We start from the raw sequence: 142,648 nt of genomic DNA on the forward strand, positions 1-142,648 counted from the left end.
CTGAAGAGTGGCACCCTTGTGTACTTGTACCCTTAGCATCTCGACAAAATCATTAAGACCCTAATCAACAACAATTAATAAAATTATTTATCAGCTGCCCTCGGAACCAATGTTATTTCAATAAGCGGCAGGCACCAGATACACTTAAGTGAATCCCACTATTTAGTTAATATTTTGCAAACATTTTTTTAGTGATAATTTTCTATTCAAATCTTCAAACAATAATGCATGTTTATTATTAAAATATTTTTTCTATATTTACAGATATTGAGAGTGAATATGGACTTAATTAGTTTTGAGGACTTTAGACCTCCTATTCTGATTTCGTTTTTTCTTTCTTTTCTGAGAATTGAATTCTCTTTCAGTCTTTTCTGGATCTTCTAAAACTTTTTCTTTCATTTCATATATTTTCTTCTTGCGATCCACTTCAGTATCTTCTAATGAAATTTCAGCTTCTCGCCAGGCTACTTCGACTTGTAATAAAATGTTGAGAATTTTCTTATCTGAAAAGGAAGTTTATCTGATCAAACTTCAATAAAGGTTAAAAAAAAGTTAATTTAAAAGTTTAAAAAAACTAAAAACATGCTTTTTATTAACTTTAATGATTATTTTGATGATTTTTATTAACTTTAATGGAATTGCTGATGAGAAATTCCATCATCCTGATGTTACATTTTGAAATTTTTTTAAACTTTATTTCCATTGATAAATATTTAATAATTTTTTTTAAAAATTACATGACAAGTTTTTATTATTATGCACATAAAAAACAGGATTTATTTAGAATAATTTTATAAAATGTGATTCTAAATGAATGAATGAAATTCTAAAGATGATTCCAATTCTTTCTATTTAATTTTATCAAATAAACTGATGGTGAATTTGAGAAATAAGGTATGTAGTATTTCAGATTTTTTATTCTCTAATACAGTTCTGCAATTAGCATTCTGTGAAAATTATTTCAGTCTCGTACATTTGTCAATTTTTATATTTTTTCTTTTGCTTAATTAATGTTAAAAAATTACTGAGTCATCCAAAAATATTTTCATTCATTTAAACTGTAACAAAATTAAATTGAAACGCAGACAAATGTGTACTGCTAAATTACGTACTCAAAACCATAAATTGCATAATTTAATTGCTTTTCACTTTTGATTGAATAAAATATATAAACATTTTAAAAATGATCAAGCATTATTTCTGTTTACCTAATAAAGCGATGCCTTTATTTTTAATCTTTTTTTAAAGGTATAGTATTGTCAAAGGTTAAATCATCAGAAGTAAAAAAAATAGATAAAAAATTTTAACTTGATCAGATTCAAACTTGGTCAAAGATCAAAATTTAATCTAAAATACAAGACGGCGAGAGTGAGGCCTCTTAAGAAAAAGTACGCATATAACTGGTTAAGCAGTTAACATAAGAACATTTAAAGTAAATAAGAAGTCAAACTAAGATGTAAGTATTCAGAACAGAACATCACAAAATTATTAAGATTTTTAGAAGTGGAAGGTGAGCGTAATGCAAACATTTATTTCAGTATATCTGCAGTTTGTAGCAAACACTATGTATGTCTACGACATGACAAACAGCTATAAACTATAGGTATAAAAGTTTTTGCTAACATAGTGCATCAATATCAGATCTATCAAGATCCAGGGTAAGCAAACATCACAATCTCAAATGAATCCAATGCTACACTAGATTGAGTAATATTCTTTCACAGCATATGCATTTCATACACATTAACTATATGATGAGGATTGTATTCATAAAGAACCAAGGATCATTTTAAGATCTATTAAATAAAACAATAACAAAAAGAACAATTAATTGTATCAACATCAATTAATGCATGATTCAAATATGTGTAAATTTCTGTTGAAAAGAAAAGTAAAATTTTTTGCTTTTCAAAACAAAACTCTTTCTGCAAAGAACTCAAACATTCTGTGACAAAGTTGCTGTGTCACTGTGATTCTTCAATGGATTAATCAAATATTTACCAAAAAAAAAAAAAAAAAAACAGTTAAATTAAATGTTATATATAGTTGGTTCGTAAAAAAAACTTTTTTTATAAATAAAATGTGTCATAAAAGGCTAAAATGAAATTGTGAAAATTAGCATCAATGCAACAATTGTAATGATTTGTCGAGAAACATTGCTGTTAGCAATTGTAAGAAAACGAGTGATTAGTTGGCTTTGCTGAGAAAAAATAATTTACCGATTTCATTGGATGGGAGTACAAAAGCTTTCAGAAAATGAGTGCAATAAAAAATCTATTATTAAATTAAAATCAACTAATCTTTGGAGAATTTTATAACATTATTAAAACATTCAAAGATTTGTCAAAATAAAAAATACTCCAAAAGCATTGGAACAAACTCGAATGATAAATGGATTCAGTCCACAGACTAGAATAGAAAACCCCTACTTTTTTTAAACATAAGCAAATATCCTAACCTAAACCACCTGCACTACAATCTTTGCCTCTCCTAAACTGCATAGTTTCTAAACAGGTCAAAGGTTCCTCAATTCATTTAGCAGTTTCTCTATTCATTTTAGGGAGAGTTTTAAAGTGTTATAATGGAGCAAATTTTAAAGCAAGCCATGTATTACTAAGTTGATGATATTTTTTAACTATTTGGCGATAAATTACCATCTAAAAAAAGGGTGTATAATGGATGGTAAAATAATTTAAATTAAGACAAAAACTTTCAGATTTTTTTTAAAAATACCTTGGTTTTTATCCAAATTTCCCCGATTTTTCCAGTATAAAAGAAATCCAAGTGGATGACCACCCTGTTCTTTAAAATATGACGATCAAACGTTAATACTCATACATTCAAATTAGTAAGGAATGATTTAAATAAGGGTGAAAAGGAAGCAAGCACACACCTGAAATTTTATGTTCTGAAAGTCGAACATTTATTTCCTCTTCAATTTTCTTTAATGCTAAAATGTCTCTTGGTGTCATTAAAGTAATTGCTAGACCGCCTTTACCTGCTCTAGCAGTTCTTCCTACACGATGAATATAGTTCTTGGGTACAACTGGCACATTGTAATTTATGACTAAATCAACCATCGGGATATCTAAACCTGTAGAAAAAAAATAATATTTTAGAATACTGATCATACAACCATGAAAATTTTATAAAAGAAACAAAAATATAAGAGCTCCATTTTTATTTCTATAGTCAAAATTTTTGCAATCGTATAAAGAGAACAATTAAACTGCTAAAGAAAATTATCACTTGTGTTTAGGGAAATTTCTCTTCAAAAAACTCTGCTGCTATGCAAATATGAGGAAAAAAGTATTTTCATTGATAGGAAAATCTGTTAAAGCTCCTAAAATTTTTCCTGAATACAGAAGAGTGTTCATTGCGGCTTGGAAAGGCATTTTCTCTATATTAAACTATTTTATCTGGTTGCAATTTTTTGAATGTTAAAAAATAGCATTTATATGAATAGATAATAAGTAGAAAAAATACACAAGATTGTTACTAGCATGTAGTCACAATCTTGTGAAAACACATTGAGATGAAAATTTAAATGCCATGATTTCTTTAAATGTTGAAAAAAGAAATTATACGAACTGATTCCCTTAAATAATTCCCGAAAGTTTTGAAAATTCATACAAACTAAGTTATGTGCTAACATAGTTTTCAATTAATACTAATAATTAGTTTTTAATAGTTAATGTATTTGGTCAGTAAGATTTTTAAGTTTAGTATGTAATTACATTTTTTCCACAACTTTTTTTGGCATTAGCAAATAATCCAATCATGATCCCAGTCTGTTTGGTAATACAGTATTTTAAAAATGTTTGACTCAAGAATTACTTTAAAATTCTTAACAATATAGTTATAATATGTTAAGTAGCAAAAACACAGCACAACAAGGGGTTAATAATCAAACTGTTAAAGAAAATAGATGTTACATTCGTTCCTACATTTATAATTCTAATACTGTTCATAAAATAAATAAATGTGTGTTCACAGTGTTTATACATATAACTTATAGTTAGATTTAAGGTCTTTTTAAAACTATTCAAATATTTTTTGAGAAGCTAAAAAATTATGTTTTAAAGTGTATTGAATATGAATATTTTTAATTTTTTTTAAAAGTTTTATTTAATTTATAATCAGAAAATGGTATGTTACTCTTTTTATAAAGAAAAAAAAAATAATGAAAAGTTTTGTTAAAGAGAACAAAAGCAGAATTTCTAAAAATATATGCCCTACTTAAGGAAAATTTTACTCTTTTAAAACTAAATTATCAAAAACACAATTATCCAATTACAGTAAGTTCAAAACATTTAACAATTATTAAGTCTAAGATAAAAAGCTTATAAAAACTAATAAATGAAAGCTTTTCGGTTTCATATAATTTAAAAGTAGTATTAAACAGCATCATTCTAGATTAATGGATTTCAATTCAAAAATACACTGATATTTATATATAAAAACAGCATTTGCATTCTTACTACCTAAAAACAAATTTTCAGGGCTATTTTTCAACTAAGGTATGCAAAATAAGTGAATGACTCAAAGAAACCCCAAGCCACTTTGCACTAAAATTTTAAAAATAGTAAAAAAGGAGAATTTTATTACTTTTCCAAACATTATTATATTTATATATTATAACTATATATTATATTTTTCATCAATGAATGCGTAAGTGAAAAACAAAACAAAAAAGTAGTTGCTCTCAGTAGCCTGGTCGATGGTGAATATCTGTTTTAGGTTTAAAATTTTGTGTTGTGTTCTAAAAAGCAGTAAAACTTTTACTTTAAGTACGATTTATGCGAAAAAATATTTTAAGTCAGTTTGCAGGAATTTGAGAAAGTCAGTATTTTGCCTTAAATATTTTTCTAAATAAGAAAGCGAACCTGGCAGAATTACAACTGTATCAATTAATAATTTTTCTATTTTATAAAACTTTTTCAAATTAATCACAGTCCTTTCTCATTTAATAGATATTAGAAGAAATAGGCCTTAATGAATTAGTGACCTTAGAAAACATTGATCTTAAGATCTGATTCACAATTTAAACAAGAAAAAAACAATCATGGAAGGTTTTGTTTTAAATTAAGAAAGAAAAAAAGGCTTGGAACATTAAATACAGTGAAACATCTCACGAAAGAACCACTCTCCGTTTCACTGTAAAATGATCATTCTAAGGGGTTTCCTCCATTGACAGCAAAACTGTTATCAAAGGTACACGATTTTTTGCAAACAATTTTTAATTTTAATCAGTCTCGTTTTCTTGGTGCAGAAATGCCACTTCTGTTGGTGCCATGAAAAGACGTAGCGATGAATAAAATCTAGTGTCTTTAAAATTATCCTTTCTGATATATTCATGTGTAAAAACAAATTTACCAATTATGAATGATAAAGCTACAGTAGACGCCGCTTAATGTGATCACATCGGGATGAACGTGATTTGATAACAATAACCGATTGATTACAATAAACAAAAAAAAATTTAATCTAAAAAATGATTTTTTTTACATACAAAAATAAATAAATAAAAAATTTTTAAATTAGGAGTTGTTGCTGTAAAACTCTAAAGTATTTAATAGAAATTAATGTACACTAAAGAAAAAGAATTAGTTAGTATACTTACATATTTAATGACGAACTGTAGGAAACAATACAAAAGGTTAATTATTAACTGAAAAAGAAATCATCAATTGTCGATTGTTTAGCATTCTTTCGAAGCAAGTCATTTACGAATCGCTCATAATCATAATGTTTATGAAAGTGTTCCGCGTCGGCTTTGTTTTGCACACCTAGCCGTAAGATTCGAAGTGCCTCCCTCATCTGAGCAGGCGTCGGAATTTTGTTCTCGATAGCACTTTCGGGTTCATCATCGGCATCAGAATCTTGTGACGAAGCTTGATCTTTGACACATACGGCTTCGCAAATGTCCTCATCAGTTAACGAAGTAGAAGTCTCAACCTTCTCGTCGATCTCCATCCATGCTTCAAAATCCTCAGCATTCATATCGGGTGGGGGATTGAAAACGTCTTCCATTTCTTTCATCACAGCAGCATTGTTGTCCTCTGGTTGACAAAATCCTCCATGACTGAAACAATTTCGAATTGTTTTTTCCGAGACATTATTCCATGACATTGTTAACAAATGTATGGCATCCAAAACATTTGTTTTTTTTTGGCTAGAGCGTTCGCATGAAGATCTTCAGCGTCTTGGTCTTCCATATTTTCTAAGATCCTTGAACGCATTTCCTTTTTGTAATATGCCTTCCAGGTGCGGATAATTCCCTGGTCACACGGTTGAATTAAAGAAGTGGTGTTTGGTGGTAAGAACACGATATTTATCTTTTTTAATGAAACAGTTACATCATGCGCAGTGCAGTTGTCTACGAGCAGGAGTATGTTCCATTTTAGTCGCTTGTCTCATTTCAACAGCCATTCGTTAAAGATGGTGGTAGTCATCCAAGCCGTTTTGTTGGCAAAATAATCGACGGACAGATTTTTTACACCTTTGAAACAGCGGGGCTTCTCACTTTTTCCAATCACTAAAAGTTTTTCTTTAGTGCCAGCCATACTAGCACAACATAGCACAGTTAGGCGTTCCTTGGAGGTTTTACACCCTTGCGTACTTTCCTTCGAAAATGTAGGCCAGTTTCGTCAGCGTTATATACATCTTGAAGTGAATATGTGGCAATAAGTTTAGGCCATTCTTCTTTAATCCACTGATCTGCGGCTACATTATCGGTATCTTTTTTTTCACCATGTGTCCTTCGGAAGAGTATGTTCTGCCTCTTTTTCCAGCGGTGGAACCATCCTTCTGTGGCTACGAAGTTTCCTTTACCCAATTTTGCAGCTAAATCTTCAGCTTTTTGGTGCAAAATTGGACCATTAACACGAGCGTCCCTCTCACAAACGTTTGTGAACCAGAGTTTTAATGCAGATTCAACCTCTTTGTCTTTTCCATCACGATTTCTTTTACAATTCGGATTTTCGTTCAAAGTGCACTTTTTTTCGATATCCTCACGATTTTTTAAAATTTTGCACAAAAGCGGCTGCGAAACTTTCAATTGAACAGCAGCATTCCTTTGGCTCATTTTCGGCAATTTATCGTAACAATTTAAAATGTCAACCTTTTCTTTCACTGTAAGATCTCTCCGTTTCCTTTCCATTATAAAAAACAAATCAGGTTACAAACCGTATGAACTATGGTAAAGTGAAAATTTATGCTGATCTGATGCTTGATATTAGTAGGAACTCGGTATTTGGCCCGAAGGGCCACCAACCGATTCATCGATTCTGGGTAGACATATGCTTGGGAGTCATATGTTTGGAAAGTTCGAAATAAAATTTCTAAGAAAGTTCAGTTCATCATTGGAGTAGGGCATGAGTGAAGGTGAGATGATCATCATTGAGATGGGGAGTCCCCGTTGAGTAGAGATTGTAGTAATCTTGTCACTTCTTGATTTTTGAGTAACTCCTGCAATTCTTTCACTAGTGAAACTAATCTGTGAGCTGTAGTTGCAGGTGTGGGCTTGATCTGAGGTCTTTTTCGACTGGGGCGGGCCTCGCACCCAGTGAAGTTTGAGGTGTGATTTCCCTCGCAGTTGCAGCACTTGGCGGGAGAAGCTTTATCCTTAACACATTCGTACGAGTAGTGCATTTCTGCACATTTCATACATCGAGGCTGGCTGGTACAAGTTCTTTGAGTATGGCCGAAGCCCTGGCATCGAAAGTACTGTGGCTGCCACCGGCCGCCACGGAATCTCTCGGTGCTGATGTTATTCTGCTGTATTTTCTTCAGGGAGAAGATCTTTTCCTGGTCTGCTATTGGTGCGATGATAAGGAACAGGGGAAGGGGCTTATAAGCTCCACCCACTCTCTTCTTAAACTGGGTAACTCTATGTAGATTCAGGTCCAATTTCTCAAATTCTTGGGAAATTATCTCAGTTTTAAAATTATCTGGGAGTCCACGGATGATGATTTTGGCAAATTTAGCTGGAAGAGCTTTTTCTGCTTTTTTGGGAGGCTCTTGGTCATTATTTGAGATCACATCCATAGTTTCCGATGCTGGAGGGTTCACTGGCTCCGGGTGTCAAATGGGCTCTGAAGGAGAAATGCTGTTAGACGTCGTTGAAGTAGCGTTATCAGTGGATTTATTTGCATCAGTGGGCTTTTTCTTCTTCTTCCTCCTTTTCTTTGCCGGGGGCTCTGTGATGTTTTCGGTCTGTTTTTCCGATTCGGAGGCCGAAGCCTCTTGTGTCGGCTCTTGGTTCTGTTCATGTTCTGTGAGAGGAGTGATGTTGTCGATTTCCGTCGCAGGTTCATTTTCTTCCGTCTCCATAATTGGAGTTTCCACAGGGGTACTCGGCTGTTCAGGCATAGTTGTCACTGGGTCAGGAATTGGATTAGCTGAGTAGTATGGCCTAGTTGCTCCCTCAGGAACCTGGAAGTCCTTGATCGTGCCGATGCTGTTTCCTCTTTTATTCTTATATATGAAGTCTCCATACTTATTTTCATAAATTTCTCCGGGTTGTAGATTAACTTCTTTAAAGTCAGGATAAATAATTTCACGTTGGATAATCGGTGGAGGAGAGCAGGACATAGTCTTGCCGCCTCGTCCGGATCGTCGAGAAAACATGATTCGCTCAGAGCTTGGTCACAACACAACCGTACTCTGTGAAGGCTTGAGTTGATCTTATGCTGATCTTCTTCTGCATGCGTCTTTTATACACTTAGATGTGGCAGTTCCACTATCCCCCTCCCCATTTTATTGTTTGACCAATAGCGATTCAGTAAGCGACCTGCCAAGATCAAGGGGCATACCCGAAACAATGTTCTCTTTTGAAGGTCACCCCTTACCCCCTTCCCATAGCAGCTGGGACATATCATCTGTCACATTGTTAAGTTCTTCTAAAAAGGGGCTCGTGACAAACATTGACTCGCTACTGGCAGGTGTTCTTTTCTCTTTATTTAGGATTTCCGGGAATTTGAAATCGCACAGTGCTGCGGAATTTTACAATGCTTGACCGAAAATGGCAAAATACCCCCCCCCCTCATAATAACTTGTGTTTAAAAGATAATATACGAGCCCCGTTTGGACTTTTGGTAAGTTTCAGGAAACACTTCACAAAACACAAAAAAAGTTTTCCTTCTTGTTTTTATTGATTTCAGGAAAATAAAATTTTCCTATAAACTGATAACAATAAACGAACATTTGATTACAATAAGCGATGATTTTTCAATGTATTTTGATATAAGCGGACGGGACTAAGCGATTTTGATAACATTAAACGATTGATAACATTAACCGTGATCACATTAAGCGGCGTCTACTGTATTTTAAATAAATAAACAATTATGTTTTATTGTTTAAGTTTGCATTTAATTTTTTATCAAAAAATTAGTTAGCTTTAAAAGATGAGAAGAGGTTTGTTTGTTTGAGATGCTTTTTTTTTTAAAAAAAATAACTTTTTTAACTAATTTAACTTTCAACTCTAGAAGTAAATCATTGATAGCATCATCTTTACAAGCTGTGACTACAACACGAGGTTGTATCGTCAAAAAGAGCTCTCTAAATAAGAACGTTACACAAATATTTTAAATACATTTTAATCTACTTATTTATTTGGTTAAATTTTTTGTTTTGCTATTTCTTCTCCTTTCCTTATTCGACCTTTTCTGCATTTGGTGCAGATGTTAGCCTAGTCTCTGGAAAAGGTTTTAATAGTTTCTCCTAAAAGTTGTCTTCAACACAATGTCTGTGGAAAAAATTCCATGCTTCCCAAAAGTGGTCGTAAATAGAGGTAGTTTTTCTTGAAAGTTTCACTGTATACAAATAAAAGAAAAGAAATTTTAATAAAAGAAAATTTTAAGAATTGTTTTTTTTCCTTTTCATAATATTGTTGAAATTTAATTGCTCATAGAATGTTAAAAGGTATTTAGAAAATAAAATTTCAGTCTTCAGAACTAAAATTAGGACATCCTGGAAACTCTGAGAGAAAAATAAGGTCCTTTTAGGGGCCTTTAAAACAATCTTTAAAATTTAAATAGTTTTTTTAAGGTACAAAGAATCCTGGTTCAGAATTGTGTCATGACTAGTTTAAATATAAACTAATTAATAGAAAACTTGTTTTTAATTACAGCACACACACACAAAAATACTAAAACAACTACAACTTACTTAAACCACGTTCCCATTCTGTAATTAAATTTAAGTAATATAATTCTGCTACTTTACTACCTTCTATATTCATAATTTATCATTGAAAAAAACAAACTATGTTTAGTTTATAAAATAAAAATACTTTTAAGTACTTATAACAGAACTTACTTTTTAAGCGAACGTCCTTTGAAAACTGCACAAAAATACATATTTTAAAGAATCAAAAAAATTTAACTCACCTCTGCTTGCTACATCTGTGGCAACTAATATTTTGCTCCGATTTGATTTGAATTTCGATATGGAGGCTAACCTGTCCCATTGTTTCAAATGAGAGTTCAGAGACACATTTTCAAAACCCAAACTTCTTAAAGCTAGAGAGACCAACTGGCACTGTCTGAAAACAATTTATAATATAATAGTATACACACTTTCAAAATTTTTAGGGAAACAAAACAAAGATATCAAAAAATAAAGAATTGATTTTTTTATTTCCTAAAACTTTTTTTGAAATTGAATTATGATTAAGTTTGGTATTTTTGAATTATAGTTAATTGAGGTAAAATGGATCTATTCATTAATAACTCTCTATGTAAATAATAAAATTGAATTTTTAATCCATATGTGTAATATTATTTCATTGTCTAACACTTAAATCATAATGAAATAATTAGTAATGTAAATAAATAATTCTAATAAAATATCATATACAATGTAGAACACGACCTAATCGTATTGATGATAATTTATACCTTTTTCTTTTAATTATTTCTATTTTTAAATGAAAATGAGCTCATCTTAAAAAATGAGTAAAATTCATATTTATGATAAAGCCAAATTGATGTACTATCACTTAGTGTTTCTTTTTGTTATTATTTCAGAAAAAAAAAAATTAGAACAAAATCAAGTGCAGAAAGTTTATTGGTAAAAGTTGTAAATCTACCACTCATACATATTTCCCCTACTACTTCCAAGAGAAAAAAATTACTAGAAATATAATTAAAATGTAAACAAAAGAATTTCAGGAAACGCAATGGAAAGCCTTTCCTGCTCTAATACGATTTTTAAATGAGCACTTATTTAAATAGATTATGCAGTATAAAGAGTAGAACATATTATAAAAAGTCAACTATTATAACAAATTTCCAAGTCACCATTAAAATACTGGTTATAAACATACAAAAATTGTACAGTCATAAAAAGTAAAAAATTAACTAATAAAACAAAAAATTTTTGAGAGAAATACATTTTTAGGCTATTTAAACAAAAGCAATATCCCTGTGGCAGAATTTTTTCTGACTTTCTGCGACAAACCTAACTTGAACCAATATCTTTCTGCAAGATATTTTTATCGTTATAAATATATGTGTAATGACTTTATAATAATAGATGAAATTCGTGTTTATAAAATAAGTCTACATGCATAGAATAAAACTGTGTAGATTTTTTTTTCTTAATTTCATAATATAAGTTTACATTTCTTAATAAGTTTAAATTCTTTAAGTATAAATTTGCATTATCTTCAATAATAACGAAAAGTTATAAATGTATAGATCTGCAGACAAAAATGCTTACTAGAGCATAAATAAAGATTACCCAGAACCTGTAATAAGATAGAACTTATAGAAATAGCTAAGAATATACAAAAAGATTAAATTTATAAAACAAGATAACTGAATTTGATGTATCAGTTTAAAACAATATCAAAATTAAATTATTAAAGCAGTTTAAAACAGTATGATTTAATGTTTCATTATAGTAGATATCAGGTACAGAAACAAATCAGGTGAAAAAATTAATATTGAAGTTGAGTAATCAAAATAATAAAATAAAATTGACTATAACCGAATTCTAAAAGCAAAAAAATTAAAGCAATGTTTGTTTCAATTTTTTCTACATCTAATTAATTTTATCTAATTAATTATAGATTAATTAGATTCAATTAATATTGTACTGACTTATTGTAAGATTTTTTTTTAAAAAAAGGAGGTAAATAAAACTTTTTTCGTGATCAGATTAAGTTTAGAACAAAAAAAATACACAGCGCTTGTGATTTCGCACTGTATTGTGTAAATAAATAGCATTGATTCCACACGAAGTATGCAGAAGCGGTTTCCTACTCAATATGCTCAAGTCTATCCAACATCTCGAAACGAAATAGTCTTTATCAGTACTGAAACATTGGTATTAGAGCCATACTCATTGGATGCGATTTTTTTTTTTTGCATGCGTATGGAAACCTGTTTGAAAGTGTTTCACCAGTAAATATTTTCCACCAATCTGGTTTTCATTCGCATGCCAAAAAATCGTAGATAGTGAGATATCTTTCAGGCTTTATTTTATTTATCGTTAGATTGGGATTTTTATTTATTTTTATTTTTTTATCGACGACTTAATTCAAAGGATATAGGCATTTTATCTTTAAATAAAAATATTTATGTAGTTATTTTTCACTTTTTACCTTTGACTGCTTCTAAAACTTCTTGATTTGTTGGAAATGCTGTCTCATCCTTACTATCGATATCGCTACTAGTAAGAATATTTTATTCGAATCTAGGATTTTTTTTTTTCCAATATTAGTAGCGTGGGAAGCTTCTTTTCCTGTCGCTTTCCAGAAAGAAAAAATCTCTGACATCGCTAGATATTGTCGACTTCCATCTTATTTCTTCTTCGGAATGCCGCCTTGAAAAATCAGTTTTCAAATTTGTTTTAATTATTGTGGCCTCACAATTGCAACAAATAACCTTTTCGCCAGACATGATTTTTTTTAAAAAAAGAATCTTTTTACACATGAAATTTTCCACATAAGTGCAAAAAATATATAATGCTCTGTTCTCATAAGAAAACACAAAGCTAATTACTGCGCCAGCGATAGAGGCCGAAGTTGGCAAATTTCCAAAAATAGCTTAATAAAGGGGAAAAAATTCTCCCTTTTTTATCCAGTAACTGTTTGCGTTGGAGATTAAGGGAGAATTACGAGCGCTTTCTCCTTCCGCGGTACGCTAGAAGAAAAAAAATATTTAAAACAATTCTGTAAGAAAAAAAATTTGCAGAACGCATGCGTATTATTGCTTCTGCAGAAATTTTTTGTTTCTGTAGAAAATGTTTTTATTTATTATTATTATTATTTTTTTTTTTTTTGGTAAAACAGCATCTGTTTCTGCAGAATCTTTCTTGAGAACTTTTGTTTGTGGCAAACCAAAAATTTTTATTTCCCAAATAAAAATAAATCTTTCTGCAAGAACTCAGTCGCTTTCTGCGACAATGTCGCTGTGTCGCCATGTTTCTGCCACGGGGAGCAATATTATGGCGAAAAAGGTTTAAATGGAAGGCAAATTTATTTATTTCTGGTAAAAAGAAAAACAAGTGTTTCTGTCAAACAATTTTGATCTCTTATTTTTATAAAGCTAGTTAACTTCTTTCTAACAAAAGTTTTTCCAATATTTTTAGAAATAGGTCCACAGCACTCAAAAAAAAATGTGCCTTACGTTGACCACATTTATGCCCCCTTATTTCCCTTCTTGACAACTTATTAAAATTAACATTCAATGTTATGATGTCAAAAGGTATTGCATTAATTTTAATGCTTCATAATTAAGACAAAAATCTGTGGGCAAAGATAGTCAATTCTAGATAAATAATTTAAATCAAAATAAATATTCAAAGTAAAAGAAAACTCAGCAAATATGACTATTATATTTTTTAGTCTCTTTCTTTTAGTCTATTTTAACATTAAATATGTGCATTTGCTTATAAAATTTAATTTCATCTGCAATTGTTGTTATGATGGACTTTTACTGTACTAATTATGGTTGCCCTCCAAGCTATGTACAGTAACAACAGGTGTGCAGTTTTATTTATAACATGACTTGTGATGATACATAAATTATATATTTAAAATCATTCTTACTTGCAATTTTTAGTGAAAACTATCATTGAACTTTCAGGATGTTTTGTTTGAAAAGTATTAATAAATTCCACCAAACTTGCATTTTTTACCATCAAATGTGGCACCAATATATAATTCTGTTCCAGTGTTTTAACAGTTGATACATCAGATTCAGAGTTCCATATAAATGGTTCAAGGCAGCTTATTTTTTTCAACTCATCAAGATTTTTTGACATAGTAGCGCTGAACATTAAAGTTTGCCTCTTTGATGGCAATGATTCAAAAATAACTTCAAGCTGTTGAGATGAAAGTAAAAATTAACATTATGGAATTGAAATATAAATAATTTCATGCAATAGATATAGGAAATAAGTAAAAGAATTGATGAAATCTTATAGATTAAAACAAATGCAATTTTAATTAATATCTGAAGAAAATATTTTTTTAATGTATTTCCTTCTAATATTATTGATTCAATCTGTAGAAAATGTATCACACAGTCCAACAAATTCTTTACTTAGAGCTTTAATATCCTGATTATTCTACCTTATTATTCCAGGATCAGTTCCTCAATTGTTAATTGTCCCTCCAATAGCTCCGAATAAATTTGAGTTTAAACACGTTTCTTTTCCTTGTAAAACTAATTTAATCAACCTTTTGAATCTTATTATGGACATTAATAGCTGAGGTATTTATCAAATTTGTTGTCAGCGTGGTCTTGAATATGATGGGAAAATTAAACATGCCCTTAAACTTGGACTTAAAGCTCATGAAAGATACGCCCAAAAAAAAAGGATATTAAATGATCTTCATTCGCTGAACATAATTAAAATTCCAATATTATATTTGAGTTATCATCTGATAAAATCATTCTTGACTGCCCTTTAGCTACTGATCTCGACTTTTAGGAATCATTCCATATTTTGAGAAATTCCCATAATTTAGTTAATCCTATTTTTCCTAATGTTTGGAAATCTAGTTTAATTTCCACAACTTGAACAGCTGGGATTTTTATCCTAGCCTATATAGCTGGTTCTTATCTTCCTTCTTTTTTCTGATTATCTACTTCAAGCCTGGTCCTCTTTACCTATAGTTCCTAAGTAGTTGAATAAGGAAATAATTAGAAGAAAGTAGGATATTGTTTTAAAAGTTTTGGTTTAGGCTGGATATGGAAACCTGAAGTTTAAACCTTTTCTCAAGGGAAGATAGAGCACCAATTCAGATAAGTAAGATATTATTGAATCGGATAAGCCCATAATAAAGTTGATAAAATTATAAATTCAGTTGGCATTAAAGTTCTAATGTATAAAAAGTACAATTTTGTACTTATACCTATCTAAACATCTGAAATTGATAAACAAATAAAGAATTGCTCCCTATGTTAATTATCACATTGAATGGAATGAAATCAAAACAGTTTAGAAATTATGAGATCAGGACTAACAGTTAAGGACTAATCACAGGACTAATAATTTAAAAGATACAAGAATTTCAAACATTAAAAATATAATGATTCAGTCATACTTTTTTTTTATACATAAAATCCTTATAACTTTTAAAACATTAGTTCTATTAAGTTACTTTTGGTTTCATTGAATTTATCATAAAAGATTATAAGGAACAATGTTTCACTTGTCAATATCAGATGCATAAATATGTAAAAGTAGAAAAATTTCACTTTTTATATAAAAAATTGATTGATTGACTTGTTTTTGATCTCATTCAATTTAGAGTAATAAAAAAATACATTGGATTTAATACTTCACTTATCAATATTGCAATGCCAAATATTCAGATGTACAAAAGGATAATTTTTATACATTTGAACTATTAGACACATTGTTAACTATTAGTGCAGCAGCAACTATTAGTTTCATTTTAGCTTTATTCAATTCAACATAAAAAAATACATAAGAAATAAAACCTTACTTGCCTAGAGAGGAATTGAAAGTGCATGCAAATAAGCATATTTCAAAAAATTTAATTTTTATTTTTCTTATTTTCTGAATTCCTAAGATCTTCTGAATTATCAATCTTATTGATTTGATTTTAATGTTACTCATTCAGCATAAACACACATATATAGATTAGAAGAGAATAAAGAGAAGTTTAAGTCTCCCCACTCAAAAAAAATCTCAAGTAGAATCAGGGATGGCAAGTTACGCGCATAGTGGAAAATACCTCCACGGAAAAATAGGGATTTTTTTCCAACCCAAGTGAAAGAAATGGAAACTTTTTTAAATAGAAATATCACATATTAAAACAGTTTATAATTGCAATCTAGTTCAATTAATGCATTAATTTCCAAGCTATTTAATAGTTCATTTTTAAATAAGAAAAATCTAAAAACAGTAATTGAAAAAAATTAATGAATTAATCAGGAAATTAAATTAATTGTAATTTTACAACATTTTATGTAAATTAATATAAGTAAAATTTTATTTTATGATTATAAAAAGAATTGTTAAAATAATATGAAATTTATTAGTATTACTAAATTAACAAATCATACATTAAACATATATATTACAAAAAATTTTTTAAAAAAAACTCACACACACATTGAATTCACAACTACAAATAGCGTATAAAAAATTTTCAATCACTCTAAAGTATGAATACTTAAACTAATTCTTAAATAATATGATACATAAAATTTTAAAATTCCGTTATTAGTTTAAATTTAATCTATTCTTCAATTTAAGTTATTTTTCCTCACAGTTTTTTTTAGTTTTTTTCCATTTTGTCTTGTTTCTTCAAACTTATCCAATTTCTTTCTGATGCAATGCTAACCCTGAGTAGAATATCTCACATATTTCAAGTTATGCTTTTTTATTAGCATTAATGAGTTGGATTTTTAATACTGAAATACTAATTTTAATTAGTTCATTCATTGAAAAAATGCGTAAATAAATATTTTTAAAACAATAAAACTTTAAAAATTTTATATGTATGTGTGCCTCAGATAAATAGGTACCCTAAATACACCCCTAGTAACAAAATTTCTGGAATGAATCTTCAGCACAATCTTCATGAATCTAAATTTGTCTGTGACCTACTTGCAGTCAGGCAGAGAATATTGCACAAAATTCAGGTTCATCATCTAACATACATGTAGCAAAATTTGAAATTTGAGGATTTTATACATAAAAACTTTATGTTGTTAAAATTTAAGTTGAATTTCATACAATGATGCTGAAAAAATGGAATTAATCTCTATGAAGTTAAGCCTAAAATCAAGTTACAGAAAAAGAATTCTTCACTTTTTGTTCTTTGCACAATTCTCTCAATCCAATTTCTCAATTTTTATTAAGAACAAATTTACAGATGCTTTAGAGAGGAGTCTTTGAAATTCCCTCAATCTCATTTAATTATTTGCTTTTTAAAAATGAAAGTAGATGAAAAAATAATCTGCGACACCCACTGCTATATCTCTTGGCCTACAATGAAAAAAAGTTGAAAACACTGTTTTATAGAAATTACATCAATTAAAATATAAAAATCTTATTATTATCTTATTAGATTAAAATCTTATTTATCGGTAACCAAGTAAAAAATATATATTTAATCTTACTTGATCATGGAACTGTCCTTCTAATAATCTATCAGCTTCATCCAAAACAAGTATTTTAGTTCTCTTAAAAGAAATATCACTACTGCTTTTTAGATGATCAGCTAATCGACCAGGAGTAGCTACAATTATATGGGGTTTGGAACTTATCTCCTTGCCTTGGGCCACCATATTCATTCCTCCAATTATAACCGCAACCTAAAAATCAACAGAAATAAGATAATGTTCCCTCTATGAACATTCCAAATTATGCAAAATAAAATACTTTTTAAAAAGTTATGACATTATAAGCATTAAATAGTCCAGGGGTCTGTCCAGACATTTTGTGAAAGGTCCAGTTTTCGTGAAATTGTGAAAAAATTACTCACATTCTTTCAACCAGGGTCCGCTTTATGAATTTGTGCGAATAGGGTCCGATTATAACAAAAAACTTTTTCAAGGAGTTTTTAAATTGTAAATAGATACAAGATTATGCTCAGCACTGCAAAATTATAATTAAAAAAATTAAATTTTCTTCAAAAATAAACAGCAATTGTTGCTTCTAAATTAGAGATGCAACATACAAATATTTGGTATTTAGCCTATAATGCTGAACCCAGAATATTCATTTCGGACGAATAATAGAAGAAGCATCTGCCAAAGACAAAACTTAAATCGTTTACATCAATCTTTCTTTTTTTACCCCCTGGGAAGGGTTTGTTAGATTAACAAAACATTAATGAAGATAAACAAATTTGTGAAGAGTCCGATTAAAAGAAAAATCATTTCATGAAGGTTACGTTTTTAAGTTAAAATATTTTGTGAAGGGTCCGTTTTTATGAAAAGATACTTTGTGAAGGGATAAGAAGATAATAGAATATCAGATAATAGAAGATAATAGAAGAAGCATCTGCCAAAGACAAAACTTAAATCGTTTACATCAATCTTTCTTTTTTTACCCCCTGGGAAGGGTTTGTTAGATTAACAAAACATTAATGAAGATAAACAAATTTGTGAAGAGTCCGATTAAAAGAAAAATCATTTTATGAAGGTTACGTTTTTAAGTTAAAATATTTTGTGAAGGGTCCGTTTTTATGAAAAGATACTTTGTGAAGGGTCCGTTTACGGACCAAAATTTCTTCTAAACAGACCCCTGACTGTTATTACCTTTTGACAGGCTTTTTCTTCTTTTTTTCGTGCCCATTTCATCGTTAATCCAAGTGATTTCTCAATCATGTATTTGGCACATATAGTCAGATTTCTATGTGCATTTTGAAAAACTCGATTTTTGTTATATTTTCGAGTCTTGAACAAGGCATTTTAATAATCACTTTTGACTTGCCTAATTTTTCTCACTTTATGTATAACTTTTCTAGTTTGTTATTGTCTAGTTACTTTTCTATTGCTTAATTATATTTACAGATTTTAATACTTATTTCCATAGTTTTTTTTTTTGTAGTTGAAAATCTTGATATTATTAATTAAATTCAACATTATTTTAATACCTTTAATTTGATACTATATTAGTATACATTATTCAAACATTGGTTTTTAACTATTTTTTGTTTTTAAACTTTTTTTCTAATTTTTTTGTACTGTAAAAAAATGCATAAAAAACCGTTTAAGATAACCATTTAATATTCATAAAATCTCTTTTTATTCAACAAATATTAAAAAGTTCTAACGTTAAAATTATAAATATAAGTAAGAGTTTATTCCAACATTTATCATTTTTGCATTTATTTAAAACAAACTTTTTTATTATGAGATGTGATAAGAAAAAATCACTTTTCCCAACTTTATAGTTTTTTAGATATATCTATTCCTTGCTATGATGGATTTTTTCTTTCAAAAGTATTAGTTCAGTAACTTTCAGTTTTGAGTGAATTTTAATATTTCAAAGCATTTAATTTTATACAAATTTATTACTAAGTTAACTGATTAAAATTATTTTGTGTCTAAAATACTAAGGTTTACTTAAAAATTGCCCTTAATATGACTAAATATTTAGACATGAGATAAAGCTACTTTGAAATCTTACTTCTAAATTAATAGGTTTTCCAATGACTCGAAACTGTTCAGCGATTTGTATTGCTAGTTCCCTAGTAGGAGTAAGGACTAGGGCAAAAACTCCGTATGGATCCTCTGCAAGCAACTGTAAAACAGGCAGAGCAAATGCTAGTGTTTTTCCAGATCCTGTTTTAGAGACAGCAATGCAGTTTTCTGAAGCAATAATCTTAGGTATACAAAAACTTTGTACTGGTGTAGGACTCGTAATTCCTAATAATAATGAACAAAAAAGTTAAGGAAATTTAATAGTACAATGAACGACACGAAGTTGGAGAAGAAAATAAAATCGACACTAACCCATTGATGTGCATTGCTCAACAAGCCAAGGTAAGAGTCCCAAATTATTGAAATCTGAGGAGGTCTGAGAATCCACCATGTCACTTAAATAATTTTAATTATAAAAAACATTAGTGAAAAAAATTACGCGTGTGAAAATGAAGTTCCAGAAAAATATAAACAAATTTTTGATGATTGATTGATTTAATGTTCACGTTTTTTGGTAGATTATTTTTGTCTACTTCAGGAGCAGCTCATGCTGAATTAGTTCCGAAAAGGGTCCCCGTGGCGCTAGTAGTTTTTGTCGTCCCAATTTCGACGGATTTTCCTATTCGCGATCGCAGTGCTCGAATAGTCCCGCAGTGGACTGATCGTTAAGACACGGTTCCCAGCAGATCACCGAAGTCAAGCATCACTGGCTACGGTCAGTGTGCGGGTGGGTGACCACTTGGATCAGTCTGCGTAGGGACCGAGGGTGTGCGGTATTGGTCCTCGTTAAACTGTGCTACCGCTACCGTAAAGTGCTCGACTTCGCGCGCAGGTCGTCGGGCTACCGAAGCGGGGGTGCCATCCCCTCCGCAGAGGATCAAAATTGTGATGGCATGTCTTCGGATCATCCTCCGGGATGTTTCCCAGACCGTCGCCAATAGCCCATTGTGCAGCTGTAGTGCGACGTAAATTAACAACAACAACAACAGTGCTCGAATACGCCATCTAGGAAGAGCTGCGTCTAATAATATGCAATTTAATTCTTTGGAATAACTCTGCTACGTATTTGAATTTTGCCACATTTATATTCATTTTATTCCTGACAGTGGTTCATTAAAATATTAGCAGATAGAAGTACCATAAGAGGTTTTTTTAACTTCCCCTTGATGATGCGAATGCATTGATTTCCCCTAATAAGGATTCTATAAAATCCTTTAATTCAGGGGCCCTGTACTTTATTGATCCTGTCTTCTGATATCCTGTCTTCTGATATCTTGATTATGCGAGGTTCTAACCCAAATGAGAATGAAACATGTCCTTTTTCTAGATGAGAACCCATCCTTTTAATCCCGAACAGTCTCATGATCTGACTATGCTCTGGGGGCATTGGATTTTCTCCTATATAAAGGATATATCCTTTAATCAATATATCGACAGAATATTGCTAATGAAACTGACTCTATTCACCCAGTATCCTAAAAAAAATTAAATCGGAAGTCTGACGTCATAGCGACTCAGATTAGTGTAAATTAGAGCCCCTGGGACAGGCCATAAACCGGAAATTGCGAGTTTGAAGTGAAATTTTGCTTTAGTTACTTATGAAAGAATATAAAGTTCCAGGACCGGAGGTTATTGATGAAATCAGAAAATCGAGGTTGCTGTAAGCAGTCTGACTGATGCATTGCCTTGTTTTTGTTCGTTTGATTTTGGCAACTTATTATTATTAATTTGTAGAAAATATATCAATAGAAGTGTTCTTTTCTTTTTTTCGTCTAAGTTTGTCTTATGTTATAATCTTTATTAAAATATTTCTTTTTCTCATAATGATCTGTTTATTTACAATTGAAATTTAACTTCAACACGTTATCAGCACGACGCTCTGTGTAAATAAATATTAGAAATTCGGATCTAAGAAGATAGGCAGCACAATAATAATCGCCGCTATGGAAGAATACAAATTGAAGAAGTTGAACGGCGAAAATTATCATGCATGGGCAATACGTGCCCGTGCACTGATGGTGCAGAAGAAATGCTGGGAGGCAGTTGAGCCTGGCTATGGACTTGCTGAAATGTCCGAAAATGAGAGAAAGAAAAATGATGAAGCTTTAACTCTAATGTTCTTGATTGTAGAAGATACGTTTTTGGATGATATTGGCGACTGCGCCAAAGCGAGGGACGCATGGATTGTATTGAAGGATATGCATACAAAATTTGGCTTACTGCATGTTTTACAATTAATGAAGGACTTTTTTAACGTTACCTTGAAGCCTGGTGAAACAATTCAATCATATTTGACCAGATTGATTGAAATACACCGAAAACTGCCGAGTGGTGGTTACGCTTTCACCGACAGAGAAGTTGCCCTCGTCATATTAATAGGTCTGCCAAAATCATACGGAAGCTTAATCCTGAACTTAGAAAAGGACGAAGATAACTTGACAACAACCATTGTGAAGTCAAGACTATTAGTTGAAGAAAAAAGAATATATAGAAATGTGCCAAATGTTGAAGAGCAGGAAGAACGGGCACTTCACACAAGAAACTATAATCAAAAAAGACCAATGCAGACAAACACTGTGAAGAAATGGACAACAAAAAGAAACAGCGAAACAGCTGCAAATTCGAAGAAAACTGTCAGGTGTTTTAGCTGCGGAGAATGGGGTCACATCTCCAAAAATTGTGAAGAAGCACAACAAAGAAATCAAAGCAGTGCCAAGACTGCTATAGATTTAAAAACGAACTGGGCCTTTTTAACAAATAAATTTAAAGCTGAAGACTCAACAATCTGGATTCTAGACAGTGGTGCTACAGAGCACATGACGTCAGACAGAAAGAAATTCGAATCGTTGACTGATTACACCTCAGTAGTAGAAGTGGCGAATTCTGAAAAAGTTCAAGTTACCGGAACAGGAAACATCACTATTTCAGTTCAAGAAGATTCTACCAAAAGCAACATTAATCTTGCAAATGTATTGTATGTACCAGACTTGGGCGGAAATTTGCTGTCGATTGGCAGGATTGAAGAAAAAGGTTTTAAGATTGAATTTTCCCATGGTGAAGCAAAAATACTAGCAAATACTGGTGAAATTTTTTTGAGAGCTAGAAGACAGGGAAGACTATATATGTATTATAGAAGAAGATTGTCCTGCAGCGTACATTTCAACGATCCAGTCGAATGGACTCTGGCATCGCAGGCTAGGATACCCTTCCCCAGGCACTTTGAGAAACATAATAACCACCAAAAGTAAACAGGAATCCAATCTTGAAACAAACAAGCCATGCTCTGTGTGCATTCAAGGAAAGATGAAGCGCAAGAAGTTTCCAAAAATCTCAAACACACGAGCTAATGAAACGTTAGAAATTGTGCACTCTGATGTAGTAGGAAAGATTTCACCGCCGTCACTGGGAGGCTCAAATTACTTTGCTGTGTTCACCGATGATTTTTCTCGTTACTCTACAGTGTATCCAATCAAAACTAAAGATGAAGTCATAATGAAGTTTGATGAATACAAGAGAATGGCTGAAAATTTTCACAGCAAGAAGATAAAAATTTTGAGAAGTGATAATGGAGGTGAGTTTAAATCACAAATCTTTGACAACTATCTTATTAATTATGGAATTCAAAGGCAGCTAACTGTGCCGGAATCCCCTCAACAAAATGGAATTTCAGAAAGGATGAACCAGACTTTGATCAACATAACCAGATGCCTTCTCATAGAATCAGGAGCAAAGCCAGAATTCTGGGCTGAAGCTGTGTGCACAGCATCTTATCTCCGAAATAGACGCCCATCTACTGCAATTGGAAGAAGTACGCCAGAAAAGTTATGGTCAGATAAAGAAACGAACTTGGATCACTTGAAAGTTTTTGGATGTCGGGCCTGGAGCCATACACGCTCATTTCAAAGGCGGAACAAATTTGACCCAAAGGCTATAGAATGTATCCATATCGGTTACCCAAGTGGTATCAAAGGATATAAATTCTGGGATCCAGAAAGAAAAAAGTTTTTTATCAGCAGAGATGTGCTTTTTGAAGAAGATGTGTTTCCTTTCAAATTGACCAAAGAAGGACCCTATGAAGATAAGATTTCCTTATTTATTGAAAATGAAGACACAGACAATATGAACTCAAGTGATGAAAAATCAAATAAACATCCAAATTCTGAACTACATGAAACATCGCCAGAAGAAATAGATCAGAATCCAGACACAAACGCCATCAGCCAAGATGAATCCCAAAATAATGTTTGTGGAGATCAGACTTACCAACAAGTTGAAGTGACAGAAGAGTCCAACTAACTAGAACATGATCAAGAAGAGCCAAATAATCAAGTCTGTCGAAGTGATTCTGCCAGAAGAAGCACAAGAGCTATTAAAACCCCTGCACACTTGCAAGATTATGTACTTTACAAGGCAAAAGAAGCATGTTCTGCAAATGCAAAGCAATTCCATAGGGACCCTGTAACATTGGAAGAGGCTCTAACATCACAAGAAGCAAATTTGTGGCAAAAGGCCGTAGATGAAGAAATTAAAAACTTACGTTGTGCACAAACATGGGAGCTTGTTAGCAAACCACCAAATGTCAAGCTTATCAGTTCTAGATGGATATTTCGGAAAAAGAAAGCTGAGACAGGAGATTGTGATAAATTTAAAGCTAGACTGGTAGCTAAAGGTTACATGCAAATTCCTAGAATTGACTTTCAAGAAACATTCTCTCCCGTGATCAAATTAAAATCTATCAGGATCTTATTGGCACTAGCTGTGGAATGTGAAATGGATATTCATCAAATGGATATAACTGCTGCTTACCTGAATGGTACTTTAAAAGAAGACATTTACATGAAACAGCCTGAAGGAGCCATAGTGCCAGGCAAAGAACATCTTGTCTGCCACCTTAAAAGAAGCCTATATGGATTGAAACAATCTGGAAGAGAGTGGAATACGTGTTTCGACACCTTTTTGAGAGATTATGGATTAACACGTTCTAAAAGTGATCCATGCATTTACTATCATCCAAATAAAACACTTTACCTTGGCATATATGTTGATGATATGCTTATTGTTGGAAATTCAGAAGCCATAGACATGTTTAAACTTAAGGTTGAACAAAAGTTTAGAGCAAGAGATCTTGGAGAAGTAGGTGAAATTTTATCGATGAAAGTGAAAAGGTATGATGATGGATCCTTAACCTTAGACCAAACATCCTATGTAGAAGAAGTATTGAAGACCTTTGATGCAATCTTACTCAGAGGAGCATCAACTCCCTTAGACCCAAGTGTTAAACACTATAAGTTAACTGATGCTGAGTGGAAAGAAACTAAAGAAACATCAAGCAAAATTCCATACAGGCAGGCGATAGGGAGTTTACTGTATCTTGGATATATTGTTAAAAAAAGGTGACACGGTTGCTAGATTTTGAATAACTCGCTTTTTTGGCAGTCCTGATTTGACCTCTTTCCACTTATTTATTACTCTTTGTTCTTGATGCAAGCTGTGCACCATCTTACGTTAGTGTCAGCACCTTTAGCATTGTAAACACAAGTAATAAGAAATCAAATACCATGTTTGCAAGAATCTCGAAACACAATGATAACGTTATGAACCAAATGGCTTTAAAATACACATGTAACAGTAAGCCGGAAGTATAGGCGGGATGGAGCTAGCAGCATTCCCTAGCGTGGAAAACACCATCCATAACAATAATTTTTTTAAAATGTGTAATATTTTTTTCTCTTTATTTAATGAAAAATTTACTCATTTAACACAATGGGGTATTATAAAATATTGTGTAACCATATTTAAAAACAAGCAAATCCTTTCCAATATTTATGTAAGAATGTCGGACTCCCCATCTTTTTTTTTTAACTTTTACTTTAGTTATTAATTTCAGTCTAATTTTAAGATTAAATTCAAATAAAAGTTTTAAAAATTTTGGCGTATTTTTTCCTTCAGTGGTCAGAGTTTTTGACCTGTAAAATTCCGCAAATATTACTTTTATTTCAAAGTGTATTTAAAAAAAAAAAAAGAGAGAAAAAAAGGAATTTATTTACTTATTTTCTTTGATTGTTAAAAAAAATGGAAATAAAGGTATTTCAGTGTCCTGTGTAAGCAATGATCATACTCCTCTTCCCCTAGTCAGCAAATATAAACTTCCCTTTAGATTCCTGTGCAGTATTTGAACAGCATCAATTTGGTTTCTTCAAGCACTGAGCTTAACTTTCAAAATTAACTTGAAAACCTCATAAGAGCACATTTAGAACGCATTTTGCAACAAATTTATTCAACCATGTTAAAAAATTGTAAGTTACCTTTAAACTGACCTGCAATAAAATCACTTCAAGAATTGGCACAAAATTATAGGAGTATTAAATAAAGATAACCTGTCATATTTGCCCCGGAAATTCCTAAAAGATGATTACGCATAAAATCAGTGTAGATAAAATATTTAAAAAAAATTTCAGATTTTTTATTAACTTAAGGCCGTTCTCTCGCTCGATCGGGAGAAAAGCAACCCCCATGTTATTCTATGGACAGTTCAGTACTGCATAAAATCGTCAATTTTCAAGATAATAACGTTCTGTTTTTTGGAAACGAAAGAAAATAAAAATATCTTTATTATCCTGTCTGGAATTAAATTAAAAAATTTTTTTACTATTTTTTAAATTCGAAAAACTCATTCCAACTTCCAACAGTTTTTATCCATAGTAGTTTTTCTCTCATCTAGTTTTTAAGAAGGGAAAATTAAGGTTAAATTCTTATCTTTCATTTAAAAAAAAAAGAATAGAATTATTTTTAAATTTGACCGAGAAAAATGGTACAAAGACATCACGAAATTTGAACTTTAAATCTAAGCTAACTGAGTTATTGTGCTGCCACCTACAATGAAGGCGTTGATTTACCTAATTATGCGAAGTGAAAAAAAAGCAACCCCCTTAGTCGGCTGGTCACTGATTGGTTTAAGGAATGGCGGTTCATTCGAAAAAAGTAGCCAAATTTTAGCCTCTCCTTACTGGTAGAATAAGTGATTTTCTTTACTTGTAGAAATTTCTTAATGTTTTGCGAATTTTATTTTGGAAAACGCTTTACGTCTTTGATCTTTCCTTCGATTCTTAAAGTTCTGGAATAAAAGATAAGAATTAATATTATGGGTATGCATTGAAATCTGGTATTATACAAATGGAAAGACACTATACTTTATTGTTATTATTTAGTCAGCAGTTAGTAACCCCTCACCGAGCCTCGATAGCGAACTAGGCAGCGCGTCCGTCTCATAATCAACCCCCTTCCCCTGAATGAATGATTCTGTATTTCTTTCATTAAAATATAGAAATCAACAAATCGGAAAATTTGCAAAAGTTTTTAATAAATTATTTTTGAGTTATCGGTAAAAAAATTTCACAAATTTAAAAACATTAACTGTGAAATTACTCTCAATAAATTTTATTTGAATTGAGTTTACAAAATATGCATTTACCCATACATTAAAAACAGGAATTCAGGGGAAAAGTTATATGAAGCTTTATTTGGAATAAATTGATTCTGCGATTTTTACAACTTTCAGGTTATTAGCAAAATACAATTTTTTTTTATTTCAAGGAATAGTAAACATTATTTTCTTCTGAAAAGTAAAAATATGTACTGTTATTAATTTTTTCATTATTCGCAATTCTTATAGCAAACTCACAAAAAAATTCAGAAAAAATATAAATTTTCTAATAGGAAATTGTGCTGATTATTTAATGGAATAATCTAATTTCGATGGAAAGAGAAATTACATTATTTAATAATTCTAAATTAAACTTTTGAAACTAGATACATGAATTTATATTCAGAAAATAACACATGATTTACCCCTTCAATAAATAATACATTTTCTTATAAATAATAAATAATACATTTGTTACCGGGGTAAAGTATAAAACACCGGCATTCCATAACATTGCATAGAATGCCAGTTTTTTTTTTTTTTTTTGCCAAGCACGAAATATGAGAATTATTACATACTTTCCCTAGACACTATATGTAATAGCTAGACATTCTATAGAATGACAAATGATATTTAGGCAAAGTAAGAAAAAAGATCCTGATAAGGCTATTCTGTAAATCACGCGCATTCCTCAATAATTTAAATGTTATTCGTAAAAAATAATGAGAGTGCCATTAAATAAATGTATTCAAGATGCGTAGAGAAAATGAAAGTTGGATAAAACAAAATTTATGCCTTGAAGAATCCATGCCATATGAAGGGAAGCAAAATTTTCATATACAAATGAAGAAATTAAAATTAATCTACTTGCTCTGATATGGTAAGCTTCAAAGACGTTTGAATTACATTTCATTACACATTCGAAACGAATCATAGACATATTTTATACTTTGCAGGTTTTTCATTACATTGAATGCTTAGAAAATGTGAGAAATAAGAGTCCTTTCAGGCACTGGCTAGTTTAGGTATAACAACGCCTTGACATTCCACAGAATGTTGACTTACAAACTTTGCCGGTAACATACGTATCAAAATGGAAGAGCCGTGGTTGTTTAGGGGATAGAGTGCTCTCCTCCAAATGAGGTGATTCGATTTCGAATCCAAGTGATAGTTGGTCATACGAAATCCGCCCACGGCTCACACCGAGCGCAATGCTAATAAAAAATCAGACGGATCATTGATCCGTTAGGACTATCCGTGGTAGGTTTTCGTGGTTTTCATGTCCACCTAACGCAAAGACGGGTTAGTTCTTTCAAAACGTTCTCCACGAAGGCAAATTTTCTCCCAATACTTGATTGAAGAGTTACTTTGTCTTCTGGATTGTGTTCAAAAATACAAGGCTACGGAGTTGGTAGTCATAAACTGGAAATTGGGTTGGCTGTTCAACGACAATTACTAAAAAAAAAGAAGTAAAAGAAGGGAGGAAAAAAAATGGAAATATTGGAAACCGGTAAGAAAATCATTTCTTACTTTTAATCCATAAATATCAATATATTTTCGGATAGTTATAATAAAGATACGGGACAGTTTTTTTTATCCGAAAAAAATAAATGTTGATGAATATTTTGTAATCACAAATAGTGAAATCTTATTTTATTCCTTACGATCTTAATTTTTTTCCTGACAGTTGCCAGTTTTTTTAAAGAAAATAATAAAATATAGTAAATCATTATTGATAAGATTTCGGAAATAAATAATTTATACTAATACAATTTCCAGCTGTATACAATCTTTATGTCCCCTCCCCATGTATTCGCATCTCGCCTCCCTCGCGCGTTTACTTTATATTTTCGAAACAGCGTAAACAGTATAAGAAACGAAAACTGAAAAGAAAACAAAGAAAAGAAAAAGGAAATAAGTTAAATAATGAATATAAGAAAAACAAGAAACTGTATCCATCTCTTCCTGTTACTATGGGGTATATGCATAAAACCGGTTTTTTTCTGGCTATTCAAATGTGTAGTTGTACTAGGGAGAAGACGATCTTTCAACTAAAATGAGATGGTGGACTACTATGAACTAAGATGCCACGCTTGCTTAGCTTTTATGTATAATAGAACTAAAATAAGACTTTCTGATGCATAATAAAACAACTTTTCAAAATATTAAAAAAATCAGATTGTTTTATAATAGAAGTTTAATTATATTAGTATGTATACGATTGTTATTTCATATGATAATCAACATTATTGACATGATTCACAAGCTTTTCGCTTATTGTTTTCGAATAAGGTATTCAAAAACATTATTCTTGGTTCCTAATTTTTTACCGGTCCCTCAAATCTCTAAAAGCTTTAAACTTTATTAATATATATGAGAAAACGCATGACTTCAACACTTCAAAAGTTCTAAATAATTTTCTAAGTATTCCTTGAAAAATATGAAAAAATGCATTAGTAGTGGATTGTTTCGATTATTTTGACCGATTATTGTACATACATACATAATATATGTATGTATATATATATATATATTCGTATAATGTATTTGTTTTATCGGAATCTTCCATAAAAAATGGAACCATATCTATCAGCAACTGAAATATCGATAAAGTAATACCCCTGCTTCGTTTTCTAATAACCATTTAATTTCTAGCAAATCCTTTTTTCATACAATAACTTTAAACTACCAAGGATTGCCAAATATTTTGATAACATATTCATATTTATAAGTATTGTGAGTACATTTCTTACAATAAAGATTTTAAATTTGAAGAAATTTTAAATGAGCATGCCAAAAATATTTATATGCCATTTACTACGCTCAACGATTTGTTTTCAATTTATACAACAGACATTCAATACTTTTACAAGTAGTGAAGAATCGACTAATATTAAGTTAATCATGATAGATTAAATTAGATTGTAAATACGTATTTTAATCAGAAATTATACAGCAAATTTTTTATAAAATCAATGTTAGACTTATTTTAATTAGTTATAACTTTTAAAGTCTTTTATCATTTCGAAGCTGATTAATCTAAAACAATAAACCAGAATTAAATGGAACTCCTGGATCCAGCATTGAAACAAACTAACCTTCGTAGCTTCTTTAAACTAATAACCGTCATTCACATTACATGGCGAAGAAAACCACAAAAATCTCCCACATTTCGCTCAACTGAAAATGGAATTCTAACCCTGATGGAATTCCAACTTCGTATCAACCAGTCACCTCTGGGCTCGAACCTGGGTCTCCAAATTGGAAAGCGTATGCCTTATCCCCTGGGCCTCCGTAGCTCTCTTTATAATTATTTTATTTAATTTTATAACCGGTGTTGAAAAGCCGACCTAGTTCTCAGTCTGCAACTATCATTCTTCAATTTAATAGTCTTGTAATTTTGAACCCAACCCAGAAGACAAGAGAACTCTTGGATCAAGCATTGGGAGAAACTAGTCTCCGTGAAAGGTGTTTTGATGGTACTAACTTACACTTGCTGTACATAGAGAGAAAAACCACGAAAACTTCTTACGGTTAGCTCAACTGCAAGGGGACTCTAACCCAGGGTCCGTCCACCACTGGATATATTTTAAAACAGTACTGCGGTTGGGGAGTCGCCAGGTGCAAAATTCATATCTACCAGCCATCGCTGAGATTCGAAATTGGTTCTCCTCATTTGGGAGGCGAGCTTTTTATCCTGAGCTACCACTGATCTTTTATAATTATATTTTATAACCATCGTTGAACGATTGGCCCAGTTTTAAATTTACGACTACTAATGTTTAACTCCATAGCCTTGTAATTTGAACCAATCCAAAAGACAAGGAAACTCCTGAAGGACTTTACGAATCGACAGATTTAACGTGCATCAGTCCAATACCTCCTAGAATAAGGAAGGCCTCAGCACGGGTTAACATAAATGAAAAATCCGATCCGTGAGTAGTCCAACGAAGTAGACCTGAATGGCTGCCACATTCTTCCATTAGCATTGGCGTCATTCATACCTTTCATTTTGGCGAAATGGAATTCCGATGACCATTACAGTCATTCCCTTAAACCCTCGTTGGCGCCTGTTTTTCCCTTCCACGTGTTTTGTTATTTTTAATTCGTTTTTGTGAAGTTTTAAGTTTATGATAGCTACTGTTGGATTACATATTTGCAATATATATTAATGTGTCATGCCTTACCATTGCTGTGCAGTAAACTGCAAAGGAAATTATGCTAACGGTCCAAAAGTTGCCGTATTTAGTTTTCCCAAAGATGAAGCTCAACAAAGACGTTGGCTACAAGCACTCTCACGGAAGGATTTTATCATCACTAAGAATTCTCGAGTAAGTTTTTTCACTTATTGTTTATTTCTGTTGCAATCGGGGTTCGTTGATTTAAATCAACAATTTCTTTTTTAAAATATTCATTCATGTCGTTAAATCAAATTATATTAATTTTTTTTGGAAAAAAATATATATTTAATTTAGAAGGCATTTTAAATGAGATTGTACAAATTTTTCATGATTTTCATAGTTTTAAAATTTGTTTTAATTACATTTTTGTGTGAGAAAGTTTGACAAAATATGAAAACATATTGCAGGCTATAAAACTCAAACAATATGAAACGATATAAAAAAAAAATATATGTTAAATTTAGAAGGCATTTTAAATGAGATTGTACAAATTTTTCATGATTGTCATAGTTTTAAAATTTGTTTAAATTACATTTTTGTGAGAGAAAGTTTGAGAAAATGTGAAAACATAATGCAGGCTATAAAACTCACAACAATATGAAACCGAAAATTTAAATAATTCGAAAAAAAAAAAAATCACGAACCTCTGTTACAACAGTTCTATAAGTATTTTAATATTGTTTTTCCTAGAGTGATAATTTAAAATTTTACCTGAAATTAAAAGTTTTACTTAAATTTTAATTTGCATCTCTTACATCATTGGGTATTGTGCATTACTAGTCTTGGTTTTGTGGGGAAAAAAAGAAATTGTAATTGAAATTTTAATTTGAATATCATATTTCATTGAGTATGACTTTCAACAAATATTTTGATTTTTCTGAAATTGTTTTCCGTTGAGTTTAGAAATATGAAAACATTTTAAGAGTGAGAACTAAATGTGAGAACATTAAAAGTTTTTTTAATTTTTTTTTTTTACATCAAATATGTAAAAAAGTTTATGACATCAAAACTATAAAGTATTTAATATAATATTTTTTGAAGAAATAGTTAAAAATAAAAACAAAGTACTTAAAATGTATACTTGTTTTTAGGTGTGTGAGAAACATTTTTCATCGGATGTCATAGTTAAAGAAACTGTGAAAACTGACACAAAGACTGGTGAAATAAAAAAAATTCCCCAAAGTCGATTTAAATTGAAAAAAGATGCCATTCCTACCATTTTTGAAGGTTGTCCAGAGAATATGACTAAAGATCTTCCTCTGAGAGAATCGCGAGAAGACAAATTAAGGAATTTAGAAGAGAAAAATTTTAATCTTGCCATAAAAGAGAGTTTGCAGGCTTCTGAGGAATATGAAAAAAAACCATTATTTCAATAATTATGAGGAATTCAAGAGGATTCTCAGAGATAACATGGATTCGTCATGGTCATGCCAGGATTTTATTTCAAAAACATGTTTCTTTTCTTTCTGTTTTGAACCTCAACCTAACATTATAAAATCTGTAGTAGTCAATGAAAATTTATCCGTGGAATGTTTTTTTAAAAATGTAAAGTTATCATCAATTGGTAATTTTTCTATGCCCTATACTTTAACCTCTATAAATGATTTGCAACAAATTTTGGATTTATTTAAAAATACAAACTATATTCATAGCTCTAAAGATATTATTGATTCAGTAAAAATTTTACTTACTAAGTTAAAACCTCTATTGCCCGCAGATAAAAATTCAGTCATTGAGTTTTGAAGTGGAAATGATAGATGAAGTGGTAGATGAAGTGGAAAACTCTTACATTCAAACATTAGACAGAGGTTGTTTGGTATACCCTAAGCATGAAATTGTTGACATAATCTTGCACGCATATGTGGTAGTTCAAAAATTAGTTTCTGAAGAGTTTGAAAGCTCATTTCAACAAATGCATAATCATAAAGTTGTGGCTATTGATACTACTATTAATGTTTTGGAAAGAAAGGAAATATTCTTAAATAACAATCAATGCTCTGCTCACGATTCCAGTTTCATAGTAAAATTTTTGGTAACTCGAGCCATTAACACCTTTTTAAGCAATTATTGTAAAAAGCTAAATGATTCAATTTTAACTGAACGACTTAATAAAAAGAAAGCTAACTTAAACTTAAAAGTAACTAAATCTAAAATTGAACCAGAAACTAAGAAAAGAAAACTACAAACATTAAAATGAAGGAGCTGCTTTTTTTTTTCAACATTAAAATAAGAAATCAATTTTTGATGCAACTTTTTGTTTTTCTGTTTTTTATTTGTAACTTTATTAGACAAGTAGCATTATAATACTTTTTGAGTTTATTTGAAAAATATTTTGTATGACTAGACTAATAAATTAATGTTTAAGTTAATGTGATCTTTTTTATAAGCTGAAGAGATTTAAAATGAAATCTTACATTGTTTCTATATTTGTATTTGAAATAAACAATTTTGTTGCTTGTTTTATCACATTTCATTTTTGAAAGCTGTGAGCTAGTAACTTGTAAAAAATTTTGCTGTATAATTTTACTATACTACACTAATTTAAAATTGTGTTCAAATTTCAATAAAGTTAAGGATATAACTTTATATCAGCTGTCCTAAAAATGAAAATTTGTTTTCATAAAAATTTTACTCAATAATAAAATTATTTATTATATATAGCATGTTTTATGTATATATTTAAATGAAAGACTAATACTAAATGCTTACATAGATAAATTGCCAAATAATATTGTCTCATTCCATAACATAAATTACAAAAGGTATATTAGACTGCAAACCTTTTTTTTAATATCTTTATTTCAATTGATAATGCAATTAAAATAATTTGTCTCAGAATATTAGTATACGTTTAAATTTCATTCTTTTCAGTAGAGAAGTAAAGTGCTTAAAAAAATTTATTTTTTGAAAGGTAAGTTTCTAGTTAAAAACAAACTCATATAAAGTATCCGATCGAAGCTTTTCTGAAAAGACGCGGCAAGGATTCGCGTTGGACTACTAAGGATTGAGAGGGGTGTGTCGTGCTGAGGCCTTCATTCAAGGAGGTGTTGATCAGTCACCATGTAAACACAGGGAATGATCGGCCGGTTGGGGTCGAACACACAACCTTTTGGACATGAGCTCAGTGCCCGACCAACCAGGCTATCCTGGCCCCTTTAATCATTCTGGGAATTTTTCTGATTCAATTACTTATGTATTTGTTTTTAAGAAAAATGCGTTTCTGAGTTATGTCTAAAGAATAAAGTACTCACAGCATCCCTTGTGCACACAATATATATATATATATATATATAGTATTTTTTATTACCATTTAGGATGATCATGGTTAAGGTATTTACCCAGATCCCCTGTTTTAATTATATTATTCAAAAACTTTAAAAACTAAATTCGATATAATAGCTTTAAGTGATTTATTTTTAAGAGTGAAAAGTTAAACATAATATAATTCATGTTTTTCACTCTTTGAAGCAGAATAAATTAAACTACCATTGAAAATAGTTAGCTTCTTCACAGATTCTACAATGTATTTTTAGAAAATTGGGAGTACATCCTTCTGTTTGCAGTCGCTCTCCACATACTCGCACTCCGGAACTACTCAATTACTCGTGATATTGTTCTAATTCACTTTTTTCACTACTACCCCAGTTTTTATAGTTTAATTTCTTTTGCACTAAATTTTAAATGTATTGTTCGCTGTTGTCATCGGAAATAAATGCTGCTGATAGTCTATATATAGGATATCATCACATATCGAGCAATTTATTATATATTAACACATACCGAGCAATATATTATATATTAACACATATCGAGTAATATATTAACACATACCGAGCAATATATTATATATTAACACATATCGAGCAATGCATTATATATTGTGATAATATGAATTACTAGAAGGCTTTGTTTCATACTCGATTCGTTCTCCAATCCTCGCAATTGCCTGTTATTTTTAACATCCTAACGAAATTAAATACTTAATATCCCCTCAATATATATTGAGGGGATAGTATACTATTTTTTGAGGGGATATTAAGTATTTAATTTCGTTAGGATGTTATCGAATTAGGAATACTTCAGTGACCCAATCTGTCATCTTGATTAAATAATAATATAACTAAAGATGAAAAGGGACAATGACTTGATTTAAGAACTTCACTTAGATATTATCCGAGATTTTGATTTCAAATACTCTATAACGCATTTATCGGATTTTATTTAATTAAATCACTATGGCATAATAAACATGTAGTTGAGATAAATATCTTCGTTTGTTTTCAACTCTTTCATCCCTTTTCTACATCTTATACATTTTTGTAATTAAATGGATTGTAATTAAGTATCAAGAGCAGATTAGCTTGTTTTATTGTAAATGTCTACTAGTTTTAATGTTTATTAGGTGAGAGTAATTGCATTAATCATGGAATTTCTTTATGTATGTCATATATTTGGATTAAAAAGTAAATTAAGTTAGATTTTAATTTTTAAATTTTTTTACAAAATTTGAAGAAAAAAATATTAAAAATTAATTTTAATAAGTATGCTTTTCATGCTAAAGCATTGAAGCGAAAATAAAAATAATAATTTAAACAAATTATAATGTAAAATAAACTGAAAATGGTAAAATATTAATAATGAAATAAACTAATTTTATAAAAATAATATTATAAATTATGAAAGCATTAAAAAATTAAAAAAAAATTGCTATGGATAATCATTAAAATAATTATTTTTATTCCCTACAAGCTCATGGTTCTGATTGAGGCTGGTTTCCAAAAGCCTTCTTGGCATTTGTTTGGAGGTTGGGGGGTCGGGGGAGGTTTAGGGGTTGGGGGGTCGGGGCTTAAGAACCAGTTTTACTCTCCCCTCAACTAGAAGGAGGAGGGAGTGTTACTTCCGCGTCATTGTAAATAGTCTGAGAATAAAATAATAAAGAAAAGAGGATACCCTTTTACTACCCGCTAAACATTTTTATTTGGAAAAGTATGCATGGAATACGTAGAGTTTGTTTAAAATACATTATAAACAAAATGATAATATTATATCTAATCAAAAGAGATAAATTGAAAACTGTCGAGATCTGTACTTGGGTATTAATAAAGCATGATTTCGTTAGAGAAAATTACTTCAATGTTTCTCATCTAGTTTTTATGATATATTTTACTTCGTATAAACTGCTTTACTTATTCTTTTGCTTCGTGAAGTACTTAAATCAAACACTTTTTAACCCAACTCATCAAAAATTCTTTAATTTGTACAAAGATTTCTGTTTTATTTGAAAACTATGTAGGCTCAGTGGTTCTTACTTCTTCTGCGTTAAAATTTTTGTAATAAAAATAAGATTAAAATAATTAAAATGAAAGAAAATTTTTAATTTTCGGTTTTAAGGTTGACTACCGCAATAGTGTACTCGTTTTAGTAAATAAATTTTCGGCTTTTTCCTAATGAAACGAAGCAATGTGTTATAAAAAGCGAGACTCGCTTAACAGTTTTGTTTGCTTTTTTTCATCTACAAAATTTAAGTATCTATACCTGAATGCAGAAAAGTTTATAAAATTATTAATTTAAAGTTAAAGGAAATTAATTGTACTTAATTTTGAAATGATATATTAAAATATATTTTTTACTGTTATTTTTTAAGACCCAGCAGATAATAAAATTAAGATAACTCTCATGTTAAAACATCATCCTCTAACTCGTTGTTACAAGTATTTTTGAAGAATCCAATTCAAAAGTTAGAGTAAGTATATAATTTTGTTAGCCAGGACCTCTCGAACCAGTTAGATATATAGATTTTTTTTCTTTTACTTGCTTTTTGTTTTACTCGTAAACTTATTAATGTTTACATTTGAAAGTATATGCTACCTTTTATTCATCTACTAAAGTACCACCTGTGATTGTTAAAAATTGTAGAGGTCTCTGATAAAATGCTTGTTCTTTGATTTTTGTCAATTGTAATTTAATAGTAACTATACGTTAGTTCTGTTTAAAAAATTTTAAAACAAAATTCTTGTCTTAGAATTGCAAATGATAAAGATAACTTTAACAAAAAAAAATCTAGTATATCGGTTTATAACTGATAGATAACGTGTAAAAAACTAGTCTATAGTATTGTTATTACACATTGTTTTATAAAATATACGGAGCACACATTTAAGAAATTACGCTTTTTATCTTTTATATTTTATTTAAATTTGGATTTTATGAATTATTATTTTGTTTAGACATTGTAAAAATATTAATTTCACATTATGTTGTATTTTCTTTTAATCCTTAAATGACTACTGTGTTATTTTAAAGTTACTTACTTTTTTTTTCAAATAAAAAATTTTGCATACATTAAAATTAAATTTTTGAAAGTTTATAATTTAATTTTTCAGTTGTATTTTTTTAGATCTATTGAAACTTCAAGAGAATGTAGAAAAAGACATTAAGATTTATTCGTCGTGAATCATGAAAAATACAGTTTTCACATTTTTCAATAACATCAGAAATATAAAATATACCTTTGAATATACCTTTAGGATCACCATTAAATGCAAGTTAATTGTCCCCGGTTTAGTAAAACCCTTGCGCACTTTAATTCTTAAGTAAAATATGGTTTGAAATATTCGGAGATGTAATGACTATATACACGCTATATTACATAGTTACGTGAGTGAAAGAAAATTCAAAATGATATCGAGGCTGTAATATTTATTTACTGTTGGGGATACGCAGAAAGAAGATTGAAAGACCCAAAACAATTTATACAAAATTATTGTTAGTTAGACTATTAATATTTATAATATAAATCTTTTTCTAGAGCAGAGTAATGTTTTAAGGCATTCCTAATATTAAGGAATAAAAGACAGTGTCATACATTATTTTAAATTTTATTTGATATTACCAATATTTGGAATGATGAGGAAATATGAATGGTGTAAAAATAATTAAATAAATAAGAGGAGTAACAAGGAATCACACTACCTCCGTTTTATACACCAAAAATAGTGAAAAAGTAATAAGTGTAGTTGCGTGATCTATTTTTGGCGCACCCTTTAAATATTGAGTTTTGCCAAAAAATGTAACCCGGACTTCCATGGTCGCTCAGTATATCTCCACCCCCTATGTCCACGCCTATTCCTCCCATTCTCCCACCCATAGCTCCTTCAATTTGACTTGTCTTTCAGCGTAGAAAGGGCCTTAACTACATAATTACTAATAACTAGAAATATTACTCACATTTTATTTCATGAAATGGTTGCTTTCGAGAAACATGTTATTTTTTAAAATTATGCTGTGAAAGCGCTGTGTTTAAAAAACGAAAAAAAAAAAACTCAGTATATAATTTATAACTGATTGTGTAATTTTTCATTTTTTTTATTCTAATATTATGAGCGATATTCTCGCATTTTGTTGGGAGAAAAACCCACTAACCATTTTCTTTTTTGTGAATTATTATCACATTAAAAAAAAATAAAATCGTGTAATCCGTAGCAGTCAGTAACTACCGGAATAAAGATCGACGACGGGGTAACTCAAATACGTTTTTCGCATCGAGATTTGGTTGTTGTAATGAAAAATATCGGATTTCAAAAACTATGTTGAAATCAATAGATATAACTGCTAAAAAAATCGATAATCATTGCGTTAAAAAGTAAATACTCAAACGTGCGATCCGAATTTCTCATATTGTCGGAAATATATTGGGACATTGAAAAATCATGTAAAAATCCATACCAATAATTGCCGAAAATACAATCGAGACACAACGTCTTGACCCCTCTCCTCTTCTCAATTGTACGGGAATGTGGTCCCGCAGTGAACTGATCGTTAAGACACGGTCCCCAGCAGATCACCGAAGTCAAGCATCACTGGCTGCGGTCAGTGTGCGGGTGGGTGACCACTTGGATCAGTCTGCGTAGGGACCGAGGGTGTGCGGTATCGGTCCTCGTTAAACTGTGCTACCGTAAAGTGCTCGACTTCGCGCGCAGGTCGTCGGGCTACCGAAGCGGGGGTGCCCTCCCCTCCACAGAGGATCAATATTGTGATGGCATGTCTTCGGATCTTCCTCCGGGATGTTTCCCAGACCGTCGCCAATAGCCCATTGTGCAGCTCTAGTGCGACGTAAATTAACAACAGCAACAATAAATTTTTCGCGCTATGTAACACTAATACAAAAATGAATGTATTTTTTACTATAAAACAATTGCACAAAAGTTAATAATCTGTTTACACCACTGATTATTAACTAGCTGTTGACACCACTAATTATTAACTATTAACTCTGCAAAAAATAGCCAATAGAAAAATTTGTAATCATAAATTTTCACGGCTTGTTTTGTTTATAAGTAAAACACACACACAGCTTTGTTTATAAATAAAAATTTTCGAAATTTTCGTTTGTTGCAAGATATTTCGCATAAGAACGCATACGTCCCCGTACCCCTGGGGGTACGTGTACCACACTTTGAGAAACACTGCGTTAAACCATCCAAGCAAACTGGAGTGTGCATGAAACATGTCTCCCGCATTCCACTGTTGAATAGTCAAAGATTCGCAACCAGATCTACTCATACCAGAGTTGTAGATCATTTTGCCGTATGAACGTTGCCCGGGGTGCACCACGAGGAGGTAGATCTACATTGCACCCCATATATAAAAAAATCTAAGCTTTTAAAGTGACTCCAGTTGGAAAAAATGCATAAGACAAGTTTTGTTTTTTCTTTTCAAAATTTATATAATTTAATCAGAAGTCATTCATATGCATTTCAAAATAAATTATTTAATGTATGAACAAATATTATTAATTTTTGGAATGAATTTACATACTTTATAATACAAGTCAATAATAAATGATAGAGAAAAATACTCATACTTCCTCGGCTAATTTTATAACAGTATTTTTTTATTTATATATTTTGATAAAGGTAAGTAAAATATATATAAATATTCTCTTAGTCTAGTAAATAAAAATCAAAAAGTCAAGTTCAGCAAAATTATTATTGAAGTAAATATTTCCTATTTTTTTCACAATATCAACCTTAGATTGTCCAAGCTTTTTCTGATAGTGTGGAAAGCAAGATCAAGGTTTTTTGTCCCCTACAATAATCCAAAAATATGTCGCCAATAAGTTTTTAAAAAATTGAACATTAAGAATATGAGGCATGATGCTTCGATTAAGTTTGAAACAAACTAACAGTTGTATATTATTTGGTATGTAGCATGCATTACTGTCTGCACAAAACAAAATATGAAGTTAGCATAGTGAGGGACGCATTCAGACAAAAAAAATTTCACTTCATCAAAATGGATATATAATGTTTAACATATTGTTGTTATATATCTAAATGTCTGTTCTTTTGAACATCTTATAAATCTGTAAGAAATGTACTTTCATATTGATAATTAAGTTAATTAAATAGCTCAAAAGCAGTACAGATATTTTTTTAAATATAATGGAAATGAATTTAGTGCGACTGTGTTTCAATACTTAAGTGAATTATAGTTCAAATACTAGCAATAACGTGTCCAGAAATAAATAAATTTGAATAGAAATAAGAAGCATTACTTTTATTAAATTGTTATCTATGCCAGTGTTTCCCAAACTTATGACTTTTGTGTACCCTTTCTAAATTTTTCGTAATGCTATGTACCACAAATTAAAAAATGAATGTATTTTTTACTATAAAAAAATTGCATAAAAGTTAAAAATCACAACTGCTGTTGACACCACTAATTATTAACTGTTAACTCTTCAAAAAATGGTCAATAGAAAAATATGTAGTCGTAAATTTTCATGACTGACTTTGTTTTTAAATTAATTTTTTGGAATTTTTGCTTGTTGTAAGATATTTCGCATAAGAATGCGCACTTCCGCTAAACTGTTCCCATACCCCTGGGGGTACGCGCACTGGGGAAACACTGATAGATGCCATTATTTTTTTTTCTATCAAAGTAAAGTAACTATAAATGCAAATTTCACAAAATCATTTTCTCTTTTTTAAATTTATATATACCTACATATATTTCTTAAAGATAATTTTGCATTTAATGAATTGTTTTAATTTGGACTTCAAGCCAGTCAACTTTAAAATTAACAGAAAAAATAACAAATTTTTGCAACATAAGACTTCCATTTAATAATATAAATTAATAACTCAACTATTTATAGATTTCATTCAGACTACTTAAAAATTCATTGAAACTTTTAAATTAAATAAATGTGAATATAAAAGAAACTCTTTCCCCATTGACTCAAATTTATTATTTCTAGTTTAATTTAATTATTGTTAATTATGCATTAATATTTATACAATAAAATATATTTAAATATCACATTTCTTTATGATAATATAGTTTAGATTATCATAAAAACTTCAAATTCATTATGAATTTTCAAGTACCATTCTCTAGACTTTCAACTGTTTTAATCATTTTTTGACAACACATGTCTGAAACCTTACTCTGTTTTTGTTTACTTAGTTTTACAAGTATGTTCTTAATTTTTAGAATATTCTTAGTTTGTTGTAGAAATTCTACTTAAATAAGCCTGTAGCTCATTTTAAATTATAAAAAACTATATAATAAAAGTAGCTTATTTTCTAAACGAGTATTTAAATTATTTATTATGGAAAATTTTAAGCATGACATAAATTTAAAGAAAACAAATCAACATGGCTTTTTATTAACATAAGAATATCACTTCCTTTCAAATCTACCTAGCTTAACTATTATAAATTAAATTTTTTCAAAAGTTATAAAATAGTTTTTATTACATTATATTTACAAACTATTATTTAGAATAAAATATACTTCAAGTTAGCACTGTTTTTTTTCAATTTTTTTACTGTGTTTGCTCCAATAATTTCTTGAGACATTTACATGTTTTTTAATTAATAAGCTTTAAGAAAGAAACAAATTAGGGACTTCATGAAAATTTTATATATCTATCTCTTTTATATATTAGCAGGACAAAAAGCTTTAATAACTCAACCCATTTGTATAATTGTAATATAATCAAATTATATTCCTTTTGAATCCATTTATGTAAGAATGATTCAGATTATTTAAATAATTTGCAAGAAGATGCTGAGTTACAGAATACTGAGAATTTTCTCTTTTTTTTTTACCAAAAATGCTTTACCTTTCTAAAAATGAATACTTTAGGAGAATTGGTTTGTGAAAATCGTTAAAAAAAATAAATAAATTCTATCACATATTGTAAAATACAATCTTAATCACACATCCTAATTTTTTATCAATTTCTCACAAAATTATCACAGAGCTGTCATTGAACTTTATGGGGATATTTTTGTATCAGTACCTGTTTTCATCAAGGCACCAGATATTTGGCACGTACAAAAGTTAAAAATATGTGTAGTGATTTGCCCAGCAAAGTAGTTACACACTTTGAATTGGTCCCCTTGCATGATATTTTTCAAGCGAGAAACTACACTGAAGTCACCAAAACTTGGAGACTATGTTGGTGCAGGTACAAATACAGAAAACTTCTCATCTTATTCCATTGCGTTCATTATTTGAAAATCCTAAATAAGTCAATTAATTGATTTGTGGAAACTGAAAAAAAAAATTTATCACATAATGTAAAAAATAATCTTAATCACACATCCCAATTTTTATCAGTTTCTCACAAAATTATAGTTCTGGCATTCACCCAAGTTTCACTATTTGAAAACGATAAATAAATAATTATATCTACCTAAATAAGAAATTTTTTGGTATAGGCTTCAGCAAAAAGGAGAAGCACAAAGGACGAAAATACAAATAATCCCCCCGGCAATGATTTTAATATGGGATTATCAATAACTTTATCATCTTCCCATCTCATTGAGCGCTTGACGGCATTTTTCCACGAAGAATATTTCGAGTTCCTTTCTTCCGATGAAATATTCGGATAAAAAGTTTCAGTTGTGACGCCATTTGACACTGTAGAATCTATATCCCATACTTCAATACCTTTAGCTGCTCCAGCTGCCATAGCTACACCAAGAGCTGTAGTCTCTGGCATAGAAGGTAGTATGACTTTAAGACCCAAAAAATCTGCTTGAAGTTGCATTAATAGAGAATTACTAGTCATTCCGCCATCTACTACTAGATCCTCTAAAGGAAAACCACTAACTAATTTCATAGCATCAACTACTTCACATGTTTGAAAAGCAATAGCCTCTAAAGCTGCACGTGCTATGTGAGCACGTGTCGAGAATGTCGTTAACCCACAAACAATACCTCTAGCACTGGGTTTCCAAAAAGGAGCATAAAGACCTGAAAAAGCAGGAACAAAATATACACCATGTGTGCTTTCAACAGAACTAGCAAGTTTTTCAATATATGCAGAATCTTGTATTATACCTAGATTATCTCGCAACCATCTAATTAAAGCACCCGCTATAATAACAGAACCTTCTAAGGCATAAGTAACCGGCTTATCAGGACCCAGTTTATAGGCTACAGTAGTTAGTAGTCCATGCTTGGACCATATAGGAACTTTTCCAGTGTTACATAATAAGAAACATCCAGTACCATATGTATGTTTAGCTGTGCCAGGTTTAAAACATAGTTGGCCTACTAGAGCAGCACTTTGATCACCCAAACAACCGGAGATAGGCGTTCCATTTAATGAACTACCCAAAACGCAACCTAAAATTTCAGAGCTACTCCTAATACTCGGCAATATAGAAATGGGTACTTGGAAAAAATTGCACAACCATGGATCCCATTCCAAAGTTCTTATGTTCATGAGCATCGTCCTACTGGCATTTGTTACGTCTGTTACATGAATACCGCTATTAACTCCTCCGGTTAAGTTCCATATTAACCAGGAATCAATTGTTCCAAACAGGCAAGAATCATTTTCAATTGCCTCTTTAACTTGTGGAACATTTTCAATTAACCATCTCAATTTAATAGCACTGAAGAATGTTGTGATTGGCAAACCACACTTTTCCATCACTGCTTTTGAACCTCTTTTCTTACTTAATTGATCACCAGTGTTCACATTTCTAGTATCAAGCCATATTATAGCATTGTATAACGGTTTACCGGTGAACTTATTCCATACGACAGTAGTGTCCCTCTGGTTAGTTACACCTATAGCTTTAATGTTGAGAGGATTAATTTCAAAGTTTCTAAGCTTTTCAACCGTTTTCTCTATACATGTTTGAACAGAGGATAAAATTTCAAGGGGATCCTGTTCAACCCAACCAACCTGAGGATATAACTGCTTAGTTTCGATTTGATGATATGCAACAATTTCGGCTGTTTCACTAGCGAAAACGAGAAATCTTGAACTGCTAGTACCTTGGTCTATAGCTCCGATTAAGTCAGATAGATTTCCCGAATTTCCCACAGGATCGGTCATTTTACAATTTAGTTTTCTATGAAATTTCAACAAGAAAAATTTAATGCCGGTTAAACGATTTTTCCTGCACGTGTGTAGGCGGTATTGTATTTGTTTATCTCTCTACTCCCCATTCAGGGACTGATATAGGGGAAACATTTAACTTTTCCCGGGGGGTTTTAGAAAAGCAACACGCTTTTGACAGACCGGTTTTACGCTTAAAAAGTGGCGTTCGCGTCGTCCTATAGATTATTTTTAGTCATCCCTGCCGTACCTAAGCATTGCGCGTAATCAGTGTTGATCATTAAAAAGCAATTTAATTTAAATTCTAAAATTTTTTATTTTTGAAAACCAGTATATTATTTTGTATATTGCTTAAAGATGTCTATTCAACACTCATAATTTATTTGTTTGTTTTCTGAAGTTTTGAAACCAGAGATCATTCAGATTACGAGCAATTAGTTATAGTTTCGGTTTTCAGAACTTGGGTTAATTAAAACCGAAGGAAGGACATTTGCTTATTCAACTATAGTTATTAGTTTGAAGCGTCTGGTTCGATTATAACTGAAGTCTAGATGTTTAAATTAGTATTTTATTACATTTAAATGTATGATTCAACAGAACGAGTTCTGAACTAAAACCCTTTGAATTTCATTAGTTTACTATTATTGTTTTAAAATCGTTATAATTAAAAGTGCACATTAATGGCACATTTTTTTTTAAACAAAATATAAGCCATGCAACCGTAAATTTGTTAAACTTTCCGCTGAGAATTAAAAATAAAAATCTTTTTCATGAAAATAATTATTCGTAGTATTTATTAGGAATTCGATTGTATAGCGCATCTATCAATTTCCGATCTTTATTAATGCCTTTGCACGAATAATTATTTAAATTATTATAATATATATATATATATATATATATATATATATATATATATATATATATATATATATATATATATATATATATATATATATATATATATATATATATATATATATATATATATATATATATATATATATATATATATATATATATATATATATATATATATATATATAAATGTTGCGTTAAATGCAAAGGAAAACCACAAAAAATCTTTTAGATTATTGAACAATAATAACATTACAGCTAAATGTTCATTATCGCAATTAATTATTTTTTTAACCATTAAATTTTTTATCATCCTTGACAAACAATTTGTCATCTTAGTGGATGTTGTGAAACACTTTTCTTATATTTTTAACTTTTAACACGACCCAGATATCAAAGTACCTTGTAATTGAAATAGAGGAGTAAAATCATATTTTAAAGACTTTTTGAATGAAAATAATTAGAATTTCCATTACACTCAAATGAAAACCAAGAAAACGCTTTACTAACAAACTAATTGAACGCTAACAGGCAATAATGAGACTATATCTCAGCAATTATTATCATTTTCCAATTTTTTGTGCTTTATATGAAATTTAATGCTTTGACTAGCTTGGAATGTTTACTAAAATGTTCTTTATTTCATTTGTTTATTTATTTTTTGTAAGTACATAAAATGTGTTTTATTTTATTTCAAATATTTGAATTTCAGAATGATACAAAGAATTAAATTTTAAGAACATATTACTTTTTTTTTTCTTAATTTTTAAAAATTTACTAATCTTTAAAAAAATCTAGGAAAAAATTTGTCATAAAATTTACGAATTTCAGATTTTTCTGACAAGGAGACTGAATGTTATCAATTATTATTAATCATTACAACTTATAAAAATCAAATAAAAATAGAACAAATTATGTACAGCTGCTATGAACAAACAACTACAATAAAGAAACACCTCAGTTCACTAGAGGGCGTGGATATAGAGTAAAAACTAGTTACTAAGACCAGTGATGTCAACGTTTACCGTGACGTCCGTTTGGTTGAGTGATTGATTGTTCTGCCTTTATATCTATGTCCCCATGTGACCTAGACCTCTCATACAATCAAATCACGATTATCGTTACCATGTTCCATTATTTGAATTGTTACACTGAGGTAGCCTAAAAACTGCGAATATACAGTTCACTACTGCCCTCTTTTGGTACTTTCAAAAAACTGTAAAATAAGTCAATGCCAGACAAATAACAAATACACTAACATTTGGATTGAAAAATCACACTTTAATTCGCAATCCCAACACTCGAATACGAGCGACAAGGGCGGCGCCAGTAGGGGGTCGGGGGGGGGGCAATTGCACCCCCGTCGGGCATGGCCAGCCCCCCCCCCCCCACCGGGAAAAATTTAGAGTCCCGTCGGGAAAATAGTCTGATCAATTTTTTTTCTAAATAATGTCAAAAATTCATTTACTATAAAATAAAAATAAAATAAAATAATAATTTTTGCAGTTGATTTTTTATTTATTTATTTTAAAGAATTAATAATAAAAATTTGTAAAATATATTGTAAATTCTATGTAATCGTGGGACGCGATTAGACATGGTAGAAATTGACGACTTTTCGAAGTCCCATAGAAATCCTTTCCCGCAGACACATCTTCATTTTCTTGGAAACACATCTTTCAAACTGCTATTCTTTCTTCTGGAGAACTGAGGAGGGGATAATCTAATCACACCTCTTCGCTGGGAGACGCAGGTCCTCTTCTTTACAAAATCTTTTTTATGTAATGTGTTTATCAATGGTTTATGGGATCGCATAATTGCTTTTTGAAATTTTCAAGCAAAATGAAAGTATAAGAATAAAATAAAATTTTTAAAATTTTTTCATTTTATTTTTTTTTTTAATATTTTTAAATGAGGAAAATCATTTACTTATTCGGATTCAAGGCTTATATTTTAATGAATTCAATAAATATTCAGTCGGAAAAAAAGCTAAACAAACAGTAACAAAATATTTTTAATTTATTATTTTTTTCATAATTTTCTTAGTAGTAAAAAGATTGCTCATTGATCCAGAAAAACAAACTGTTCGTATTCAATATCTTAAAATATATATTAATCAACATAACAGATTCTCATTGACTTATTTTATGTACAGTGTATGAAATGGAAAAAGGGAACACTTTGATTAACTTTTGATTTAATCATATTTTCACGTTTAAAGAGTCAATATCATATTTTAAGTTACGAAAATGAACAGAAGAGCGCATTCTGTGCTGGATAAACATACAAGTTTGTCTATAGTTTTAGGTTTTTAATTTTCAAAATGCGGAAACAGCCGCAATCTGGAAGATATGGTCTGAAGTTATGGCTAAGAGGGAGTTGGAAAGCTTGGGTCCTTTAAATTTAACTTCACTCTTCGAGTATAGCCCATTATCTCGAGAACTTTTTGAGTGTACTGAAAAATGTTTGCATAAAATTACAAAAAACATTTTATACACAAATTTTTAAGCAAAAATAATTTTAAATAATAACTTGTTATTTTTTATAAGTTTATTAAATAATAGTAATTGAAATAATAGTAATATTGAATTGTATGTTCTACATATTTTTACATCCTTTTTAATTTCAAAGTACAAACTTTCAGAGTAATCGATCAATTAGTTCTTAAGTTATCAAATTTTAAAAAAGTCAGTTTGCTTAAAATTTCATTTATCTCGAATTATTCAACCGATTTCATTCGAATTTTGTGTTTTACAATTTAAAATTACCTTCCATAAAATTATATAAAAATTTGTAATCTTGCTATTTTATTTTATTTTTATTCGTCGTTGAGTAACCGACCCAATTTTCGGGTTTACGACTACTAATGTTCAACTCCGTAGCCTTGTAATTTTAACCAATCCAGAAGACAAAGAAGCTCCTGGATAAGTACCCCCCAGAGGTATTGATTCACTATGGGAACATGGAGGACTTTGCGACTCGACAGATTTAACGTGCACCAGTCGCCATTTACTACACGGGGATTTCAAAAATCGGGATTCAGAATTTTTCCAACGCATATTATTAATAAAAATATTAAACATTTTATAACTATTTAAAACTATATTTTTTGCATGGTATTACCTTTGGAAAAACGAATTTTTACTATTGTATGAAAAAAAATTTCGATTCAATCAAAACGCAAAACGTTCTTGAGATATGACGAGATTGAGATATTATCATTGATCTATTATTTCGAAGCTATTACTATGCACTAATTAATTAGTCCAAGCGATATTTTAAGTTAGGAAACTAGGCACAAGAACGTACTCCGATTAAACATACCTTTTTTCGTCGAATTTGTGATCCCCAAAATATAGTAGTTTCAATCTAGAAATATTGTTTTAACAGTTTTTTCAGGAGCGCGCTTGAAAGTTAGGACCCTTTAATGTTAACTTTAGTTTTTGCGTATTTCACTGTATCCCAATTTTTTTTTAAGCGAATTGAAAAAGTTTTACATACAATTCCAATCAGATCAATCAATTCCTATTCGTTTTTCTAAAGATAATTTCATGCAAAATGAAACTTTCAGTAAACATTTATTATTATTTTATTTAAGGGAAGTCGAGAAACTTAAGAAATGTAAGGTATACAATTTTTTTTATCAATTGCAATTTTAAATTTCAAAATACAAAATTTAAGCAAAATCGGTCAAATAAGTCCTGAGAAATAAAAACTCGTATTTTTCGAAATTTGGTCCCCTAACTTCTTAATATTTAGTGTCCATTTTTTGCGACTTAAAATTCGTAACTATGAAAGCAAACGCAAATTTAAATCGTAGATTAAAGAATGTTTCACGTTGGTATGTGGTAAACAATAATTAATTAACTGTATGAAAGGTTATTCGTTGCAGGCGTATGTCAATATGTAAAAAGCTTCATCAGATCGCAACAGAAATCTTGGTAGAAAGTGTGCTTTCAGCTTTGCAGACGCAAATTTAAAATTTTTAAATTGAAAAATAATTACAAATTTAAGCTATATTGTTTGAAATCTTATATTTCAAGTCGATGGACTTACTCTTTTACTCAAATGGTGACATTAGCATTTTACCGGACATAGATGGTCACTTTAAAAGCTTCTTTGAAAAGAAAAAGGAATCACGAGGAGAAATTTTAAAAGTCTGTTCGTATTTATTTACAATATATATTAACATCGAGTCCCCTGATTAAAATAGCCCCTTTTTTGTCCGTAAAACTATACTATGTAACAATTAAAAAAAAATTCGAATTTTACAATTTTATGGCCATAACCATTTCGAAGTTCGTTCAAAACGGGGCATGATATCTTTAGATGGAATACGTGGGTGCAAAAAATTTACTCAAAACTTTATTTGCAAAACATTTAGATGATTCAAAAGCCAATCGATTCATGTAAAAATAACATTTCATATCAAAATGTTCTTTAAATGTTTTGTTAAATGTGCATGAAATTTCAAATTTTTATGAACGAATAAATTTTGCGTTATGAGAGTTAGAAGCGTAGAAATTTTTTGAAATAGCGGTTACTGCTACAACTATTTTCCTTAATTACAGAAGTAATTTTTACGCTTACAATGTATGGTAAATTGCACCATACAGTACAAAATACATCAATAACGAAAAAAAAAAATTAGATTTAAATTTACATTAAAAGGAATCTGCACATTATGGTATCAATATTAGTGATTTTAGATTCTTCACACTTGAAAAAAATGATGTGAGAAAAAATGTAAAGTATAAAATTCGTTTTAATTTAAATATTTTGAATTAATTTGTTTGAGCCCCCCTGTCGGGGGAGACTTGACCCCTTGTCGGGCAGAGTCTGGCGCCACCCTTGACGAGCGATCAGTTCCATGTCTTGACCCCTCTCCTCTTCTCAATTGTACGGGAATGTGGTCCCGCAGTGAACTGATCGTTAAGACACGGTTCCCAGCAGATCACCGAAGTCAAACATCACTGGCTGCGGTCAGTGTGCGGATGGGTGACCACTTGGATCAGTCTGCGAAGGGACAGAGGGTGCGTGGTATTGGTCCTCGTTAAAACTGTTCTACCGTAAATTACTCGACTTCGCGTGCAGGTCGTCGGGCTACCAAAGCTGGGGAGCCATCCCCTCTGCAGAGGATCAAAATCGTAATGCATGTCTCCGGATCATCCTCAGGGATGTTTCCCAAACCGTCGCCAATAGCCCATTCGGCAGCTCTAGTGTGACGTAAATTAACTACAACTACGGAAATGTGCTACGATAATTTTTCAACATGTCTCTCAACATCTCTTTTTCAAAATGTTCAGTACAATTAAAGGTTTGATTAAGGAGGATCTGAAATATGTAGCTGAAAAAATTTGCGAAATAGTTAAATATGAAAATAACGGAATTGAAACAGATAATTTTAAACAGTAAAGATCATGAAAGTGATTCACAGTACAGTTCGTACAAAATATTTTATTACAGCCTATAAATAAAATATATACTATATAGTAAAAATTCTCCTAATTTCATAACATATTTTTCAATGTAGTTATTCTAAATATTTATGATTTTTTTTATTATATTCTCTTAAAATTAAATATCTATAAATGATATTATCTTAAATTTAAATATTTCTAAACAATTGTGAAATTTCAAATATCATTATGAACCTAAATTATTACCTTGTTTCAGTAATTAGCGTTTAAGGTTGATGTTTCCTAATGATTAAGTATGAGCAAATTTCTATTAAAGGCATATTTTAAAATTAGGGTTCTAAATTTAACCCAACTTATAGCTATCAAAGATTATGAAGATAAAAAGTGTCGATATATGCTTTTCTTAATAATCTATATATATATTTCTCTTACACGGCGACAAAAAAAGCCTCATCACAACTCCCCGAATGGCAACGCTAGAAAATCGACCAATGATTGCTGCTAAAAATGTCACATGCCAAATCTGGCTGAGATGGCTCAATATATAGCTCTCTTAAAAACGGGAACTGAAATAACCAGAGAGAGCATAAGCTAGGCAGAATATTTTAGTATTTTGTCGAAAGCGCTTTTTTTCACGAATTTATATATTACGAATTTATTTGACGATTTTTGATTTATATCACGAATTTATTTTTTTTTTACTAGAATTTATTTGTTTATGCAGGTTTTTCCATTGCAATTCACTTATTTCAATTTTTAATAGACTTAATTATAGCCAAAATTTTAACCTTTTTAAAGAGATATCAGTTTTAGGAATTTTATCTTAAGATTTTATACTATAGCACATTTCTAATAGGTTTAACGAATTACATGTCATTTATTTGAATTCAAATTTATTTTAATGACTTAGTATTTACTAAAAAAATGGTTTCTAGACTAAAGCTTGGTTTGCGAAGCAAACCATATAAGATTGCGTAGCAATTTTCGGGGGTTGGCGAGCGTTAGCGAGCAGGGGCGCAGCCCACTAGTTAAAGTTAAAACTGAACTTCTTAAAATAAATTATTTATAGTGTCCTTTTCGCCAATTAGTAAAATATTTTTATAAGTTTAAAATGGTATTTTTTTAATATACTAGCCAAGTAAGTTTTTTTGAACTATGTTTATGAACGGAAATAATGTGTTAATTATGTAAAGTTTGAAATCTAATAACCAAAAAAGTCTAACTTATTTTTACAGAGAGAAAGATGCAAAGTTATAATATCTTTGCTAGCGATCTCCGAGATCTGTGTATACAGTGACGTCATGAGGAGAGAAATCGTAGCTTCAGCTCTAAGAGCGGAATGAACTAGCCCTTCTATTCTCTTTTGCCCTGGACAAGTGTGCTTCAATTTTGTATCCATTAGTGGAATCTTGTTTCCTTGAAGAATTTTTAAAGACCTGGAATAGGAGCACAATTTCCTCTTCGAAAAAAGACGCCAAAGAACGCTTAAATAATTTAATGGAATTTCTAAAATCTGAAGTAGAAGGTGAGGAAAGAATAAATTTGGCGATAGCGGGTTTCGGATTATCAAAAAATTATGGTATTAAATTTAATCGTAGAAAAACAAATTCCAACTTTATGGTAGATAAAACAACGACAGCTTCTGCCCTGTTTTCTAATTCTACTCATAGTATGAAGAAATCTTGTGTATTTTGACAAGGAAAACATTCAAGTGCCGATTGCTTTTGTGCTCAAAAAATTGGTTTCTCGGAGAAACAAGCTATTTTGAAAGACAGAAATTGATGTTTTTCTTGTTTAATGCCGAGACATTCAGCGAAGAAGTGTGGAGTGTTTCTAAAGTGTCTTTTGTGTGGAAGGAAAAGAGGGCCATTAATGCATTGTAAGCTTGCCGAAATTGAAACCCCTGCGTTTAAATAAGAAGAGGACAAGAAACCAGAGAACGAATGGCAAATGTCTCTAAAGCGCCAACCGTCTTTCTTCAAACTCTTAAGACCAATCTTATTTCCAATAATAAGAAGACATGTGTGAGAGTACTGTCAGATAGTGGAGGGGGGATTTAATAGCTTTTTAAGATTTTAGTCAATTTTCTTGCTATATATGAGGTGAGAATTTAAATAACTTCATAAAATTCGGTTACTGAAGTAGTGAAGCAGAGGGGGGGGGGGGGGGGCAAATAAGTTGGGGCGGTTGGTGGGAGCGACTTAAGACCTAGTTAAGGACTTAATAGCATAACCATTTCTCTATTTGACCTTTAATTTATTGTTTAAAATATTTATAAGTAGTGGTGAAAAAAAAAGAGATCTTTTGATTTTAATTCCCTAAAATACTAATATGTTATTTTTGCTACCGCTGGAAAAAATATTTTCTGAAACTTCTCTATATTTTATCAAAACTGCACCAATTACCATAATATCCGTAGTACATATTACAAATATTAATTAAGCGTTATCTGCGAATGGCGATTTTCTATGGTTCCTCTTCCATTTATCTTTTCTTCATTGACTTTGCTTTTCAATTATAGCTTATTTCTTTTATTGTAATACGCATATATTAACTAAATTAATTAAGCATCATTTGTGTCAATAATTGTATGACAATTTCCACGCTTCCTTAAAACGAATTAGTACCATTTTTTTTCTATAAATTTTTTTCATTTCAACTCCATTGATGTTAAATTATTTATTTTCATAGAAACACATTTTAAAAGAATAGCAATAAAAAAATAAAAAAAAACACGTGGTACCAGATAACTTTCGAAATACTTTTTTTTTGCTTTTAGATAATGACCTAGGTCATACAGGCACCTGAAGGGCAGATTTATTGGCCAGGGGCACCGTATAGGTGGGCCAACGTTGCTCCCACAGTAAGGACAGATAGTACAGAGAAGGAAAGAACATCCATGCCTTGCCCGGGATTCGAACCCAGAACCTTTCTGATGCAAGGACAGTTCCCTAACCCCTACACAGACCGGTCGGCTACTTTTGAAATACTGATTTTATGACGAAGTGCTTCCACGTTAATGCTGTTCAGTGAATTTATCTGACATAGCGAATTAAAAAAATTTTTTTATTTTTACGCATAAGAATTTGTTTTCTTAAAAAAGGCGTATTTTTAAAATTTGATTTCTCAGGAACCCTTCGATATATTTCGCCAAGATTTTGTATTTTGCTAAGTAAAATTACTTTCCTTAAAATGATGTAAAATATTGTATACTTTACGGTTCAAAATTTTACGACTGTTATTAAATAAAATAATAATAAATATTTACTAAAAGTTATTTTTTGCATAGAATTATCCTTGGATAAATGAGTTAAATAATTATGTGCAATTTGCTTTATGAAGTTCTCGAGAAATGGTGAAATACGCAAAAATAAAATTAAAATTTGGAGCATTTTCCTGACAAACTATTAGGATCACATTTTCCAGACTAGGCTACATTATTATTTTTTGGGAATCGGAAATCCGAATCCGTGGAAAAAAAATTTATGTTTATTCAGAGAAATTCGCGATCGCAACGCTCGAGTACGCCATCTAGCGGGAGCCTGTAAATATCAGACATTAATTTATCACGTTTTCACTTAGTTCCATCAAAATCATCGGCCATGACGGACGCCATTTTCTTAGCAGCAATTAAAAATCAAAATTTCCCTAAGGAAAAGCTGAAGAACTTGAAAAACTAACCAGAACATGCCAAACATTGAAGCAGAACACGCCAAGCATTTGAAGAACAATTTCTCCATAATTTTTACCTTTCTATTACCAACAACATAACTTACAATTTGATGATCACTTGCTGTTACAGATGTGTATATTACGGTAAAATAATTTTTTCTGTCTTCAATTCATTACAAATTAAAATGAAGTCAACATTGCTTTCGTCATTCCAATAAATAAATGTGAATTCAGAACGTCAAGAACTGCAATAGTTATAGAATATTCTTCTTTGTTATATAATTCGGAAAACAACAATAAAGAATCAACCAAATTACTTGAAATAGTGTCATTTGAGCTGATGATTAATAAATTTTTTATCGTTTTCTTGGTAAGTATTTTTTAGTTTTGAAGGAATAGATAATTTCAACTAGAATTCAGCTGTTCTGTTTTTAGGCAACATATTCAAATTCATATCGAGATCTTACAATTATAAAATTTTGATGCGTGGTACGTTATCTAGAAGTAATAAAGGGATAATTTATGTACATATTATTTGAAAATAAAACTTTCAAACGAAGAACATTTCATTTGGAACTCTGCGGATTTATAAAGAAGGTAAGTGTTATGATTTTTATAATAAAAAATTAGCAAGTAAAATTTTTTTTTCTTATTTGATGTTGTTCTCTACAGAATGGTTTTTTACGTCTGATTAAGAACTATAAGAATAATAAGAAAAGAAACAGTATGAAAGTTTTTATTTCAATGTAAAGAATTCTTAAAATCGTTTTTTATCCAAAGAATTCTTTATTTTCCGTTTTATAGTTTATAATTTTTTGATAAAAATATTTGTCAAAATACTTTTTTTGAAAACATAAATGGTATAACATTATGTGTTTATGTATACTTCTTGCATATTCTAATGTTTCAAGTAATATGATTCAGAAAAGTATGAATAAAAATTCGGTACTTACGTATTAACGCCACAGCAGCTACAGATTTGGCGGTTTTTAAGTGCCGCCTATCTACACCTAAAATTTTTGTGTCAAATCATAAAATGAAACACTTTATTTAAAATCAAAGTAGTTTATCGGATTTCGGTGGACAATGGGCAAAATATTTCGCTCCTGAAAAAATAAAATTGCATCTTGTTTTATTTTTGGCAAATCCCAAAGACGCATTTTCGTAGCACTGAAAAATGGTAACAAAAATCGAAGAACAAATCATTTTGGAATTCTTCTGACTTATAAAGCAGGTAAGTGTTAATTTTTATAAAATAAAAAATTTTACTTTTAAGTAGTTTTTTTTTCTTATTTGATGATAGTTTTCTATAGAATGGTTTTCTGCGTTCGATTATGAATCAAAAAAGAAAAAACATGAAAGTTGTTTATTTTAATGTAAGGAATTTTTAGAATTGGTTTTTTCTTTCTTGCTTTGAATCGTAAGCATTCTTTATTTTACGTTTCTTTGTTTCTAAATAATGATTTTTATTGAAACTTTAAATTTTTTGATAAAAATTGTTGTTAAAAAACTTTTTTAACTAAATTAAATTTCATAAAATTATGAGGCTTATGTATACTTTTTGTTCATTTTAATTTTTGAAGTAATATGATTCTTAAAACTATGGAATGTAAAGTTTAAATAGGCCTTTCATATTATATCATTAAATTTAGTAAAACTATTTCATACCTGCCAACTTTTAATCCCTTCCATTATGATTTTTTCCAGTGGTATTAAAATTTAAATTTTAACTCAGAAAATACGTTGTATTTGAAAAAGCTTAAGCTGACAACCATGGTAGCAACACATATCAATATATATGCTTAATTTTTTTAAGTATAGTGGTGATCGAAATCATTTAAAAATTAAGTTTATAAATGAAAAAAAAGTATATATTTACTACCACTTTAAGTATAAAAATAAAATTTTACGCCAAATGCGTAAAAGTTGGCAGGTATGCTATTTCTCGGGCATTAGGTTTTAACTCTTATAAGAATATTCATATTTTTTTCTGTTTATGTGCAAATATTTTTCCGACGTGTTTTGGATGTTCCTTCTCTAAAAATAAGAGATACCATTTTGTTTTCGTTTGCATAAAAAAGGATATTAAACATTTTTCTTTTTTAAATTTAATTAGCCACGATAAAGAAAGAACGTTGCAATGCTACACGCTACATTAAAGACGTATCTAGAGTAAATGAATGACTGTTCATATAGAAATCGCAGGTATTAGTCTCATACAACAACGCCCCCTATAGTTCGTTGCGATCGCGAATTGCGTTTTTGTGCTTGATTTAACTTAAAATATCGTCTGCATAAATTAATTTGCTAATTTGGAGTAAGTCCCTCGTACCATTAAGATAAAATCCTAAAACGTAAAAATCAATTATTAGATCATAAGTCATTCGAGTTATCAGTTTTTATTGTTTTCATTTCTTTTTTTTCTCCGTATTATATGTCTAGCATTTAAGTAGTAAAAAGAAAAAAGCAAGGAACAAGGAAGGAAGTGAACGTGTTGAAATAATATCGTACTTTACTTTAAGTGCTGCGAAAAAATGTATTTTATGTTTTTGTCTTTATTAACACTCAAAACAAAACAAAAAATATTCAAACATTTCAATAAACTAAAATTAAAATAAAGCAAATAACAAAACAATTCAAATGAATTTCTAAAACTAAATTAAAGAAAACGATAAACTCAAACTAGTGTTAAGGTGAAAACTTTTTTAAGCTCGCCTTTAAAAATCAAACATCACTGATGAAATTAATTTATTTCAAAATTTTAGGATGATATTTAAGTAAACGTTTATATGGTAAGATTTTTTTTTCCAATTGGATACTTGCAAGTGACGCATTTGCATGGTAGGTAAATAGTGTCATTTGTCGACTCAGAAACCTACCGATTAGGTTCGTCGCACATGCGTCACGTCACTTAAGCCAAATTAATCTAACTATTCATTTTAATCTAATTTAAATCACATGGTTAGGCATAATTACTTCACTTCTTTTCGAGTTGCAATTACCCAAATTTTTGAACTGAATTAAAAATTGAAATGGTAGAAAAAAAATTCGATGTGCGCTTTTTTTTTATTACCGAAAATAGATTTCAGTGATTTAATTTTAAATTAATCTATTTCGTGAGAATAAATACATTTTATTAGAAAAATATTCCCTATTTAAAAGCATTATCCGCTTGTATTTTTTAATATACTGTCAGTTGATTTTTTAGCAAACGATATTACATTATTCACAAAGATTTCTTGAAAATTTTTGTTGTTTATTCTTTGAATCTTTTATAAAGTATGAAAAATATATTTCCTAATTTTCCACTTATGCAGTACATAAAAGATAAAACAAATAAAAAGTATAAAACGTACACGATTTAAAAAATATATATGAGCTAGTTTGCAAAAAAAGAAGGAAAAAAACATAAACAAATATATATATATTTCTAAGCAAAAGCCTCTTGGAATTGATTATTAAAAAGAAAAATTCGGTATGTTGATTCTATATTTGTGTATTTTGTTACATGTGTGATCTATTTTAATGAAATTATAGGTATTCAACATAATTTTGAAATCTATGCAGATAAAAAGATTAGCTCTGAACATAGTAATATAATAAAATAATCCTAACTGACAGACCCTAACTACTGAAATTAGAAACATCAGATATGGACATTTTTTCCACCATCCACTCAGAAAATATTTCTTCTTTTTTTTGATATTCCATCTCTTAGGGGAGAAATAGGGGTTGAAATGTTGTAATCTATAATAATAAAATGAAGACTTTGAGTGCGTGTCCGTTTGTGGCCATCTCTTATAATTCTAGAACCGTTGACGATATCGTCCTGTAAATTTTACAGTAGTTTAAAGGGGTAATTTTAGCCTTCGATTCTAAAATTCATTTAAAAATTTCTATTACGTCGTTCAGGAGAGACATTTGAAAAATGGAATTTTCTGATTGATTTAGCGACAATGGTTATCATTGTTTTAAATTAAACTATAGACAATTCTATTCTTTTTTTTTTCAAATGTATTTCAAAAATCGTTTTTTGTTAGCTTATATAGTTATTATTATTTAAAAAAAGAGTTTATAGCATGGTCTTTAATTATTAATTAGTTGCTATGTCAGAAAAACTAAATGATCACTATGAACGTAGTAGCATGCATGAACTACGTCACCAAATTAGTATTCCTAAAGTATTTATTTCGTTTACAGTTTGCCTTTAAAATGTGCTTCAATAAAACTAAACAATTTAAAATCTGCGGTAATTGAAATAAAAAAAAAGTTATGTACTGAAAAGAAAAATAAATTGAGAAATGTTTAAGAGAAAAACATAAAAAATCGCCCAAAAGTAATATAAGCCAATTAAATTTAATTAATTTGGACGTTCAACGAATACTTTGGTTCTAAACGAATTTTTTTTAAAAAAATCAGCTATTTATGCACTAAAAAGCGAAATAATTGAGACATAGTAGCGCATTTAGGAGACATAAAAAATCGTCCCAATATTATTGATGTCAATGTTGCTTAATTAATTTTGATAATTGACACAACTTTGTTTAATTGGTACAGTTTTAATGGATAGCAAATATGCAAAGGTTGTAGAAACTAACATGGGAACAAAGTTATTCAATACGTTTGTCCATAAATATAATTATTTTTGTAAATAAATGCATTTCAAAAAAAAAAAAAAAAAGCCAGAAAATACAACATGGTGTATCTTAAACCATTCGATGTTATTCCTTCAGTAACATTCATTTCAAGTTATTTTCTTCTAAAAAGTGTTAGCATTAAAACTAAACATGCAATTAAACCTGATTTTTCAAGCAGCCTGCACACGCAAAAATAAATCAAGTTAATCCTAAATGCAATACCAAAGAATACAAGGTTTGCTTTTTAAGAAAATTTTCAAGAAACAAATTTATTTTCAGATTCTACACACGTTTTTCGTTTTTTATAAGTGTAGTTGCCAAGTTTGTTTAAACAACTAGATTCAGAATACCCTCTTCATACAAACTTGCCTCTTGCTCAGTTACATAGGTCACGGGTCGTTTTCACGTATTCGTCATCATTGAAGTGATTGCAGTCAAAATGATGTTTGAAATATCGGAAAAGATAAAAATTACTCAGCGCAAGGTCTGCGTTGTAGGGAGGAGAGTTCCAAAACTTCTCAACCAAAATAAACCAGGAATCTGAGCTGTGGAGAGGCATTGTCATAGAGTAGCAAAATTTCCTGTCAGCGTGGCAGAGAATTTTGCTGCTTCAAAAATTTACAATTTCACAAATCTGACAGTGAATGTATGCAGCAGCCAGGTTTTTTGCCAACTAAAAACGCCTTACTGACCATATCTCGTTTGTGGAGAGTGATTTTTACATTTGAACATTTTAAAAACAAAGAACTGACTGTACAGTTTATCTACACAGCTGCTCCCAGGGAATGCCGGAACACGTCACAAGTACTCGCTGAGACGCACATGTCACCTATGAGGGATATACGTACTATATGAGGGTAGTCATTAGGAGACTGAGTCTCCTTAAATAATTAAAATAAAGTATAAACACTATGGTATTGAATAAAAATAGGGCGAAATGGGCCAGCGGAAGCATCTGAATGGATTCTGAAACTTGATCAACAATGGCAAGTAGAAGGCTTGGCCTTCCAGTTAATTTTAACAGGTAGTTATGCAAACATTTTACACACTATAAAAAATTCTTCCTGTAGTTTGAAATACCTTATTAATATGCAGAGTATATAACATGGCATAGAAAAAAATTGACAAGAGGATAAAAGAAGAAAAAAAAAATTTCTTTCAAAATGCTTGCCATTTGTAAGGACACACTGAAATGAAGTCTCTTTTGAAATTTTAAAATTCCTATTCATATACAAAGGCATATTTCTATCAGTTGCATTTTGACAATGATGTTAATACTATATGATAGATATTTAACATCAAAAAGAAGTTGAAATGGAAGTCGAAATTTTTTATAATTTTGTTGTAATTCTTTTGATCATGATTATTTTTTCATAGTTGCATCTTTTATATTCTTTTGTTTTAGGTAAGAATGAATGGTAATATTTCCACATCGAATAAAGAACATGTTGATCTTACGAATTCTAATAATAATGTAAGTCTTATAAGTCATTCTAAACATAAATTGTTTCTAAGCTTAAAGGATGAAGCTTGCAGCATATACACACCATTTGTTTAGTCTGTTACCTCGACCTCAGGGCCTCCAGCTCTGCACTACCGGAGTAAGCAATGTCATTTACCATCTGAGCCACTTCTTTCACCACATGTACAATGCGGAAGAAAAACGATACACCCTGAATTACTTTTAATCTAATAATCAGATTTCCACATACTAAAACCCAATCTTATTGGGTTGAGGGTCTAAATTAAAATATGCTCATTAATTAGTGAGCCAATCCTGAGCCTCATTACCAATCCTGAGCCTCAAAATATGGAGGCAACTGAAATCTCTGATACAAAAAAGGAGACACAAATATAACTTGGACTTAATATAGGGATCGTAAGGCCACAATGAGAAATATTGTTTTAACAGTCAAAGTGCATTTTGGGGTTATTTTAGTTATAGTTATATTTTATTTTTAGTATAGTTATAGTTTAGTATAGTTATTTTTTATACATTAAGTATAGCAACAGGCTATTTCTAATTTATAAGACTTTTGACCTTTCTAAGCATGCAGAGTTTTGTATGTCATAAAATTATTTTCAAGGAATAAAATAATAAAAAATTGTTACATAAAAAATATGTTAAATAAGTTTGATTATTCATTAAAAAATAATTTAGATTATTCATTCAAGTTTGTTAAATTTTAAAAAGACAAACTTATTTGCAACAAAAGTCAATGTTGATTCGTCTAACTTTTGTATAATATATGAGCTTCAAGTAGGTTTATAGTTATTATATTTTAAAAAGTCAACTCGAAATAACTAAATTTAAAATAAATAAAAGAAATTTTAAATATTAAAGAAAAAAAACAACTTAAACATTGCTTTGCATTATAGGCACATAATGTACAGGAAAACCCGGAAGAATTTGATTATTCAAAAATATCAGATGAAATTGATGCAATAGCAGATTATCTCGAGCAATTATCAGAAGAAGTGACAAAAATGCAAGGTAATTTTATTATGAATTTTATATATTCCTATGCCTCACTTGAAATCTTAATTAAAAATTTTACCTTCTACAACACTATCTAATTCATTCATAAATTAAAAAAAAAAAAAAAAAAATTTAGAATTGAACTACATAATAATCAAACATACATAACAAGCAAACAAACATAATAATCGAAAAGCTAAGAACAAATGTCTATGATCTAGATACAGTGCTCATAATAAAGAACATTATGTACTGACTGAAAGAAATCATAAGGAGAAAAAACTTTAAGGGAATAAAAAAAGTTTTGCATAAAATAATAAAATTTGTTAAATCCAGAGATGCAAAAATAATTTTTACTTAATTTTAAACTATGTAATTTTTAATAACAAAAGGCAAAATTTGAAATAAATCTGATTATTAGTTTTTATGTATTGAAAATATAAAAATACAGTTTTTTGAAAATTTCGTAACTTGACAGATTCCTTTAAAAAAACACAATTTTAAATAATATATATTTGTCAAAAAATATACAAAAAATAAAATAGATAAATTATTAAATAAAATAATAAATAATTGTTTCTTTCTTTCTGCTTTCTACAAATATCTCATACATTGAGTAAGTAATTTTCATGAAAACTTTGTAAAAATTGTAACAAATCTTAGCAACAGTAGGATTTTTTTTAAAAATTTTACAAATAAACTAACTCAAAAATACATTTTGATACAAAATGTTTTAATTTATTGCTTTCTATTAATTTTACAGTAAAATTCAATAAAATAACAAGAATAGGGTAGCAGCAATATGATACAACAATGTAATGTTTGTGTGATAAATTTAATAGGATTCAGAATTATTTTGCTCATAGATGAATTTTAATATGCATTTCATTTTTAAGAATAGCTGATTAAAACCATATATTTAATCTTTAGACACTTAGATAGCTTAACATTGTTTTTGTTACATTTTGCAAGACAAAATTTCCTTTCATTCTTTCAAAACAAAAACAATAAATAAACAATTTAATCGCAATAATTTTTTTCACTGTTATTTGAAAAATATAATTCATACATCCCTATCAAAATATAACAAAAACTAAAATTTTATTCGACCATAAAATAAAGTTTCAAATTAACTCATTATATGACGAATTAGTTCAATGTTTTTTTCTGTTATCATGCAATAACTCATATGGTGCAAAGAAAAACTTTCAAATTTAAATTAATAATCAATGAGATATTTAAAAAAAAAAAATTAGAAAAAAATTTAAGACACTTTGAAAAACGAAATAGACTTATTTTTTCTCCTTTGCTTTTAAAGTGGAGAGTGCTGTAGCAAATATTGAGTTAGTCAGCATGATTGAAAATATGGACTTTGAAAGCAAACTGGAAGAAGTTAAAAAAATGTATGAAGATTATGTGAAAGAGAAAGGAACTGAATTGCAAAAATAAATAAATTCTGTTTTTGACTGAAAATGTTGATTTATTTTTATGTTTAGTAATTTTATCTATTAAAACTTTTTGTTTTAGCAGATCCACTTACTGCATTATACACACACATATATATAACAGCAGATACTTGAGTCAAATAAAAGAAACGAAATTTATTGAAAGGTTTCTCCTTTTTAATACGCATTAAATACATTTAAAATAAAAAAAATTATTAAATTTATTTCTCAATATTAAGAATTAGTTAATAATCAAAAACTTATTTCTGTTTATCATAGTAAATTACTAAAAGTGTTCTAAAATTTGTAGAGAGAGAGAAAAAAAAACAATAAGTACAATTTGCTTTAAAAATAAAACGTTATAATAGTTTAATAACCTATTTTCTAATACATTGAAATGTTTCGGTTGGAACAATATGAGTATCAGTAAAACACTTTAAGATTTTATTCAATGAGAACTATTAACTATTATTTTAATTTCTTATTATTATTTTAATTTCTACAGTAAAATTATTTCGACTATTTATTAGATTTTTACATTAGGTAATTAAAATTCTCAAAAAAGTTTCTAAAAAAATTTATTACAAAAAATCATGTCATGAAATCTATTAGCTATTTAATTATGTAAATACTTTCACTTTAGACTTAAAAAAAATGAGTATAAATGAATTTTTAATAGAATAAATTTTTTTGTATGCATGAGGTATAAGATTGAAAATGCTTATAAACCAGTTGATGGCATATATATACATGATTATAAACAAAATAAAGTTAAAATTGGATCTTTTCGTACTGAAAATCAACTGTTGGTAAATGATCCCAAAGAAGTTGTGGGTTTCTCAACAATGATACATCAACCTGAATAATAGTAAAATAACTTAAAATTAACAACATTTCATCCAAATTTTGGATAAATATAATAAGTGAAATAATTATATTATTAAAACAAATTATGATTCAATGTTGCTTCTTTTTTCTATAAGGTTTTGTTTTCATTAGCTTTGAGCATTATAGCTTGGCTTTGCAATCACTTTATAATCAAGTTAAGATGCTAGAAGTATGACTGATAATGCACAAATTATTGAAGTGAGACATGAAAATGGTTTATATATAATGTTTTTTAAAATGCTCATTCATTCAGCTATTTAAAGATTAAAAGTGAAATTTAATATTTTTAGTTTGCATAGTTTTAAAAAAAAAATTAGTCCACAAATTTCTTCATCAAAAAATGTTTCACTTATAATTGTTAATTTATTAGAAACTACAAATAAATTCTTTGTTTCCTATCAATAACAGTACTGAATAGGATGCTGTTCTCTGAATACTGTTTGGACAAAAGGGTTAAGCATTTGTAGCTTCCTCTGCAACTAATAGATGCATTATTCATCGCGGTATTGATTGCTGATCGAAGTTCCTGCTTATATGAACAAAAAATGGGTAGTTAAAATATTTACATAGGTGATTCTCAAAAAAATATGGCAAATCTAATTTAAAATCTTTAGAATAGCTTCATTTTTTTAAAAAAATTATCCAATTACCAACTCTAATTAAAATTTTATGAATAACTAACAGCATAGTTTGCAGACATTTATAAAAGAAAATATTTAAAATAGATATCTGCTAAATTTCTTAATGCCAGGAAAATGATAAAGCTGAATTAGCCTACCCACTATACTTTTAAACTAAAATAGTTAAGCACAATATAATGTACATGTAGTTAATAGAGAAATGAAAAAAAGTGGCTATGAAATTCACATGCAAATTATTGACGAAAACCAATTTTTACAAAATATTTCAGAAATTATGTCTTGGCACACTCTAGACATGCTTTTATCAGTTTAGATGTAAAAAATTAGAGAAAACTTGTATAGAAAGTTTTAAAGCAAATAATTATTGCAAATATCGTTTGTGACATGCCAGAAAAATGACAAGCTGAAACTTAATATACATTTTTAAAAATATATAATTGTTAAAACAGGTGTGAAATCATTCAAAAAAGTTAATAATAATAGCATAAATTAAAGATTTAATAATGCTTCATCATTTTATAGTATAGCATTAGATTTCTGTGGCAAAGATTATAAATCGTTGTACATAGTAAAAATCTATCATATAGATATATTTGCACAATATTACAGAATAAAGAGGCTGGTAAGTAATTTAACAAGATTGGTCCAATAATGAAAATCAATCTTTATATGTTTAAATGGTACATAGTCAATTCGAAATTGCGTATAAAGAACATGAATGGACTATAATATTTGTTTGTTAAAACAGAAAGCTCATAAAACAACTTGGTGAAAAAAATCATATAAGTTCGTGCATGTTTATGAAATTATTAATATAGTACTAATTTTCAGTAGCCACTTTTTGTAAACTTTTTTGCCGTTTCTTTGTTGGATTAAAATTATATTTTTTTAAAAAAAATTCATATTAGAAATAATTTACAGCTATTAAAAGTTAATTCCACAATAAAAATAAGATAAATATGTGACAAAATTTTGGCAAACTTACTGACTTTAAATAACTTTTAATTAGGGAAACAGAGCAATTTAATGTAAACATTACAACTTTGAAATATGTGAATTGTTAAAGAACTCTTCTTCCACATTAATCTTTCCATCAAAAATTGATAGATTTTGAAGAACCAAAGTTTGAATGAATTTTGAATGAAGTTATTAGACATTTTAATGAAAATTCTGGTTTCTAGAGTCTTTTGGTTTTAATGTACTTTTATCATTAAGCAATTAAGAAAAAAAAACATAGGAAAAAATGACTGATTGCTTGTTTCATTTAAGTCGACACTTCCTTTTGTTGAATCACCACGTGGCGAGTTACTCAATGTTATTTTCAGGTCTAGTAGAACTTAATTTAAACATTTATTTCTGTATAGTTAAAAAAGAAGTAATTTTATTAGCGTTTAACTACCATTTGAATCTTTGTTGTGTTATTGTTTTTGGGTAAGACTCATGGCCCAAAAAACATTGTCATTTGCTCTACTACGTTTGGAAAAAGTTTTAAGTATTTCAGCATGATCGAAAGCAATGGAGTATATTAGTGTGGTTGTGCTTGAAATTCATCACATCTAACATTATTATCATCATTGCTTTCATTATATCTTTTATCTGCTCTAACTTTAATTTTAGCTACAATATCCTAGGGAGCAGAGTTGGGCGTTGATTACAGAAATCGATTACAGGTAATTACGATTGCAAGAAATCATAATGTCTGATTACTCCAGAGTAGGGCAAAAATGTAATCGATTACATTTTTCGATTACCTTAATCAATTAATTGTAATCATGATTACAAACATTTATAATTTTGATTACATCTGCAACTATGATTAAGCAACCAATTACTGTAATCAATTACCTGTAACTATGATTACTAATTATCAAAATATATGATTACATGTAATCATAATTACATAAAATCATGATTACAATTAATCTAAAGATACCATTACAAGACAAATGTATACCAATACAGTGAAACCTCGGTTAAGCGAACACTCTTGGAACCGAAAAAAAAATGTCTGTTTATAGGAAGGGTACCCTAATAATGAAGTTTAACACCGTAAATTGTTATTTCATGATTTTCTTAAATATAGAAATAATTTACTGATCTACAATAACTATCCACAAAAATATTTATTTCAACTTGAAAAAAATATTTTTTTTAATATAAAAATATGAGAAAAAGTTTGATATATATACATAATTCTAGATGCAGCTATTAGTTCTCTGTTGTTTTAAATTATAAGGCTTACTCCCCTAGCCCCTACTGATCACTTGATAAGAAACATGGTTAATACAGCTTTGAAAGTAAACCTCCCATGATTTCCAGAAAAAAAGGATGCAATGCATACCTGTAAGGCACGGGAACCTATGGAGTTGATATTATTCTAAATCGATCATCTATCAAGTATCTGAATAAATGTTTCATTTATATATAAACATATCAGAGACTATATTTCTGTTCTCTCTTTTTTTTAAACTCAGCTGTGTTAAAAGATAAGAGTTAATTAATAAGAAAATGAAAAAAAAATTAAGTGGGGAAGAAGCATTGAGAGCATTTAAGAAGTCATTTCCATTTTGTGGGGTCTCATAACCTGTATCCTTCAGATGAAAAGATCAAAAGATGCAGCTGTCCAAGTTATTTCAAATGAGCAGTATCATTTTCTCTCTTTTCTTTGCGAAGATAAAGCAAGGAGGCAGGAGAAAGATTGATTTTTTAGTAGTGAAATAGCGTAACAATATTTTTAGTTATGGATAAGGCAAATAAATTTACATGCTTTAAAAATGGTTTGAAGAGTTTTTTTCATTTTTATTTAGGAATTTGAAGCAGAAATAGTTTTTTTCCCCCTTCAAACTTAGAAAAAATGGTGTTCAGTTTGAAGAAATAAAAAATACAACTTCATGGCAAAAATGGCTGTCTGCATCTGGTTACGGGAGTGTTTGCTTCGGAAAGAATGTACATAATGGTTTATTCATAGAAGATTCAAGGGGGGGGGGGGGGGAATTATACCCGCATCAAGAAGTGTCCGTTTTGTAGGAGTGTCTATAACATAAGGTTTCACTGTATATGATTATATTTTACACTACAAATAGTATAATGTATCATATAATGACACATTTTGTGTGCAATTACATACACTGTACATATACAAATGAATGGAATTAAAATGCATGTCATATGTATTTGTCTAATACATATGTAGGTAAATGCATATGTAAAGACATTTTAGTTTGTGGATACATACACTGGTACATAAAATCACCAATTGTAAATACATACGTGTGTACATTCTATGTACCTAAAAATATGTATCGACATATCTACCTACATAATGCATTTACACATAATATGCAATCGTAATCAATTTTAATCACATATTTTGATTTAATGTAATCACAATTACATGCTATCATATATTTTGATTACTTGTAATCATACTAACCCGTAATCGTTTTTGTTGTAATTGCGTGGAATTGCAATTACTTGGAATCACAATTACATTTGTGATCAAAATTATGGTGAATTGTAATCATGATTAAAAGAAATTGATTACTGTAATCAATATTTGTAATTATAAAAAGTTGTAATCACAATTAAAAAGTGATGGATTTCTATAAATTACTATTGTAATCACGATTAAAGTTGTACCCACAATTACAGCTATAATCATAATTATGTTATCTTGTAATAATGATTAGAAGTAATTGATCACCGCAATTGAAAAAAGCAATTCATTGCATCTTGGCCCAACTCTGCTGGGGAGTCAGATCTGGATCTCAAAATTAAAAATATGAGCATCAACAGAACTTTGCACTGATTTTCAAACTTTTGAAGTCATCAATTTTTTCTTCTTCTTCCTTGACCCACAAAATATCGTTTATTAAAACCAGTATTTGTTTGTTAAAAAGTTTGTTGTTGGAGCTATACTCCAATAGACTTAATTAAATTATGTCATTGCATCAACCAAGCATTTATTTCTTATTTAAATTAGAGTTCTCGTTAAAGAAAAGCTTATTATAAGTGAGTTCTACTGTATATGAATACATCAATAATAATTATAATACATAATTTTGCTTAACATGTAGTTTGAGAAAAATTAAGAAAAAAATTCTCAAAATGAAAAAAAGCAAAATTTTCTTCTGTGTTTACATTATTCTACTTGTTACAAATCATTGTTTTTACTCCGCCTTGTTCGCTTATTAATGATGCCATATATACCTATTTTTATGTTTCAATAGGTTATAAATCCTTTTTTTTTTTAAATTAAACATTTAAAAGATTTAGATACTTCATGTATTTTAGAAAGATACATAATCTTCATTCAAATTTAATTAATCATTTTTTATTTAAATAAGTGAAGTTTTTTCATTTCAACCAATATAGAGTTAATGAGTTAACTTTACATATTTTTTAAGAAACAAAAATCAAAAAATTCAAATATTTATTCATTATATGCCATGTCTCTATATAAACTACTTTATCTCAAGCATACTTCACACTCGAGTTTCATTTATTTATTTAAAAAGAAAAAAGCAATTTTATTTAAGTTTTTATAAATTTAATAATTTAAATTTTGGTAATAAAATTGGTCTAATGAACTCAACAGGGTATATTTTCTTATAAATGGTTACATAAGAATGAATTATACAAAAACCAATGAAGACAAATATAATTATGATAAATATAAGAACTATAGGGATAATATAAAAAAAGTGAGTCAACAACATAAAAGATTTCACAAATGTTTTAGTAAATCATGAATCTTACATATGCAATTTATAAAAAAATATATAGCATGTACACTTATTAAATCAATTATGATAAAACTAAAATATTTACAGAATACTTTATAAATCTGTTCAAAGCATTAGCAATGTAAATAAACAAACGAATACATTTCATTAATAAATAATTAAGATACAGAAAAATTATCATAATATGTTTAAACATCTTTACCTTTAACTCTTTTACTTTGCTTTCTTTTGTGACATGTTCTTGTAAGATGTAACTTTTTCCAACCTGTAAAAACATTTTTTAGTGAAAAAAAATAAGCAAATAAAAATACTAAAATATTAATATATCATTTTATACAGTTAATTATTAGTTTCTAAAAAGGAAAAAATGACCAAAACAAATAAAATAATAAATAAACAATAAATGTTAAAAAATATAAGGGCCAAAAAAAAAGCATAATTTTAAGTCATTATTAAAACTTACTTTTTAATCATTTTACTTCCAAGTGTGTTAAAAAAATTATGATCTGTCAAGTAGATGCTTAATCTATGGAAATGGAAGCTTATGACTTCATAAGAGCAGATAATGGAGGTTAAGGATCTTCTTGAAAATATAGTTTCTAGTAGTTAAGGTAGGTAAACAGTTTAAAGTTTTGTTACCTAAATGTTGGTTTAATTTTTTTACATAATTTGCCATCTCAAAGATGTTATATTCTTAAATATTTATTTCTCAAGAACTAATCTATCGATTCCTTTCAAAATTTGAATTCTGGCATTTAAAAATGAAGTGGATTGAATTGGTGTGAAATTTGTGTATCTTACAATACAAAATTTTCTGGCCATTAGTAAATTAAATAATAAATAATTATAAAAATTAAATTATTTATACAGCATTATCTTTTAATAAAAGAGTGTTATAAACCTATACAAAAATGTTTTGATTTTCTTTCAAAGATATATAGCAAAAAATGATAGCTTAAACTTTCAGCTGCTTTCAGACCTGAATTACTGGGACCATATTTCTCAAATTGCAGCTATACTCTATGTTCAGAGGGTCAAAAATCCAATTTCATAAAAAAAAGGAAGAAAATATATTTGTCATACTTGATTTCAACAGGATAGAAAAATATGTTGGTTTGAATGGAAATATGTGAAGGAGGCTTGTTACAATAAGAATTCTACTGTTCACAATTTTGCTACTATTTAAAATTTTCACAGCATTATTACTTTTAATTCCTAATTTCTCATGAAACTGTTGATTTCCAGGGTGCTTTAAATCAGTTTATAAAGAGAAACTATTCAAAGCCTATGTGTTTGACAATTTTAATGGAGTCAGAATTTCTAAAAATCCCCCTCTCCAAAAAAAAAAGGAGTTATCTACATTTATTCTTTGGAACAAAATAAAACAAATAAAACTTTCTACAAAAACTTTTATCAACAGAAAATGTGTACACCTTCCAGCCAAAGTTATTTCTGTAAGAGGTACTCAAATTTTTATTCCACATCGCAGACATGAACTCAAAGGTAGGAAATTAAGAGGGTTGAATCCTTCCAAAAAAATTTTAGATTTTTGGGTTTATTTCCCTTTGATACATTGAAAAAATAAAATAGAGGTTGCACTGAATATGCTTATTTTAAATAGTACTAATAATGTATTTAATATCAATAAGTTCATACTTACTTCATGAAATATTCGGGTGTCAATAATTCGAACTAACAAATTGTCAACTCGAAGGAAGTACCTCATCAAAATAAAGAAGCAATCAGGCATGATTCGCTGCAAGATAAAATAAAAAAGTTATGCAGCTAATAAATATATAGAAACAACATACTTAATATAAATTTTAAAAAAAAATTAATTATTGCTGATTCTAAATAAGTTGTTAAATGCTGATCTATAAAATTCAAATGCCGGTCTAAATAAATTGCATTCATATCCTAGTTCAAATAATTAATTATTTGTAGAAATTTACAAAACCTTTTTCTTTAGCATAAAAGTACTCTTTGTTTTTTAGGAAAAAGACAACTAACATTTCATTTTCTTTGATATTGCACCTCTATTTCCTTGTATCCTAATTGCTAATTAATTGCATAAAGGTGCTTTTATTTTTTAACGTATATAGGGATGAATAGAGAAAATAAACTTTTTATGCTCATAATACAGCCTAAAATCGTGAGCATTTTTTATTATCTCTTCTGCAATAGATTCGCAGCTTGGGTCCCTTTTGTTTCTTAGAAAAATTAATTTGCTAAGTTTTATGGCTTTTATTTCATTTTCTTGATGACGGGTCTGGCTACAATAGCCCTTTAGATAAATGCAGGAACTCATAATGGTATTTGAAGCAGTTACTTGATGTGCAACAGTTTGCTTGGAAGTAAAGGCAGCTGGTGTGCAATGCTGATCACATTGCAACCACAATGCCATTAGTTTCAAAATTGTGCAGTCGTAACCTCTATGACCCTTTAGTCACGATATTGTCTAAATGCTTTTAACTTGGACATTTTAATGAATTTTCTAAATGTTTGAAAATAATTACAAAGATATAAATGAATAATAATTACGATTTTGACAGAGCAATGAGCTGTTCCATTATCAGCGAGTTCATCCTCAAATAGCATTACATCTTCATAAAACAGTATTTTTTCCTTGACTTTTAATTTTTCAATATTAATACGTTCATCTGTTGGTGTAACCTGTAAAGAAATAATATAATTTACAAAGGTATTTTTTTATGACATAACAAATATGTAAACAAGAGTCTAATATTAGTAACTTCAATGTCAGTTGAACTAAATATTAAACAAGAATAAAAGAAGGAGGAATTTTTAAATGTATCAATATAATTGTTTACATGTAAATGTATCAATTAAGCTTTTTTCCAACTGCGCTCAAACGTTTCGCCTAGTGTGTCTTATTAAGAAATAAATTTACAGGCATACAATAATATATATGTAAGCAAGTAACATATAATGGAACTTAAAACATTTATTATATGCTATAACTGTTAAAAATAAAAAAAAGGTAAGCTAAATGCAAGTTGACATTTTATACAGGAATTCATCAAACACTCACTTTTAGCCGAACATCTGACTACCTGAATTATAATTATTTAGTAGAGGACCATTTTTTTTTTTAAATTTAAAAAAAAAAACTTGCGAAAATATAGTTAAGGTACTTTCAAGGTAATGAGTTCAATAAATTTTAAGTTATCTTAAACGTTGAGGTAAAATACTTTAACAAATGCAAAATTATTTAGAACTGACAATGAACTATTTTATTTAATAAATATATACAATATGAATAAAAGTTCAACATAGAAAATACAATCATGTTTCAAAATCACATCAGATATTTGAATTTAATCAACTCTTTGGTTCATTATTTCAAAATTATGGGAAATATTTGAAACTGGAAGATCACATAGTTAAGTACTTATTTATTTTGCTTATATCAGCAATGTTTGTAATTAGAGTTCGGCATAGATAGTAAATTGGCTATATAATTTTTGCAATATTTTTCATCAAAATAGAAATCAAAAATAGAATACAAAGCAACAAAACAGAATAATTAATTTAAGTTATATAAATACCAGATGCATCAATGAAAGTTGTTGAACTTACAGTATAATTTTCTTTGTTTCCAATTAAAGTTCCTTTATAATGTGTAGTGAAAGTCCAATCAAATGGTTTAACAACATCTTTTATTTCAGAGTTATCAAGCCTAAGAATAAATAAAATTTAAATCTGCGAAAACATATTGAGAAAATTAAATAATGAAAACAAGTAGTATAATAAAAAAAAAAGTAATTTCTAGTCAGTAAATGTAGAATATTAGTTATGCTAAGGGAAAATGGTTAAAAGAATAAAAAGGATAAAACTAACCTCTTTTCATAAAAATTTTTTTTACAAAGAAGATAACAATTTTACATAATTGTACTAACATTTATACTGAGATCTTGTTTTTCTAGAGTTCCCAATGTTATCTAACTTTAGTTAGAGAGTTAAGAGAATAGCTTTGAAAATACTGGAAACATTGGAGTTGCTCCTCCGTGTTAGGAACTTTTCGCTTGCACAAGCATTTTTATTGCTATTATTTATAAATTTTTTTTAGTAGAATGCAATGCTTGATTAAAAGACATGTTAATAACAAAACTAAAATGAACAAGAGTTTCATTAAAAGTAAATTATTGATAACTTTACAAAAAATAAAATTGGTAAACATTTTTTTTTAAAAGAATCTTGAAATTGATTGTTGAAAAAGAATTTAATACAAAATCTACACATTTTATTCATAGAATACCTAACTATCCAATCCAGATTTTTATTTTAGTTTTAAGCTCAAAATAAGATGGTACTGTTTTAATCAATAGAGCGTAAATAATTTATACAAATACAATCTATACTATTTATACTATAAAATTAATATGAACACATAAAGACACCAGGAAAATATTAAAAATCTCAAGCTTCAAATTGATTCATTGGAAAGCAAAAATAATAAATACAATGCATAAATCAAACTGACAAAAAATCAGCATAATTCATTATGAAGTAACCAATAAACAGCATATTTTGATGTAGGCTGAAATACAACAAATTCCTTGTTTCTAATGCACCAACATTTTGTTACATTATGTTTCAGTTCCTTTTTCCCAGTCAAGAGCCATAAAACTACAACAATGTACATTAAATTGTTGATGTGGTGATTAAGCATTTTAAAGATAAAAATTGAACTTTTCTTTATAATCTATTTGTAAAATTTTCGACAAGATTCAATTTCTTAGCAAGAAGATTAACTTTTTATCAAAAAATTAATAATGTAATTTGGCATTTAATAAAACTTGATAAAAACAATAAGTAGAATTATAATCATTTTTTAAACTAAATGTTTGACGAAAATGCTTTTTTAATTTTTTAAATGCATACAATAGATACTTAGAATGTTTAAGATCAATTTAAAGGCAAGAAAAAATATACACATCAATGATTTTTTAGATTTCTCTAGATAAAAATACTGTGTACATTACTCCATGTTAAGTCTACGAGAAAAAGTCTTGACCAATCCCTGCATGCCATAACTCTCTAATGAAGTTAGATACCAGAAATTTTAGTCTTTCTTCCCCTCCATATTTATCAATTATACAAATTTCTCCATATTATACAAATTTCTTGTATTATACAAATTTCTCCGACTTGAAATGGAAGTGAATAAATAAATGTTTTCCTATCTCTCTTCCTAATGTTTACAGACCTATTCATTACACAGAATTAGTATTACAATGAAGCATTATGAAAGCTTCAAACAACACAAATTATGTAATTTTACAAATGCCCTTTTTTTTAAACAAAAACAGTTAGTGTTCAATATAAAAAGGATCTGAAATGCATTCCCTGCTAAAATGTATAAATTAAAACATTGTTCTTATCCATTATTCTAGTAGTAACTATAGTTTTGGAGTATAACATATTTTGAACAGAACACTTTGACTGAATATGAGTAGTTGCAAAATTATAGTTTATATTATAATTATATTTATTCAATTCATTCAGATTCTTTATGCACAGAGTGAAAAATAATATACAGACCACCTTGAATAACTATAGACCTAATGATCAGATATTCATTTTTCAGGACTCGATCTTAATGGTTCAAGGGGGTGACCTCAAATATGCTAATTAATTAATGCACACGATATTTTAAGTTATGAAATCAGACACAAAAACGTACTTTCTCTGAATAAACACAAATTTTCTCTCTCAACGGATTTGGCATTCTGACATCCGAAATATAAGGGATAGACCATTCTTAGAGTTAGAGGTTGGGTAGCTCTAAAGAGCAGGGCACATTGACCAGAGGTCTATTGAGCCCAAAAGCTAAATAAATCATGATTAACAGGAAAGCCTTACAGCTGAAATAAAATTCAGTAAACACCTGACAGTAATGACTTGCAGTTCCCAGGCCTTAATGGAATGTTGCCCTGAATGCTCAAATCTTGGAGCAGAATAGACCCAGTGCTGGATTACCCATTAGGCCAGACTAGGCCATAGCCTGGGGCCCACTTAAAAATGGATTTTTTGAAAATAAATTTTAAAAAATTAAAGAAAAATTGATTAAAAAAATATATATTTCAAATATATATAATAAAATAGGATAATTTTTTAACAAAATAAAGTAAAATTTAATTTATTATTATTTATTTTTATTTTAAATATGCTTTCTTAAATGAAAAGATGTATGAATACTTTTATATTTGAATAAATAAAAAAATACATGAGGAAAAAAAAATTTAATCTAAGGGCCCCAAAAATTTAAATGGCCTAGGGCCCTACGTACGCTTAATCCGGCACTGAATAGACCTCACAATCACAAAGTATATGTTGTGAAATCTCTTCTTCAAGATGACAACCTCGATGAAGAGAATTAGATTCAATACCGATTATGTATAGGTGCCGTCTGAGGGTGCAGTGTCCAGTATGAAGACCAAATATAAGGGATAACTGCAATCTAGGAAATATGGTCCCCACATATTGGTCAGAAGAGTGGTCCAAAGTTTAAACCCCTTCATGTTAATTTTTTTCTTTTTTGTGTGTATTTCACCATATCTTGAGAACTATTTAAGCGAATTGAAAAAAGTTTGCAGACAATTATTAACTCGAAACTTCTTCATTCAAAGATAATTCAATGCAAAAAATAACTTTTATGAAATATTTATTATTTATAGATTGTAATTTTAAAGGCAAAATACAAAATCTGAGGCAAATCGGTCATATAATACTTGGGAAATCACATCTTAAAGAAGTTGTATATTTAAAATTCAATTTCTGAGGCAATATCATTTCGATTTGACACAGATTTTTCCCTGAGAAATTACATTTTATAAAATTATGTAAAAATTTGTGTACCTTACAATTCAAAATTGTTTCAACTGTTATTAAATAAAATGATAAATACTGGATAAATGAATTTTATCATTGTGTGTAAAATTTTTTAAATTCACTCAAATAGTTCTTGAAATATGAGGAAATACACAAAATTAACGTTAAGGGGTCCGAACTTTGGATCGCTTTCCTGGTCAAACTAATGGGCCCATATTAGAAAGATTGTGGCTACTCCCTATATTTTGGCAGTCAGAAATTTGAATCCATTGCAAATAAAAGACATGTTTATGCAAAGAAAGTTTTTTCGTGTCTGATTTCCTAAACTAAAATATTGTCTGCACTAATTAATAATCACATTAGAGATCACCCTTCGAACAATTATGATTGAGTCCTAGAACATAAAGATCCAATCATTAGATCAGGGTGGACAGTTATATTTTTGCGTGCTGCACATTAAAATTTAATTAATTAAGTTAAGTATAAATAATGTAAAGATTTTCACAAATGTTTACACCTTACTAACTTAAATACAATTTTAAACATTGATGCAACACTTACCTCGACTCTTGCCAAGCTTCAGCTACAGCAACTTTCATACTGTCAAATTTACTGTCAACTAACTGTAATGCACTTAAAGCATTAAATTCAATACCCAACTCTTTTGAATGCTCTACACGCAATAGATTGCCGGCGAAACTCATTTCAGGCAGTTGCGGAAGATCTAATTCCTTTTCATACCTTAAAAGAAATTAAGAACATAAATAAAGTTTCAAATGTTTTCTAATTTCTATATCATACAACTAGGGATGTAACAAATATTCCGCCTTTTTGCTGAACATTTGGTAGGCTGAATGTTAGGACGAATATTTAGCAAAGTACTATTTTGGAAAAGTATTTTCAGACAAAGTTTTTTTTTCTTCAGAATTTGAATAAATTTAATGAAGAAAAATCTAAAAGCGTGCTTTTTACTGTACTTCATCAGAAATTACACATATTCGTTAAATTCTAAAACTTGCATACGGCTAGCAAATTTTTGTTTTGGAAGATAAATGGAAAAGCTACATTTGAAGATTTAAAACTAGATTACTTTATACCGAACTGCGAGTTTTGTACTGTTGATCTTTCTAAAATTATATTCAGTCAAGTTAATTTCGTCATTTTTTCAAATTTTTTTTCTTTCTGAGAATTAAAAGCATTGTTTTGTTTTTGCTGTTATTCTTTATTTTAATCATAGCATGGCATTTTAATGGAGTGTTTCTGATAAAAATACTTTGTTAATGTCATTTGTTAGCTTTTTATTGTCACATATTTTTGTACAGTAAGACAGATAACTACTCAGAACTTTCTTATAGCTGTTAGTCAGTTTTTTTTTTATTTACCTTAAATATTTCTAACGGACAGTTTACGATTTTTTTTCTCTTAACCCTGTACCAATAATATATCTAAGTTTTGATTAATTTTCGCTAATACTTTTAAACTTATTCATATAGTAAAAATAATGAATTATAAATGATTTTTGTAAAAAATTGTTTCAGTCAAACAATCAGTAAAGGATGCATAATTTATAATTCGCAATAGCTGGTACCCAAGATTTTGCTACATGTACTATAAATATTAATACTAGTTAATTGGGTATTTAATAATCGTAGTGGTAGTTACTCCCCTTTTAGAATATTATCTGTGATAGAATTCGATGGACGAATACCAATAGTTGATTAATGCTATTTATTTATATATTTTTTTGCTCATTATCTTTTCTTTATTTATTTATTTACCAGGAGAATTTTTTTTACTTCACTGGATTTCTGAGAGCTACATGAGCTAATCAACTATCAAATGTGAAGAATCCATCTACGCTGGCCAGTTCACATCACGTCTCGTCCGGGTCAACAATGTGGGGATAGAATTATCGACGATGTCAACCTTCATCTATCAAAAGCTTTCTCTAAATAGAATCAAGTTAACATGTCTTATATAACCAGGAATTGGAATTTATTAATCTTAGTGGTGTTTATGCCAAAGGGTCTCCGATTCTACACTAGAGCCATAAATTTTTTTAATACCAATTCAAAAATGCTAGGAACAGCTTCATTGGAAATACTCACAGACAAAAGTCACATAAATTGCTTTTTGAAAAAGTATCGTTAAGCTGCATATGACAATTTGGGACATTCGTACATCTGGACTGCAAAATATGACTTTTTCTTACTATGACTGTCCAAGGGGGAAATTTAAATGTATTTTCAGCAACATGGCTTGGGAATGTTGAACTTTGGGCCATGAAAATTGATTTGTAGCAACAATATTATCTACGAAATTGCTGAATTAAAATGAGCAATTTTAACAAACAATTTTTTACTAAGTTAGCTAATATAAAAGTAAGAACTCATGTATCAATCGAAATGTTATAAAACTTCCATATTATGAAGGATTAAAACTGTCATAGAACCATAACTGTTTATTTTGATTTTGGTAAAATTTACAGTTATAGCTAACTAATTTATGAGATAATTTATATATATTAAAATAGTAATTTCATTCAGATACATGCTTTGCAGATTATTTAAAATTTAAGCATGCTTTAAAATATATTCCGGTGCATATTTATAATTAAAGACATATTTAATTTTAATTAAAAATGTTTTGACATGTGATTATGACTTTCTCAATGCAACTGCAACTGCGTTGTTGTGGCGTGGTCTGAACTCTGATACGTCTGAATTTTACTTTCTTTTTAGTTGTCAGCTGTCAATATTCTAAATGGGATTTGTAAGTAACGCTGTGCAAATAATAATTCTTTTTTTTATCTACTCATCCTGTTCCACTTATGTTATTTAATCATATTCTCTTCATCACTAATTGGCAGTTAATTAATCACTCTTATTTTAGGCTTAACTAAATATATTGAATCACAACTCCGTAACCATTTAATGAAATTTCACCATTATTTAATTAGCAATTCAAAAACATACGTCTATCTTGTTAAATATTTGAAGTTCATTGTCGTGTCACATAAATAAATAATATAGTAAATATTTTTTTAGTATATAGATAAGTTAATATGAGCAATGAATGTTGCGATACGAGGTGCAATTATGTATTAACATTTATATTATTGTATAGTTTTAATGCTGAATATTTATGGCAGTTTATGTTTTATTTTTGAATAATCACTCAAGCTGTCACAGTTTTTAAAATCATCGTAATATTTTTCATACATTATTTAATATAAATTTTGTTTTTTATTATCTAGAAATAGAATTTGAAGGAAGCAAGGGTGCATTATGGCTGTGAATTCGTATGGGGGAGGAGGTGCTGAAGAGGGTGGTTATACTCAACTAGATTTAAGTGGAAAATTAATAATCAAAGCTCAATTAGGTGATGATATCAGGCGTATTCCCATCCACAATGAAGATATCACATATGATGAATTGGTTTTGATGATGCAAAGAGTGTTTCGTGGAAAATTAGACGCAAACGATGAAGTTCTTATTAAATACAGAGATGAAGGTGAGTTATTTCTTTGTGTCTATTCTTCTCCAGGGGAGACTTTCGCATTATGATCTGTGGCAGAATAATGGCTAAGTCTTGGTAACTTCCAGGCAGTGGCCCGTAGAAAGCTAAGAGAAACGTCATAGAAAGGGACCAACTCGAAACGTATAACTCGTAGCCACCCCCAGGCAAACATCTACATGTTTGTTTGTTTTTTTAAATTGCAAGTTTCATTTGGTACCTTAGCGATTGTGGTTGGCGTGACAGATCATAATACGGAAATATCAACTGATTTTCTGTAGTGGAATCAGAAAACTATAGTATTTCAGTTTTCTTCCTAAGAGTTTTTAAGGGCATCCCACCCTTTGATCCCAATAAATTTACCATTTTTGTAATAAAAAAAAAGCTAACACCCTTTTTATTGATATTCCACTTTCAATAAATTAATTGGCTATTTAAATAATTGCACACTGGTATAATTATCTGTAACAGATTTAATAGGAGGTTGTGTATATGTTTATAGGTTTAATTTTGATTACTGTTACAAATATTTACTTTGTTAGGATTATTCTAAACTGTTAAAATTTTTATAACTAACTTTCTTTCTTTTTAAAAAAAATGTATTATAAGTTTTTATTATATAATTTTCAATTTAAATTAGGGAAAAAAGCTTTTTGAGTTTTTTATCAATCACTCATTTTGTGTTAGTTTACTTTTTTTTGGACAAAATATGCAGAGATTGCCTTTTAGCAAGCCGTTAGTTGTTTTTGAATTTTTCTTGCATTTTGATAATGAGAGACTGAATATACTCTTCCTTTGAATCCTTTTGAAATATACGCATAAAATTCAATTATTATGTAATATTTTACATTTTCATAAATTTTTATGATGTTAAGCGAGTGTCTATTTATCAGAAAGGAAGCATCTTGCCCTTTTTTATTCCTAAAGAAAACTGTGATATTTGATATTAAAACCTTAAATAATAATTGATTAATAGCATTCAGAATTTTTTGGACTTTTTCTACTGCAATGATCTACATGAATTTAACAAAACGAATTCTCAATTTTCATTCATGTATTTTATATAAATATTTATTTCAGAAGAACAACATGAATATTTATTCAGTAAATATAAATTGGTAGAACATAATGTAATTTTCATTGCACATAAAAGTTTGGTATTGAAATATTTAACTTTAAAGCATTTGTTTACGTTAACACAAGTAGAAATGAGAAAATATCTACAGCAACAGTTTTGACAGTTTGTAACTTGTTCCACTGGCTCTTACAGTTGAACAAACTATGCCATTGATTATTAAATGTTTTTATCTTGATAAAGATCGCTAATATTTATTTATTTAATGTACTGTAACACATATCTACTTTTTATTGTGAATTTTATTTAAATTAATTAGTAATTTGTATTTTGACAGTTTGTATGGATGTAACTAATAATTTTGTTAGTACTTAAATGTATCTAGTTTATGCCAAATTATGTTATGAAATGAGTGATAGCATTTGGGATCAGTATATGTTTATTTTATGAAGTTTCGAACTAAAAAGTCTTGTTTCTATACTCTCTCTATCACAGTAATACTAAATCTGCATTATGGTGATAATTTTAGTATATCCTTGATTTATTTCTCATTGAAGTGTTATTCTGCTTTATTTAAATACATTATTAGGATACGTTCTGTGTTTATATTGAAAATCTGTACTTAATATATCTGTAATATTGATAATCTGTACTTGAAACTAAATGCAGGATATAGTGTGATTGGTTACTTATCTATTTCTGACTTTTTTTCTTCTTAATTCTCTCCTCTTATTTTAATGAAATTGTTTTGACAAAACAAATATGTTGCATAACTCTGTATTATTTTCTTTTAAATCCTTAAATTCTGTTATTGAATGTTTTCAATATATTTCTTGGTAGAATTATAATTTTAATTTATTTTGTAATTTTTCTCTAGATATTTTAAACATGCTAAAAAAAATTTATAAATTAAGTATTAATCACTCTATTTTTATTTTTTCAGATGGGGACTTAATCTCGATATTTGATAGTTCAGATTTATCCTTTGCTATTCAGTGCAGTAGGATATTAAAATTGACTATATTTGGTATGTAAGTTAAGACCTTTACATTAGAAATTAAACATTTGCTGTACAGTTGAACTTGCTTATAACAGGCATGTAAGGAATGCAATAGTTCCTTGTTATAACCAAGTGCTAAAATAAAGTGCTGGTTTCTGAAAAAATCACAAAAGTTCATATATATTAATTAAATTATAAATAGAATTTTTTTGGAGAGGTGGAAGTGCCTTGAAATTTTAGTTGATAAATCAAAAAAAATTTAGCTCACTAAAACTTGGATTCTCTTTTGTAAAAAAAATCTGTTTAAATCGATTAAACATTGTACAAACCGAGTATTTTCGATTTGTTTGATTATTCTGTGTTCTCATTAAATCAGAGCTTCATTAAATAAGCCTGTTTCACTGTATTAACAATCAGTCTTAAATTTAAAAATTATGATTTATCAGCATAAAAATGTGGATGTTTTCATATAAGTTTTACCAGCTGTGTGCACTAACACTGCCATTATATGTACCGTATATTCCGGCGTATAACGCGCACTTTTAATACAAAAAGTAACATTGGAATTTTCGGGTGCGCGGTATACGCCGAATATAAAAAATTATAGATTAAAAAATTTTAAATATAGAAAAATACTTTTATTTTAAAGAAATGACATACCTTTACCTATATACTTTATTGATTTTCGTTATTACGTAAATAGTTCATTATGTTCGTCTTCCGTTATTTCTTCAGGCACGTCATCACAATCTGTTTCGTCTTCATCATCTGTGTTACCCTCATCCATAAATAAACAGTCATCTTCTGATCCGTCCAGATTATTTCAAATGTTGCATTTTTTAAATGATTTTCTAACCATCTCAGGCTTAATTTCATCCCATACTTTTAATATCCACTGTTTTCAAACTTGCATGACGCATATGTTCTCCTTTCGTAAAGGTTTTCTCGCCCTCCAACATCCAAGTGTTCCACTGTTTTTTTTTTAAATTGGCTTTAAATGGTTAGCTTAAGCAGACATCCAATGGCGGAACTAATGGTGTCAATCCGCCCGGAATAACTGCCATATCGGTGTTACATACTTTCAAAAAGAATTTTGTATTATCTGTAAGGTGGGACCAAAACATGTCCCGCACTAAAAGGCTTTCTGGTTTTCTATAGATACTAGACGAGATATTGCACATGTACAATCCAAATTTTCGTGCGCGTTATACGAAGAATATATCTTAAAATTTAAAAAAAGTTATTGGAAATTGCGGGTGCGCGTTATACGCCGGGGCGCGTTATACGCCGGAATGTCCGGTATGTGAAAAGTTCAATTAGTAATTAAATACTTTATTAAACTCAAAACCTAAAAAGATTCAAATCACACTAGTTTTGTGCTTCTGTAAAAAAGTTTGATTTTTTACACCTTTACATTTTCTTGTTTAGTTTTAGTTGCATTTTGTTAAAAAAAATAAAAAATTCTGAATGACGCACCATAAATTAAAATTATTACTGTACGAATGCTTTCCTTAAAAGACAAGTTGCTGAAATTGTTTCATTCAATTGAATATTTATTTTATTCCAGTTTTCAGATAAAATTTGTTATTCATTTTTAAAAATAGGTGGCTAAAGCTGTCACACATCCTATCATTTTTTGTTAGTTATTTTGTGTGTGTGACCGTGCTGATATATCTTTTACAATTTCTTGAAAAGGACTTCAAAAGTATTCATTTTTATTACAAACTTTGGGGTAAAAAATTAAAATGATCAAAAATATTTTTATAAATAGTTTTTTTTTTTTTTTTAATTAAATTTGTTTATATATTTTTAGTTATAAGGTTTACTGATATATTTAATCAACATGCAGACTTACTGGGCCAATTAAGTTTAAAAAAAGAATTTCTAAATAGGGAAAAAAAAAATTTTTAATGTAAGAGTTTCAAGTTTATTAATAGTTAGCCTGTCTTAATCTGTAAAAATTAACCTAATTTCTGAGATTTTGGTGAGGATGCTTGTAAGAGTATATGATTTCATTTGTGTCTGAAAATTTTTCAACTTTGTTTATGCTGCAGCAAAATATTCTTTTTTTTTTCATGAGTATTTTTTTTTTATTGAATCAAGACACATATTTTTATAAGAGTTATTTACATTGCAGTTAATGGGCAACCTGCTCCAATGCAATCAGATGAAGTCAAACATATACGAACTGAGTTACAGAAGATAAGAAATCAAGTCAATCAATTAATAGATCAGTTAGAGCCTAGGCAAGCAATACCTGGATCAAGAGTTGAAGGTGAAAAAGGTATTATATAAATTTTTTTTAATTAAATATTTAATGTAAAGTAAATTTGGAAACTTCAGGCTGCACAGAAGTATCTAAACTAATTTGCTTTTGGGAGATAGTATATGAATACTTTCTCAATTATTGTCTTGATTATTCAAATAAAATGAATAAATGACAATGTTACTGTGATAGTTACTGTGCTTTCTTATAACTTTTCTTTTTATACTCTTTCAATTTATAACAAATGTTTTAAGACCCAAGGTAAACTATCCTTTGCCTTCAGTCAGGACAGGTAAGTGCTTAGGGATTTGATCCCTTAGATATTTATGGGGTTTGTTTTAATCCCATAAATATTAGAGAAAGTTAGATCCATAATTTGTATGCGATTGAGAACATATATCATTATGGGCTTTAAAACTGCCACTTGAAACAATGTTTGTGTTAGATCTAAGTTGCATTTAATGCCTTGCTACGGTAAATATGGTTCAGATACTAGATTATTTTTGTTCCAAGATTTCCAGAATTTTTTTTACATGTTTTTTTATGTATCGGAGGATGCGGAGAAAAATACTCGCTCATGAAATTTTTTTATCACACAGTTTATTAAATGTAGGCAAGCTAATCAGATAAAACTTTTAAGTCGAAGAGTTCATAAAGATAGAAGGTAGTAAATAATTAAAATTTTTCAAAGTGGCTTTACAGGAGGTTGTTCACTTAATTAGTTTTGTAAAGTTACTTAATCCTTCCTATTTATATTAATAGTTTCTAAGTCAACAATGTTCCAAAGTAAATTTAAAGGCTGTATTGATATAATTTCTGACCTTTTGATTAGTGATATATGGCTGTCCTCTTTAAAATTAAAAACTAACTCTAAAATATTATAAATTTTATGTTATTTCACCTCTTAAAGCAGCAAATATTTGTATTAAATTTCCTGAACACAAAATTATCTTCCTAATTGTTTTTCAATTGCATTTCTTTTATTTATTTTCCAGTCTCATATTTGATGTTTGCTACCTACATTCTTCTTGCTAAATGTTAAGGTTCTTATTTGTATGTACTAAATGTATAAGTATCGTAAATAAATTAAATTCAGCTTAAGGAGGGGTAGATTATTTGTTTCTAATAATTTTGTTATTTTTCCCTTTGAAATAATGTAACCTTATTTTTAAATAATAAATACAGTAGTGAGATGAAAACCTTTGTTATAAAATTTATCTAATACATTGCCTCACTCATTTGCTGTTATTGTTCTTATCTCATTTGAAGGTTTGATACAAATATGGTCTTATGTCTGAAAATATTTTTCTTTTTAAAATTATTAATCATACCTTTTCTGTCTACTTAATTTAATTTCTGAAATTTTTTGTTAGAGCTTAAATTTTTGTGAAAATCTTTTAATGAGAAGTGAAATTCACAGCTAAGAAAAAGATTTTAGTTGTTTCATTATTGCTGATTCTATTTGTGCTTGTATTTTTATACTTAGCTTTATTTATTTTGAATATGACGTCATCTTAGGACAATTGTACTTTTTATTCTTGAAGTTTTGAGGAGTCGGATCGTACGTTTTCTTTATTTATGATTTGAAAACAAAAGTATGTTATACCTGACATATATCAAGATTTGTATTGAAAATTGGTAAATATTTTATTTAGTTACGGATGCATGTTTTTCTATTTTTGTGGTATTAGTTATGTTTTTTACTTTTTAGTAGTAATCTCGTAATACTCAGTGGTATTTTTTGACTTTTCTTTCTTCCTTAGGTGCTATAGTGTCTCAATCAAACAGTACTCCCAATGCAGCTGCTCCTAAAGAGTTTGATCCTTTGTCATCTAAAGAAGGTGGTGAAGGCAGTAGAAATAAAGTTGCTACTTCTTTCGGCTTGCAAGAAGGCAAGAATGCATTATTTTTCTCAAAATAGATACCATTATACTAACAACTAACTGTGCCTTGATTTGTTACAGCAAATAGATTTGCTTTTATTTTTGTTGAAATAAAATTTTGTTTATGAAGTTTGTAATACTGCTGTGTTAACATTATTTTTAATCTTTGCATGCTCATGTTTAATCTGGCTGTAGTTTTTACATTAACATTAATGTAGGTAATGCATACAGTTTAAATTATGGTTTTATATATTATAGTATGTATGGAATTTCCTATTGGTTTAGTTTTTGTTAAATAATGTGAAACCTGGGATATAGAAAAATGAACTTGAATAGGTTATGGTTAAAACATTGTTAAATATTTTCTTTTTTACATAAGATGTTACTTAATTGAGTATATACAATAAATATTCTAAGAATGCTGCCAAATATACTTGCAATGTGCATTGAAAATATTCACTTTAAAAAAAGCTGCCTATAGGAACTTCAATTTATCAGTTATGCTTTAACATACTTTACAAATCTAAAACATACTTTATTTACAAAATAGAGATAGTTCGCACAGTTGGCAAGATATATGCTCCACTTGATCTAGATCTATTATTACCCTCAACCTTTTTCTTATAAATTCATCTACAAGTATTAAGAAAGCTTATAGATTGTTTACTGCTTTCTAATGGTTGCACAAAAGCTCAAAAATATTTTAAAATAAATTCAAAGAAATATAAAGGAGTGTTAATAGAAAATAAATACTCTCTATTTTCGTATTCAATTACCATTAAAAATTTATTACTTACTACAGATGAGAATCAATTTTTACTTTCATATTTAAAATTTTACCTTTTTTAAAAGTGGTAGTTATACAAACTATATCAAGGGGAAAAAATTTGAAGTTACTAAATTCAAATATTATATATATATTTGAAATAAAAATCCACAGTTTAACTAGCTTATACTATTACAGTGATAAGATTAGTCAATTGAAACTATTTGAATTACTTATTAATAAATTATATATTTTAAGTCCAGTTTTAATATTGGGTTCACCGTTTGAAGTAGCTGTTGCATAATAATCTTAGTTGCTTTTCACTTAGAAAAAAATTAGTTTAACTTTTTTCTGGGGTTTTATAAGATGCCATTTGGTTTTCAGTTTTTGATGTTATTAAGCAGATGCTTCTAAATTGGAAAGAATATATTTTGCATGGTAAGTTTCGAATTGTGCATGTTATATCTCTAATTCATTGTTCAAGGCTTGACAAATTTTTTTCTTCTGGCTGCCAGTCAAAAAATATTGATGGGTGTGTACATATTAATGTTTTAATTCATATAAGTAATTTAAGGTGCTTGGTTAGATTTTCTTAAGTGATAATTCATCCTTTGGTTGGGCTTCCTAAACTGCTATGGAGAAGTAAAAGGAAATTTGAAACCAAAAAGTAAAAACTCTCAAATTTATAACTCTACACTTTTGTTAGTATTTTTTACTGTTATTGTGCTACGTGTGATACAATTAACAATCTGAAACAAATTACTATGTATATATATAGAAAGAGGCATATATCTAGATATTTTCTTATATTAAAATTCACTATAATTGAAATCTTGGATTTAAATCATAATTTATATTTCTTTATCTTTACTTTAGTGATTCGTTTATGTAGGTATCTGTTATATAAATGTTTTTTTTAAGCAGGTTTAATTCTTGTTAGATTTTAGGTTTTATCTTTATGCATTGTTTTCTTTTGATCACTTTTGGTGACTATCTTAAATTCCAAAATAAAATAAGAAAATTTAAAATATTCTTTTTAAATCTGTATTATGAATTTGTAAATTAAGTTGTGTGTTGCTTAGACAGTGCTTTTGCATTGAATTTTAAAACTTAGAAATAAATATCTGTTATTCTTAAAACTATTTTTGTTACATTTACTTATAAAGAAAGTAAAGAAACGAAAAACTTCTTATAGAAGAAAATAAGTGACCAATAATTACTTGAGAAATTTAAAAAGTTTAATCTATTTTAAAAAAAAACACATATTTCAATTTTGCTTGGTTTATTAAAACCCACCTGAGCAAGTATGATTGTTATCTTGTACTGAATGTTCGTAATAACACAGCTAAAACAGCAATTTTTTTTTTATGTGTGTGCTTAAATTATATCTTTGAGTAGTAAAAAGTGAAGAAATGTTAAGTCCTTGATTTTTTTTATTCTAACTTGCTTCAAAACTGCCTAATCGTGTACTTGATAGCCAAGAAAACGTTTCAACCATTCCATTATACTAAGTGTACAGTCAGCAACCCTTTTGAAGTGAGAAATGTGTGAAAGAAACAATGATTATTTTGGTTTTGAAGTTGTCTTAGCATAATAAACTTTAAAGCAATAAAATAGATGCAAAATTTAATAGAAAAGTTTATTTAAAAAATTTATGTATTGGGTGATTTTTTTAATTTTTTTTAAAGTTCTTTACATTTCTCTGGTAGCTTGATGTTTTAAATTTGTCGAGTTCTTATATATTTTCATATTTGAAGACTAATATGCTTTTAGGACTTTTATATTTTATTTAATAAAATGCAATATCTTGCCATTTTATCAAGTTAGTCAAATTTCAAATAAAATTGTTTTAGGACATTAAAACGTGATTAATCTGAAGTTTGCTTTAATTTCTATACTTTTCTTCTCTATAAAAAAAATTCGTTCCGCGACAGTTTAGATCAGCTGAACTAATTTTGAATTATTTGTTAGAATGACCAATACAAGTAATATAAATAATTTATATAAAACTTAATTCCTAAATTGTATTTAAAGTTCTGCAGTAAAAACATTTTGTTCTTAATATTTCTGATTCTTGAAAGAAGAAAACTTTCTTTTTTCAAACATGATGCAAAAAATTGTTTTAGGATATAAATGAAAATTTAATAGACATTTCTGCATGAAGCATATTATTTAGTTGAAGAAGGAATTTGTAAGAAATTCATAATTAAAAATCTTAAGTTAATAAATGTGCAACTTCTGGGAGCATAGTTTTAAAAAATGTGTTTTAAATGTTATTTTAATTTTACCTTCAGCTCTCAAATTCATGTTAACATAAGTTTTTTGTAATATTTGAGTATGAAATTAAACTAAATAATTTAAATAATGCTCAAAATGCGTCATGCAGCGACTATTGTAATTATAGAAGAAGAAAAAATTCAGAATCTTAAAATAAATATTAAGATAAGAAATAAAATATTTCTTTAATATCAAACTTTTCTGGCATTTTTTTAAAAGTTTTTAATGCTATTTAGTACTCTATGTATCGAAATGAGTATATATTTTATGATGAATCATGGTCTTCTGAATAAAAAAAAAGTACATTGTTATAACTATTAAAAAATGTTTTCAAAAGAAATCATCTTTAAGAATTTTAATGACTAGGAAGGTGTGTATCAACATTCAAATTAACAATAAAAATCTGAAAGAATAGGTTAAAGCTTATAATTTCAACTTTAAAATATGCAAACAGGTCTGTTGAAAACCCAGTACTTAGCTCTAGAGTTAAATAAATTGATTAATTACTGTTACCTGAAGATATAAAAAAATGAAGGGCTTTGAGCAAAAAAAAGTTCAATTTTCAAAGTTAACAGGAAAACGTTTTTGGATGATTAACGCACTTTCCATTCTGGGAATAACATGATTCTTTGTATTATACTATTATCGAATGGAAATATTAAAAACTTTTAAAGTACTTATCAGAAAGCAATGCTAAAGAACACTTTGATATCTGATTGTTACCTTTGTAAAAGTTGTGGTTTATTACTACAACGCTCATTAGGTACACAAGTTGAAATTGTTAATGGCAATCTCCGACTTATCCTTTTCTCAAATTATTTTTGTCTGTATCTTTTGTGTTCTTACTCCTCAAAGAGTTTGCCTTATTAACATTGGTCCTGTGAACCTGGTTACCTTTTTCGAACCATTTCTGTCAATTAGCTTATAACAACCGTTTAACCAACTTTTTAGGAGTGTAATGCTGAATACGTGTGGTGCAGTATATCCTTCTGTAGCTTTTGTGCATTTAAACTCTGCATTCAGTCAATTTCTTTTGCCTTCCTAAAGTGATATCTAAGTAGTTATTAAGTTGTTGAAACTATCACCACCTGAATATATTCAATTGGTTTTCTTTATAGTTATCTGTTTTAGACAGTGTAGAATGCATATAGTGTTTGTGCATGAGTATTAAATTAATATTTTGCTGGATTGAAGTTAGTACATTCTTTTTTAATATTTCAGCCTGATTGAAATGGATATTGAATAAGCTGTTAATCAAATTGTTTTATTAAAGTATAAAAATATATATATATTTAAGATAATGCATCACATTTCCATCTACACACAATACAGGGGGGGGGGGGGTGTCTGTCTAGGTTTTTCCGAGAGGTACCTATTTTGTGAAAATTGAGACATAATTTGTAAAAATTATATTAAAAAATTAACCCAAAAATATGAATTATACGTTTCTACGAGACACAACATAAAATTATAAGATTTCCTAAACTTGAATTTGTGAAGGTACTGCTAAACGGTAGTAAATTTTGCTTGGACAGACCCCTGCAATGTTTTATTAAAATATTTATATATTACTTTCATAAAACTAATTACTATGTAAGAAAAATATTAGTTTTTTATTTTAGCAAAATCTAATTTTAAGTAGAAAAATGCTTGAAAAATCCAAATTTTGCACATCGAATTTGTTTTCTTGCTTTTATTACTCTAATAAAATCTGTATTGAAGAAAATCACTTGGTCATATTGTTACATGTAATCAATTTGTGTTTCTTATCCTATTTTAACTATTTTTTTTGTGAGTTGTACGGTTTTAAATTATTAAACATTTTAGTTATAGTAAATGTTGAAAATGTGGTATCCAAAGTACTTTTAGGAAAAGATGTGTGAAAATTTAATGAACTTTGTTTTTATTTTTTTGTATTAAATAGTTGAGAAAACTACTATATATATTTGTAATATATTAAACTGAGTATTTAATATTGATCTGAAAATATATGCAGTTGAATCTTTATTATCTGAAATAATTAGGGCTGTACTTGCATCTGATAATCAAAATAAAAAGGTATTTCGACATTCATTTCAAATGTTTCTAAAATCTGTTTATCTGAAAAAAAGTTTTCCTTGCTTTATATTCTTTTTGCAAATTTAGAGGCATTTTTTCAGATTCCATTTGCACTATGATATATTTTTCTTGCACAGATTACATAGTTTTCTTTCTCTTATCTGTAAAAGCCTATTTAAATTACACTGTAAGTCATGGGTAAGAATGGATTAAATAATATAAATTTCAGTTTTTAGATTATAATTTTTTGTAGAAAAACCGAAGCAACCAACCTCTCTAACAAACAAAACCTTTATTTGTTCACATAAAATGATTGATTATTATTTTGAAGGCCTTGTGTAGCTGAATTAAGATATAGTATGTAATTGAAATTGATAAAAGGAAGAAAAAATGTGTGCAAGTGCAAAAAAAATAGTTAAATACTTTGGAATCTTCTTTGATTAATAAGGATATTTAGATTAAAGAGGTTCATATAGTCAAAGCTCTAATCTATTATTAAAATTCTAGCTAAACACTTTGAAATGGGAAAGAATATGCTAATGATTACGAATAATTAAAATTCAAAGCATTTATTTTATATGATCTCCTTAAAAGTTAAATTCAAGTTCAGTTTATTCGACACGCAAATGATTTTCCATTAGTGCATTATTTGTATTAAATTATTTGTTTGTTTCAGATGCTCGAGCTGGCTCTCCTGATAGTATATCTAGTTTAGGTTCATCAGCAAGTCAAAAGCAACCACAACAGCAACAACAAATGCAACAGGGTGTACCTCCTCCAACAAGCATGTACCAAAACCAACCTCAACCTGTATACGTACCTTCACAAAACCCACAACATGGCCCATCACCACATCACTATTTTCAAGGTCCTACTGGAAGTGGTAAGATAGTTTTCATTCTTCATCTTCAATACATTTTTGTCATTTATTTGGGAATGTTATGTAACGAATGATGCCTTCTTAAAGCATTCCACACCAGAAATTGCAAGTTTTTGGCAAATTTCAATTTTAATCATTTGTCCACTAATGATAAGTGATGTCAAGAACATAGTTATGCATTCTAATTTAATAGACTAATTTTTAGACATATTTATCTACTAATTATATAATTATTAATCTTGTTAAAATAGAAATAAATTATGTAAAAAAAAATTTGTCGTTTCTTTAGAGAATATTGCAGTTCTTACAATAGCATATGTGCAAATTCTTTCAATTTTGCTTTCTCCTAAATTCCCTATATTTGATCTTCTAATTTTTACCAAAAATTTGAACATTTTAAAGAAAAGACGTTTAAAATAAGTTTTACTTTATTTCTAATTTATATGATATTGTTTTTAAAAAGGAAATATGTTTTAAAGTACTCATTTGAAGTAAATTTTTTACTGAAATTTAAGTTCTTTTTAAAAAGAGAATTTGAATTTTTACATTAAAAATGGTATATTTTCAATATGAAATTGAGTTGAACAATTTTATAAGTGTTTTACCATTTGATTGGATGTTACAAATATTTAATAAAGACATATTTTCAAAATAAAAATTCTATTTTATAAAAAAAAAATGTGAAGTAGGGTTTCTTTTGAAAAAAAAGAAAATATTTGTTAATTTAATCTTTCCAATTCCTCTTTTTAAATGTTGCAGCTATATTAAAACATTCTACAGCAGTGTTCATAAAATGCTCTTAAGATTTCTTTAATTTTTCAGATATGATGATTTTTATGTATTAAAAATATTATATGTTCACAAGGTGTGTTACAAAATTTGATTAGCAGATGTAAAGTCTTTGATTGGCAAATTTAACTTTAGGATAGTAAAAAAAGGGTAAAAATTGGTAAAAATCTATATAGCAAACTCTTAACTGACCACTTTTAGATTTTTAGATTTCTTTTAATGCCTTTTATTATCCCTCTGAATTCATAGGTCAGTTTTTTTAAACACCTTGTATATCTGCGTGTAATTCCTTAATTCTGTTTTAGAATAGAGTGCATATGTTATTTTTTTCTGCAGACATTTCAAAGGAAAATTTGTTACATCTTATTCATTAAAAATTGATTCAATGCAATAAAAATAAAAAAACAATTTAATATTTCTTTTAGGACCTCATCAGCAACCTCAGTCGCCTGCTTCTAGTGTTACTGGTGGATTTGTTCCCACACCTGGTGCTGGATATGGTTCTCAACCAGGTCAAAGTTATGGCAATTATCAACAAAGCCCACAGATGCAACAGGCTCAATTTGCTCAACAGCAACCTTCTCAATCTCAGCAACAGCAGCAGCAACAACAGCAGCAGCAGCAAATGACTCAACAATTGTAATATTTTACTTGTTGAATTTTTCACTTTAAAAGTTAGAAATTTATTTAGTTATTTTACCCTTTGGAGGGTCATAGGAAGTATACTTTCCACCAACTTCACTCATTTTTAAGTATCAATAATAAGCTATTTTCCCTCCCATGGTTTGTGCAGCCATTTGATAATAATTTCAGAAAATAAAAAATGAGACTTAGTTTGCATAAATGCAGGTAACAAAGGTTAGCCCACCATCAAGAAGGGGCCAATTTTAGGGAGTTATCTTCTCTTGTGCATTATGCCTTCATTTATTTCGTCGTTTCTCATTGTTTATCTATACTTATAAAGACAGAATTTATAAATTTGGTAATCTCTAAGGACAGAAATACAAGTTTATGGCTAATTTCTTACATTGGGTAAAATTTTGAAAATCCTTCCTAATAATAAAAAAGTTTTATAAATCAAAATTATTTAAAGTAATAAACTAAATTTGTTTTTGAAAGTAAATCTCTGTCTCAAAAATAATTGAACGCAATATTACTTGAAAAAAAGTGGCAATATATCATGTTAAATTAATTTTAATACGACAAAATACTGCTTGATTGGAAGTGAATAAATTTTTTTTTATTTCTTATAATTTGTATTCCTGTTTTGCTTTTAACTTCAGATTATATTTTCTAAATTTATAAAGAAAAAAAATTATTTGGCAGACATTTTGTGACATTTTCTTTAGCTCTTTTTTAAAAGACTGGATTGTTTTTCTATAAATATTTATTATTAAAGTAGATATCTTCGTTTAGATTTTGAAATTATAATGAATTATTAGAAAACTGATTTGAATGCATAATGTTGGTAACATTACTGTGAGTTATAAACGTAAAATCTTAAAATAACCGATATTTTATAGCATTACCTCTTGGACTTTGTTGTTTACTTTACTACAGCAATTCTTTTTTTCTTGTCTTACAGACGTAGTAGCCCATATGCTGGACCTCCTACTGGTGCTCCAGCTCCAAGTCAGGCTGGTGGTCCCAGTTCCTATGCTGGAGGACCCCCTACTTCTCAAGCCTATCAAGGACAAATGCAATATCCTGCTGGTTATTCTCCTGGACCAACTGGTGGACCCATGCCACCAACAAGCGCTGGACCTGCCTCTGGAAATCCTTATTCTCGAGGTCCTACTTCTGGCTACCCCCGTCCTTCTCTGCCCTATCAAACAGGATATTAAGCTTTGTATCTTTAGCCAATTCCAGGTTGCTTTTCTGTTTTCTGGCGTAGGATCTGTATGTGGCAGGCCATCTACAAATAATTGCATTATTTTATATAGATGATGCCTATATCATTTCCTTGTTATATGCTTTGTTTCTAAAACTAGCTGAAAATATAAGACATTTTAGTTCTTAAACTCTAAAAATTTATGGTATTTATTATTAGGATTATTTCTTTGTTATTTCCATACATTCGAAATTTTAAATGTGATAGAAATGTGGAATTAAAATGTTTATTTTTCAATTCAGTAGTGTTCTGTATTTTAAATTTGATTGTAATTTGCATATGAAACATCTGTAATCACAACTAAGTTCATGTCTAGAGTCTTAATCATGTTAATTAAATGGTACTACCTTTGTCGAAAAAAAATTATTTTTTTATAGAAAAAGAAAATATTAACACTTATGAAGCTGTAATATTCATTCCATTATATTTTAAAAGGTTGTATGGAGAAAGATTCTTTTTTTTTAATGGCTCTTAATTATCTATGAGCATAATTTTTTCCGTTAGAGCAGCTACCTAAATTACAATTTTGTTACATAAATAAAATAAGAAATTAATAAATTGTATTTAAAATGATACATGTAATGAATGTGTAAATTTTAATATGTATGTGTACATTTAAAAGATTTAAGTTCCGTTTTTTTTTATATTCATTTTTTGTAACTCATGTTTATGTAATTTTAAATCATTCAGGCAAATAAAATATTTCGAGATTATTGTGTTGTGATGATATAAAATTTTACTTATGTCCATCCATTCATAAACCATCATAATTTTTTAAAATTTCAATAAATAAAGAACATGTTATTGAGACATAAATTCACTACTCTAAGAGGCCTCTTTCCTCAGGCTAACTGCAACAGTCAAAGAGGAGTAGTTATAGGTGGAAAATTCTAATTATGCTTTGGTCTTAATTTAACTTTCAGAAATAAACTAATATTGGATATTTTATCTTTTAAAAAACATATTTAAAATTTAAGGTCGTCACTCAATTAGATCTACAAAATAAGAAATTTAATTTTTCAAAACAAAAACAAAAAACAGTTCAAAATTTCTAATTCTTATTTTTGCTTCAATTTATATCAATTTGTTTATTTTTCATCTCGGTTTGACGATTATATTTGTAGAAATTTTAGTAATTTATGAAAATTTTTAGCAAAAAGTTTGCTTAACATTAAATACATAATATTGCCCAATCAAAAATATTTGCCTTGTTTTTTAAGAAAGCAGTATTTCTTGTACAATTATGCTAACTACTTACTACTAAATAAACTAGGAACAAGGGGTGAAGGATTGTTACACTATTATTAAACTTCCTCTTTGAGGAATACTAAGTTTTGATAAATCAATAACATGAAAAATCTGCTCTTCCAAAAAAGGCAGAGAGTCTAACACACTGAAGATGGGCTGTGGAAGAACAGTTACTACACAGAAAAAAGTTTTTTTTCTGAATCAACTTTTATGGACGTGAAGGTTCTTCCAACAATCTTTAAATGTTGCTACATGTCTGACCAGAGATTTGAGCGTCTTATATCTACAGTGTGCAAATAAAAAAAATAAGGAACATGACTTTTGATCTGATGATTGGGTTGTCACATACTTATTAGGGACTACATTATATTGAAGTTGAATAAATTGTTTTACACTGCTCAAAACAAAGGATATTGATGTTGTGGGTTGATCTTGCATCTGGAGATTCGTTTGAATGATAGATAATTATCGATATACGTAGTCGGCTGTATGAGATAAAAATGTTTGTTTGGCAGAACTAAATATGTTGTATTTGGTATTTGGGTGCATAAGAAAAAATGTTTCCTTAAAAGAAAATCGTTTTTGGTAGTATAACCCCATCCCCCTCCCCTGATGGCTAGCAACGTTGAACACCTCTGAGGCATCAAGTCAATTACGTTATTAATGAGGGGCTGGAGTATTCTCTACACTCCTTCAAAATTGCCCTTTCTAGTTCTTGGTGAGTTTGTGGGGGTGATAAGCATCCAGCAATTTGTCCGTCCAGGATGTCCATAGCCTGCGTAATAGGGCTCATGTTCGGCGAACACGCTGACCAATCCGTTCGTATGATTCCTTTCTTCAAAAGGATATTCACCTTAGTTAGTCCGATGTGACCTGCAATCGTCGTCCATTAATATGAAGTCATTTCCAAATGCTGCAGCGTAAGGGACTACAATATGTCAAAAAAATTTCATGAATTTTATACTGATTAAAGTTAAAATCAGGGAAGAGATTATTCTTTTTACGAATTTAAATATAATTTTTTTATGTGTGAAATTCAAGAAACTACTGTGCTTGCGTATTTTAATTTAGTCCCTGTCGAAAATTGGACGCCAGCGACGCGTGTTGTGCTAAATGTCGACAGCAAATATTTTTGTCCTTATTAAAATCGGAATAAACCAACACAAAATAAGCCATAATGCCACTGAGACAGGATATAATGCTTAATGTAAATTTACTAGTCTTCCTTAAGACACAAGATCTTGAGTTTTAACGCTCCTTCCAAAAACAGAAGACAATAAAACTTGCAGGGGAAAAAATTTGCATGCATTTTAGTATTCTATTCTAGGTTTTTTTTTTTTTTTTTTTTTTAGAACGTTACGATTTGCGATCATGTAAAAAAAAGTAGACAAATCGAAGAATATTTTAATGTCAAAAAATTTATTCACAAGAACAATTTCAGACCAACTTATTTCTAGACAAACAATAAGGGGATAAGGACTTTTCTTTTTGGTGCAAAGTGCATTGCTGGGCTAAGTCTATTGCAAGAATGAATGCACTGCAAAAGATTTTATAATGCAACAAACAACTATTTTTCAGCAAACGATAATTCTTAATTTATTAAGTAGCAGACGATTTTTTTCCTCAACGCTTATTATTCTTAGATTTTGTGTTAGCATTTCAGTTAGAATTTGGCTTTTGATAGAGAAAGGAATGAGTTCTTTTCTTTTTGTTAGACTGAGCCAATTGTTTTTGGATTTTATCTATTATATTAAATTCGAATTACCAATCATTACTTCTAAGGATAGATTTATTCTTGAAGTTGGATCTATATATCTAAGTGATAGAAAAAATTTAATAATAAGTAAGTGTTTTGATTTATATTGTTTTCAGTTATTTATTTTTAATTTTAACTAATTTGTTAATGAGATAGTTTAAATTACTCAAACTCTGCATGTTGTAATTCGTAAATTATTCTACTTATCTAAATTGAATCAATTGTTATTCTGTGCCATGTATCCGTTAGTATGAAATTTCTTAATAAAACCCGAAACATTTTGTTTTGTGAAATAGAAAAACTACGATTTTACTTACAGCTGTGTTAATTTTTCTTTTCGTAATTAGTATATTACACAACATTTGTATGCTTTTTACATCATTTATTTTGGTCAACTGAAATTATTCCGCCATGAACTGCTCAATAACTAAAGGGATATTAAAAATTAAGGACACCTCAAATAATTCGAAGGGCAAACAGAAAAAGAATAATAATAATAATTTGAAAAATATTTATCTTGAGGTTGTACACTGCTTCAGATTACGTCTTGTTACATAACAAAAAATATGGCATTGATCCAAATAAAATTTCAATCTATTCGAGAGCCTTTCAACGAGATCTAACTTTTCCTTACTTCTTTCACTCCTATTTTTGTATGACTTCCTTGTATGCTTATGGTCAAGATATTTTTCTTCATCTGCCTTCTCAAATATCCAGCCTATTTTATTTCCGACTCCACCCTCGAAAAATATTCCTTCAATTCTAGCATTTATATGGTGCCCCAATAAGAGGAGACAATTAGAACTTTAAATAAAATAATTTTATTTATCTATTGTAATCATTATGTATGGAACAAGATATCAGATAAAGACATTGGTTTTTAATTTGAATGAGAGGCATCTTTCTACAATGTTTCGTTGATTTTTTTTTTCCGGATAATCTACTTTTTTGGGCAGAGCCATCTGAATGGTTCTAGGTGCCTTTAGGCAGTGGCGTAGTTTTGGGGGGGGGGGGTTTGGGGGACAACCCCCCCCCCCCGAAATTATTCGTAACTTGTTTAATCAAAATGGACAACTCTATAAAAATAAATACAATTTAATTTACAAGTGTTTTTTTTAAATAAAGAAATAAAAATTAATAATAAAAATAAAAATTAATAATAAATATAAAAATAGTATCAATATTCTTCATCTATGCAAAAAACAATTGTTAGTTTCTTTTTCATTTTACACGTGACCACGCGAGTAATATTGCTGACGAGATCAATTTCAAGGCCGCTGTCTCAACCAATCTCCAGCGTTAGGGGGTAAAAATAAAAGAGATGGGAAAAAAGAATTTTAGTTTATGTTAGTGATTGATTCTTTCGATTATAATCATGGATCGTTGGCTAATTAAAAGGCCAAGAATTGAAACAAATAATGACAAAGATATTGACTCCGTTTCGATAAACGATTGTTTCACTAATATGGAATGTTGTTCGAGTTCAGGAAATAACTCAAAAACAGCAGGTAAGCAATATTTTTTTGTCAAATTTTATTATTCCAGTTTAACTTTCTTCTGATTTTTGCTAATAACGTATTTTCTTGAAAAGAGAATTTTCATTATTATAAATTTTAATTTCCTCAGCATAAAGAAAAGCAAAATAAAAATAATATTTTTTTTGTTGACTTTAAATTATTTTATTACACTTGATTCTGTTCTATTTGCTTGATTTAAAATTATTTCATATTGGACATGCCGAAAGATATAAAATAATTGAATAATCGTATATAATAAACATTTACATATTTGAAAGAATTATCTTTCAGAATGTATTTTTTTTTACATTTCAATTATTCTTATAAATATGTATAGTTCTATTCTAGATTCCTTCAATTATACACTTAAATATCGAGTTGAAACAAAATTATAAACATTTTTTTTACCCATCAAATATTTTTTCCAAATTATAAGCGTTACAAATCGTTTTTTTTTTTCAAACGTATACATAAATAGTGCTTCTTTTCTTCCGTTTCTAACAGCTTTGCCCATTTCGTTTTTGAGGTGATTATTTACTTTGCTAGCAATTTTAAATGCGAATCGTATGAACGGCTTTTCTTATTCAATACTGAAAGTTTTTTTTATATTTTCAAGTTTCAAATTTGCTTTAATTTTTAAAACTTTCCTTTGTTTCACATTTTCATTAAAAACATAATTTTCATTGCAGTTTTAAATGAATCAGTTATCGAAAGTGGAAGTGATCCGATGTTAAAAGATATTTCGCGTTTAGAGCATAGTAAAAAATACACTGATGAAGAAAAATGGGAAATTTTAAAAAATCGTTGTATGCCAAATGAATCATTTAAGTTTCCTACTAGTGGAAAAAGAAAATTAAATTTTCAAAGAAAATGGCTGTTAGAATTCCCTTGGTTAGAATATTCAGGAAATTTGGACGGTGCATTTTGTCGATATTGTTTTTTCTTCTGTAGTGAAGAAGTAGGTAAGGGGAGCCATACAGTGCCAAATTCTCTTGTGAAAAAGCCTTTTAATAAATGGAAAAACGCTAAAGAGAAGTTTAATTATCATCAAAATTTAGACTATCACAAAAATGCATGCGTGTCTGGGCAACACTTTATAAGCATTAATGAAAATAAAATTCCTAACGTACATCTTCAACTTGACACTGCGAAACAAGTCACAATTAAAGAAAATAGAAAAGTGTTAACATCAATCATCGAAACTATAATTTTAATAGGCAAACAAGAATTAGCTTGCCGTGGTCATTGTGACTCCGGACCGATAACGATGAAAGCTCCATGCCACAATGATGGAAATTTTAGATCTCTACTGCGCTTTCGAATGGCAGCGGGGGATGAAAGTCTAAGGCAGCATTTTGCTCGAAAGGAAGCCGCTACGTAAGTCCTCAAATCCAAAATGAGCTCATTGAAATTTGTGGAAGGACTATTTTAAAAGAGCTTGTTGTTAAGATCAACAAGTCGGAATGCTTCAGCATATTAGCTGATGAAACTCCAGACGTTAGCGGGGTTGAACAATTATCACTGTGTGCCCGATATTTAGAAAAAACCGAGCAAGGACTAGTTTTGAGAGAAGACTTTTTGACTTTTGTGCAAGTTGATGACGTCACTGGAAGAGGATTATCAAATAAATTAATCAATACTTGCAAAGAATTAAATTTAAATTTGAAGTTTTTAAAAGGTCAAGGATATGATGGCGCGTCTTCAATGAGCGGAAAGTTGCAAGGGTGTGCAGCTCGTATTAAGGAGATGTATCCACAAGCTTTATACGTTCATTGTGCAAGCCATTCTCTTAACTTAGCCTTAAGCGATACATGTGCTAATTCCTATTTGAGGAATGCCGTAGGCGTTATAAAAGAAGTGATTTACTTTTTCAGGCATTCATGCAAAAGGGAAGCCATTTTACGAAATGAAATTAATGAAATAAATAATGAGGTTAAAAAGCAACGTTTAACGAAATTGTGTGAGACGAGGTGGACAGAAAGACTTGATGCAGTTATTACGTTCAAAGAACTTTTTATTCCAATATTTTACTCTCTGGAAAAAATTCAGGAATCAGGAGACAACGAGTCTTCAAAGAAAGCGTACATTTTGTTACAGTCTTTAAAAGGTGGGAATTTTATTATTTCTTTGATAGTGATCCATGAGCTTTTTTCCTTTACTCACAGGCTATCAACATACTTACAAGGAGTAAAGGTTGATTTAGTATCCGCTGTGGATATGGCAGATGATTTAATAAACCTGTTTAAGAGTGCACGTGAAAACGCCGAATCAAAATTTAAATCTTTATTTGAAAATGCGACTGAATTTGCTGACGAAGTTGGAGAAGAGCTCAAAATTCCCCGCCTTTCAGCAAAACAGAGGAATAGAGGAAATTATCCTGCATGTTCTCCCGAAGATTATTACAGGAAATTGATATTTATTCCTGCTTTAGACCACATTATTTGCCAATTAAATATAAGATTTGCTGCCCATCGAAAAGTACTCACAAGTATTCAAAACATTTTACCCGTTTCAGTAGTAAAATTGAGTGAAAAACAAATTGAAGGGTGTTTGGAAGAAATTTTAACGACATGGCCGGACATATCAGACGTTGCAGCTGCTAATATTATTGTTAAGGAAGTTTTACTGTGGAAGCAACGTTGTACTCAACCTTCAGACGCAGAAAGGCCCCATTCATTTATAGACGCAATAAACTTCTGTGATGAACTTTTATTTCCACACGTCTACAACATCTTAAAAATAGGAGCTACCTTACCTGTCACTGTTGCCAGTGTAGAACGCAGCTTTTCGACTTTGAAAAGAATTAAATCATATTTGAGAAACTCCACAAAAGAAACTCGTTTGAACGGACTGGCTCATTTAAGCATACATCGGGAAATTGAAGTAGATATAAATAATGTTATTAACATCTTTTCAGAATCTAAACATCGAAACATCTTTTTGTAACACCTATCAATTTATTTGCTAAAATATATGTACCATATACTAGTACTTGATAATATTTATATATTTTAATGATTTTGCTTTATATGCATCTTATAATTTATTGAAACGAGATATTGCCTGATAGGAAGATATATATATATATATATATATATATATATATATATATATATATATATATATATATATATATATATATATATATATATATATATATATATATAAAAAATTTGTATGTGTGTGTCAAAAGTAGATAACCCCCCCCCCGAACGTTCATCAAAACTACGCCACTGCCTTTAGGCAAAGAATATTACTTAGTGCGCTCTAAAATGGATGTACCATTTAGATATTGCTTTTTTGTAGAATTTCTTTTAGGATATTACTTTTTTGTAGAATTTTTTTTTAGGATATTACTTTTTTGTAGAACTTTTCAAATATATTTATCAAGAGCAAATGTTCCCCTATTGCAATATTTGCTCTTAACTATATTTTAAAGAGTTAACAGATTCGAAAGTGATTCTTGCTATACAAGTGTGAAGGATTCATATAGCGAGAAGTTCTGCATGTAACAATAGGAATCCTATCAGAATCAGCTAATACTCTTGAAAAGCGAAATAATAAACGGCAGCGTGCTGTATGAAAATTTTTATTCGTTGATAAAACAAATCTTTCTAACATTTCAAGCTTCACTCATGTACATTTACTTCCGAAATAAATATCACATACAATGCACAAATACAAATAGAGATTTTAGATTTAAAAACTGAATAGGTTTTCTATAAAGATTATGTTAAATACGAGTTTAGTATATAAAGCATGCTATGACACACATTTTTTTGTTGTCTTTTTTAATAAATACATGTATGTATTTATAACATTTATCTGAAAAAAAATCTATGTAACTGTGATTGTTTTGCGTACTAGTAGCAATTATTTTATATATAAAAAGGGGAATTCTGCGTATTGAAATAGAATTTTCTGTGCGTCTCCTCAGTTTTTTTTAATTGTTTACAAAAATATTTTATCCTTTTCATACCTGATAAGTGACTTTGAACAACCATTTTAAATTTTTACATTTTAATGCGAAATAATCAATTTTTTTTTTTTTTTTTTTTACGATTCAATAAATTATAGTGCATTGAATCTCTAACCTGGTCATTTCATGTACTGAATTAGAGGAAATATTTTTAAAATTAACCGAAAAGTGATTAAGTAAGATCATTTTAAAGTTTCTAAAATGGAAAAGTTACGTTTATGTAAAATGGAAAAGTTAGCCAAATGACATATCGTGATGAATCAATACTTATTATGATTCTTGGTAAGGATATTTTTGTATTGTGGTAAGGACATCGTGATAAGGATATTTTTAAATGTTATCTCATTTTATATCTTAAATACCTACCCTCTCTCCCGATATATACATATTATATGGTAATTACAGAATACGATAATATTGTTAACATTATTACCAACGATAAATATCAAGTATTATACTATTAAGAATATTATAGGCAACTATTATTGAATATGATATGATACTTAATTATGCTATAATTACATATGACATATTAATGGACTACGAATCGTAAGTGTTGATAGATTTCCTTAGAATATCGAAAATATTGACCAATTTAAAAATAATGTAGCTATGATAACTTTGAACAATATTACGATATATGGTAAAATATCGATATTTCGTGATGATATAAAGTTGTATTGAAGTTCAATATCGTTAGGCAATACGCAACTCAAAGGTTTATATTCACTAGTACAGGACTACTCAAACCTTAGTAGAGAATATTAAATGCTGTGCTCCAGCTACATTTCTTCAAAATATGCACGTTTGCTTGTAAAATTGAGCGAACATTTAACCAGATCATACAAAGCTACAACCTGTTTAATATTTGAAATATTTTTTTTAAGAATTTTATTTGGAATTTTAGTAACTTTTTGTTTGGAAAACACAGTTTGCAGAAAAATACACGATATTGAAATAGGAATATATCGTTATGATCTAAAGCGGTATTGAAGTTCTGATATCTCCTGACAAGAGGTAAGATATACACGCATTAAAAAATATCGTTATCTCGTTGCTTCTTGTTATAAAAGTTTTTTCTTTTCTATTTTTAAGTTTTCTTCTTGAAAATAGAAACGAAAAAAAAGAAAAGGAAAAAAAAACTGTATTAAGGCGGAAAGAGAGGTCATTTTGGGAGTTACTTTCATTTCCACCATTTTTTTTTTTTTTTTTTTTTTTGATATAACAAAACATTGATTATCTACCAAGGTTCGTTATTAAATTATTTTTATTTTTATAAACTAGAAAACATACATCTTCAGAAAGACAGCACAAAAATGTATGACTTGAAATCCTAATTATCTTAAATTATAGAGTGTTTCAATATTTTTATATCTTGTATGCTATAGTATAGCAACTTAAACGAAGCCATTATTGTTAGTCTGTTGATCTGACCGTGGGACAAGGAGAGTTAAAACGCAGAAGTTTAAAAAATCATATTGATGTATGGCAGCAAAGAACAAATTAAAATAATGAATTAACTTTAAAAAATCGGTCTGCTATCCCTCCGAATTTCCATTGCAATCTATTGAATTATTAAAAATAAGAAATGTCAATTATTGGTAATACAATGCATAGTCGGGCCAAGACTACGAAGCTTACTAATTTTTAAAACCTCTGCAACTTTTCTCTAACTCAGTAATTCTCAACCTTTTTTGGGGGGCGGCACAGTTTTAACGATTTTGAAATTTGACGGCACACAATGAAAAAAATTAGTTTAAAAGTTGTTTACATACCTATAATACATTGTGTTAAATAGTTTATGATAATAATTTTGAATGTGAAATAAAATAATATGTTCTACAAAAGCACGTTTATTAAGGGATTAATTATTTCTTTTGACTAATTTTTTATTAGTTAGTAACAGTTATTTATTTTTATTTTTTTGCTAGTTATTAATTGTTAGCTTGTTTTCTATAGCTATTAGCTGTTATTTTTTTGTGATTTCTTGTTAACTAGTTTTTTTGCTGATTATTAATTGTTATCTTATTTTTTTGTTAGTTATCCTTTGTTAATTTGTATTGCATAGCTTACTTTAATGATTAGCTTTTATTTCAATTTGAAAGTTAATATTTAGCTTGCTTTCCTTTGTTAATTAATAATTTTAATAATCATTAAATTTCCTACTTATTTCAACATTTCTTAAAATTATCAAAACAATTTAAACACTTCCTTCTTATTTTAAGATTGTCAGAGACAAGACAATGGCCGACAAAGATGTTCACACGGTTAAAGCATGGAAAAATTATGAAATGTGTATATTTATATATATATTATATTTTATATATATACACTTTTCTTTAATTTAAACTTTACTCGTAATGAAAAAAAAGCATTATAATTTTTATTGTATCATTTCTAATATTTGACGGCACACTTTTAGAATTTGGCGGCACACAAAAGTGCCGCGGCACAGTGGTTGAGAATCACTGCTCTAACTAAACGTACAATAGCCAATTATTAGTCTCTGGTGAAAGGGGAAACTACGTTTCTATAGCAACCTTTGTAATTGTCAACAGTTATAAAATCTTACTGGGAACGGTGCATTTATGACGTTCAGCTGCTAGTATTTAAAAAGCCAGAACAAAAATTTTATATACAGGGAGAAAATAAAGATAGACAAAATTTTATAAGGAAACGTAAATGGACCTTCAAGCAAATCAATGTAATATTTATCTACAGAAATAAAATTTCCGTGGAGGTGATTTTCGATAGTATTATTTCCTAATTAGCTTTATTTTCATCTGAAACAAGTACAGTGCGCAAAAGAATAAACAGACTACTCTGAATGACTTTTGATCTAATGATCGAATCTTCATGTTCTATGACTCAATTTAAATAGTTCGAGGAGGTAACCTCAAATATGATAATTAATTACTGCAGACGATATTTTAAGTTTCGAAATTGAACACAGAAACGTACCTTCTCTGTATAGATAGACCTTTTTTTCAACGGATTCGGATTTCTGACCTCTAAAATATAGAAGTAGCCTTAATCTGGGAAATGTGATCCCAATAGTCTGATCCGGAGAGCTGTCCAAAGTTCGGACCCCTTAATTTTACTTTTTGAGTATTTCAACATGTTTTTACAATAGAGAACTTTTTAAACGAATTTCAAAACTTTAGCACACAATTATGAAATTTGTTTATCCAAAGATAATTCATTGCAAAATATAACTTTCAGCAAATATTTATTATTTAATAATTGTCGAAAAACTTTTGAGTTGCAATGCTAAAAAATCGAATTATGATTTAAAAATTTGATTTTTAGGGACCTACTGAACCTATTTCCCTCAAATTTAGTATTTTGCCATTTAAAATTGCATTATTTAAAATGATGCGTAAAAATTGTAGTATATCTTACAATTCAAATGCTTTTCGACAGTTGTTTTATAAATTTTTACTGAACGTTATTCGAGACTCACCCTGAATAAGGGAACCAATTATAAAGAATGTCCCATAAAACTTTTACTGAGAATTTCGAATTAATGTCAGTGTTCCAATCTAAATGATAAATCAGTATAAAAACATTTTATTACTGTCACAAATGGTGCAAAGTTCACACATTATCGACCTGGCTGGTCGCAATCATGGCGTATACTAATATTTGATGCCTAGGCCCCAAAACACTTTAAAAATTGCAGGTGATAGGAATATTGTATCCGAATGAGTTACGCCTCATCAGAGTTTCCATCCAACAAAAAAATAAATAAATAAATAAAATAAATTATGTAAACCCATCACATCTACGACATACAAGTGGCAGACCATTGCCACTCTCAAAGCCCGTTTGCAATAAACATAATCGAATTAATAATATTGGGCAATCGCCATTATCTCCTCCAGAGGACGTTATACCACAGGAGAAACTTTCCATCGCAAATTCTTTTTGCCCTCCATAATTAAATTAAAATTGAAAGTATAGAAGAAGTAATGTTCAGACAAACCTAGGATAAACTACGAAGTTCCCAAATACTGAGAAGAAATTTTCAAAGTATCAAAAGGAAACAAATTATGAGAGAATAGCTTAGGTTTACGCAACGGGAAAGCTTTCTTCCAATATAATTTGTCTGCATTTTTGATGTTTTGAATTTTTTTTTTCAGCAACTAAAAATTCATGGCTTATTCTAGGTTTGCCTGAATTAACTTTTTTTATACTTTAAATTGTAAGTTACTTATATCAGTGAAAGAGAATTTGCGATGAAAAATTTTTCCTTCGGTATAGCGCCTTCTTCATACCTTAAAAGCAATTTTCTGCAGAGTTATTTCCACCGTTTCCCGAAAGCGCGAAGCTTAATTATAATTATCCACGTGTCCCGCACTGGACTGATCGTTAAGACACGGTTCCCAGCAGATCACCGAAGTCAAGCATCACTGGCTGCGGTCAGTGTGCGGATGGGTGACCACTTGAATCAGTCTGCGTAGGGACCGAGGGTGTGCGATATTGGTCCTCGTTAAACTGTTCTACCGTAAAGTGCTCGACTTCGCGTGCAGGTCGTCGGGCTACCGAAGCGGGGGTGCCATCCCCTCTGCGGAGGATCAAAATTGTGATGGCATGTCTTTGGATCATCCTCAGGGATGTTTCCCAGACCGTCGCCAATAGCCCATTGTGCAGCTCTAGTGCGACGTAAATGAACCAATCAATCAAACCACGTAAGTCTTTATTTTAAAATTTAACAATTACAAAATCCAAAAATTTTAAATCAATATTGTCTTGATACTTTTAACAACGGACTAAAGTTTAATTTTAGAATTTTATGATTAGAATATAATCTAATTTGTAGTCCGAAATCTTATTTTTAAAATCTAAAATCAAACTTGCATCCAAATAATATAATTTGTAATCCAAAAATGCTATGTTATCTACCTTCATCATGTAATGTAACCTTGCTGTCGAGACTAAAGGGATCATGTTAAGTTCACTGTGACTGAAACTTCATTATAATGCAATTTGTAATCTAAAACTGCCTTTATACGTCATTGCCACCGGGCAAAAGGAATGTTTAATGGTGACGAAAATTTAACTTAATTTTGAAATTCAATAATTACAATATAAGTTTTAATCAAAAATATCATTGACATACCTGTGATGCTGATCAATAATAATTCAACATTTTAATAATAATACAACACAATATACAACAATAATAATAATTCACTTTGACAATTGTTTTCGTTTCTTGGATATTATTCGTAATTTTATAATTTATATACAAACAATATTACTTTTTTGCTTCCATTTTCCCAATATTTTAATTTTGTGACCTGATATCAAATTATAAACCAACGTTTAAGAACCACTTTCATTTAAACATTTGTTTCTTATAAAAAAAATATATAATATATAAAAAAAAAGCTTTGATCTCTTCCGTAAAGCGTTTTTAACGTTATAAGGCATAAAAAATGTAAATATTTCAAAAATATTTCTGTTGCATTTTAAGATTTTCAGAAATGATTTTAGAATCAACACACGTCAAAATCTACTCAAAACTCAAAGCCTCTCGTATATTCGAAGTTATATTTTTTCCTACATATTTATTACAAAGCAGAGAATAACAATTTAAAAAATATTTTTCATATTCCTTTTAAGTAAAAAAATAAACAGAGTCTTGTAAAAGCAAATTATTTCACTTCAAGTATATGACAAAGATGTGAGCCTTCTTTCCTACCTCTTTTATTCAAAACCAAATTTCCCAGTAACGCCAATTCATATTCAAAAAGTAATAAGATTTTTCTTTCTTTTTTTTTATTATTATTATTTTTGGTTCAATGGGGCTTGCGAGATTTTTATTTTATTTTATTTTTTCTAAAGAGAGAGTTGGAATTTTTATTAATTTTTTTCCCCGCTTTTAAAATTGTCTGATCTTTGAAGCAGTGTGTCCTCTATTGATGTTGAAGAGAATGTTCTCAACCCTTAGGCTATTCCAAGCTTTTCTATTAAATTTCCATCGGCTTCTTACGAAAGAAACTTCGTATCGACTTTTCTGTTTGCACAACTAATTAAATATTTCGGGTCGTGCTAGCGATGCATATCATCTAGTGTCTTCAATGAAATTGACTCGCTATATGAAAAGGTCCCTTACCTCCTTTGACTTTCTTTAGAATTACATGGAATACATTTCTTTATATCCATATTTAATACAGAAAGAATGCTTAAAAGATAAATTCCTTGGAAGATGAATTGGGAATTTTTAGAAACATTTATTCCATTGTATAGAAGAATTGGGGGGTAAAATCGTTTGTAATATAACAAATCTTTTAATTTAAAATCGGCAAAGAGAAATGAGTAGGCGTGTTATGCGAAATTGTTAAAAATTAAATTTACCAACCATACGGAATTTTTTTCTACATTCGCTAAACTTTCAAAGATTTTATATATTTTATTTAAATATCAACTTTTAAAATTAAGTTATAAAATAAATATTTCTAATTAATAAAATATTGAGAGTCATTCTACTACTAAATCAATGGTGGTGTATCTACCGTCACAATTGTCGCAACGAACAGATACCTTTTAAATCGCCATTTTGTGACTATAGTCACAATTTACTTCATTCATTTCAAAAACATACAAATTGATAATATCCATTCGACTTATTTCAAGAGCTCAAAAATAGGCGCCATTTTCAAGACTTGCCAGCCGGGAATGAGAAGAAAAGCAAGAGATATTCACCTCTGTTTCTTCTCAATCGCAAAAATAATAGTCACTTTTGTTTTTTCTCATTCAAGTCTGGCAAGTCTTGAAAATGAGCACCTGTGTTTGAGCGCCGACTGTTATTTTCCAGTTAGTACATCTTTGAAGCGATTGGAGTTTATATGTTACAGCTTCAGTTTCTTGGGATTATTTGTTTAATATAGTCACAATTATTCTTCCTCCTTTCCAGAAATTTGAAAAGCATCAAATATAGGTCAAGATTAAGTACAGGGTGAAGAACTAAGAGAAACCGAGTATTTAAATGTTTTAACCCTTAGAACTCAGTAGATGTTAGTGATTATAATTGACTGTAGATGTCACCACTTATGTTAATCATTAGAAGATCCAGTCATTATTCTATTGGAAATTTTGAGTTTTAGTGTGCAAATATATGTGAGCATGTATTTAGTTAAAAAGTTTTTCATTCATCTAAACAAAGTTTTTTTTAAAATAATTACTTAAAAGGTTATATTAAGATTTTTATTTGCTATATTAATATATTATATATATTAATATATTATTAATATATATAAATATATTGGGAGTGTAAATAATTTTCAGCTGTTTTTTATCAAAAATTAGCATTTTTTTGTGAAAAAATGGTATATTATCTTTTATTTAAAGTATTCTCCAATACTAGACACTACTTGTTCCCATCTTTCTGGGAGCATTCGGATACCACATCGGAAGAACTTTTCTTCTTTCGAGGACCCATTCCTTAGTTTTTTCGAATGATATCTTTCGAGGACATCTACGAATCGACCCATTCCTTAGTTTCTTCAAATGATGAAAATTTTTGCTCAGACAGATTATGTGCCATCAACCGAAATTGGTGATAATTTGAAGGGGCAAGATCTGGTGAATATGGCGGGTGGGATAGGACTTCCCATTGATGTGTTTCCAAGTAGCAAAATCAATTTTCATGCAAAATTGAAGTTCAATGTCTCTTGGCTTCAGTTAGAATGGTACCCAGCTTTCTTGTTTTTTCATCATTCCCAAGGATTTTAAACGATATGAAATTGCTTGCTTTGTCACTTGTAATGTAAGAGCAAGTTCTTTTTGCGTTTGACACGAATCTTCTTCCAATAATTCTTCCGATTCCTTGTCTTCGTACAATTTTGACCTTCCACTACGCTTTTTGTCTTCCACATCAAACTCACCGTTTTTAAACTTCTGAAACCACTCACGACAACTTCTCTCACTTAAAGCAGACTTACCATATGCTTCTCCAAGCAATCAATGCACCATAGCTCCAAATTTCTTCAAATTAGGGAAGTAAATCAAAAATTACCACAAATGATGCTTATTTGGCACAAAACTTGACATTTTTGCAAGAAAACAATTACGTAATGCTAATACGGAATCACTAATATTTTAAGCTTATAATGTTAACAGATGAACAAACTTACAATAAAACGCTTAACACCAGTCAATTTCTACATAACCTTCTTGTAATGCCATCTTGTGACGAACAACGGAAACTTATTTACACACCTAATATTTTTTTAATTTATCCATAATTTTATGAGTAAATTTAAAATAAATCATAAAAATTCTTTGTAAAATACTATAATTTTTTAGTCTGTAAGCATAAGCTGAAAATGAATGATATAAGTCAAATTATGGTTTTAGTTGAATATAAAACTAAATAAAACTAACAAAATTATTGTATATTTGCCATTTCTTCTCCATTGGCAATTTACTTGAAATAATTTCGTTAATACATCCGAAATATTAGGTGAATAGTGATATATTGATTGGATCTAATGGTATTAATAGGTTCATTAAAAAAAGCTTTAAAAAAAGTCCTTACTCTTAGAACCCATTTAACTCTTCCATGGAACCCTGAGATTCCGCAGAACACCATCTGCGAACCTGTGCTGTAAATCGACAAACTATATGCGACTTAAAGGGGAGTTATTGCGAATCAAAGATCGTCACATAACTTTTATTCATCCTGGATATCTTTTTAAGTCTAACTTATGCAACTTGGCTTGATACAAAAAAAATGCCGGCATAATTTTCGGCAAGATTGACAAAAAGTGGAAGCAAGATGCAAATACTACCAAAATTGGCTCACATAACTGTTACATTTGAAAGAAATGGAAAGAATTAGTTTGTCCAAATAAATCTATACAGAAATCAGGTTTCTAGGATTCTTACTATATGAAACCAGGATTTGTGATCTTTTCAATATTTAGCTTTCCTGTCTGGAAGTTTCAAAAGAATTCTCCTAAGCCTAAGGGGATTCCGTCGTATTTTAGGATTTCCACGAAAACTGTTTCGGGCATTGCGATTAGCAAAATATTTCCTCAATATCTACAATCCACTATGTAAACAAAATTAACAAAGTCAGAGAGTGTATATCAGTTTATTCAAAACATGTGACGAATTATCGTCAGAAATTTGTAAAGATCCCTTGTAATCCTCTAGGGCTATTCAAATAATTTGCTTTAACAGTTTGTTATGATAAATATGTCTATAAACATATATGCACTTACAATTACTAAAAATGCAAACTTACATATTATGTTAATATGTTCTGATAAGATAAAAGAAATATTTATTTGTATTAAACTTGGGTTATTTTAGGTTTGTTCTAATGTAAGTAAATAATCGGAATATAAAGTATTATTTAAATGATAAAACAAGTTTCAAGAACTATGTATTGAAACAATTTCCACTTCAACTTTACAAAGCACGAACTCTTTTTTACTTTTTTTTGCCGCATAACAATTTTAACTATTATTTTTTAAATACAGAAATATAGCATATAACGAAATATAAAAGTTTTTGTTAAAAAAAAAAAATTTAGAAAATATTATTTGACATTTTTTGAACTTACTACATTGTACTGGCTCTAAGCATTTCTTTAAACAGAAAAAAAAAAACAAAAAAAAAAGAGCTTAATTTGGAGCGCACGTGAAAATGATAACAGTATAATATCCTGTCAGTCATGGACAGGTGAAGCATTTGAGGCCATGTCAGGAATTTAAACATTCCTGTGTGATTGAAGCCCTACGTAATTTTATAAACCCTTAAAGACTAACAATCACGATGCAATATAGAGCAGTCTCTCTACTACAATAAGCTTTTTTCGTTTCATCTATTTGTGCAAGTGTAGATTAATTCCGTTCTTCGTATCGTTGATTTTCTACTTATCCCTTTTTTCCCCCTATCGATATAATGCAACCAATTTTGTAAGAAGAATTCGAATGAAGTTTTTGAAAATTGGACTTCGGGGTGCATAAATTCGGGTCGGATTTCGAGGTGCACAAATTCGAATAAAATCTACATACGTTAAATTTCGTAATCGTAAATGACAGAGTTAGTTCACGTTTTAATGAACAGGCACACACACTTTCTTTAACTATGCGCTGAGATGAACATATTTTTTACAATCTGAGAAATAGCATTTTCAAAAAATTTTCTACTTCTGGAGGATTATTTCAACTGCTACAGCACTAAAATTATTATAAAATATCATCTAAGTAGGAGAACTACTACAGCAGTCAAGGCTGACGGCGGGAAATTTATTTTTAATATTATTATTTTTTGCCACCAATAAGCAAATGTTGCAAAGTTTGATGGTAGTTCATGAAATCATATATATACACCGAAGAGCCATTACATTATGACCACCCTCCATCTATAACAATGGGCTCGCCCAGGTTTTCATGGTTTCTCGCCCAGGAACAATGTTTTCATGGGGCACATTAGGACCCATAATCCTCATTGAACAATCCCTGACGTCTGTAAGCTACTTGAACATAGTTGCAGACCAGGTTCACCCATTCATGGCAACAGTTTTTCCTGCGGGGGATGGTGTTTACCAACAGGATAATGCACCATGTCATAAGGGTCAAATCGTCATGGATTGGTTCGAGGAACATTCCAGTGACTTTCAGTCATGTCTTGGCCCCCAAATTCACCTGACATCAATCCAATAGAGCATTTGTGTACCTACTTGGAAAACCAAATTCGTGCTGCCACGCTATCCCCTCGCAATGTGAGGGAATTGCAGGACCAGTTGGTGAGCGCTTGGTACCAGATACCTCAGACTACCTATCAGCAACTTGTGGAATCAATGCCATGGCGGGTCCTAGTAGTTTTGAAGGCTAAAGGTGGTCCTACATGTTATTAGCAGTGCGGTCATAATGTAATGGCTTTTCGGTGTATATGTTCCTCCCTTAAAATTACGATAAACTATCAAACTGGTATGCTGAAATGGTACGCCCCTTCCAACCGGATACGCTCCTTCAGTCATTTATTTACCTGATGTTGCGCCTCTTGATTATTGCTTGTTTCACTCCATTCATATTCTCTAAAGCGGGTGTAATTTTTTTTTTTCTTGAAGAAGATGCCGTTGGGGAGTATTTTAATTCTTAAACATCCAATTTTTATTTAAAAAAAATTATGAAACTGAACTGGCAGGAATTTGTAGACAAAAGTGAAAATTAAAAAAATTGAATTATATAACTACAGTTTTTCACAGGTAAAAAACTAATTGTATTTCGAAATAAATAAACCGATATTTAATCACAATGTTCGAATTTTTTAAGTAATTTGCAGCTAAATAACTAAAACCTGACATGATATTTTAGAACAAAGCATTTCTAAATATATTTTTTTTTTGTAAGTATAATTTTAGTTCATTTAAATTCGTATAAAAAAATGTTTTGTGAAATACAATCCGTTTAGAACATTTCGCATTTAAACTTAAGTCGCAATTTTCGAACTAATGAAACTATTTTTATTTATTTAAAAAATACTTCGAGATAAATTTATTTTCCCGGAATGTTTTTTTGTCTTGTATAAATTTCTAACTTAGACGTTGAGATTTTGAAGCAAAAGAATTTTTTACTAAAAATTCCCTGGCGAATTTTATTTTTCTAGTGATAAAAAATAAATTCCTTTCTATAAAAGAAATACTTCAATTTTCGATATGGGCCAATATATCTGACACGCGTTGATAAAAAATAAACTAAGAAGCAAAAATGTCGTCGTAGAAGTAATTTAATTAAATTTTAATAACATTCCAGAGGTAATTTGAGGAATATTTTTTCAGTTCTCCTCTAATCTATGTCGGTCGAAAGTATGTCACTTTTTCACGAGATGTTATGTTTAAAATAATTTCTGACACTAAATTTACTTTTTTTTTTCTACCTGAACATTCTTAAAATAATAGGAGACTGATTTTATATAAATTCACAAATCTTTTAAAGAATGTAATTCTTAGGACAAGAAACCTTAAAGAGCTTCATTAATTATTTTTCTTATCTTTTATTGCAAAAAATACTTCACATTTATTTTGACAAACTATTAGCAACATGATTTCTAAATATAAAAAAAGTGAATAGTATTATTTAGGGTAAATAATATTAAAAAAGCTTTCAGCGTTGAATTAGACTGAAATATTTTCAAATTATGCGAAATTTATTTAGTTACATAAATGAGACAAGTTACTGATTCTCTTAAGTGAATACCATTAATGTTTAAAATAATACGTTTAGTTATAATGTGATAAATGTTTTACTGAGGTATCAGACTAAAAAGTCTTTGTTCTAGTGGTCAAATATTTAGTCAATGAAATGGAATCTAAATGGTTTGAAAGACGCACTTTAAATATGCTAATTAACTATAATGGAGGATACCTATGATAATTACATATGAAATCCCATACATTAATTTACTTTCCCTGAATAAAACGTATCCTATTTTGACAGATATGAATTTTTGGCTTTCACAATTTACGAGGAAGGGCCTTCGCAATTTGATAAGGATGGTTCGAAAAATTTGGGCACGGAAATGTTCTTGGTAAGTTTAGTACCATTAATCTTCCTCCCTTTTTTTCTTCTTTTTTTTTCATTTATTAATCCAAACAAGACTCTTCTGTGTTAAATATTAAAAATCTTTAAAATTTCATGCGAAGAATAATTTTTAGTCATTACTGACAATTAATTTATTAACGATTAAAAAAATTTTTATAGGTATACGCGCTTTTTTTTTTTTTTCTTTCTTTCTTTTTTTTTTTTTTTTTTTTTTTTTGTATTTTTTTAAACAATTACATTTTTTGAACTAGTTAATGATAATGATTTTTGATTGGTTTATGATAATGATCAACAAGTCAATGATAATGATAGGTCTTTGATGCATTACTATGCATCAATTGCTATGCTTGTCAATTTTATTTATAGATAAATTTTATATTGATTAATGCTAACTATTTATTACCATTTCGTTCTCTTAAATTATTATAGAATAACTAAGTCTATTTTTTTTTAAATTCTTTTAAAGTTGAAAAAATTAGTTTTCACAGTTTAATTTTATTCCATTACAAATTTCATTTTATATAAGGTCTTACAAAATAAAAATTTTAAATTGGCTTAATTATGATCGAACTGTGGGGCCATTCAAATATTATGTAAGCTCTAAGGAAGCCTCTACCCTCGCTATTTTGAATTTCAGATAATCTTGATATTATCTTGATATTTTTTTGTACTTAAAAATTAATTGTCTATTACACATTATACAGACATATATCAAATTGGGATATTACCATTTTTAGAACTTCAACGGAATTTTCCTCAAAAATTTGAAGCAATAAAAATATGTTTGTATATATTGTTTGTGGTTTCAAGTCAGTAATTTTCACTACATATACATTCACAATTTCTCCCATTCATTTATGAGAATTAATTTATTTAAATTTATTATAGAAACCGTATTCAGCGGATTATTTGTCGGAACACAACCGGCTTCATATTTTTCAAGTTTTTTAACATCTCTTCTTAAACAGTTAAATATACATTAAATAAATAATCCCAAGAAACTGAAACGGAAAGATATTACTTGGTTCATAACTTCATTCACTTCCAAAACATACTAATCGGAAATAACAGTCTCGTGTTTTTTCCGATTGTATGTTTTTGAAGCGAATGAAATTTTTAATCAAGTTGATATGCGTTCTAAGTTTGTTTTAAATTTAAATCTATCAAAAAATTTTGTTCCTAATGCTTAAATATCTGTTATAAATATCTGTTCTGACAGTGCGTAATGATAGTCATGCTGAAGATTTTTATGTTCGCCACATTTTGAGCATTATCGCTCTCTTTCTACCTTAGCACGGATGCTGAATACGGATTTAAGATTAGTCTAATCATGTGTTCTTAATCTAACCTCTATAATATACTTCCAGGAGACATCACGAGTGAGTTACCCAATCAGGTTCAACGTACATGCGTGATGTCGCCAGCAGGTATCAAATTAAATCTGTTCCGAAAGTTGATTCAGCGTCATAATAAACTCAAGAATTAAACCAGTAATGTTAACGCGCCATGCACAACTACGTGATTGAGCACAAACATGTGTTTAGTTGCAAGTACCCTTAGCGAAAAGCAAGGTTTCTGAATACGAGCCATTGTTCTATAGTTTTTAATCAGTTAGCAGCGCTATCTGTTGATGCACTAAGTAACTAATTTTGAAGCTTGGGGAAATTAAATCTTGCTTTTGAAGAAGAACGCATAATTTTTCTATAATTTATCATTTTCGGAGCACTCGCAGTGAGATCTCAGTGACATACATGGCATGTTAATTTGAGCAAGTTTTCATCATAATTGTCAGATAATAATCAAAATCATGTGCCGGATTGATTAGCTGAAAACTTTAAGCAATTGAATATCGTGATTTCTTTTAGGAATAAGTTATAACAGAAACCTTTTTGGAAATATTCTATGTTATAATATTCATGTATATAATTCATTTGAAAAAATAGATGTTTTATCATTAATTAGAAACCAATGATACTTTTTTCATAGCTATATATTTCTTTTCTGGTTTGATTTTTCACATGTACTCAAAATTTTGCATATTTCGTTCCTATAATATATGTTAAAGATTAAGGAAAGGGAAAAAAGTGAAGATGAGATTCAATATGCGTCTTATTAGCTTTACTTAAATATAGGAAGAAACTATTGAGACAGAAAAATAATGAAAAACTGTCTGGAAAATTTTACTATCTGGGCTAGTAGGAAGCGATACTTTTCCCAATAACTTCCTGTCTGCGTACCAACCAACACATTCCATAAGACCTTGAACGCTCCGTTACGTAACCCGTCAAAGTCGTTTTATAAACACTTTTAGCATCAAATATTTTCGTTTAATAACGTTTTCGGTTAGAGCTTGTGACTTGTCATGACTGTGGTGAATTTGTCCACTATTTGCTCGAGACTAGCTTAGAAATAGTGTCTCCGATATCACGAACGAAAACAGAAAAGTTAGTTTTGAAACTTTCTTGAGTCAATATTTGGCGGGAAAACATCTCCACTCCACTCGGTAACTTCATCTATCGTCTGCCTTTTCCTTCAAGCGAAATAAAATGGTGTTGAATGAAGTATTTGGCAAAGTGGTGAAGTGCGACACGAAATTAGAAGAAATTTATTTATAGGACTGGGAAAATGTATCGAATTTTCTCGATTTCGGAAATGAGAGATCACAAATTATTTCCTTTCTGAAACTTTATCATGTCGTTTTACATAAAATGAAATAAACTTTAATGTTCTGCTCACTTTTGATAAGTTTAAATAAGTCTTAAATGTTGTGATTTTAGTCATACTGTAAATCAGGATTTCTTTTTTTGTTTTGTTTGATAACGCAGTTCCTCCTCTCTTGAAAGCAATTTTAGTTTCATTTCGTTTTATTTGCCTTTGAAATTACACTAGACTCATATTAAAAACTATCTTTCAGGGTAGAATACGCGAAGAGCTTATTTAAATAATTCAAACATTTGCTTAAGTAGAGCAAAATTAAGTTCTATCATTTTTAAAAATAAATTTTAAGTATGTCTGGAAAGTTTTTATCTAGATTTCTTTATTAGGAATAAATATAAAAGGTTCGTAATTCACAAAAATACATTAAGATACACTATTACGCTTACAAAAGAAGATGTATGATTGTAATAATTAATAATTACGTGCAAAAAAGAAAGTTTTTTTTTTTATGTCCTCCGTTATGTTCACTTATAATAGCTCACTCATAATCACTCTCGCTTACGAAATTAAATAACCAATTAGTTAATCTAGCTAACTATGGCTTGCGACATATTAAATTAATATACTATAATCAATAATAAAGATTTTACCTATCAACCACAATTATTCACGCAAATCTTATTTATTTAGAGCAACCATTTTATTTTTCATGGAGGTCGAAAAATCAGCTCTAATTTTATATTATTTTGTAAATTAACTACATATATAAGTAACTACGTTTGACAAACGATTAATCAAATTCTCTTTTCCTGCAAAGAAATTGAATCTATTTTATTACGGTTCATCTATACCAAAATTCAAATTCTTGATTGCAAAAAGAATTTTCGTAACAACCATACTTTCAATGGAAGAAGTATAAAAACATCAATTTATGATAATTGGGGAGTCATTTTAAGCTATAAGGGTGCATTTACGTTAATTAATAATTTTTTTTAAAAAAGTAGTTGTGCAGTTGCTAATAAATATTTCTTTATTTTAATTCACTTATGAATTTTATTTAAATAATAAAAATTTTAATATTGGCTTAGTGATCCGTAAACAAACCGGAAGCGAAGTATAGTGAACGTCACTTCCTCACATCAGTTTTTAACTTCATATTATAAGTTTCACTGAAGTTACGAGTTTTTCGAAAACTGATTCCCTTAATATCAAAAGGTTATTTGGTGAATGAATAGAAACTGTGTCATTAGTGGTTGTTAGAAATAAATAAACTATGTATTTAGAAGAAGCAAAAAAATATCTAACTAGGTAAATAATTCATGCTCGAATAGAAACATTCATTGTTGTCAAACCTCATGTAAGATACAATTGTACCTATAATTTTAAAACAAAAGCTTCATATCAATTTTTTCGACCATTTTCGAATTAGGATATGCATTATTTGAATATTGTTTTAAAATAAAGATAATTCAAATAATCATATGAGACACAATTGCGACTCTAATTTGAAAACAAAAATTTCATATACATTTTTAGAATATTTACAAAATAGCATACATAGTAATCGAATATTGTTAAAAAAAATATTCAAATACTCTCATAAGACACGATTCTCCCTCAAATTTTGAAACGAAAGCTTCATATGCATTTTTGAAACATTTGCGAATTAGCATATTTTTATTATTTGAATTATAAAAATATGCTAATTCGTATATATTTTATATATATGTATGTCTAACATACAACATATTTGTAAAAACTGTACTCGCGAGCCTTTTTTAACAATATGTTGAAAAAACATTCAAATCTTCATTTGATATAAATACATATTTTGTTACGTTATCTTTAAAAAGCCCGATAACTCTAGGAAAGCCGAGTGATATATTCTTTGCTTCAAATATTCTTAAGTTATTTAAAGACTTAAAGTTAGAACGAAATCACCCAGACAAAGTTATCGCATAAATAAAACTTCTTTTTTTTATGTTATTTATTAAACATGCTAAATTTAACTATTCTTTTGCATCATGCAGGTAATTCTTGAGTTAACATCAGTGGCTACATCTTAAATATTCCAAAATGGATTCTTTACGCAACTGCGTTAAACTAAACTGTCTCAGAAAGTAATGGCGTCTGCTAGACAGTGTCGTTATTCTGATTTTGAAGTATTTTTAATGTCACATTCAGCCTGTCTTTGAAACTTAATTAAAAGATTAAATTATGCCACGATTTTATAGTTTCTGCTTTAACTATTACATGGAAAATACCTTAACTAGTGCGATGCAAAATTTAAGTTAATCTAAGGAAAATTTAGAGAATTTTAACTTCTAGAGCAGTTGTCGATGTGATAGATATATGTTCTTGAAAATATTTATATGTTTATGTACAAGATTATATTTAAACGTAATGCAAAAAAATAAATGTCTTCAGTGTAAAAAATAATTTTTTTTATTTATATTTTTTTTTTTTTTTTTTTTTTTTTTTTTTTTTTTTTTTTTTTTTTAGTGTCTTAAAAAAAAGTAAGAATAAGAAAGTACAAATAAACGAGGCAGAAATTTTGTTCTTTGCTAATAGGTCTGTGCATGCAATGCTTCTCAATTGATACAAAAAAGGAAGAAAAAAAATAAAGAAATGAATAGGTCATTTGAAGAGCATTAAAATAAATGGGAATAGAACTTAAATATCAAAAATACGAAATCATATCTTTTCAACATTATTTCTCTATTTTCACACTATAGGGTATTTCCTTTTTTCATAAAAAACAAAAATATATTTTTTATTAAAACTTGTGAAAATCATTACATAAAAATTAAAAAGGCTTTAAACCAGTGAAAAGATCAATGAATATATTGTATGTTTATCATTTAGAGAGAAAAATATCATCAATTTGGAAAATAAATCAATTTAATTAACTAAGGCTTATGAGACCTCTACCCTAGGGGTAAATATTTTTAGCCCTCCCACTACCCTAGCAATTTTAGGCTAAATTTTTTATTTTCATTTTCTTGTTATTCCTTCGTACTAGGTATATTTTTTAAGATATAATGACAGCACAAAAGAACCTTTAAAAGAGGTGGAAAATAAAGGGGACGCTTAATTTGATACGAAGATAACATTTAGAATTTTTATGGAATTTTCCTCAAAACTTTAAAGCAATTAAAATATGCTATTTGTAGTTTTTAGCCAGTCATTTAAAGCTACACGTTTGACAGTTTTCAGATGTTTTTCAAAATTTAATTTTATTTCAGTTAAAATTTATTTGGATTATGCTTTAAAAGTTATTATAACGCAAATTGCACAAAAACTGGGATATTTATCAAAAATCTAAAAACAGACATAAGTATAGTATTTAACTACCTTTCAAGAACTGCTGATTGCAGGATCGTATTGCTTGTCATTAAAATCTAAAATACCTCATCTCAAATTCCGTTTGGTTTACGGACCTTGTATTTTACGTGTATTGAAAAATACTACTACCGAATGGAGCAAATATCCACCATCAGTTTATTTGTTAAAATTAAATGAAGAGGATTAAAAACGTAGTTAGAATATTCCCTCCCCCCTCCTTCGACAGTTAAGCTGGGTCGGATGGAGAGAGGCCTCTAACTCCAAACTATTATTATTTTTTATTCATTTATTTAGAATTATTGCAATCTGATTTAACGCACCAGAATTAAGTTTTACATGAAACACCTTATTTTGATTTCATTATCAGATTAAAATAAGGAATTGTTAAATTTTTTTACCTATTTATTAAGTTCTTTTCATAAAATTCCTATCCAAGATCAATTAATTTCATTAATCAGTAATTCATTAAAGAAATGGAACATTTTAGCAACAATAATGTTTTTAAGCTTTTAAACCAAATATTGACTTATTTTTGCCTAATTTGAGATGCCTGAATTCAGTGTTAATTTTTTTTTTTTTTTTAAGTGTGTCAGAGAGAGAGCGATAAAAGAAATTATTTTCTCGAAATTATAAATCGCAATTTTTTTTCGCTCTTTAGAATTAATTAAAAGTAAATATTAGTTTAATTTTAATTCTTGCAAGTTCAAAAACTTGTAATTAAATTTTCTCATTTAAGACACTATTCTCATTTCTGTTTTAATCATCGTGAGTCTTAATTTTGTAATAAAAATCAAGTTTGGATTTCTTTATACAAAACTGACAAGCATATTATTATGAAACATCAGATATATTTAAATTAAGAAAAAGAAAATTTTCAATCTTAATTTTTGAAAGAAAATAAATGTACCAGTATTTGTAATTACCTAGCTATGGTATAGAAGTATCTAGCATAATCTCTTTAATAATTTAAGAAAAATCAAAAGAACTTTTTCTTACATGGTAATTTAAAAAAATAAGGTTTGGTAGATTAATGATAGTAGATTAATTAAAGTAGATTTATATTTATGAAGTATTTGGTAGATTAATTAAAGATAGATTTAAATTTAAGGATAGGATGATAAAGACAGTTTTAATTTTGAGTGAATTCCGATTTCATAGTTTTAAATTCAAAGATAAATTGATTACTCAATTTTAAATTTAATGACAGGTGAATAAAAATAATTTGAATTTTAATGATAGGTGAACTAGAATTTAAAATCTATTCATAGGGGGAGTTAAATAGTTTAAAATTTAAGTTTAGATTAATTAAAATGTTTAAGGGTAGGACATTTAGAGTAGTTTCAAAATTCAATTAAGGATTAGGATCAATAAAGGACCGGTCAATTAAATAGCTTTAAGCTTAACAATATAGGTCAATTAGAGAAGGCTAGATATTCGAACCAATGTTGAATAACATGGTAACGTATTCAACACAAACGAAAAAAGAAGCTTCTTTATAGTGTCAATTAATTCTACTTAAGTAAGCAACAAATTTATAAAATTTTCAAAGAATTTTAGAGCATGTTTATCTGCATAGTTTTTTTTAAAAGTTTTTTTTAATGCTAAAGCCCGAAATTCAAAGGAAAAAAAAATTGGTCGACCGACACAATTTTGTAGAGATGGGCAGGAGCTGGTAACTGTCCTCTTTCCCTTTCATCCTGATATTCTAGAGATTTAAAAAAAAATAATAAATAAAAGGATTAGGTTAAAGGAGGAGACCCATTGGCGATTTGAAGAACAGGGGAAATAAACTGAGCATTGTAGAATTAAAAGATAAGACAAGCATGGTAACATGGCAAAACGAAACTTATAAAGAGCAGTTTCAGTATGGTAAGAAGAATACTTCAGAAAGATATGTGCAAGCTGAGCATGATAAGAACACTTTAGAAAGATATGCACAGTTCAATCATTATAAGATGAGAACACTTTATATAAAAACCAAATGGGAAGAACGGTTTATGCCATTTCTTTCCCTCGCAAAAATGGCGACTAGATCGCTATTTCTTGCATTTTGAGGACTACAAAGTTTTGACCAATCAATAATGAGAAAATCGATTCTCTCCGAGTGTGATTACACGGTGAAGATAGACAGTGCTTTGAAAAAACCTTTCCTTTCCGGTCTCAAAATCGCCTTTTCTTCAACTTATCTTTTATGATTTTAACCATTCTTCCCCGTGATCTTTATGTAGTTTGAGCAACAAAATATTTAAATATATGCTTGACAGTATAGCATGACTGAAGAAGTAGTGAGCAAGTAAGGGGGCTCCAATAAGTAGTTAACTTTTGCCGTTTCAGAAGAAAGTGCCAGTTGGAAAAAAATTTCGATTTAATTAATTAGCTAAAATAGTGATGGAATTCATTGTATAAATCTTGTTGTAAGTTGAAATTCTGTGGAAACCATCTGGCGTTGGTGATTTTACTTAAAATGATGTTCCATTGTGCAGTAAGTGTGTTGAGTTGTAAGCTCAAGATGTTAAACCAAGCTGAAGTCTGGCGAATCATTGAATAATTGGAGGATTGAAGTGTAGAAGAGATGTTCCAGTGCAAGCTCTAGTCGGGATTTGTTCATTAGATTTTGAAGGATGCTGTATATTTGCTTGTAACGTAATTTACGTGATCATTCCAGATGAGTTTGTTGTTAAGGGTCATTCTAAAATAGGTAAACCTCGTCACAATGATGTAGTGTTGTCAAAAAATACGAATTATTTGTGCTTAAATTCGTGTTCTTGATTTTTGAATTATTAGAAGTTGGAATTCGGTTGAGTTAGTTCATGAGAAACTAATTCAAAGAACAATAAAATAGTAGCAGCAATTATAATAAAATGGAGTAAAATTCCAACTAATTTATTTCATTGGTTTCGGCCCATGCTAGTTTTCATACAAAGAATATAAAAAGGAGTCTATGTATATTCTTTGGTTTCATACTAGTAGTTTCATACATTCTAGTTTCATTTTAAAGTCCTAGTTTCAAACATTTATTCATGCTTTTACACTTCAGCAAAATGTAGAAACAAATGTAGTAAACGAAAGTAAGTACAGGAAAAATTAAAACGAGTAAAAAAAAATTTAAATCAGAAATTAAATTAATAAATATTCATAATTATTTTTATGCTTTCATGAAATATAAATCTATTAATGCTGTGAAATCTTTTTACATGGAAATATCTGACAAAGGCAATTTTCTCTCTCCATTTTCATGCATGATAAAGTATATCTCAATTCTTTTCCAGAAAGTTTTTGAAATTATAAAGAGCCCTAAGAGCATAAAAGAACTCCGAAATATCCCATCAATTTATCACTTCAGGGGTTAAGAAAGTTTTTTATCCATCGAAATCTCAACCAGGGCACTGGCGCTGAAATATTTATGAGGGCTCTACAGCATTATACATAACTTCCTTTATTCGCGGGGAATTCGCATTTACTACAGGTTTCTTTCTACTTTTATTCGTGTGGGGAGGATGGAATTAATTTATTGTACTCTCAAGGGGGGTCACAGAAAAGGTGTATTAAGATAACAGATGGTGGGCTGATACTTTACAGCCTAAAAGGGTTGAAACTTTTATCACAGGAAAGTTAAACGATGAAAGTACTGAATATAAATTAATTTTTCAAAGCATTACTACAGATTCTTTTTGAGCCAGTTGCACTCTTAACCCCATCGGAATTATTTTTGTTGAGAAAAAATAAAAAAATTCATTTTTCTATTGACTCGCTTACGTGTCTGTGAGAATAGTATCTTGCGTTTGAAATGTTAGAATGTTTCCAATTAGTTAGAGCATTTATCGTTTTCTGACCACTACCAGCAAATTTTATTGCCAAATAAAACTCATAATTAATAAAAATTTCAACCACTTTCCGACTTGTTGGAGTGATTACTTTTGGACTTCTATAAGTTGATTTCATCTCTAAATACAATTTATTGCGAATCAAAATTTTGATTCTGTTTTCGACTAACTGAAGCTGGTAAATTTCAACTTGAGCTCCTTACCTTATATCGATACAAATTACGATTGTTCGTAAATGTTGCTTGCAAAATTTATCGCCAGTAGATATTTTCCTCACTTTTTGTTATAAGCAAACTGACAGACACAAAACTAAAATGAAGAAAATAATAAATTCAATAAAAGTTTTAAAAACGATGTTTTTCAAGTCGACTGAAAAGGAGGAATCTGTTGTGTTTTTGACACAACGAAAGCAAAGAATAAACTTTGAATACAACCCAAAATTTCCTCACGGTTTTCACTAAAGTAATGCCCCCGATGTTTTAAGTGTTATGTATCAAAAATATAATTATTTGCTACTTTCTAGTCTCCTTGAAAGTCTCCTACTTAGTTTTTAATATTTCTTTATTTTGTTTTGGAGTGAAAAATATAAAAAATTTCCCACTTAATGAATTTTTTCGTAATTTTTTAATATATATTTCGTTATTACTCTTGTTTTCAATAAATAAAGAATAATATTTTCTAATAGAAGATTTTTAATTTTTTATTTAAGTGAAATATTTTCTGCCTTTGTTACTAGCATGTGCACTACAGTAAATTCTAAACTCCATGGGTCACTAACCATATAACCTCGAGAAAAAAAACTGTTAGTGAATAAGGATGAAAACCACAATGAAAACTGTAATTCACAGAAAAAGAACATTGATGTCAGCTAAGAAAAGAAGAAAAAAATATCTTAAGCAAACCAAAAAAAGAGAATTAAGGAGAATCCCTCAAAGTTATGCTTTTTAGTAGCGCTTCATTATTTTGAACTGTATGAGTTAAGCAATGAGTGATTGACTTTGAATAATGGTGATAGGTGTTCAATAACTTTCCTTTTCATAATTTGGACTGCTTTTAATTTGTTATGACTCTTTTGAGCTCCCTCCCTCTTTCAACTTGCATTCATTATTCTTTATTTCATTCTTTATTTATTCTTACTTATTGAATCATTCATTATTCTTTAACTATGACCTTTACATTTCTCTGAGAAGTGTCATCACCACCTGTAGCGCTGTTCTTTTTGTTGGTAAACTAAAGGTTTTTTGTTGGTAAACTAAACGTGGGTGATAAACTAAAATTTATCTTTATGCTACAATGCTGCACACCTTTGGAAACTTAAAAAGAGAGAAAACTCTAAACAATTTTACAAGAAAAAGCATGATGATTTTACGCTATCATATTCTCTAAAATCTTGATTGTATAAAACGGCTATAATGATTTATTAAATGATAGTTTAAACCTATTTTGATATTGCTGTGATTCTGTTCTTGATAATTCGATTTTAAAAAGCAACTGTCTTGATAAAACAGTCATTGTAATGAAAATCTGTCTACATAATCCAGAGGCTAACTTTAACACTTTTTTCCTTGCTATACTTTTGATCCCACGATCAATACAGGTGCGAGAGAAGAAGGAAAAAAAAATTCCCAGATCATGCCGGACGCTTGGAACATGGGAACCATGTGTGGAAGTCTAATAAAAGTACTGGCACTACAGACTTTAACCCCTACCACCAAACCTTTTTCAAATATATACATAGAACCCATCACTACACCAGCATCCTTTTTAACGTTTGCAACTTCCCTCTCCAAATATAAAACTCCTGTCTTCACAGGGATTCCCTTGTATTGAAAAAAAAAGGGGGTCATTTATTCCTGTATGATTTCACGGTAGGGCTTTCTCGGTTTTCGTTTCCTGACCCCTTTATTCTGAGCGGTGAGGGTGCAGCACCCCTGCAGAAGTAAGGGGGTGGGAATGTTCGATAAAAAAAGAAATTCCGTTTCCTTTCTAGCCTTAGGGGGGTCGGGGAAAATTGGAATTACTCCTCATCAGAGTGCAGTGACGTGTCTTTGGTACAATGACCTCTCTCTCTCACTCTCCAGGATTTTTGAGATGTAATTTCTCTTTCAGAGAAAGCTGTGGGAGCTTTGATTTATAGCTAATCCTTTGGTATTGTATTGATTCTAAATGGGGTCCCATAGGGAAGAATGGGCAGTTTAAATTTCAAATGGGACTTATTTCAAGGGCAAGTAACCGTTGAGAATACCCTGATACTTAGGAGATCACCTACTGGGTTTAAAATAAAAGTTGAAAACTCACTTTAAAAATTTATGCATGCCTGTTTTGTGGCTAAACGGAACCGAAAACCTAAAAAATTGTTCACATAAAAGAAAATGTGAGGAAGAACTGTGAAAAATAAATAAGTAATTCGAAGAAAAAAAAAGATAATAGTTTATATGGCTGTCTAGTACAGAGTATATGAAATCCAATGTTTTTATAGTTCCGTTTTTAGGACGTTGAAGATATATTTTTTCATCATTAAATAGAGAAGCGAAAGTACTATATAGCGTAAATTTTATTTAAGCAAATGGAAACCTTCTTAAGTTTGTTAGGTAAAATAAGCTTATAAGTTACATTTCAATGAGAAAATAAATTTACACTCTATGGTTTTCAAAGTTTGGCACGAATTTCATTTGAATTTATTGGTGAATTCTTAAAGTTCGTAGAAAAAATTATAAATTAATTTTAACTGGAAATAAAATTGCAAAATTTTATTTATTTTTTTGGTAATGTCTGTGAATTGTTTACAACAAACTGTGTAGAGATAATTTTTTTAAAATGGTATGATTATATTTACAACTGAAATGTTTCTGGGGTTATTTCTAGAAAAATTTAAATAACAAATATGTTTAAAAAAATTCAAAAAAAGTTCAAGTTGCGAAGATGATAACGTTTTAAAAAGCAAAGGTGTCTATCTCGACAAACAGTAAGAATGTTTTAAGGTTATAATCTCATATTACCACCGTAAGAGATCCAATATGTTTGCAATTGATATTAACAGCCTCATATCCATTATGTGAATGTGTTCATTTCCATTAAAGAAAAATTTAGCTGAAGGAAGAGTTCTAAAGAGTATTTGAAGCGATTAGGATAATATTATGAATATCCAAATTTTCAAATTGTTGCGAAAAAATTTTCAGTTGGAAAACATCACAAATAATTTGTAGGCAATAAAATGTTTCTGTTGTCTGATGGAAATGCTGGAAACTTGTAAAATACTTAATTGGAAACTATACGAAGAAAAAATTTCTTGTAAGAACGTCATCCTTGAAAAAAGTGTGGCTTATCGGTATGCATTTTTTGCATTAATATTATTAAAAACTGCCTATAAATAGAATATCAATATTTCTATTTACATATTCAACATTGTTACAATGCTTTTTATGACTCACTCTTATAAAATTAATTTCTGTTTATTTAAAGACTTTTGATTTAAAAAATTTTTTTTCTCTTTTTAGTACACGTAAAAGTATGCATTTGAAAAAATGTTTTTTGTATTTATTTATTAATATTATTTTTAATTTATTCAATCTACAAAGACACTAAACAGGCTATTGCAATTTTAAACGTTCTTTTATCTCCAAAATAATTGAATGTATTCAGAACTTATCAAAGCAGATTTTATTCATTTGTTTTCAGTATATTTAAAATCATCTAATCAAGTCATCTATCAAGTTTATTGAAATGGTGAACGACTCGAAACTTTTGTAAACGAATCTGATTATCACTTAAGTTTTGTTTTCAACTTATTGATACACCATACTTCCTTTGGCTGTTTTCAGCACGCATGGCATCAGCACAATGGATCACAAAATATATATATATATATATATATATATATATATATATATATATATATATATATATATATATATATATATATATATATATATATATATATATATATATATATATATATATATATATATATATATATATATATATTTGGATTTAAGCAAAAGTTTAGTCACATTCAACTGGCTGAACGAATGAGTTAGTAAAATAAACATCCGAAAATCGTTAAGTGCTTATAAAAAAATAAAAAAAGCATACATTTATTGACGTCTATTTTCAACTGTTTATTATATAGCCCAATATGACTAAAATATGACTAAATAAATTATGACACATTATGACTAAAATATTTTGCGATTGAATTAAAAAATGGGGACAAATATATAAATTTTAATGTAGCTTCGGTATTAGTTTTTAATTTTAAATTAAATTTTAATTAGTTAATTTATTTCCATATTTCCATATCATTGCGTATTATTTATTTTATTTATTATTTCACATCAAGAACGTTTATGAAGTAATATTACCATACTTTAAATTAAAATATAAAACAAGTTCTCCCCATTGGTGTGATAGTAATATATCCCTTTTCCCAATACATTACATAAATATTGGCATACCTTTGTCAATAAGATACATTTATGAAAAAAGTGACGTAAAATTTTATTTCTAAAATACAAAATGGTATTAATGCATTTTAAAATCCTTTTAAATATTTTCAAGCTATTCAGCATTGTTTTATTGCCGAGTATCTTTTATTCCCGATAAGAAAAACTTTCCTGTCATTGGAAAGATACTTTTTGCGTATTTCGCTATATCTCGATAACTTTTTAAGCGAATTGAAAAAATTTTGCACACAATTATAGAATTCGCTCATCTCAAGATAATTTCTTGCCAAATATAAATTTTAGTAAACACTTATTATTTTATTTAATAATGGTCATAAAAATGTTGAATTGTAAGATCTTCAAATTATTGCATTATTTTAAAGAATACAATTGTGCATGTCAAAATACTAAATTTGAGCAAAATCAGTCGAGTGGTTTCTGAGAAATCGAATTTTAATAATTTTTAAACGATTTTTTTTTAAAACTCAAGCTCTCAGGAACTATTCAGCCGATTTTGCATAAATTCTTTAAAATGATGCAAAAATTTCTACACCTTACAGCTCAAATTTTTTTTCGACCATCATTAAATAAAATAACGAAAAATAATAATAAATATTTACGGAAAGTTATTTTTTGCATAGAATTATCTTTGGATAAATGAATTTTGTAATTGTTTGCAAAAAAATTTCAATTCGCTTAAAAAGATCTCGAGATGAAGTGAAAAAGGCAAAAACAAAATTAACCTTAAAGGGTCCAAACTTTGGAGCGCTCTTCATACCAAACTAATGGGACAATATTTTCGAGGTTGCGGCTAACCTCTATATTTTGGAGGTCAGAAAATCGAATCCGTCGAAAAAAAGGTATGTTTATTCAGAGATAGTATGTTTTTGTTTCTGATTTAGTAACTGATAATATCGTCTGCACTTTTTAATTAGCATATTAGAGGCCACCCCCTCGAGTCTTTAAGACTGAGTCCTAGAACGTAAAAAACCGTTCAAAAGCTTTTTTCCTTCTTTTTCTTGGCGCACTGCACAATGGATAGCACAGTCTTGGAGCTATATGTGTTTCACCATCTAGTTTTAGTTGCCTAATCGATCAGAACACATCTGCCCCTCTCACTGGGAGTTTTAGGTTCTACAGTGAAATGCGATTAAAGATTCGACGTGCAGTCGCTATGTTTGGAGAAAGTGTACCAACTTAGACATTGACCTGTCGTCTAGCCGAGGTCAATACTATGTGTAACAGCTGTTAAGAGAGACATCTCTAAAACTAAGGCTAGTTGCTGTGCTATGGCTTTGCGTGTCTATCAGCTACTGTCAGATTTTGAATCTATATGTTTAATGGCAATAATGAGCTCTATCTACTAATACTTACTTAGACACCCATGCAAATGCCGATATTTTTAAGTCCTGATATATAACTCCATGCCCTCTACCTTTAAATATTGTGAAGAAAAGATCATTAATTTTAGTCGCATATCAGATATCACGGACTGTAGTGTTACCTTATTTCAAAAAAGCTGTAATAGCGAGAATCACATCACTAGCTGATGGGTTTATCTAGCGAAAAGAATAATCCAAAATAGTCAGTTATCTAGATCAGTGGTTCCCAACCTGGGGGCGATCGCCCAAAAGGGGCGATAGAGCTTCTCAAGGGGGCGATAATCCTTAGGGGAGCGATCAGGGGGCGACGAGTACTCAAAAGATAAAAATTGCTAATAATATTAATAATAAAAGCTATTTGAGATTGAAATTGAAAATATGTATGAAACCTATGGTTCTGGTGTAGACAAAGAATTATGATAGTTAAAAATTAAAAAAAATTCAAGTGCAGGATCGTTTTCGTCATAATATTTGGTATCGCAGGCGGAAATCTGATAAGTCACTCTGTTCCTCTGAGCAATAATACTGTTTCCAGGCGTATTGATGAGATGGCCGCCGACGTTGAATCAAAACTCATCAAATTTCTGAAAGAAGGTAACTTTGAGTTGCAGATTGATGAATCAACTGTAATAGATAACAAAGCTGTTTTAGCTTACGTGAGATTCATAAATGAGAGTAAGGAGATTAGCGAGGAAATGTTGTTTACAAGAACTTTGAACACAGATACAAAAGGATCGTCGATTTTTAAATTTGTCAAAGATTATTTTGAGGTAAAAGAAATTCCCCTCACAAATATAAGTGCTTGTGCAACAGATGGTGCTCCAACCATGTCTGGTTGTCATACTGGGTTTCTGGGTCACCTTAAAAAGGAAGTACCAGAAGTTATCTCACCATTCATTACGTCATTCATCGTCAACTTTTGGTTGAGAAAAATTGGTTATTTCTGGCACCAATAAAGTGAAAGCTAACTCTCCTAATAACCGTTTGTTCCGAGAACTGTGCCATGAAAATGATGAAGATTTCGAATTCCTGCTCCTACATACAGCTGTGAGATGGCTTTCAAAAGGAAACTACGCCGTTTCTTCGAATTGCTGGATTCGGTTACTGAGTCTCTCGACACCACTGATCCTGTTTTAAGTGAGAGTTTGAAGCAACACAAGTTGGAAACTGCGTACCCCACTGATAGTTTTGAAAAAATGAAGGAAATCAACGTAAAACTTCAAGGAAATAAAATGAACATTATCAAGGCTTATCTTCATTTATCGCCAAGTTAGATCAAACAAGAGTCAAACATTAGGTTAAGTTAGACAAGTCAAACATTGGTCGCAAAGAGCTAATGCAATTTCCAACTCTTAAAAAGTGTTCAATGGCAGATATCGAGATTCTCGAAAATAAAATCTTAATTTTAACTAATCACCTTGATCAGTTATGGAATCAAGACTTAAAGATTTGATGAAATTAGAAATTCCGGATTGGATTTTCGATCCTTTCTCTTTTGAAGTTGTGGATAAGCTCACTTCCTCTTTGTAGACTGAGATTTTAGATTTGAAGTATGACTGTGAGGTTAAAGTCGTCTTTAAAAAATACGGTTACGAGTTAGCTTGGGTAAAGCTTATGGACACTTATCCATAATTGTGGAAACAAACTGAGCCGCTTCTCATCTCGTTTCCGTCAACATATTTAGTGGAGAGAGGATTTAGTTCTGTCTTCCAGCTGCTCACAATGCAAAGAGATAGGTTGGACATTGCAAAGAGATAGGTTGGTCAAAGGAGACCCGCGTTTAAATCTGACGAGCATAAAACCTGACATTCAAGCTTTAACTTGAAATACACCAAGCACAGGGCAGTCATTGAAGTGGTAAAAATGTACTTTCTGCCTCTTCATTTTCTTCTTCTCAAATTTCAGTTGTTAACGTTTTAACATTTTCTTGATTACATTAAAATATGAATTTAAAAAAAATGTACTTTTGTTTTGATTATTCCGTTTTAAATATCATTTCTTTTTGAAGAAAAAAAGATGCACAATTTTTTTGTTAATTAATAAAAATTACAGTATAAATGTGTCTCCTTATTTGCATTACAATTTAAATTAAAATCAAATAACATTGCATATTTTCAGTGTTTGGTAGCTCACAAGCAACAATGAATGGTTTTTTGAGCAAAAAGAGAAAGGGGCGATATGTGTCAGCAGCCAACCCCAAGAGGGGGGCGATGGTCCACAAAAGGTTGGGAACCACTGATCTAGATGATTCGGCAGTGGAAGGTGAGTGATAATTACTGGAATGTGCCCGAAATCAGTTGCCGCGTGAAATGGAGAGATTGAGTCTCACGGGTACTGGTACTCTCTACAGAAATTCAGAAGAAGAGCACCTATTCGAGGTGCTATACACTCCAGGAGTTTCAACGGGTATGCAGAAGTATTGTTTCCTAGAATACCAATCACAAAGAAGCACATCTGCTTAGTTTTTATGATTGTGCTGCCACCCACAAGCCTTTAATAATTAAGTACATTTGCGCTTTTTAGTTAATATGATGCAAAGCACATCTACACCAAACCGTTTAATTTTGGAAACGAGTTGTTTGGAACGACGAATAGCTCACCATCTACCGTTTGAACTGCCTGTCTGGAGATTGCTTCTGTATTCTGTTTAGCGAATAGTGATAGCGGAAGTGAACATAAATGTTTGTTCCAGTTCACCAACATTGCTGACTTCTCCCGTGAATCAGCGATTCTTTTTACATTAACTGCTAGCGAGACAAATACTAGTTATCACAACCTTGGCAACAATCAACCATACGTATTGCCAAATGTTAGGTTGTTTATTTTTACAATCAGTTCTCTGCATAGAGCATAGTCAGAATGCGTTGTACCCTCCTGTGGTGGGATTATGGTCTGGGTTGTTTCTCCTAGTATAGACTAGGGCTTTTGGTGCTAATGCATAGTAAACCAACTGCACTATTTTGGATCACAGTGCGCTTTCTACGCAGTAGCAGTTTTAACGATTGGGCCTATGTTATTTCGAGGACGACAATGACAGCTGCCATTCTGCGAGGTCCACCAAGAATTGGTGACAATGGGTTCTGAACTGGCCTGTCCAGACTATTAATTTTATTACAGTTCTAATTGCAAATGATATACAAAATTTATATGTATCTTGTATTTATATGTCAATCAAGCATAAGCTTTTAAAACTCAAACAAAGTAAGTTCTAATGCTAAATATGTCCTAAAAGTATCTTGAGACATCAAACTTCGATAAAAGTGAGTTAACATACACCTACTTTAATAACATAATGTGACATAAATATTGAGTAAATATTTCAGGGAAATCATGAATCCGGCATGAGATATGTTGTGACCTATTTACATCAGTAGAGAGTCTCTTTATTTTATGTTTTTTTCTTCATTCGTCTAGTTCTATGTCTACATTTGCCGGATCCTCTTTTATTGATCTGAGAAAGTTGACTCTTAAGAAGAAAAAAGATCTCTTTCAACACATCTCATCTCTCTTTCTTTGTAAGAAGCTTATCTTCCATTTATTTCAGAGAAACAATAAGTATTACTAGAATAAGGAAAAATTTTATAGTATTTTTTTTTTCCAGTATAAAATCGAAGCTTGTTCGAATATGAAAAATTAGAAAATAGTTCTTTTTATGTTTATTTAGCTGAGAATAAAGTAAATAACTTTTTTTTGTAAAAATTTTACTTATTCTTGAAATTTTTTATAAATTTATTATGGTTAACACGTGAAAAACACTTTGTAAACAGTTATATCTCAGATGGTAGGCAACCTTACGACAAACGTTGCATTTTCATTTTTGTATAGTTGGCATAGAAAAGTTGACTAATTAATCCTTTTTTAAATTTTCTAGCAATATTAGTATGGAAAGCTTGTTTCCTTAAAGATTGAATAGAGGAATGCAGAAAACTTATTTATTTATTTTTATTTTACCTTTTTATTTAGAGGCACTGTGAACCTTGTTTTTGCTTCTTTTTTACCCATTCTAGCTTTGTTCAGACTTGTTTTGCAACATTTTGTTTTTGTTGAAAATTTAATGATTAGGGCGACCCTCAGCTTGATGAAAGTTTTGAAGAAAGTGTGTAAAAACCTGGGCAAATAAACTTTGTTCCAGTTATGGTCATGAAATCTAAAACAAACCACGAGAAAATGAATTTATCCTCGGTGTGAGAACGCTTTCTACTCTTGATTTGTGAATGATGCTCCATCCTCGACCCTGGAAGGTTTTTTTAGCCCTGCTTTGCAAAGGCAGATTCAATCTGCCGTTACAGTGGAGTGAATCCTATAAAAGAGTCGTTTAGGCATGCTTAATGCGAACCTCATAGCGTGTAAACTTGCATAGTTAAATTTAACATTGTATCAAGCTTGCATGGTTTATTTTCGAATCATTTATAAACCTTGTTCGGCTTCGTGATAAAGGTTGTTGCTGACATTAAAATTAACCTTTGACTGCTATCTGGGGTGAATCGTAGAAATTATTTTAAAAATTTATGTAGAAAAGGAAAAAAATAAGATATGGATGGATTACACAATAACTGCAGCCGTGAAGGATTTCATAATTATCAGCACATTTTGAAAGCAAAAATTTGCATCAATATTTATATTCGCTGAGTGTTTTTCAAGGAGAAAAAAGCGATGAAACGTGTATTTTTAGTAAAACTTGTATACAGGATTACTTAACAACCTATAAATTTTAAAATCACAATGATTTCTTCCTTTAATTATGGTTAAACACTGATTTCTGGCTTTAATTATAGCTAACGCATTAGTTTTTGTCATTTTTGCCGGTTGATACTTTAAATCAAGATAAAAAATCAAATTGCATTTTATATTTGATCAGGATAACATACCATACAATCTAAACATTGGGTAACTAAAGTGGGAGATATTGCCTCCCAGAGGGCGGTGAAGACATTTAAGGGGAACTGGGGAAATTATGAACATTTCTTAAGGATTGCTAGAAGGTCTGAAACAAACTAGATGAAATTAGTTTTAAGAGCACATCAAAATTTACTGATATTTTGATTTGGTATTGAAAAATTATCTTTCTAACTCAATAGATAGTAACTGTTAATTAAATTATTAAAATAGTTATAACATTAAATTTGCTTAATTTTTTTTAAAGCATTTAATTGTTCGTTTACTTTTTCTCTTTTAACTAGTTTTATAAAGAACTTTTCAATGCACTTTTCAGTTACTTTACGTGTTTTCTTTTGTTTAATAATTCAAACGGATATTATAAAATACAAGCAGTCTTTTGCAACTAACTTGGACACCTCTCAAAATTATCTTGTACGATATATAAACTTTAATTATAATCTAGCCGAATGCACAGCAAAGCTGTGCTTGTGTATTGTAATTAATTGTTCAACCCCATCTCCAACCATAACACTTTAACACCTAACACTTAACACATAACACTTAACACATAACACTTAACACATAACACTTAACACATAACACTTAACACATAACACTTAACACATAACACTTAACACATAACACTTAACACATAGCACTTAACACATAACACTTAACACATAACACTTAACACTTAACACATAACACTTAACATTTTAACACTTCACGTTTTAAACAGTATATCAACCAAACTTTTCACCGTCTAGCTGCTGCCCGTGTGTTTGCACGCTCGGAAGTATTTCAATTTCAATTTAAACTGTTTCAAAGAAATGTCTGCGACATTGTCAAAGTTTTTTATATTTTGAATTTTAATAAATGCAACTGTATCAATTTGGTAGAATATTGATAATCAATGAGATTATTTGCGCTTATATTTAATAAATCTGATGATAAATTAATCATAAAATTATGTTACTCTATTTTTTGGAATTAGATTTAACGGTATAGTGGGAGAAAAATACATTTGTATCGATCCGATCACAAATTGATTAGCAATTAGAATATTAACATTTTTAATTCATGAATCTGAGGATAAATTAATCTTATAACCATATTTTATTATTTTTATGCAATTTGATTTAATGTTCACGATGTAGTGGTTGGAAAATGCACCCGAATCGATCCGATCACAAATTGATTAGCAATTAGAGTATTAACATTTTTTATTAATGAATCTGAAGAAAAATTCATCGTAAAATTATTTTGTCCTTTATTTTTTTTTTAATTAGACCTAATATTAACGATGTAGTGGGAAAGTACATTTGTATCGATCCGATCACAAATTGATTAGCAATTAGAATATTAGCATTTTTAATTCATGAATCTGAGGATAAATTAATCTTATAACCATATTTTATTATTTTTATGCAATCTGATTTAATGTTCACGATGTAGTGGTTGGAAAATGCACCCGTATCGATCCCATCACAAATTGATTAGCAATTAGAGTATTAAAATTTTTTATTAGTGAATCTGAAGAAAAATTAATCGTAAAATTATTTTGTCCTTTATTTTCTTTTAAATTAGACCTAGTGTTAGCGATGTAGTGGGAGAAAAGTACTTTTGTATCGATCCGATCACAAAATTGTTATCAATCGGAATATTCGCTTTTGTATTTAATGAATCTGATGTTAAATTAATCTTAAAAATATAATTTATTCTTTTTTTTCTATTTGATTTAATGTTTATGATCTAGTGGGAAGTAAATATAACTTTATCGCTTCATTCACAAAATTGATTAGCAATTGGAATATTCGCGTTTTTTAATTAAGGAATCTGATGATATTTAAGTTTATTCAGTACATATATTTGCACTGCCTTAGGTTTTAATTTTTTTTTTTTTTCGAATCAACAAGGCTATAAAAACATTTCAAAACATATTCTTGGATAGTATTATTTTTCCTTGAAAAGCTCACCTATAATTCTGAATGAGTTTCAGCCATGCATCATTTCATCATACAATTCTTCGAATATTGCACAGAAGAATGCGGGAAATTCCAGAATTACCAAAAACGTTGAGAATGTAATGAAACGCACTTCTAGGGGCGTTCAGTTCCTGGAATCAATCCACCCCTAAACAAGTTTTACGCTTGTAGCAATATTTTTTTTTTCTTTGTAAATTGTGTTCTTGTAAGGGTGAATAATGATTAAAACTGTTTTATTTTATTTTATAAGTTTCATTGATTGTGTAGACAAAATCTTTTTAGTAGTAGAAGAATAGTTTTATTAAAATTAAAAATTTTACTGTAATTGCAGCTGAGGTGTATTGATGTGTAAAATGAATTAAAAAATTTGGACATTGGCAAATAAAAATGTATAGAAACTACAAGGCAAAATCATGAAATCTTGCTTCCAGTCAGCGGCAACTTTTTTTTTTTTTTTTTAAAGATGTTTAAATGATTAAATTCAGAATATTTTGCATCATTTTACTTTAACCTTTTTTCTGTAATCTTTTTAATTTAGTTTTTTTTCTTTGTAACTTTTTTTTTAAAGAAAACTCGTTAGGTTAATAATTATGAATTTCTTTTGAAATATGTTCGATAAATTAAATGTGATTTACAACAAAATATACAAAATTGAAATTACAATAAATTTAACATTTCTGTTTTTGAAACGCCTTAAAAGTAAAATTGAGAATCTCATGTATCTTTTTTTTTTTTTTTTAAACTTTTTACTGCATTTCTTTTTTTTAATTTTCTTTTCTAATTTAAATTTGGTTGGAAAATAGTTTTGAATTTTTTTAAGTGCTTTGCATAAATTAATGCAATGTATACAACAAAGTACAAAATATGTACTGTTTCCTTTGAACGAATTTTTTCCGCTTGCTTTTTACTGTACTTCTTTTTGTTTCTTTTTTAAGAAAATTTTCTTTTTTAATCTGGATTTGGCATAATTATGGAGTTTTTAAATAAGTTTGATAAATCCTTGTGATCTAATAATAAGAATATATTTATACAAAATTGCAAGTACTTTCGATTTATATTTATATTTGTGAAGTTTAAAAAATAGATACGTAGTTCAGAATTCTATGTGTCGTTTTCTCTTGTACCCCTATTTCCTTTGTAGACTTCTTTTTAATCATTTTCTTCAAATCTGAATCCGGTAAGTTTTCTAATTGTGGAATTTTTTTTAAATATGTTCACTAAATAATGTGATTTAATATAGAAATATACTTTCATGAAATTGAAATTGCAATACGATAGATGTTTATATAAATGTCTTCTTTACTTTTAAGTCTAAAAAACAATTGTAAAACTAAAATACTTAGTAAACAGAATCTCGAGTTAAAAATATATATTGACTAAAGAAGGAAAGAAAAAATTATAACGGCTCTCCAAATAACCTTTGTTACAAAGTAACTCTATTTTTTAATGGATATTGTATTTCTCTCTTTTTATTTTTCCCTATCGAACCAATTTCAAACATGAAGAAAAGTTATATTATCTTTAAGAAAAATTCGTATAGCTATGTATTTGAATGGGCTTGCGGATAAAGCTTAATCGAATGCAATTCTAATATGATTTTGATAGTAAATAAAAAAAGAACCACACGATTTCTGGGAAACAAAAAGATAGAAAGAAATTTATTATTTCTAATCCATCTATATTGAAACAAAATAATAAATTTTTCAATTTTGATTAAAAACTCGCATGCCATTTCAAAATCACGTAGATTCCTGCAACTTTAATATGAACACCGGGGATAATACAAGAATGTAATATTATAAAAAGGATTATTTTACCATTTTAGTTGCAGACTAAAAGAGGATTATTTAACGAAAGTTTTAATCTATTAATCCCCATAAAAAAGGAAAGACATTACTTATAATCTTATTAAATTTTACTTAGTTGACAAACATATTGCAGGTTAATTTATTTTCTGTAGAGGAATCTCTCTTAGCGGGGGAAAAAAAGAAGTAAAAATAAAAATTGTATAATCATTCTAGCAATTTTGTGAATTTAATCTCGCTGGTTAGCTTAATTAAAAAAATATATCTAATTAAATTGACTAAATTATTTAGTAAAGGTGTTTGTTTTCGATCGAATATAGAAGCATAATTACCTAAAGTTAGCAGATGTACTGTGCGTAAAATAAAAAAAAAGGACTATTCTGAATAACTTTTGATCTAATGATCGGATCTTCAAGTTCTAGGGCTCAATGGTTCGAGGTGGTGCCCTCATATACAGTAATTACTTAGTGCAGACGACATTTTAAGCAACGAAATCAGTCATAAAAACTTAATTTATCTGAACACATACCCTTTTTTTGATGAATTTGGATTTCTGACCCCCAAAATATAAGGAGGGAGAAATCTTGACACGCAAATATAAAATTCGTTTATCCAAAAATAAATCCATGCAAAAAACGCCATTTAGTAAATATTTATTATTATTTATTTGATAATGGTCGAAAAAATTTGAACTGTAAGGTACATATAATTTTTACATTATTTTAAAGCATATAATTTTACATGACAAAATACAAAATTTTATAGAAATTGGTCAAATAGTTCCAGAAAAATTAAATTTCAAAAAATTTCAATACTTCATTAAATTTATAATCTATTTGAGTTATAATATGATTCAATAATGAACCTATTTTTTAAATATCATCACTTATATAAAAAATTTTAAAAAAATCGCAGTTTCAATTTGACTATCGCCTAATTTATTTTCTATGTACTATCATTTTCTATCAATTAATTCTTTCAATATGCTATTTTTTTAAAAAAAAAATTATTTATCTTTATATTGAAAAATCGGAAAAGCCGTCGCAGCTTTTTTGGGTTTCAACTTGTCGTTAGATTTAGCTTTGCTACGCAAAAACTATAAAAATCAATTACGAAGATCTTTAGAAAGTGACGGAAATTACTATATCTGTTGCTTACGAAAATTACTAAGTTTGTAGAAAACTGTACAGGGAGTACAATATAAGGAAGAAGAAAGAAAAAAAACAATTTCATTCATTTCTTCTTATTGAGTCACATAATCTATATTCCTCAGATTATTATTATTATTTTTAAGTACCGAGGATTATTCTTCATCTTCTAGGTAATCGTCTGTTCCGTTACAATTAATATATCAACAAAATTCTCGACATAAAGCTGCAATAATTGTATATTTAGAAAACCAAATGTTCTATGTTTTGTAGAAACTGCTGATGTTTAAAAAAAAATATATGAATGTGAAGCAACCACAGTGGTTGGCGAGAAGAGCAACCAAGGGCAGAGAATCCTAATATTAAATAAAATTAATCAAGCTTGTATATAGTCATATACCTTAGATGAAAAATTTCACATAAAAAAAATTAAGCGCATCCCAGCAGCATATTCTTTAAAGTCTCTTCATCTTTTATTACAAAATCAAGAGGAACTTCTGCAACTTTAATGGGCCATTATTCTCCATTCTTCAAACCTAATTAGCGTCATTTTATGCCCCGGGGAAAAAAGATTAAAACTAAAATCGTCTGCTCTCATAATTCTTTCCCAAACTATCGGATGAATCTCCGAGTAGAAAAAAAAAAGAAAACTCGGGAAAGGACAAGCACTCTTGATTATTTGAAGCAATCGACAATCGTGCTTTCGGAAATTGCTCAATTGAATAACTACCCTGAGAGGGGTAAGATGAAACATGAAATGGTGGTGAAAAATTTCGTCTTCTAGAAGGGGTTGTCCCCACAACATCCCTAGAATCTCTAGATAGGGTGAATAATTCTACCTCCGCTCATTCTGCCTAATTAAGAAGGAGACAAGGGGGGAAGAGCTTGACTGATCACAAGGGGTGGGGGAACAGTGATGGCGCATTCTTATCGCCTGCGACATCGTTCCAGCGGTCAAGGGTCGACGGCCTCTCGCTTATCCCCTTTCTACCGACCCCCTTTAGAGAGCTGCCCTCTCCACAGTCCAATAGGATATCTTCAAAGTGGCCAGACGGGTAACTCCCACTGTAGGGAAAGGGGTGTAGGGTGGGGTCTTTTTTAATACTCACCCTTCTAGGATAAGAAGACCCCCTCCCCCTGTAGATGAATAACTCAGTTGGAAAAGAGATACTTTATGAGGGGAATATAATATATTGTAGGAAGATGGTGCACTGGTACTTATAATTCGATTTAAAAAATAAAAAAAATCAAATCTAGCTGAAAATTAAATTTTGAGATTTCAGTAAAATTTTGTTATTTTAATTTGCCTTTGAAAATTAAGGTTAATTATTAATCATAAATAAATGATAACCAAGCAATACTGATAAGAATATAATAAACAATTTTATCAGAATTCACCTTTTAATTTTAATTAGCAGTTGAACTAAAGTGGTTTACCTATATAGTATATATAAGTAT

General features: G+C 29.2%; 7 protein-coding genes across 12 annotated transcripts; 4 read left to right on the forward strand and 3 right to left on the reverse strand.

Annotated features, from left to right (window-relative positions):
- Positions 1–213: 213 nt before the first annotated feature.
- Dbp45A (putative ATP-dependent RNA helicase Dbp45A) lies at positions 214–20,188 on the reverse strand. The gene is made up of 7 exons (XM_016049885.5): positions 19,959–20,188; positions 19,633–19,871; positions 17,616–17,810; positions 14,063–14,337; positions 10,395–10,549; positions 2,894–3,094; positions 214–503 (listed from the first exon to the last, which is right to left on the reverse strand). The coding sequence occupies exons 1-7, from the start codon at positions 20,035–20,037 to the stop codon at positions 286–288; spliced, it is 1,362 nt and encodes a 453-aa protein (XP_015905371.3). The 5' UTR covers positions 20,038–20,188; the 3' UTR covers positions 214–285.
- A 10,918-nt stretch (positions 20,189–31,106) lies between these two features.
- On the forward strand, positions 31,107–63,158 carry LOC122270557 (THAP domain-containing protein 2). 3 transcript variants are annotated; one of them, XM_087165860.1, is made up of 4 exons: positions 31,107–31,400; positions 60,612–60,680; positions 61,586–61,700; positions 63,004–63,158. In XM_087165860.1, the coding sequence occupies exons 1-4, from the start codon at positions 31,248–31,250 to the stop codon at positions 63,132–63,134; spliced, it is 468 nt and encodes a 155-aa protein (XP_087021986.1). In that variant the 5' UTR covers positions 31,107–31,247; the 3' UTR covers positions 63,135–63,158. The 3 variants fall into 3 exon arrangements, with proteins under 3 accessions (XP_087021986.1, XP_087021987.1, XP_087021988.1); XM_087165862.1 differs by lacking the exon at positions 31,107–31,400 and adding an exon at positions 55,077–55,166; XM_087165861.1 differs by lacking the exons at positions 60,612–60,680; positions 61,586–61,700; positions 63,004–63,158 and adding an exon at positions 32,342–33,908.
- LOC107437783 (glycerol kinase-like) lies at positions 39,950–44,753 on the reverse strand. Its single transcript, XM_043048933.3, has one exon. The coding sequence runs from the start codon at positions 44,614–44,616 to the stop codon at positions 42,958–42,960; it is 1,659 nt and encodes a 552-aa protein (XP_042904867.2). The 5' UTR covers positions 44,617–44,753; the 3' UTR covers positions 39,950–42,957.
- On the reverse strand, positions 62,402–78,845 carry LOC107449810 (TIP41-like protein). Its single transcript, XM_087165858.1, has 7 exons — positions 78,368–78,845; positions 76,821–77,000; positions 73,005–73,104; positions 71,946–72,077; positions 71,065–71,160; positions 69,607–69,669; positions 62,402–63,988 (listed from the first exon to the last, which is right to left on the reverse strand). The coding sequence occupies exons 1-7, from the start codon at positions 78,541–78,543 to the stop codon at positions 63,902–63,904; spliced, it is 834 nt and encodes a 277-aa protein (XP_087021984.1). The 5' UTR covers positions 78,544–78,845; the 3' UTR covers positions 62,402–63,901.
- Positions 78,846–78,884: 39 nt separating this feature from the next.
- Positions 78,885–95,373, forward strand: LOC107449814 (uncharacterized). Of its 4 annotated transcripts, none has more exons than XM_016065472.4 (9): positions 78,885–79,031; positions 79,516–79,772; positions 81,794–81,877; positions 83,988–84,134; positions 85,880–86,008; positions 87,150–87,203; positions 91,777–91,983; positions 93,195–93,408; positions 94,355–95,373. In XM_016065472.4, exons 2-9 carry the CDS (start codon positions 79,547–79,549, stop codon positions 94,611–94,613), a joined length of 1,320 nt encoding a protein of 439 aa, XP_015920958.3. In that variant the 5' UTR covers positions 78,885–79,031; positions 79,516–79,546; the 3' UTR covers positions 94,614–95,373. The 4 variants fall into 4 exon arrangements, with proteins under 4 accessions (XP_015920958.3, XP_015920960.3, XP_071034771.2 ...); XM_016065473.4 differs by lacking the exon at positions 78,885–79,031 and adding an exon at positions 79,139–79,290; XM_016065474.4 differs by lacking the exon at positions 87,150–87,203.
- Positions 95,374–99,989: 4,616 nt separating this feature from the next.
- Positions 99,990–100,562, forward strand: LOC147808030 (zinc finger MYM-type protein 1-like). The gene has a single exon (XM_087166835.1). It carries the CDS (start codon positions 99,990–99,992, stop codon positions 100,560–100,562), a length of 573 nt encoding a protein of 190 aa, XP_087022961.1.
- Positions 100,563–100,885: 323 nt separating this feature from the next.
- LOC147808031 (52 kDa repressor of the inhibitor of the protein kinase-like) lies at positions 100,886–102,127 on the forward strand. Its single transcript, XM_087166836.1, has one exon. It carries the CDS (start codon positions 100,886–100,888, stop codon positions 102,125–102,127), a length of 1,242 nt encoding a protein of 413 aa, XP_087022962.1.
- Positions 102,128–142,648: the final 40,521 nt, after the last annotated feature.

Source organism: Parasteatoda tepidariorum, chromosome 6 (genome assembly GCF_982258835.1).
Source record: "Parasteatoda tepidariorum strain Cologne lab strain chromosome 6, Ptep-v5.0, whole genome shotgun sequence".
Taxonomy (NCBI): domain Eukaryota; kingdom Metazoa; phylum Arthropoda; class Arachnida; order Araneae; family Theridiidae; genus Parasteatoda; species Parasteatoda tepidariorum.

Excerpts from the sequence above, each read along its gene's own strand:
- LOC107437783 (XM_043048933.3), bottom strand. The coding sequence starts at position 44,616 with ATGACCGATCCTGTGGGAAATTCGGGAAATCTATCTGACTTAATCGGA.
- LOC147808030 (XM_087166835.1), top strand. The coding sequence starts at position 99,990 with ATGCCAAATGAATCATTTAAGTTTCCTACTAGTGGAAAAAGAAAATTA.
- Dbp45A (XM_016049885.5), bottom strand. The coding sequence starts at position 20,037 with ATGGTGGATTCTCAGACCTCCTCAGATTTCAATAATTTGGGACTCTTA. Across the intron at positions 17,811-19,632 it reads GAAAACCTATTAATTTAGAA|GTTGCGGTTATAATTGGAGG; the intron begins GTAAGATTTCAA and ends GTTGATTTTTAG. Across the intron at positions 10,550-14,062 it reads GTTTTCACTAAAAATTGCAA|ACAGTGCCAGTTGGTCTCTC; the intron begins GTAAGAATGATT and ends AATTGTTTTCAG.
- LOC107449814 (XM_016065472.4), top strand. The coding sequence starts at position 79,547 with ATGGCTGTGAATTCGTATGGGGGAGGAGGTGCTGAAGAGGGTGGTTAT. Across the intron at positions 79,773-81,793 it reads TATTAAATACAGAGATGAAG|ATGGGGACTTAATCTCGATA; the intron begins GTGAGTTATTTC and ends TTATTTTTTCAG. Across the intron at positions 86,009-87,149 it reads TTCTTTCGGCTTGCAAGAAG|TTTTTGATGTTATTAAGCAG; the intron begins GCAAGAATGCAT and ends TTTGGTTTTCAG.
- LOC107449810 (XM_087165858.1), bottom strand. The coding sequence starts at position 78,543 with ATGGCCCAAAGTTCAACATTCCCAAGCCATGTTGCTGAAAATACATTT. Across the intron at positions 73,105-76,820 it reads GAAGCTTGGCAAGAGTCGAG|GCTTGATAACTCTGAAATAA; the intron begins GTAAGTGTTGCA and ends ATTTATTCTTAG. Across the intron at positions 63,989-69,606 it reads GCAAAGTAAAAGAGTTAAAG|GTTGATGTATCATTGTTGAG; the intron begins GTAAAGATGTTT and ends ACTATTATTCAG.
- LOC122270557 (XM_087165860.1), top strand. The coding sequence starts at position 31,248 with ATGCCTTACCATTGCTGTGCAGTAAACTGCAAAGGAAATTATGCTAAC. Across the intron at positions 31,401-60,611 it reads TCATCACTAAGAATTCTCGA|GTAAGAATGAATGGTAATAT; the intron begins GTAAGTTTTTTC and ends CTTTTGTTTTAG. Across the intron at positions 61,701-63,003 it reads AGAAGTGACAAAAATGCAAG|TGGAGAGTGCTGTAGCAAAT; the intron begins GTAATTTTATTA and ends TTGCTTTTAAAG.
- LOC147808031 (XM_087166836.1), top strand. The coding sequence starts at position 100,886 with ATGAGCGGAAAGTTGCAAGGGTGTGCAGCTCGTATTAAGGAGATGTAT.